The 109,680-nt window shown below is 37.3% G+C and overlaps 6 protein-coding genes across 6 annotated transcripts; 2 read left to right on the top strand and 4 right to left on the bottom strand.

Moving 5' to 3' along the window:
• The first annotated feature begins 251 nt into the window (after positions 1 to 251).
• On the top strand, positions 252 to 34,656 carry LOC129282398 (tyrosine 3-monooxygenase-like). The gene is made up of 14 exons (XM_054918286.2): positions 252 to 371; positions 5,621 to 5,863; positions 13,832 to 14,006; positions 14,751 to 14,839; positions 15,474 to 15,541; positions 15,878 to 15,928; positions 22,886 to 22,984; positions 24,707 to 24,753; positions 25,347 to 25,482; positions 25,905 to 25,974; positions 26,777 to 26,833; positions 28,880 to 28,975; positions 29,969 to 30,102; positions 31,993 to 34,656. The coding sequence occupies exons 1-14, from the start codon at positions 354 to 356 to the stop codon at positions 32,150 to 32,152; spliced, it is 1,443 nt and encodes a 480-aa protein (XP_054774261.2). The 5' UTR covers positions 252 to 353; the 3' UTR covers positions 32,153 to 34,656.
• Positions 34,657 to 42,710: 8,054 nt separating this feature from the next.
• Positions 42,711 to 45,489, bottom strand: LOC129282432 (beta-1,3-galactosyl-O-glycosyl-glycoprotein beta-1,6-N-acetylglucosaminyltransferase-like). Its single transcript, XM_054918332.2, has one exon. It carries the CDS (start codon positions 45,184 to 45,186, stop codon positions 43,648 to 43,650), a length of 1,539 nt encoding a protein of 512 aa, XP_054774307.2. The 5' UTR covers positions 45,187 to 45,489; the 3' UTR covers positions 42,711 to 43,647.
• Positions 45,490 to 52,948: 7,459 nt separating this feature from the next.
• On the top strand, positions 52,949 to 59,765 carry LOC129283389 (uncharacterized). The gene is made up of 2 exons (XM_054919222.2): positions 52,949 to 54,231; positions 57,924 to 59,765. Exons 1-2 carry the CDS (start codon positions 53,333 to 53,335, stop codon positions 58,744 to 58,746), a joined length of 1,722 nt encoding a protein of 573 aa, XP_054775197.2. The 5' UTR covers positions 52,949 to 53,332; the 3' UTR covers positions 58,747 to 59,765.
• A 3,167-nt stretch (positions 59,766 to 62,932) lies between these two features.
• Positions 62,933 to 67,362, bottom strand: LOC129283413 (30 kDa spicule matrix protein alpha-like). The gene is made up of 2 exons (XM_054919248.2): positions 66,434 to 67,362; positions 62,933 to 64,240 (listed from the first exon to the last, which is right to left on the bottom strand). The coding sequence occupies exons 1-2, from the start codon at positions 66,991 to 66,993 to the stop codon at positions 63,514 to 63,516; spliced, it is 1,287 nt and encodes a 428-aa protein (XP_054775223.2). The 5' UTR covers positions 66,994 to 67,362; the 3' UTR covers positions 62,933 to 63,513.
• A 21,114-nt stretch (positions 67,363 to 88,476) lies between these two features.
• Positions 88,477 to 94,201, bottom strand: LOC129283064 (30 kDa spicule matrix protein alpha-like). The gene is made up of 2 exons (XM_054918896.2): positions 93,461 to 94,201; positions 88,477 to 90,050 (listed from the first exon to the last, which is right to left on the bottom strand). Exons 1-2 carry the CDS (start codon positions 93,952 to 93,954, stop codon positions 89,450 to 89,452), a joined length of 1,095 nt encoding a protein of 364 aa, XP_054774871.2. The 5' UTR covers positions 93,955 to 94,201; the 3' UTR covers positions 88,477 to 89,449.
• An 8,240-nt stretch (positions 94,202 to 102,441) lies between these two features.
• On the bottom strand, positions 102,442 to 106,463 carry LOC129282436 (30 kDa spicule matrix protein alpha-like). Its single transcript, XM_054918334.2, has 2 exons — positions 105,919 to 106,463; positions 102,442 to 103,813 (listed from the first exon to the last, which is right to left on the bottom strand). Exons 1-2 carry the CDS (start codon positions 106,149 to 106,151, stop codon positions 103,120 to 103,122), a joined length of 927 nt encoding a protein of 308 aa, XP_054774309.2. The 5' UTR covers positions 106,152 to 106,463; the 3' UTR covers positions 102,442 to 103,119.
• Between the last annotated feature and the right edge of the window lie 3,217 nt (positions 106,464 to 109,680).

The following is a 109,680-nucleotide window of genomic DNA, read 5'->3' as shown; positions in this document are numbered from 1 at the left end:
TGACACAGTTTGGAACTCATATAATTCAACAACATCATAAACTTTGCATGGCTGTTTATAAACCCCCTTAACCCATCACCAGTCTCTCCTCCCCCTTCTCTCTCTCTCTCTCTCTCCCTCCCTCCCTGTCTGTCTTGCCCTCTTTCCTTTTTCTTTTTTTTCTCCCTCTCTTTCTCCCTTCCTTTACTACGTCACCCCGCTCACCCTTTTTTTAATTAATTCCAAACCCAAACTACAATTCACCTTTGTTTGAGAATGATCCACATTAAATGTTCCGAGCAGTATTCATTTTGCCGCCTTTCGGGCTCAAACCTTGATCTTTAATTGGAGAACATTAATTTTCCATCGACGGAATGTTCCAGTTAATTTGGGTAATTTTCTTAATCGTTCTTTTTTATCTACATCTCCATGACCATTTCGACATTGTTTTTTTATTTTTTTTATTTGACACCTTGTCGCTTTTCATTAATTCACACTTCTATCTCTGGATAAATGCAGGTCATTTCGGCGGGAAATGATTGACCGTTCACTTCTTCAAATTAAGACATCAATCTAGCAATAATTGATATATGTTGTGGTTCTTTTTTATTTCTTTCCCTTTGACATTTTGCAATATGCATTAACCCATGATACACGTCTTACTGCGTATTTATAGACAAGTATTTGATCGATGTTTGTCTTCAACGAAACAAATCTTGAGAGAAAGAGTGATTCCGCGCTGGAAGAAATTAGCTTTGCTGTTTTTTATTCATCCACGTTCTACTGCCTCTTGCATGTATTGTTTGCATTTTTTTAAGTTAACTTCTTTATATCCATTGCACTGCACCCATCTGCATTTATCTTGTTTTAATTAAATATTCATTCCATAATGTATTTTTTTTTTCATTTTCCTTTACATTTTCAAAAGTAATTGCTGGTCTCTATTCAGATGTCCTGTTTTCATTTAAGTCATCAGCGATAAATACCCAATACTGTATAATTTATAACGATAATAAATTAGTTTTTGAATTTGATAGTGTCTAGTTATAATGTCTAGTTATAATTTTTTTTTTTCATTGTACTAAGTGTCTTTTTATTGTAATTGTCCATTTATTTGTATATTTTGAAGAAGAAATAAACGCATTGATCTTATGTTATCGTATGATTTGATTTGATTGTATTATTTGCTTCTGTAACAAAGTGACTAGTGTATAGACTATACATGCATGCCCCACCATATTTCCTACGTCATGTACATGAGATGCTAGATTTTACATGACGCTATTTATGCACATTACCCATGACACCTGACCCCACGACACGATGATGTTATCCCTACACATTATTCAAATCAGCAGACTCTTCCTCTTTCATGGAATATGAAAATTACAAAGGACTCGTGGAACCCGCTCGACTCTTCGCAGTCCGTTTCACGAGTTTCAATCTTATAACATCTTCTACTTGCCTCCTGTTTTACAGGTAGATAATCAAATTTTCTATCATTTCCACTCTTAAGTATATAACGGTATTTTGTTCCATATACTTTTTGTGGTTATATGGATATCATTCTGGATGATTTTTGACATTTGATCATATTGAATTTAATGGAAAGAATCTTGAGTTAAGAAGAAACTTTCCATCTTGAAACAAATGATACTACACGGGTTAAAATAATCCCGAATATATTATATCTATTCCTATTCCAAAGTGCGGACTTACATTTAGACTGGGATATTTCGTATTATTTTTCTAATTATATATATATATGTATATATATGTAAGTTCGGCATATGGGCTAATACTAACTTTGTATGTCTTCTGTTAGCAATTCACTTTTTCCTGATTTTAGACTATTTGACAAAACTTTCGATGCTCGGTTGATAAAGTTCTGAGACATTCCATCTCTAACAGGTATACCGTTCGTACATACAGAGACGCTAGTCTTTGTCATACGTACCTCAGTATAATTCACTATATTGTCCAGCCGGAGCACTGGAGTAAGTGGTTCATTGTGACCAAATATGTTTTTATTCTAACTATGTTCACTGTAAATATGTAAATAATTATTATCAATATGTATATGTTTATTCCGTATGGGTTTGTAGAGTTGGTGAATACTTATTCGTTAATGATTTAACGTCTGCGGAGTCAGACTAGCTACGGACTGTAGTTCATGGTCAGTCTGGGCCGCCCCCCCCCCCAAAAAAAAAAAAAAAAAAACGCCCCCAAAAAGAAAAAAAGAAGGGGAAAAGGAGAAAAAGAAAAGGGGAAAGAAGGAAAGGGAAGAAAGGTATAGCTTTCTTGTATTTTTTCTCCTTTTTTTTGGTCAAAAGAATAAAAACCTAAATAAGACGTTCTTCTCTCTTCATACAAAATTTTGCTTTCGCGCTCCGCGCGGGAAAAACTATAAAAAATTGCCATTCCCTTTTGTTTCTCACACCTTTTTTCTTCTCCGTTTTAACCCTTTCCGGCTGTGGGAATCGTATATTCTTGCCAGAAGTTATAAAGTACATGGGAGTAAAGAGCATTAAAAGTATTTTTTTCATATTGCATTGATACAAAATTTTGGCTCTTCTGTTCGGGGCGGGTAAACATTACCATCACTCCCCGAATCCCCAAATGCTATTTTCTTCCGCTTTTCAGCAAGTAATTTTTGATAGAGTATCTGCTCAAAGGGGGAGGCATTAAATTCGTGCCGTGCTATATGCAAAAGTATGTACGATATTAACCTTTATTCTATGTCGATGCACATCCATCTCCTGTCTTGTTTTTGCGCCATTGATTTGACATTTTGATTATCACTGAAGTTTATTAAACAAAATGAAGCGCTTAATATGAACGAAATTACACAATTGTTTTTTCTTCCAAAATAAATCACAGAGGTTTCCGTACTTCGCGAGCAAGGGAAATGAAAAGTCTCTCTTCTAGCTTGCGCCATCCCTTTCACATTATGAGCTCGTTTTTCTTCTCTAAGAAATATCAAAATTAGAACAGGTTGAAGTTTCAGAGAAATTTCTAAACTTCAGAGCTTCAATGCCATTCGCAGGAAGGAATAGGACCTATTTCCTTTCTTTAAATACCCGTCTTCTACTCTGTTTTGCGACTTGAGTTAACGAAATTTAAACTTTTTACAATCAAATCTGATGTGACCAAGGTAGGCACAATATTGTAGACTTACCATTTCTGTTCTCTATTTTTGTGAAACGTTTTAAGCTTCCGCGTTTCGCGCGGTAAGAGGAATAATTTCAAATTCTTCAATCTTTTCCCATTTTTTGGAAGCTCATAAGCTCAGAAAACTATTTTTTATCAGAGCAAGTCAATATTCGAGTTTATAAGGGTACTATAGACGCAAGAAACGCCTTCTTTTGATTTGAATTTGATGAGATATCAAAAACTTCGCGCTCCGCGCGGGAGGGGGAAACTCCCCCCTCCCTGCACCATCCCCCCTAGGGAGCGCGCTTCGCGCGCTCTGTAAGTGTTGGCACGCGTCACGTGCACTTACCGCCCCCTCCAAAATTAAATCCTGGCTACGCGGTTGGACTGCATGGGGGGTTATATAGTCATCTGGGGTTATTTACAATTCTACATGATCGCCTGATTCATTCTGGCACATTCCTATATATATACTCGTTTACTTCTCTCAAAATAGTTTGTATTCTTGGTATATAAGTAGGTTGTTATTCATACAGTCTCTATTAGTGAATCTTTAAGTTCCTTTATTCATTCCATGATTGAGGTAGTTTATACTCTATATTAACGTTTATAGTTTAAACCTTCTGGTCTAGAGATTGTTTATCATTTATTCAGTCATATTTGTACTTATCCCATTCAAATAATGATAATAATAACAGTAATAATGATAATAATAATGATAATAATAGTAATACTAATAACAATAATAATAATAATTATAATAATAATAATTAGAATAAGAACAAGAATAAGAAGAGCAATATCTTCATCGTCTTATTTTTGGTCACAATAATCATGGCCGATATATTAACGCAAGTAGATCTAGTTTCTGATTGTTGTTAGTAGTATAACCTTATCATAAGTTATCATAATCCTTTATTGGTCTTATCCGAATATATCACAGCATTATGCAATTTAAATATCGATGTTCTAATCAAATAGCACTAGAATAAAACAGAAATATGATATTTTAATAACATAATTAGGAGTTCATCCATGCATATTCAACATAATTGTCCTTAGACTCGTTGCAATAGCGAACACGCAGTTTGCGTACTTTCTACACGGTGAAAAAGGTTGTTTAAAATTTTGTACAACACTGTTTACTATATGAACCCTCTTAATAAATTAAATTTTGTTGTTTAAGACATTTTTAAAAGGTTAAAACCGTATAAACAACGATTCATATAGTAAACAGTGTTGTAAAACAACGTTTTTTCTGTATTGATATTGTAACGACGGCTCGGTTGTCCTACGAGCCTCGCTATAAGAGTTTAATGTCGAGGATGGCCAGAGCTTAATTAGTATAGATGAAGCGAAATAAAAGTAATTACACATAAAATTAAAGTTCAGTAGTTTATTACTGTTTAAAACGTGATATAGGTGCAATTGAATATGTGATGATGATAAATCAATGACTCCAGCGATAAATGGAAAAATAGTAACTGAGATAACTTCGAACGATACTGGAACAATGATAAGAACTTAACTTGTGATAATTCTGAACTAAAATTCGACTCAGACTAAACTTGATGAAAACTAAACTGGAATACATGTAAGACTACGCTCGGAAAAGACTCTCGAAAAACTCGAATATACGTAAGACTGGAATCATAAGGAAAACTCTCTGAAAAACTAAACTTGACTGAGATGCTGCTCGCTTAAGGATAGGATAAAGTCAAGTAATAGAATAAGCACATAACGACCAATACACTGACCACAACGTTAAACTAGGAGTTTGGACATTAGGAGTTGAGGGGAGAAGTCTTTGAAGGGCAGGGCAAAGTCGAAGTGAGGAGAGAAAAAGCGGAGGGAGTTACTGAACATAAATGTGTAGCCAAGCTAGTAATAAACAAGAACGGGTTTCTGAAAGTAGTCGCAAGGTTAAAGAGAACTACACATGTTTGAAAGTCACTGGAAAGGGAAAGAGAGGAGGGATGAAAGTTACTGGAAGGAGAAGTGAGGAGGGTTGAAAGTCACTGGAAAGACAAAGTGAGAAGGGTTGAAAGTCACTAGAAAGAGAAAGTGAGGAGAGTAAAACTTCTGAAAATAGATGCAAGGTCGCATAGAAGGGAGATGCACTGTTAGCGATTTCTGAAAGACGTAGGAAAGCCAAAATGAGGAGAAAACAGAGTGGACAGACCAGTAGAGTTTGACCCTGAGCAAGTTGGATTACAGTACAAGAGAGGGCTTGGCTGTGTGCAGGTTACTGGGCAAGTTGAAAGTGACATTCATTACATGAATGAGTAGAATACAATTTAATATAATAAACACTAATTAAAGCATAAGAATGGAAATATATACATAAATATGCATGATATGAGAATATCGAAAATCAACCAAAATGCGTGACAATATGATTCTCCGAATACATTCATCAATTTTAATTGATATCCCTTATGACTAATGTTGATAACAATATTTTACCCCCCCCCCATTCTTCCAACAGAACTTTGTCTACCCTACCCGGAAGAAGAGCTTGATCGAGGACGCGAGGCGGGAATCGACCCGCTCATCGCTCGACATCACCTCGATGTCGTTGGCCCTCTCGAGTCCCGAGGAAAAGGACGACGTGTTCGACGACGCCTTCGAACCCCTCCAGGAGAACGCCATTCGTCGTTTCACTGTGACGTTCGCCAGTAAGGAAGACATGGGCTTTGGGTCCCTCTCGGATGCGTTACGTGTATTCCAGGTTAGGTATTCTCAATCAGTTTATTGTGAATCTTGTATTAAATCATAATTCAATTCAATTGTTTTTTTATGAATATATTTTAAATTTCAATATTTACACCCAATTGAGAATATCATTATAAAATTTATTAAAAAAATAAAAAGGCAAAATACACATTTGATTCTACTTTATAATGTTATATGAGCATGATAAATATACAAATCACAAGGCAAATAGAAAGACAGCTTATAGATTATCTTGTTATTTAAAATCTAAGGCTATGCATTCTAATATTGGAGTACATAAGGTAGTAATTAAGACAAGGGCTACTAGAAAATTCTAGAAAATAAGCGAGCCGTCGACATGGTCTACATGTCATAAACGAGATAACTAACAGAGAGCTGGAGTAGAGAAATCGTCATGCAAGAAAATCCGCTCTCCCCTCAATTAAATTATTTATTTCCATTCAAATACAAAACAAAGTAATATAAATCAGAAACAAATTTAAAGAGTTATACACAAATTATGATTACGTCTTATCACTTTATACACTGAAAAAATCACTTTATACGACGAAAAAAGGCGCCAAGACAGTTGTGTTATTTGACATCTCGAAATAAGTTACGGACAATATTGTATTAGCTCAATGAACAAAGCTAAACCTGGGCCTCGTTGCATAAAAGATACCATTATTATAACTCTGTCATCCAATGGTAACTACCATGGTAACACTGATAAACAGCCAATCAGAATCAAGGATTCTATGCAAGTTACCATTGCGTGGCAAAGTTACAACAATGGTAACTTTTATGCAACGGGGCCCAATTTTTCGGTGTTGAATGAACATTCACTATTTAACATCCAAACTACTTTCTACCATCACAACTATTCCCACGCCCCGAATTGCTCAACATTTTGAAATTGAACGACAAATCAATGAATAAGAAATATGATGTTAAAATATCAATCATATTCCGTTACAAATCACAAGGCAAATAGAAAGACAGCTTATGCATTCTCTTGTTATTTAAAATCAAAGGCTATGCATTCTAAATATATTCTTCATTATGGCAACTCCGCCATTGAGTCATCTAAGTTGAAAAGGCAGCGCATATTGACACCAAAGTCGCTTAGGAAGAGAGTATGGAACATCTATTAATTTTTGAAACATATTCGTCATCATGTTTCATACGAAATTATCTTGCTGCTGCAAAAACATAAATTAAAGTGAAAAAACGCATTTAGGAATTAATATACAGAAGAAAAACATGTCAGATTAACAATAACATAACGTGAAATTATTTGATGAATGATGAGGTTTTCTGCTGAGTGTGATGCGTGGCGGAGGCGGAGTGGAATTTTTAACAAAAAAGGAGGATTTTGATTATTATAAGATATCGGTCCAGTTATTTCCTTTCTCAATGCACTTTCAGACTGGTCATGCTGATGGTGACATTCCCACCACTTCCAAGCATCATTTAACTCCATGACATAAAAAGGACATAGATTTTCTCCCAAACAGACTTCCAATTTGTATGAAGTGCAGCCATAGAGAGGTACCTAAAAGGTGTAGCCTGCCTTGCTCTTGTTCACTTCTTTATTTTGAATGAGTCACGTGTCCAGGTCTGTCAGAGCTATCATCTTGATGGCCAGGCTAATTTCAAAGATTAAAGCCAATAAACCAGCGATTAATTTCCTCGATTTTTATTCTCAATTTGACGACGGGTATTGGTCGTTAGAGAGTGTCTATTATTACCTGTCCTGAAATGTCACATTTGCCAGTTTCGCGTGTCATGATCCCGAATTATTTCGCCCTCGATTTACCCATCGATCTCATTGTTTCTTCCTTTTTCCTTCATATTTTTTCTCGTATGATATTGTTTATTGGTTATTTGCTACTCAGTTTGTTGCATTATTTGTTTGTTCATTAATTTCTTTAACCCTTCATTCCTTCCTGTAGACATTGTCTTACCTTCTCTCATTCTTTTATCTTTCTTTCCTATCCCTTCTTTCTTCCGTTCATTCGTTCTTTTTTTTCTTACCGTCCCTTCTTCCGCTCTTTCTTATTTTCTTACTGCTTTCTTTTTTTTCTTTCTTCCTTTCTTTCTTCATTTCCGTTTTTTCCTTTTTCTTCCCCCTTTTCCGTTCCTTACTTGTTTTCTTTCTGTGTTTCTTTCTCTCTCTCTATTTCTTTCTTCCTTTCTTCTTTCTTTCTGTTGATTGGTCTTTTTTTGTAATTGGTTGCTCAATTGTCTATTTTTTCTTACTTCTTTATCTTTTTAGCCTGTCCTAAATCGCATCACTATCTGCTCTTTTTCGTGGTAACGATTACAAATTTATATTCTCTATCCCCTACCCTCCCTTTCCCTTTTAGTACATCTCATATTTATTGCGCCTTATGTTAACGAAATTTTTCAGGTTATCATTTTTTTTCTAATCATATATCCCATATGGTCCATTACTATTATAAACAGTTCCTCTTCCTTTATATGGATTTCTCTTTCCCTTTAAATACATGTATATTCATATACTAAATTCCATTATTTAGGTCATATCTCCCCATTATTAGTATGGATACCTGCCCTATGATGCTTAACGTATGATAACTTTAATTAAATTGTAGTAATCCTTTAAACACATATTTAACAACGATGCATTGGTGTCAAAAGTAGAGACTAATATTTCAGATTTATCGCAAATAAAAATCGCAAATTCTGACCTTCGTGGGCGATAAAAAGTCTTGATTGCACGATCATCCCTTTCACTCTTACAACATGCTGGCGCCTAACCATGAATAAGCTTTACTGTCTTGTTAAAAAAGTGCAGACGTTATTTCCCAGTTCAATATAATGTTAGACTGAGGAATATTTGCTCTCGCCCGAAATGCTCTATGCCATCTTCCGCCGAACGTCCGAATTTTAACCATGGCCACATGTTCCGCGAGATATTTTATTACGTCTAAATCAAACAGAATAGTTAGTGTTTTTTTCGCGCTTGAACCGCGTTCATAACCACGAGCGGGCAATATTAAACGCTAGCAACCAGTACTGTCCGATAAAATTGTCTATTGAATGGACGTCATCGTTTTCACTTGTTGCACGCGCATGCGCGAACTCAGTCACGTGGCGCCAATTTGAGACATAGCCATTTTCCACGCCGTACATTCGCGTGAAGAGCAAACCTTACATTTCATACACAACCGCACAAGGTGGAAAGGTAAAACTTCAAAATTCGGTAGCCCTCTTTTCTTCTTTTTTCTCCTTATCCATGCCTAAGTCAGTTTTCAGGCCTCTTTTTAATTAAATTGGAAGCTACTCTTCTTTCACAAAGCAAACATTCTCGAGCTACGATTGAGGAAATTAATAAACTTCTGCAGCGCGCGGCTGTGATAGTTTAACATCTGCACAAGATAAACGTCCCCAGTCCCACAAATAGCCCGCCGTGTCTCTTTCCCGTGGTAAATCTCTTTGAGGTTAAGGGCATATATATTTTCTCATTTTCTATTAAGCTGACGACCTATAACTGGCATCGTGGAAACTAATATTTGTATAAATATTTTCCAAATATTTCCTGTTATTTAAATAGTCTTTCTTTCAAACGTTGTTATGACGTTATGTGACTCTTCGAAATACAGCCTTCAATATATAGGCCTATCGTCTAGTTTATTTAAAAGGTAATTTGTACAATCTTTTTGATATCATTCATAGCACATTTTCTTACGATATTTATTAAGATTATGACCCCGTTTTTTCTCGACCTTGAAAATACCTTTTTCTCTTAAAGTGATCATTTCACTTTGTTCTAATTTAAAAAATTCTCATTTTGGTTCTTGAAAATGGGCTTAACATTAGGCTTATAGTGTAAAAATACCATCCCAAAAGTTTCAAAGTATTATATCCACAGGATCAATTTTAAAACCTTAAAGATGTAAACCAAAGTTTGAAAATAATTGGGAGTTGGTTTCAATGACTATGTGTATACAGTGAACCTGTGCACCACAACACACGAACTCTAGATGGACACAGCATGGCCTACATACAGTGTGTACTAGGTATACACTGAATGTTCAGTGCAGCTAATAGCGTGTGTGTGTAAATAGGAGATACACACAACAAAAGGCAGTCAAAATAGCCAACGGACTTTTTGAATTGGAGTAAACTGGTCATAAGCTTAACCTGTCTACTAGACGGTTCTCAAAATCAAGCTAATAAATTGCTACTTGTATCTAAATTAGAGTTTTTCATTCTATATTGTGGTTTGTTTCAGGGTTTTTGAGGACAAATACATGCACTCATACACATGTTTTGTCTCAGTTTGAGAATTTTTTTGATCAGCTGCTCACAAAGTTAAACGATCCCTTTAATCGATGCTTTGTCTTTTGGGAGTTTCTGACTTACTTACTTTCAAACATTCTTAAATTTGTTATGATACGTGACTTCTCGTTGTACATTGCGTAAGAATTGAAACATTTCATCTGAGCATATCGAAATGAGCCCCTTAATTTAGAGCCTTTACTATTTTCTAATCGAATTATTATCATTATTATTATCATTATTTACACTGGTTTATTTGCTTTCTAAATGGGTTCCATGATATTTGCTCCGGCGAAAATTGCTCCGCTGCAAATTCCACACATAAATAGAATGACCAACTTCAACCCTGGATTTGAGACTGTACCCTTTCCTAAATCTAGTCCTAAACCTAACATAAAACCCTATAATTACAACCCTACCCCGTCCCTGTATCTTAGAGGCCCGGAGCAATTGTCGCTGGAACAAATGTCGTGTCACCTTTAAATGTTCCACCTTTCTTCTGTTTCTCTTTGAATTTGACTGAATTCGACAAATTAAAATAAAAAACACATAAACGGCGATCATAATTTCTGTTTGTTGAATCTAGCAGAAACAACATGTTGCATTTCTCGTTAGATATGACAACTCCATTATACACGTTAGGCAAGTTACATTAACAGACCATTTTACTTGACAAGACATGCACCGGGACTGCGTGTAGGTTCTTCAATTACATCCATGTCCACATACATGACATATAGGCTTATATCATCATCGATCTTGGTGCCTTGCCGTAGTTCAGATTGCACTCTGCTGTCAAAAATGATATTGCCAAATATGATGTAATGAGTGGTCTATACATTACACAGTATCATTTTGTTTATACTCTGGCATCTTTGTATTGCATGAAGTTTGAGGTGTCTAGTTTACGAAAGATGATAAGATAAAATTATGTCTAAAGTTTTGGTAAAAGGTAAAAAATGTGAACTATACTCAAAAGTATCACTGATCAAACATTGCAATGTTCTAAAAGTGTAGCAGTCATTGAATGCATGTTAAGCCATTCGAATATGAATGGTATTTTTCTGGCCGTTAACATTTAGATTTAAATTTACCGCCCCCTCTCTGTAATGTGTTTACTTCTATTCAAAATCTGCCGTTTTGGAAACTTACTGAACGAAAGTAACTTACAAATTATATCCTGAAATTTTCGGCCCAGAGGGAAAGGGAGATTAAAAGAAGAAGATGATTGGAGAAAAACAAGTTGATTATGCAAAACAAAACAATACTTAACAGGTACTAAATAAATAAAATGTGGATGACGCCCCGTCCTCACACACACACACACCCACACACACTTCTCACACTCACACCCGTCCGCACACACATACACACTGAGATGCTGATTTATTTACGAGATTCGGTATGATCGGCTTCGAGAACAAGAAAAAGGATGGAGAATAGAGAAATCCTGGGTTCATATAATCATGGACCTTCGGAGTATAGTAGGTCCATGAGAATATGATCATTGATAATATCAATATCATTATAACAGAGAAAAGTCAGAGTAAGCGGAGACAAGATATGGCGTGATATACAGTATAATTACAGCTCACTTGCATTTTCCTAAAGCGCTTTGCATACCACTATTGATCATAAAAGAAACAGATTTAATGTGTTTTGATTTATTTGCTTATTTCATTTATTTTCAATTGTTAAAATCAGAAATACACAAAATCAAAAGCAATAGGAGATTGGGAGGAAGGGAAAGAGAGAGGGGAAAGGGGGGGGGGGTCTATTCAGTTATATTTCATGTCTGAACTATATTCTGTGGAAGAGAATTTAGGAAAACTCATTCTTGATATAACATACCCCTTTCAAACGAAAGTCATTTATGTAATATGCAGCAGTTGCGTAATACAAACCTCATTCCACCGTTTCGCAACAGTACGCCCACATCATACGCAACTGTTACGAGACTGTCCTTAATTAAACGTTTACGGTATATTTAGCAGGACAATTAACGCTGCTGACTGCGGTAAATATTTTACCAAGTAATTTGCTTTTAATAAATTGAAAGTCAATAAACCTACAAATCTTATCTTGACGCCGGACAACATGCAGTCTTGTGAAATTGTCGATGTGGTTCGACGGCTCTTCTTCCTTGTTGCGATATTTTTCTGTTTGCAAGCACGACTAAAATGTAACATTTAATAAAGAGTTTCGCAACACTACGCGGACGCTTTCTGGAACGTTGAGAAGGTATTGTCAGAAGCCCTTCATTACAAAGCAGCCTTAGGAATGCTAAAGGTTTTCTGGGGGAAGTTTCATTATATTGAAAATACAATTTATGGCTTTCATCTAGTAAAATAAGATCGCATGATCGATCTTACTGTGTCATGATCTTGTTAATCCTGTTTGAATATATTTTAATGAAAAAAATAAATAAAAGATAAAACCTGATTAGTCGGACAAACATCCTAGAACCAGCGGGGTTTTAACCTTTCATCTACTGATTGCCTTCTCAGCGACTCTAACACCAGACCATCACTGGTCCATGATTCAATCACGATGAAATAGGAACAAACACCCCGGTACCACTTGTCTTTTTATCTGACTTGCATACTGTCAATACAAAACCAGCCTTTGTCGAAAATCGGTAAATCAAAACAGCAGTGTCGTTCTCGACTCTGGACAAACGACATAATTACATTTTTTTCGTCAGCTCAAAATCTCAGGACGATCTGCTTTCCCGGTTCAGCAATTTTCGACAAAGACCACTAAGCTGTCCATTGTAATTCTACGGGCATTTTCAATAGATTTACTGGTGTTGTAGAATCCATCCGCGTTGCAAATGCGTAAACTCGCTAATAGCTAGGGCATATTAGAAATCACTTCGCACACGCTTTCTAAAACGCAAAAAATAGTCTTTTATCAAAAGCCCTTCATAACAAAGGAGCCTTTGTCGAAAATCAGTGAATTAAAACAGCAGTGACTCTGAACAAACGACATATTTGCAATTTTTGGTCATGTCCGAATCTACAGACGATGCGCTATCTCGGTCCAACTTTCGACAATGAACTCTAATCTGTCCATTGTGATTTGACGTGCATTTTCAATAGATTCTGAACGTTGCAGATAGCGTCTGCGAAGCGATACTAAAATACGCTAATGTCGTAGAGGGAACAAAAACCTACAATTAGGAAGAATCAGAACAACGAGAGTTTAAGTTACCAAAGTCCATTACGTTTCATAGCAAAAATAATCATATGAAGAAGTGTTTAAGCATTTTATTCAGTCATTGTATGAAATCTATTTACATTTTTAGAGGAAAATATATGCAGTTATACATAAAATAGACATCGGCTGCCTTAATTGCTAACACCCTTTGTTATGGATTATTCCATGGATTTTTGTTGTTGTCTTATTTACGTTTTAAAAGGTTCTTTTCCATCCGTGTTGTCTTTTCTTGTCCCTGTTTCATTTACCCCGTTTTAAATGTATCGACTCTTTCATATTTTCGTCATATTTGGATGAACTTGTATGAGAAATTTCGAAATAGCTTCTTTATCATCTGAGATTTTTTTTTCATGCAGGGGATGAAGCGGGTGCCTCTATAAAGAGTGGGGTCCGTAAACTTATCATTTGTTAGACCGCAGTTTATTAACGAGGCCTATTCATTTGATTTATTTTGCAGAAAAGAAAGGTTACCTTGACTCACGTGGAATCTCGTCCGTCCAACAAAGTTGAAGGCCAGGTTGAATTTCTCGTGCAGTGCGAGACGAAAGGGAGCTCTTCCAAGAATGTGCTTACCGCCCTCCAGAAAGTCGCTGAGAATGTTCGACTTGAGAAAGAAGAAGTCACAAAGAGAGGTGGGCTCACTGTAGATTGTTACAAAAATATTCGATATTATCATACAATGAACTCAAACGATTGTCCAACTAAATAAAATATCAGAGAACTGGTGTGTAAATGAGCCAAACGGTTTAAGGGGACCGGGCCTGGCGTATGGTGCGAAAAACTGCGGGCGAAGTAATCGAGAAAAAAAACACCTTTTTTATACAAATCCCTATTTTGGCATAACATTTTTTTTAAAGAGTTACATTTCACAATTTTTTTCTTTCTAATTATATAAATGACGTTTTATAATGAAAATGAAAATAAAAAATGAAAATTTCAACAAATACGTCATGAACACAATAGTAATTGAGGAAAAGGTGTAAAACCAAAAAATAATAAGAAAATATGAAATAGGCCTATAAACCATTATATATACTAGAAAGAACTTAATGTTGTACCGTATGTCCCACAGTGTGTTCACAGTGTGAAACACAATCACCTTCTAACTGTTAAATTTGAGCATTTCAACAGTGTCAATCACATATGCACATATATAGTCCCCTGTATGTGAACACACTGTGATCACACTCGGACACTGAGTTCTTTCTCGCTAGGATATGCACGAATGATAATCAGGAAAGGATGCTTGATCACTTTGAAAACCTGAAAAAAAAATAGATAAATCGATTTATCCCCCATTAGAATGCCTCGATCCGCTCTGAAATTCTCCATTTCCAAATTTGAATTGTCATTTTTTTTATCGTTTTCTTCCTTAGGTCCATGGTTCCCGACAAGGGTTTACGAGTTAGATCGATGTACCCATCTTCTTTCAAACTACGAACCGGATCTCGATGACGGACATCCGGTATGACCTTTTACCTTTGTTGATTAGAAAATGATAACTAAATGCAAATAATAATGAAATTTAAGACAAGTCTTTATGCGTGAGAAAAAGCAATATCAGCCAAATAAAATGGTAGACCTTAATTGCATATTCTAATCTATCAAATTCATTATCGATATTTACCTGGAAAAGTTTTTCCCCTATGTTAATGCCATCTCGAATGTCTTTGAATTTACACTGATTTCTGAGCGAAAATCCCTCGAGTGATAACCAGTTTTCCATATGGTTAGTAGCATTCAAGCATAATTCAGTCAGACTATTGTTCTCGATTTGGCAACTCATTCCCCCTGTCTCCCCCTCCCCCTCTCTCCCTCTCTCTCTTTCTCTCTCTCTTATTGCTTTATTTCAAATAAAACTCTGATGGGTATCGACTTAATCAAATAAACAAAATGTGTCTTCGTATCATACGACTTAAAAGTTTATATTTTGCATTGAAATTAATGATCATTTCGATCCTTTCATTGTTAGTGTCATCTTAGGGAGGCTGATTGTTTAATGATTGCTTGATGTCAGTATTGAAATCACTATCAAAAATAATAATATTATTATTGTTATTTGTATTATCATTATTATTATCGTCCAATACATTAAACAGGGATTTTGTGACAAGGACTACAGAGAAAGACGACAGCGGATCGCAGATATTGCTTTTAAATACAAACAGTAAGTTTTAAAAAAATTCTTTAAAAATAATAATGATGTCAGAAAGTCCTAAATATTTCTCAACAAATGCAGAATAAAACAATTTATTTTACATGTATTTTTGTTATTAGATCTACCTTTTCCTTATAAAGTATAATAATACACATGTAAATTCTGTACTGTATTTCACAGAAACTTAAAATGCAATTATTATAATGTGAATTGACGGATCCATGGGGGAGGGTGGTTAAGATATTTAAAAAAGCAGCTAAAAAATAAATCCTATGATTACGACCGGGGAGATACTACATGCTAACCAGGCTTTCGGCATTCACTTTCTTTTTGCATTATGTTTAGCGGGCAGCCAATTCCTCGGGTGGAATATACAGATGACGAGCTCCGGACCTGGTGAGTTGATATTCGCAGATGCAGTGAAGAAAAGAAAAGGAAGGAAGATACAGGAGAGTCGAGAGAGAGAGAGAGAGAGAGAGAGAGGGGGAGAGAGAGAGAGAGAGAGAGAGAGAGAGAGGGAGGGAGAGATTGTGGGAGTGTGTGTGAGGGAGTGTGGGTTGGGGTGTGTGTCAGTGTTTTCTATAAGTATAGGATGGTGAATGAAGGCCGTCCTTGGTGTAGGCCCATATTGTGTGTAGGTGCGTTTGCGCGTGGGATAGGGAGAGAAAGGGGGGGGGGGGAGTGAATTGCAGGTGCCGGGTAAAAATGGCAGAGGTGAAAATGGCAGAGGTAATAATGGCAGAGGTAAAAATGGCAGAGGTAATAATGGCAGAGGTAAAAATGGCGGAGGTAAAAATGGCGGAGGTAAAAAGGGCAGAGGTAAAGATCATGACATGCTACATCAGCAAGGAAAAGATAAAGTCTTTCCGGTTAATATCAGTCATAATTATTGACCTTGAATGAACTCCTATCGACGAAATGAGTATTATGAACTGATGAGATATTATTCGGATTGTTTTTCATCATGTTAGGTCTATACTTTAACGTTGATGTGATTAAAATCAAACATTTTAATGCCAAAATGATTTCAATTAGTGAGTGATGAAAGGATTTATCTTGGCCAGTTCGTATAGTAGAACAGCACTTCATCACATACATTTTAAACGAATTTTAATGTGAACACCAATGTGCGATTGTGCGCTACCATTAACACACTGAAATAGACGAGTTCGGGATTTCTTTAACCACTTGCATAACTTGGATAACAGAAAAATAATATAACGTTTTGTAATAAAAATTAATTTTTCATATTTTAACATCATTATGGATCCGAATAGATTGATGTGATACGTATATACAGTGTAATTTAATGTGAATGATATAATAATAGCAACCAGTGTTGATTTTTTCAGAGCAATACCTCATTGCAGCTAGTCCAAGTGGATGTCAGGTTCCTTGACTAGTTTCAATGGTAACGTTTACTGCATGGTGAAGGTTTGCGGAAAATCCATCAAAGACTCAGAAATTTATTAGAAGCTTGATTTTTTGTGACGTCATATACTAGCAACTGCTCCGTATTTTATGCACCAAAATGTAAACTTTTCAATTTTTTTAATCAGTGGCTCATGATTGCTAACAAAAATCTTTCAGGAGCGGATGTGACATTATTTGTACGTTACTATACTTAAGGTACAATAAAAACCATTTCTTTTTTTTTAGAAAATAACATTTCATTGTTTTTTTTTATTATTACACCATATATGGGGAAAACTGCTCGCAAATGACGTCCCAATTAAAATGTAAAATTCTAATAGCTTTTAAAATCTTTGATAGATAGCATTTTAATTATTTTGTGCTATTTTTACAATAAATTTTATGTCAGTCTGAATTTCCCTTGTAATAAATTAAGTACAATACTTTGGATCCAAAGTGTGCTTCAAATTTGAATATTAGAATAGCGATTTGACATGAGAAGGCCTTGCATTTAAGTCCAGGAAAAAATAAGGAATACCAACTCAAGTGTTATCATTTTTACCTCAGCCATTTTTACCCCTGCTATTATTACCTCTGCCATTATTACCGCTGCCATTTATTCCTCTGCCATTTTACCTTCGCCATTTTTACCACTGCCTTTTTTAAATCTGCCATTTTTACCTTTGCCATTTTTTACCTTTGCCATTTTTACCTCTGCCTTTTTTACCTCTGCCTTTTTACCTTTGCCATTTTTACCTCTGCCATTTTTACCTCTGCCCTTTTTACCTTTGCCATTTTTACCTCTGCCATTTTTACCTCTGCCATTTTTACACCGAGCCGAATTGCAATCCAAATGATTGTAATGGTTTCTTTCTACAAGTAAATCAGGTTAGGCGGGAAATCATCCAAGCGGATGATTTCCTTATTTTATTTTCCCCCGATTTTACAATTTTTAAGGTTATAATTGTTTTGCTCAAAAGGTTTTAATTTGAACTTTTAGTTAAAAGGAGAAGAAGCCTTCGAGTTTTATTTTATTCACATTGTCTGTTCTTTACAAAAATGACATTTTTAAGCAACGAAATGTTTACTTTTCCATGTTAAGGACTGATTTCTCAATCACCATACATGCATTGAATATTTATGTACATGTAGCGTTTTTCCTTTAACATGCTCAAAGCGCAATATAATGATATGACAAAAAAGTAAACTCTGCTGCTCTCCAAGTGCTCACAAGAAATATAAAGGGGATATTATTGAGAAAACAGATATGTCTTTATTTAGCTTATCATCTTCTCCACCTTCTTCAATAATCAACAGTACACCAGGGGCCTGTTGCATAAAACTTTTTACCTGAGAAAACTCTGGTAAAAACTGAAAACTAAGGTTAGTCTGATTTCTGCCACTGACTTTAACACAGGGCAAAATCTCCGGTAAAAACAACCTGAGTTTTCTCTGGTAAAAAGTTTTATGCAACGGACCCCTGTCTTCCTTATAATGGCGTTAACACTGGCCACAAAGATCAAAAACTCATTTTGAATTACCTATGTGGATTTTAAATAAAGAACTTCAAAGTTATGAGCTTAATGGATGTATTTGGTAGACTAATATGTAAAACAGGGCCCCGTCTTACAAAGAATTACAATTGATCCAATCAATCGTCACTATATGGAAATCCATCTGTGTCATAATTTTTCCATAGGAAATTTGCAAAATATCCTTTGTAAACAAACGCGAACACACCAAATTGTCAAGAAAACGATAAATTTGTGAATATACACCGCATGTAGAAAAAACAGTTTGAATTAACATGCATTTTAGATGTTGGCGTTGCTGGCTTTCCATAGTTGAGATTGATCAGATCTATCGCAACTTTTTGTTAGACGGGACACTGATCTCGGTTATTCCTTTTTCGTCTCAGGAGTAGTAGACTTGTAGTATTGTTTTCAAGGAGTTTTCTTTCAATTTTAGAAACTACACCATTTCAAAGTAAATAACATGAAAAAAGATGGCCCCTTGATAGAGAAAAAAGGCCTTCATTGAAAGGCCTGCTTTTGTTGTCACAAGAGAATAAATTCTATTCTATATTTCTGTCATCTTTTATTTTTTTAAGGGTTTATGGCGTTACGTAAAGATGAAATCTTAATTAAGTGAAAAAGATATTACGAGGATTGGGTCAGTGTATTACAGAAGAAAAATAGCAATATGTAGATTTGAACTATTATACTTATTTTAAAACGTTTATCTCATCTGAATCAAACATGAATCACAACCGAATAGATTATGGAGTACCTAAGGGTTCTATACTATGTCCGCTAATATTCGTTTATTGGTTCATTTTAGTCAATGGTCACCTTAATAAATCTTTGTCTCGTGAAACATTGTCTTTTCTCCCAGGATTATACGGGACAATACTATTTAATAGTATAATGAAATGGAAGAAAAGAAATGTGTATGAAATGAAAAAAAAATACCGAACTTTCAATCGTGATCTCGAACAGCTAATACCATGCATTTACCGCACAAAAACAAAACAATACAAAACAGGGCATTGTCAAATTCAACATACCTGTTTTCCTTCCTGTTTTCTGTACGCCAATCGTGCTTAAATAGAAATTAAATAGAAATAATCTAGTCTTCGTCACAATACGGGCCTTACTTTATTCAAAAAAGACTATTACCCCCCTCCCCCGACATTTTCTTTAGTCCTGCCCCTTTTTCCCTTTTCTCCATCCAACTTTTTCTCCATCTCCATCTTTCCTTCTTCTTTATTTCCCTGTCGTTGCGTGTCTACCTTTCCATTCCACTTTCCTTGTATAACTCCATCTATGAATATTCAGACAGTTGCCATGAGATACTATATGTTCGATTCTCGTAATCGAATATTATCGATCCACGTGGTATAATTACAGCGCCACCTGTCGGCCCGGGGGAACAAACACGTATTTCTTGGTGATCGCGAACGGTCTGAGTGCGTAACAACGGGGTTATTTGAAATGAAAGGAATACGTAACGGAGAGGAATCTGGTTCACAAAGTGCGGGAAAATTTGGCATGGATATTTGTACACAAGTAGTCGTCTGCTCGCTTTCTGTTGACCTGTTGCACATCAAGTGAAAATGAACCACCGGTGTGTGGTACTGATGAGACGATGGACATGGGTAATAGGCCGTGGTAGTTCGAAAACAACAGCAAACAATCGGCTAGATGATCATTTTCATTAACAAACAACGGTGACACACGTTGGAACCAAGCAGGCAAGTGCAAAGAAAATATAATCAAAGAGTTGACAGCGATCTTACAACGAGCGTAGTGTTGACAGCGATCTTACAACAAGCGTAGTAAAATTCTCGAGCTGAAATAGGGTAGAGTGAAACCAGTCACATGATACAAAAACAACAACAACATTGATCACATGACAGTCTCCTTGAAGGCAGGTTCGTGTAAAGAATCTTATCTACAAAAAGTCTTCATTTCTCCCTCGGTCTATTTGTCTTGCATGTGTTACACCGAACGTCAAGCAGCATTATGACGTCATCTGTCATGCGAACTTGAAGATCGAATATGGAGTGCCAAAATTCCTTTTGACAGGAAAATATCAATATAAAGAGGGATGGTGCTGGGAAAGAAGGACACATAGATAGAAATTAAAGAAATTATTGATAAGGGCAGAAAGAATGAAAGGAAGATAGAAGCGTTTAGGGGTAGTGGCAAACGGAGCCAAACAAAAATGGAGGGTGCAGAATATAGGGCGTAGGGAAAAAGTTTGTAAAAAATAAAAATAAATAAATAAATGAGAAGAAGAAGCGAGCGAACTAAAATTCCGCAAAATTTCACCCTTTTACTCCTATTTTTGAGGGGTACGGGTGGCCAGAGTCCATAGGCGCCTTCATCTGTACGCTACTGAGTGCTGAGATAGTGACAAAACACCTTAACACGAAAGATTGATCAGATAGATCCAGACAGCAAGTATCACCGCGCCTTGTGTGGCACCCCAAAAATCACTAGTTCTATCATTAATCTCACTATAGCAACGCATCAGGCAAATTCTTCCCCTAGAGTGCTAAAATTGGAACCTGGAATAAGAGGTGATAAGGATAACGGAAATAAAACCGAAGTTGAATACTTGTAAGAATGATGGGGAAATGCAGACAGGGTGAAAGAGAGAGAGAGAAGGAGAAGAAGAATACAAACTCATTTTGATGAGTGAAGTGGTTGGATATCGATTTGATCCAGACAAAATATCATTTTAGACTCTTCAGAAAGATAAATGTCTCTCGTCTCAACAAGCAGCAAGACGTATCGTTATTAAACAAACGCAATTATAGTCCCCGGTTATCATGGTTATAGTCGTTTATGGTGGTCTGTACACGTCATCGCGTGAATATGAGTGCCTAATAAGCACACTTTGACGATTTTTGTGTGTTTGTGTTTGCGTGTTACGGAGGGATTTGTGCGTGTGAGCATGTGCGGGTGGGGCAGCATCTCCACTTTGGATGAAATCTTTACTAGATTTTTTTAATAACAAAACTAGTGATTGATTGATTTCATTTTGCCAAGTCACTCATACAACAGCATTAACATGAGTAGGCTTTTTTTTAAGTTTAGAATATCCCATGAATGACGGTGTTCTATACACAGTGTGTATACGTATAATGTGTGCGTGTGGGTGTGAGTGTGTGGTTTGGGTGCATGTGTAAATATCACAGGAGAAGCTCTTCTACGTTCAGTTGAATTCATTTGTATTTTCTTTTAATGAATATGTTTTACTATATAAACGAAAAACTATACCACACAAGCTTTGATTAGTGTTCTTGTTGTTTGATAACAATGAATACGGAAAAGGTCAATTTTTAAAGATGAGATTTATATACACTGATTGCAAGTCAGTTAGTCCTCTAAATCAATCTTTATCACTCTGGTATCGTGTATACGGTGTCGGGGTGTTTTTCATGTTTTATGATGGGGATGAGTATCATGTAATGATATCAATTGCAATTTTTGAACGAGACGTTATTTTTTTGTTTAAATGCATGCACAGAGTGTTCACATGTTGTATGAATATTGCGTCATAGTCTAGTTCAGTTCATGCTAGTAGTTCAGTCATTCAAAGAAAAGAACTCGACAATGTTAAATGTCGCCATCTCTGGCAGTAAATGAATATGCCAAACTGTTGGCCAACCCACTGAACTAGAAATACGTATCTCTAGTTCAGTGGGCCAACCGCACCTGTCAATTGACATGAGTCGTGTGTCCATTGAGTTTATTTATTAATGTTTTTTTGTTTTTGTTTTCTGCATAATATACGAAAAATGATAATTTCAATCATACCGCCGCTGTTTTCACAAAACCGCGTTATGAATGGGTTTCAGCGGACAGAAAGTTATTTCGAGATTAACGCGTTTACAGTTAAACTTTTCTTGTGGGGCTTGGAAAAATAGGTGGTCAATATAATTTATTGCACCATGCAAGGAGAATACGTAAGAAAAAGAGCAAGACTGTGTAATCTTTACAGCGTTTAGAAGCATTTATTATTATCATTATTATTATTTTATTTGGCAGAATATCAAGCAAGTCAAATACAATGATAAAAAAATAATTGTTACAATAATACAGTAACACAAATATAATTAAACACTGGATTTACCTGGATGAGCTGCCAGGCATTGGGCAAAGTTAACCAAATAACTATAGTCCGCGGACCGCCCTCACCCATACCCCATCCAGGTGAATCCACTGTAGCATTTTCATGCGAAAAAAAAACATAGCATAACATTTTGTTGCATTTGTTTGTTAACATGATCAAAGCAGAGATAAACACAATTAATAACCCCCCCCCCCCTCCCCCTCTGAAGGTAGGAAGTGAGACTAATTGGATTCATCCCTTAGTTTGTTATTACTTTTTTTTATGAATTTATTTCTTATGAATCCATTCGTGCTACAGGGGTCTGATATATCGTCAGCTGAAGGCTCTGTTTCCTACACACGCATGCAAAGAACATATCGACGCCTTCAACGTACTCGAAAAGGAAGGACTTTACAGGTAACGTATTAAAATCAACCCTGAACACTTCCCAAATTGTAAGATACGCGCATTTCTCAGCTTTAATTCATTGATAATGAAGTTATAGACACACTCAACAAGTCTTTTGTATCTGTATTACAACAAATAACATGTTTTAAAGTAATAAGACATGTTGTGTGAACTTCACACAATATGGAGGGAGAAATTATAAATGAGACATGATTTTCACCGGGTACCCAACATGCCCAACAACAATACATTAATATATTTAAAAGGCACTCAATGTACACTGTACTCATATATCTCAAAATGTTAGGTTAGGAACAAAGTGAGTCCAATGCCCCGTCTTACAAAGAGTTACAACTGATTCGATCATCTTAAACTATATGAAAATCCAACAATGTCATGATTTTTTCTCGAGTAAATTTGCGTGATGTCCTTTGTAAATAAAGAGAAGCACACTGAATTTTCAAGAAAACAATGAATGTATGATTTATACATCTCATATAGAAAATATTTCGAAGAAACATGCAGTTTAGATGTTCACGTTGCTAGCTTTCCATAGTTGTGATTGATCGGATCAATCGTAAGTCGTTGTAAGACGTTGCCCAGAACTGCTCAAACGACCCCTGATTCTTTACCAGAATAAAACATTTTCATTATGTTTTCTGGTACCCAACAGCATGATAACAACCACCTCCAACCCCCCCCCCCCTCCCCACCCCCTGCTTCTCGCTATTCTTCGTGACGTTTATACAGCAAAATCATGTAGTAAACTGCCGATTCGTCTATTGCCAATTCCACTCATCACATGGTCTACCTTAATTTAGTCTCATGCCATTTCGTCAATCGACATTTCGTCTAACAGCCATTTGGTCCAATAACCATTTGGTCCAATAATCACTTCGTCTAATCCCCAGTTCGTCTTTTTCGTCTCGTAACCATGCAGTTGGTCTAATACCCATTTTCTTTTAATACATTTCGCCCAATTAACACTTTATCAAATTAGACCAATTGGTATATAGACTAAAAGGCTATTGGACCAACTGGTTATTAGACAAAATAGTGTGGACGAAATGGAAATTAGACCATGGGGATAGTGGACGAACTGATGGTAGACCAAATGATAGCGGACGAGTTGGTAATTGGACAGATTGACATTATATCAATTGGAAATAAACCAATCATGTTAATCGGCCGAAAAATTAAACGGGCGTTCTTTTGATAAATATTGATTGATATTAAAGGTATTGTTTAACTTTGTGATCAGCCGATTAAAAAAATTCTCAAACCAAGATGAAACATGTGTACAAGTACATGTATTGGAACTAATAAACCCTGAAAACAACCATTATTGAGAATGAAAAGCTAAAACTACAAGGCAAACCCCGATTTTTTAAATAGGCGTCTTATAGACGCCTAAATAGTACACATAAGTGTATAGGATGAAATTAAGATGGTGTTTTCGGTCACTTTATATTTCAATTTTTGAAGCACTAAATAATTATTTTCGAACGCAATTTTTTCTGGGCTTCATTTTTGTAACATATCACAGACACAAGTGACAAGTGTGACCTTCTAGCTCAGATTTTAAAAAAGTCAAACCAATGTTAACCAATCACTTTAATCAAAAGGTATATGGATCTAGGCATTTAGTGCATGATTTTATTAGAAGGCCACACTATTTATGTTAATAGAGAAAAGCTTCACTTTAATGTATCATTTTTCTTCCCTTCTTAGTGAAACATTTATTCCACAACTTGAGGACGTGTCAACCTTTTTGAAAGGTAGGCAAAAGATTTTTCCACACGAAAACTATGTTTAGAAATTGTTTAATGTAATATAATTCTGGAAAGTCTACTAATTATTCAAAATACCTAAATTCCAATTGCATTAACAAAGAAATACGCGCTATAACTTTAAACATAAATAGTGTTTTGCATATTTTTGTGATTATTTACACATTTGTTTATATACATTTGGTAGCTATGAATAATCATTATCTTTATTTTATATATTATTATCATTACTATAGTTTTTATTAGTATCATTATTATCTATTGTATTATTATTATCATTATCACCATTATTATCATCATTATTATTATTATCATTAGTATTATTATCATTATATCTGTCATGGTTATTGCTGAAGTTCTCATAATGACTACTCTTATTAGAATAATCATTATTATCTTTATTGTCATTCTTATAATTATTATTATTATTGTTTTGCTATAATTACTATGAATATCATCAGTATCATCGTTACTATTATAATTACTTATTGCTGGTGATTAAATTAAGATTGAATAGTTGAAATTAATATTGAAATTAACGTTTAATTTCTGATAATACGTTCTCCTTCTTTCCATGAAAGGTAAAACGGGTTTTCAGCTGCGGCCTGTAGCTGGACTTCTTTCAGCACGTGACTTTCTAGCTAGTCTTGCTTTCAGGGTGTTTCAAGCAACACAATATGTGCGCCATTCCTCAGCTCCCATGCACACACCCGAGCCGTAAGTCCCCTTGATTCACAAAAAACCTTAAAAACGAATTACATTGAAATAGGGGTGACAACGGTGTTTTGAATTAAGTGGGTTGTCTTGATTGATATGCATAATTTGTTGTATCAAACTGTTTAACCACTTAAAACCAAATTAAACTACTTGCTCTTATTCTATTCAACTTCTGTGTTCTTTTTTGTTTACTATTAAACTATTAACTATTTGAACATTCAAATTTTGAAAGGTTTAATCTGCTACTAGAACAATAGTTTAAATAATATAAACTTTAGAACAAAAACTACTATTCGATACAATGAAGAGAATAGACTGTTTTATGATATTTTATATGCCGCAGAAATAAGAATAAACATTGTAAATAGATAATCAAGAATAGATTTTTTTAAATGATGACAAGTATTATTTATTTCTTACAGGGATTGTTGTCATGAACTTCTTGGTCACGTGCCCATGTTAGCTGATCCAACATTTGCACAGTTTTCGCAGGTGAGTAGAATAAGCGAAATGACGAGTCCATACGTTTTATCAGTACTGGCTAATTTACATTTGACATAACTGTCAAAATCAGCGTGACCCAATCAAAGCAAATGGCCGTATTTACAGCCTTAAATATTCAAACATTACCCTAGACTGCAAAGAAAACTTCAAGTTTTTGAAGACTTGATTTAAGAAAGATTTGGACTTGTTCATGTTCATCTGATTGTTAATTGTTATGTTTAGGAAAATAAAGTAGAAATAAAAACGCTCTGAGTTTATTTTTTTTAATATGACTGTGTTTGAATGTGCGTTAAATAAACTGACTTATACATGTTATAATGTATAATTATTTGTTTGTCAACAACGTGAGACAAGTGGGAGAGAAATAAACATCTTTGAAATGGTTTCTTGGAAACACTCATGAAATTGTTCTGCATTTCGATCATTCCGATAATTATCGATTTGGATATCATGAGCATGCGCAGACCGATATAATCCTACTTAACCCAATGACTAGAGAGTTTTCTGATTCCCATAGGCTTTGTACAGGAATCACCGGGCTCCAGTTGGCTATGGGTTAAAAGTTATCTTTTATCTTCCGTCTTGAATTCAAAAGCTCTCTGATAACCTTATCATTTTCACCATGAACAAAGACTCATCAATTATCATGAAATAAATGCCATTGCTTTGTAAAAATATCATAAATATGGAATGTTTTTTGTAATCCGTATGTCTCCTAAAATCTACATCATATCACAGGCGCAAGTTGGGCATCACTTATTTTACGAAATATTTATATATCTATTTTCAGGAGATAGGGCTTGCTTCACTTGGCGTATCTGACGAAGACATTACACGACTCGCAACAGTAAGATAAAACTTTTTCTTTAGTAAAAAGAATCCCAATTATCCTGACTACTTATCCCTTTGTTTGCTAAAGATGGGTAAAACAGATTTGCGAGTAACTCTTAAAAATTTGATCTTGCATAGGCTGTTGATGATTGTACATTCCAAAAATTGTACCCAATTTGATTTTTTATAAAACATTAAATTTTGCTTAGAATTAATTAGAACTAATTAAAGTATACATGGATGATAAAACGAGGAACGCTAATTATATAAAGAATCTATTTTAGTTTCAACCTTTCAGTTGTATCTCTTTGTACACTGAATTAAAGGTGGAGGATATTAAAGGTAATATTGTTTTTTTAATGATGTTTTCTATTAAACTAGATTACATATTGCATCATTATGGATCTTACCCATGACTATGGGAATTTATTAGACTATCCAGTATTACTATAAAAGAAAAATACTAGGAACTAGAAATCGACTGAAACTATTCAAAGATGAATCGCTAAATATTCACATTGATGGAACCCCCCTAACAAGAGTTACCCAGTGTAAACATTTAGGAGTAATTTTAGATGAAAATCTGTCATGGGGAAAACACATTCAAAATGTGCAGAAGAAATGTAGTAGCGGTTTGTTTATGCTAAAATCGATACGAAGTATGGTTTGACAAGGATACAATGATTCTAGTCTATAACGCCCTGATTTCATCTCATTTGTCATATTGTGATATAGTATGGGGAAATTGCGGCAAATGTTTAAAAGATAACCTCCAAAAGATTCAAAATCGGGCAGCTCGCGTTATCAATAATACCGCCTGGGATTCATCCGGAAACGAAAATCTAAATGAACTAAATTGGGATAAACTTGAAAAGAAAAGGAATGAAAGTGTTGCAATAATGATGTTTAACGTACTCAATAACTTAGCCCCTTCATATCTAATCAATAGATTTTCCCTTAAAGAAAGATCACATAACACAAGAAGTGGGAATCTCAATTTGGAAACAATGCAAATAAAGTCTGAATCTGCAAAGCGCATGTTTATGTACAGAGGCGCCAGTATGTGGAACTCATTACCCACTAATATTCAAGCGGCACAAACGAAACACAATTTCAAAACAGGTCTAAAGAGATTATCTGTGTGATATGGATCACAATGACTATTTTTCTGTTTAATTTTCTGTCCCCAGTACATGTATTATTTTCCAACCATTTCATATGTTTTGCTTTTATATGGCATGAGTATTAACTATATAAGTTTTATAATTAATCTCAGTGCATGTTTAGTTATGTTTAGTTATCATAAATTTTCCAGACATTTTTGTATGTTTAGTTTTTATCATTGATAAATCATGACTTGTATTCATTTTCTTGTACTTGTTTGTCCATTATAGAAACATGTATTTACTTTGACATTTTACTTTACCATGTACACATTTACTATTACCATGTATGCACCGCTTTGTTCCAATTTACCGATAGATATTTCATGATGTAAATTATTGATGTTTTTGAAAACGGGATATAATTTCTTCGTCTTTTTCTTACTATCATTATTATTCTTTTTCTTCTTCTTCTTTTCTTCTTCTGTTATCTTCTCTGTTGTCTTTTCTCTTTTTCGTCTCCCTCTCACTTTTCCCTTCTTCTTCTTCCTTTTTTTTTCTTCTTCTCCTCCCCTCCTCTTCACGTTTCAATGATTGCCTTGTAATATTTCATTGATGCTCCTTTTCCATATATATTGTTCGTTATACACTGGTTTTAAAATGTTTACTTTGTCAATTGTATGTTCCACACGGCCCCAATGGAAATCAGTCTGTGAACTGTTTGGGCTTTTTAACCGTGTATAAATAAAATAAATCTATCTAAATCTATCTATCTATCTAATCTATACAATTTATTATTAATCTAATAGTAGATAAATTGCTTCATTAACATTTAGGATTAAACGTATATATAATTTTTTTTTGCATTTGTACTGTAATGAAGTGAATACGAATGACTTCACTTGATCGATAATTATGATTTTTATTCGTCCGTTTGTATTCGGTTCTGTTTCCGACAGCTTTACTGGTTTACTGTAGAGTTTGGACTATGTAAGCAGAATGGTGAGACGCGGGCGTGTGGGGCTGGTTTACTTTCAGCCTTCGGTGAACTACAGGTGAGTAAGTGATGATTTTGTTTCAAGTTAATGTCAATCATATATCATTATTCAAGCAACTTTATATCTTTTTTTAACCTGATATTCATCGCCAAATTGTAGTACGGTATTGTAATGTATAATGCATTTTGTTATTACACTGTATGTCATTTATGTATTCCCTGCTTGTTCTGTTATACTCAAATAAGTCCTGTGCGTTATTTATTCTATATTTGTATTTATTCCTTTCTTTTGAACGATTTGAATATTAAATAAAGTGATGAATTACTAATTAAAATAAAATTGTTTTACCATATGATGTTCAGGAATGCAAAACGAACAATTCCATATTTGGCTGATTTTGTTTTAAATCTTGTTTAAAGGACAAGTCCACCTCAATAAAAAGTTGATTTGAAAAAAGGAGAAAAATCCAACAAGCAAAACACTGAAAATTTCATCAAAATCGGATGTAAAATAAAAAAGTTATGACATTTTAAAGTTTCGCTTAATTTCACAAAACAGTTCTATGCACATCCTGGTCGGTATGCAAATTGGCAGACTGATGACATCACCCACTCACTATTTCTTTTGTATTTTATTATATGAAATATTCTAATTTTCTCCTCCTTGTCAAGTGCAACAAATTTTTATTTCTTCCTGAACATGTGGAATTACCATTATTTTAACAGTTTATGCTTAAGTTAAGGTTGATTCTTATTGTCGAATCTGTAAAAATTGAAATATTGTATTATTCAAACAATAAGAAACAAAAGAAATAGTGAGTGATGGATATCATTGACTCTCTCATTTGCATATCGCTGAGTTGTGCATTTAACTGTTTTGTGAAAAATAAGCGAAACTTAAAATTGTCATAACTTTCTTATTTTACATCCGATTTCGTTGAAATTTGCAGCGTTATGTTTGTTTGATTTTTCTCTAACGATTCAAATCAACAATTTTCTGGGGTGGACTTGACCTTTAAATTTGACTGATTTCTATACTTATTATTTGTAGTACGCCCTCTCCGACAAACCAGAGCATCGTCCCTTTGAACCGAACAAGACAGCCATTCAGGAGTACCAGGACAATAACTACCAACCCATCTACTTCGTGGCAGACTCATTTACCGATGCTCAGTCAAAGCTCAGGTGAGGTCGGAAAAAAATTGACAGAATTTCATGAGACGAATAGCCACATATTATAGTGGAAGAGCCGTGGTCTAGTGGTTCTGACTCTCGCCTTGTAAACAGAGGGTCGTGTGTTCGAATCCCACCGCGGTCTAGCGTCCTTTGGCAAGGCGTTAATCCCCACTTTGCCACTCTCGACCAAGGTGCTAAATGGGTACCCAGTAAGATGCGAAAGTTACTGTAGACGGGTCAATATACGACCAAAAATACCCTTACCCGGAACAAATTGCAACAAATGATTTTTCAACGGTTTTTTTTAATACTATTTGACCTCAGGAATAACATATTAAAAATCTACCAAAATCCGCCTCCGGGAAAGTGGTTGTTTTTAAGATGGCGTCCAAGATGGCTGCTATTCACTAAAAATGGATACTACTGACTCATTATCCACCCTAGAATCCTATTTCGGTTCATTTTTCCATGGCCTAAGGGGTAAAACTTTTATTGATACAGGCTAGAGTGAATTATAAGCCCTCCATTGTACCTGGCAAATCGAAGATGGCGCCCAAAATGGCTGCCGTAGGCTGAAAATCCACATTTTATCTAAGTGGCTGTCCACTGGCTGTCCTTGTAACTTGTTCCGATGTACTACTTTACCATTAAAATCATTGAATAAAAACCAAATTAAAGCCACTTAAGTAAGTAATAGATGAATTTTTGAATTTTTTTTAGCCTACGGCAGCCATTTTGGGCGCCATCTTGGATTTTCCTGGTACCCTAGAGTGCTAATATTCACTCTAACTTGTATAGATAAATGAATATGAACCCAAAAAGGATTCTAGGGTGATAATGAGTAAGTTATATCCATTATCAGTGAATGGCGGCCATCTTGAAAATAACCACTTTCCCCATATGCGGATTTTAGTAGATTTTTAGTATGTTATTCCTGAGGTCAAATACTGCCAGAAACAGTTGAAAAATTATTTGTTGCAATTTGTTCCGGGTCAAACCATATATTGACCAGTCTACTGTATGTTTGAATTTGCCAGCGCCATTATGAGGCTGCGATGAATGCAAGGAATGCTCCCCAGGGAGTGGAAATTGTGCACTTCTCGTGCGGGATTTAAATAAATCCAATAACAATGGTAATAATATGCTGTAAAGCGCATTGGACCGATATGGGAAAAGCGCTGTATAAAAACCAGCTATTATCATTATCACTATTTTGTAATTTTCACATCTTTTATAAGCTGTCATAAGCTATCGAAATCCCTGAAGCTAATTGGCTCAGAACAAATTTTACAATAAAAAAATCACTATTTGCTTTATGAAACACTACCATACTATTTGATTGTGGTATTATGGGGATGGGAGTTTCTGCCACCCATGTGAGGGATATAGAGCCAAGCGTTGATCTTGCGCTGCGCACAGTGGCTGCCGGGCTCATTGCAAGATTGATTGGGCAAAATGATTTTTTGGAGTATAAAAAATTGTTATTTCGCAGTTACAACACTTATATACATGACTTATATAGTAAAGTCTCTCATTGACTGTGTGCTACAAATAACTAGTCTTTAAACTAAACAGTTCGAGAAACCATTCATAATACAGAGAATGAATCGGCGTATAAAGTTGTTCATAATTATACTCAGAGAAAAAAAATGTTTTTGAGAGGAATGTACCTGTTTCTCTACTGGGTAACATAATTAGTGTATTGAGTGGTGAATTGGCGTTTTATCATTCAATTGGGCCCATATTAAAAGACTACACAAATCAGAATGTTGCATTATGCTGGAGACAGATGTGAGTGGTTGAGGACCAGAGGTGGCGCTATTCAGGCTGCTGGCTCTTTACTCTTAAAAAACAGGACAAGAGTAAATTTAACATTCTTTTCTCTCTTCTACTACACAGGCTTTACGCCATGAAGATGCTGCGTCCTTACAACGTTCGGTACGACCCTTATACCCAAAGCGTCCAGGTCATCGATAAGGTGGACAAACTCCGCGACGCCATACGGGATCTCAACGGACAAATGGTCGTACTTACCTCCGCCATCGAGAAACTTATGTAACAAAGTATATTGATAGGTTTAGCGTCAGGACATATGCCTATACCTGTTTCAGCGACCGCTATAACATCTCGTCTGTTCTGTTGGCGTTTCTTTGCATGCATGGATTGTTATTCTAGCCCTGCTTGGTTTTCATGACATTTTCCTTGGTCCGCGTCAATCCAAAACATAATTTCAAAGCGATTCCAAACAATAATCATTACGGTTACAATGCCAGATTCGGGAGGTTTTTACGCAGCGACGCACGGACGATTCAAGAATAAATTAAATCGTTTGAGCATGCCCGTCAAAATGACAAAGAACAGCTGGGAGGTCTTTTTTTCGAAAGTTAGTGAAACGGAACAGCAGTTTCGTCCGAAGTTTCGGAGTAAACGAAAAATTGTAGATATGTCGTTTGTCCAGAGTCTAGGACTATATTGCCGTTTTTAATCACCAATTTTTGACAAAGACTGTTCTCTGCCATGACGGGCGTGTGATGATACCTTTTCTCTGTTCTTGAATTATCCGTACGTTGCAGTGCAAAATTTCCCTAATGAAGATCAAACTCCTTACGCCTATCTAAACAAATTTGTCGAACTTATCTCTGGTATTAACCCCCCAAAAAAATTAACAGTGTACTCACAGGTTTGAGGTCGGATGAAAGTGTTGTGGGCGCCGTTTCATGAACATTGTCAGCACTGGCAATCGTATTTCATACTCGAACAGTTACAACACAAACAGTCGGTGCCCGGTACCTCTCGGCCACTCAAACCAAAGATTTCACTTGAATTTTATCCCTTTTGTGCGCCCCTTTACATTAAACATAGCTATTTATCATTCAATGCCATTTGCATTGGCGACGATTTGCTTCATTGAGAATGCTCACATCGATACAAGAAAATCAGTCTCAAAGTTATTAAAATTAAAATTCAAACAAAATTTATTTTCTTCAATTTTTACAAAATACCAATTGACAATATAATCCAAATTATCATCATAAAAGACTGTAAATATATACAAGATTTGTTAACCGAAGAAGGCATAATTCCCTAAAAGCAAAAAGCTTGTGGCGGGATATGCCTGTAACACAAAACAATGCAAATACTAAACGGTAAAGGAAGTAAGGCTAGGAAAGGACAGGAAGAATAAAGACAAGGGAAGGTTAATAATAATTGTAATCGTCATCACCATTAAACTAAGATTGTTGATGCCTCAAATTCTATCTTATATGTCTTAAGAGAACTTAGGTCTGAAGCCAATAACATTGTTATGAATAATGAGATGACGTTCCAGTCAAGTGCTGCAGTCTGTGGTGCCTCCTCAAAACATTGACAGGAAGCCAGTAATCTTTTTTTTGGAGGGGGGGGGCATATTTGTTGTTCCTCATGTCCAATTCCCACCCCCTTGTAAAAAAAATGACTTATAACTGAGAAAAATATGTTTGACGAATTTTTATCCTTGATCTACAAATCGTTGTCTTTGAATATAAAATAAAAATGTTAGAGAATGAATTAAAAAAAAACCTTGAAAACGAAAAGAGGGTAATTAGATTTAATCTCCAAACCTCTTTTTCAATATAAATATATTGTGACCTTACATTCTGGCAGGATGATTATTAAGAAATACAACATAACATAGGTCACCTGATATGAAATTTCCGTTTATCGTTCCTTCTCGTTATCCTGCGTCACATGACTTAGTCATCTATCACGTGATAAAAACAGGTGTCATATGATTCAGTGGGTTTGACGTTTTCCTTTTAAGCAAAACTATAGTGACTTTCGCCTTTTTTACGCACAGTTTCGGAGAGTCTTTATTACTATTAGAATATTTCATTATCATATTCAGTAGGACAGGAATATTTCACATTAAAAAGAAAATCATGAATGACAGTATTTTTTTCCTTTTACGCAAATGATACGGATTTCATTGAACCTAATTGCATAATTGCAGTTTGTGGTGACGAAACCTACTTTCACCCTTATTTATCATGTTTATGATACAGGGAGTAAAAAAAACCCTGCAAATACCAAAGTTGAGCGCCATCATGTGCTTGGAAAAACACAGGTCTATTTCTTCGGCAAGCTTCCATTTCAAGATTTGATTTATAAATATATATAATAAATAGAACTATTTATTTCCGTGTACATAAGCAAATTATTCATGTTTAGAAACTAAAAGCTTATGACAAAACAATAAGTGTTTTTATATAGGTGTCAGTTTATTGTGGGGATAATATGGTTGATATTATAGTGCAATAATGTATTGCTGTTGAAAAATACACCGTGAATCGAATGTATATCTTGTCTGATACCTCTGATACGATATTCTTATCGTAGGATAGTATTAAATAATCCACGAATGAACGTGATTAGATTTGAATCGTACATGTACCTGTTATACTGTACATTGTATAATGTGTTTTATCCGGCCTTGATCTCCATTTGTCAAAAGAAAGTTGTAAAAAAAAAAACGAAACCCGCTATATATCATTTATTGAGCAATAAAGTAGTGAATGCAGAATACAATTTATTCTTTAGAGTTATTATTTGTAGTGTTTCTTAAATGTAAAAATAATGCATTTCAAATTCCGTTTGTACAATGTGATTTAAATTTTTAATAATCTGAACACATTATTTTGAATAAAAGTCCATATAAATAATGCGGGGCTTTCTCTAAAAGCAATTTTTTATGTACTGAAGAGAACACCCTGTCCAAAGAAAACATAAGTGAATGAATAAATAAAATAATTAATAGATAAACAAATAAATACGTACATAAATAAATGAATAAATAAGTAAATAAATAAATGAATAATCAAGTTAATAAACAAATACGTGCACTGCTGTAAAATAGTTGCTCCATAACCAACAAATGACTTTGCATGATTCAAATTACGTCCTTGTCGAAGAAAAATACAGTGTCACTCACAATGTGAAACACTCTATAATAAGTTTACCCAATATTGGGTAAACTGGGAACATGTATGTTTGATGGATAAATGATACCAAATACTTTATAAATTTAAGGCAATGTTACGTTGAGATTTACCCTTTAAACTTGCTTTTTGCCCAATATGGGAAAAAATTTACATAGCAAACATGAATGTTCCCTTTCTACCCAATATTGGGTAAATTTTTACTCAATTTTTTTAAGAGTGTATATTGTAAGAACACGGTGTGAACACTCTTTGCAGTGTGACGACAATATGAATTTTGTTCATTTTCAAAGGGTTTATTTTCACATTTTCACACACTGAAAAACACTGCGACCACAGTGTCACATAATTCGAAGTCTGGTTAAAACTTAGGCCATATGGTCTAACTCTGTGACTGTTAAAATTATGGGAAGCCAAACATTTCAAAATTTCATGTGGCCTTTACTTATGTTTTAACGATTACGATAACTATTTCAGAAATTATTCCAAGTCAGTTATGAATGATTTTAGTGTCAAATGAGCTGGCAAACTGAACTTGGCCTGTTAGAGATACTTGTCTACACATGATTATTTAAACCACAACTTTCATGACTTTAGCCCAGGGGCCGTTTCATGAAGCTGTTCGTATGTTGTGAGCGACAAGAACGACTGGTGATCTTTTCTTGTGGCAAATGATATGGTCATTGTAATATGTTCATTTAGTGCTTACGAAATGTTCACCAGTCGTTAATTTACGAACAGCTTTTTGACACACCGACCTGGTTTAAATTAAACCTGAGTTCAAAATGTTCGAAATACGGGTCATTCTGTTCACACCCCCCTGTCCACACTGCGGGACACGGAAGCATTTCATGACGGACTTTCACGGAAGCATTATCAATGCCCTCAGTATTGATGAAAAATTATGATTTATGATCATCGATCACGGTCCTACGAAAAAAATCACGGGGTTCAAGGCAATTTTCCCCCATAGGTTTAAAGCTGTGACGTGAGAAGCCATTGGTTTTGGGAAATCTAACCATCCGGTCACTAATCACCAACTATCCGTGACCCATATAAAGCTGAATATCCAATTTGTTTGTAGTTATGTTTTTATCAAGAATCAGATCAAATTACAATATTTACATTTCATGACGGACTTTCACTTAAGCATTATCATCAATGTCCAGAGTATTGATAGATGATAATGATTTATGATTGAGGTATGGTCAAGGTACGACCCTTCTCCTACGAAATTGGGACGGGGTTCAAGGCAATATTCCCCCATAGGTTTAGAGCTCTGACGTGAGAAACCATTGGTTTTGGGAAATCTGACCATCCGGTCACTAATAACCAACTCTCCGTGAGACCGTGTCCCATTTAAGCTGAATATCCATTTTTTTCTTGTATTCGTGTTATTATTAAGAATCAGATCAAATTACAATATTTACATTTCAAGATGGATTTTCGAGGAACCATTATCAATGTCCAGAGTATTGATGAATGATAATTATTTATGTCAAGGTACGACCCTTCTCCTACGAAATTATGACGGGGTTCAAGGCAATTTTCCCCATAGGTCTAGAGCTCTGACGTGAGAAGCCATTGGTTTGGGGATATCTAACCATCCGGTCACTAATCGCCAACTCTCCGTGACCCATATTAAGCTGAATATCCATTTTTTTGTATTCATGTTTTTATTAAGAATCAGATCAAATTACGATATCTACATTTCATGATGGACTTTCACTTAAGCATTATCAATGTCCACAGTATTGATGAATAATCATAATGATTTATGATTATCGGTCAACGTAAGACCCTGTTCTACGAAATGATGACGGGGTTCAAGGCAATTTTCCCCCATAGGTTTAAAGTTGTGACTTGAGAAACCATTGGTTTTGGGAAATCTAACCATCCGGTCACTAATCCTCAACTATCCGTGACCCATATAAAGCTGAATATCCAATGTTTGTAGTTATATTTTTATCAAGAATCCGATCAAATTACAATATTTACATTTCATGGTGGACTTCCATGGAACCATTATCAATGCCCACAGTATTGATGAATGATAATGATTTATGATTAAGGTATGGTCAAGGTACGACCCTGTCCTACGAAATTATGACGGGGTTCAAGGCAATTTTCCCCATAGGATTAGAGCTGTGACGTGAGAAACCGTTGCTTTTGGGAAATCTAACCATCCGGTCACTAATAACCAACTATCCGTGTCCCATATAAAGCTAAATATTAATTATTGAAGGGGAGGGTCTACACCACGTTTCATTCTGTTGCTTCTTTATACACGATAGCCTACATTCTTATGTTCATAATGTATTTCTACCCCCCCCCCTTCTAGTGCATCGACGGTCCTGTACTTGTTATAAAAAATAATTCGTAAGAGGTACTGATATAATGACATTTCTTTGACTAATAACTGTCGATATCAATTTCAATGAAACAGAGCTCCGCACCCGTCATAGGCCTACTGATGATGACAAAGAATGTTGCCAGGCCATTTGTCAGTTGATAACTATTGGAAAAATATAGAGGTCTGATTTAAAACGTGACATTTATCTAATGTGTATACATACTTAAGACAAGAGGAAAGCACTTACATACACACATCCCCACACACACCCCAAACGGCGCACATACCCATACACACACTTCTCTGTTTCTTTTTCGCTCTTTCGACATCCCTGTCTTTGGATATGGATGATGAGTTCATCTTTCTGTGCGTGTGTGTCCGTAGTTTTGTGGGTGCGGCTGCGCGTGTGGTTGGTGTATGTGTGTGTGTGTTTCACATGATGTTACTCTTATTATTTAATGATTGAATATATCCACCCCCCGCAATATCTACGTATATATGCGTTATGTTACAGTCAGTGTCGGCTCTTGAAAGTGTGTGTGTTTGTGCGCATGTGGGAGAGACGCTTTGAGCAAGGGGACGGTGGGTGTGCGCGTGGGTGTGTTAAGTCCACTTGTAGGTGTGTTCTTGTAGGGTTGTGGGGACAGAGAGGAATTCGTTGTCAATATATTATAACTATTGGAAATGAAAACTAACACGAAAGAGTCATTTTATAATCTTGATGCATAATGACATTGTTACTTAGCAATTAACAAAAAAAAACTAATTTGGCTTATTTTATGGAAAAGGGTAAAGTTTTTTAGCATTCCTTGCCCTTGGCAGAATAATTGCGGTGTGAATGTAGTAAAGTTTAAAGTTGGTAAATTACCCAGGTAAATGTTCTGAATGGACCTATAATATTAAGTTCCAAGTCTATTTTTTAGAATGTTGCATCATGGGCAATTAATCAGGAAATAAGTTGGGTAGAGCTGACGCTATATATTGAAAGCAGCCGAGGCATGTTGCTTTTTAACCTTTATCATATGAAAACCTTGTGGTAAATGCCACCATCACACCGGCAAACCCGCCAGAAAATCGACAAAGGCTGTCACATTATTACCAATTGCATACCATCTGATCGGTTTGGAGTCGAGTTCATTGGTATGGCAGTGGCACAACCTTCGGAGACGAGTCACTAATGTTTGCAGAGCGGAAATCCAGTGGATGACTGTGCTTGCTATATCGAGACGACTGATGCAAATCACGGGAGAGGCTCCCGGGGCTCTCTCCTCTCAGTGGCACCCTCCCACGTCTATTGTTCGGATGATCAAATCAAGTTCGTTTGAATTATTGAATTGAAATCCATCTAACTTAAATGGTAAGTATTCGTGACAGAAAGACGAAAAACGAAAAAATTAATGAGACAAGTAAATAGGCTTGTCTCCAGACATATTCAAATATAAAGCTATGTAATGATTTTTGACAAACGTCAAGAATATCATTCAGATACTTAAATCAAGTTCATTTGGATTGTTCAATGAAAATGTAACTATCTACAATTCATGACAGAAGGATGGAGATGAAATGAAAAAAAATAAAATAAAAAAAGACCTGTTTACGGACACATTGAAACAGAGAAATTTAGTTCTTGACAACATGACAATTTGCTATACAGTTTACAAGTTTCTTTTGAAGGAATACTTGATTTGGGGCCTTCTGGTTTACTAGTCTTTCGTCTTTCATTCTGAGGGACCTGGGTTTGATTCCCAAGCATGACGTGTTTTCTTCAAGATATCGATCCACATTCTGCTGCACTCAACCCAGGTGAGGTGAAGGGTTACCTGGTAGGAAGGCATGCTTCTAGGCAGCGCGACTAAACCGGTGTATATGTATAGCAGCGCTTTGTATCCCCAGGCACAAAGCGCTATATAATTCCAGCTATCATTGTTATAATTACAATGTTCAGATCAGAAAAGTGCCTCCTTTACCTTGAATAGAATTATTAGGATGATTGTTGAAAATTTCGTAGAATTAAGGATACTTTCGAGTGGTGGATATCGGAAAAGAATCATTTCAAACCGCTCAAAAATTCAGTTACATACCTTGAGAATAAGTTATAACAAATTTGGATATTTGGATGGGCAGGTCAATTCAATATTTTAATTATGGAAGCAGAACGTTTAGCCGATTTTAACATTCTGACAAAAATTACTGTCAGACTTAAGGCTGTTCTCGAAATCATGATCTCCCTTCTAATGAAATTGCAAAATATATAGCGAATAGGGTTAGGGTTGCACAGATGGAACTGATTAAATCGATATACAGTACCAACCAATCTTTCTACATGTATTTGGAACACTTTTACGTACAAGGGGTGTTTCTGATATGGAACAGGTACACCTTCTTATCTCTAAAGAGCATTCATTTCGTTTGGATAAAGTAATTTCAATAACTGATTAATAATGACGTATTATCTGCTAAATACAGCAGGCTCGTCCAGGTGATGAATCTAAACGATTATTTAATTCTTTCCGTGACGTTTGAGTGATTTCAGGAAATTGTTTAATGATGTGACACAGCGCATACATCCGATGCCATGTTTGCAAATAAGAAAAGCTCAGAGAAAAATCGGTTTAATCGACTGTCGTTAACAGAAGTATGGAATGCTATGTGTGTTGGTGAAATTTTCTAGTTTATTTTTTCTTCTCATAATTGCGTTTACGATTATGAATTAAAAAAATAATAATAATTAACGGCTTCTATGATGTCTCTAAGTTGGACCCCGCTTAACAGTTTCTGCCTTGCACGCGTACAACGAATCATTTTTTCTCTACTCCCTGGGGAGAATTTAAGCAAGATTTTTCAGACTCAATTGCTATGCAGAGGCCTATCACATAGGCTTGCGTATCATATCAGATACCCGTTTAACGCATTGAGAAGGAAAGAGTTTGAACATATTATACTGTACATATTCAAAAAGAGGTAACTGCGTGAATAATGTCCCAATTTATATCAACAACTATCTTTTCATTAAAAAATACATGCTATTAAAGGTAGTCTCTGGGAATGATCATGGACCTATTACGAATAGGTCCATGGAATGATGAACGGTAACGGATGGCCTGTGTGGTGCAAAGGATAAGTCTCCGAATCTTCAAACAGAGGGTCGCGGGTTCGTTAATACGACTGAAACAAATTTAAAGCCTACTTATTTCCCATTTTTCACATTAAAGATACCTTGCTTTCCACATATGCTGTTATAGGGTAGATTTGTCTGTGACTTGTGCGAAGAGAATCACTCATCAGAGACAGCTTCATTGATTTATCAATCATAACGAATATCAAAGCCACACTGATTCAGGCCATCATCTGGACTTTCAAAAACTCCCAAAACAACCATTGGTCATCACCATGGCAGTCATGTGTCCTGTCCAGACGGTTTGAGAGTTGACCATGGATGACCAATACCTAGGATCGAGCAGAAAATGACGTACGTCACTCGTTAAGGCGCTAGGGTCATTTCCGTTGTGGTTCGGTATTGACATCGCTGTAGCCGCTGATAGCAAAACAACCATAACCAATATAGGTCCTGAGTCACACCCCTTAATAGAAAGTGATTAGTGCGAAATCTCGCCCCTCCATGCAAAAGGGAAAAGGATTAATTTTAATGGTTCGAAAGAGAGAATCTTCTCTTTCTTTTATCTGATAGAAAATTTTATCAGACCAAACGTAAAGACTCGATTTATACTACTGTGCATAGGCCTATTCTAATGTGCGAATTGGTTCGACGGAAGTAGAAATTAATACCCTTTAAAAAGGATTAGTCAAAATAGCCAATGTTTTTTAATACGATTCCGACGGGTAAAAATGGTCAATATCAATCGAAAGTTTGGCAGTTTCTATTTAATAATTTGGTCGATTTTGACCTTGTTTCTTGGATGGACTCGTTTTCACCAATACATTGGCTATTTTGAGAAATCTTTTTTAAAGCCCAGCGCACACTATGATGCGACGCAATTTTTTAATAAATCGAATTTTGCATTAAACGTGAATTTTCCGAAAAGTATAATTATTTTCTTTAAAGTTTGGTATCATGTTGGGAAAAATGAAAACAGAATTTTGCTTTCTGGCAAGCCCTGTGGTCAGAGTAAAGTCCAAATCGGCTTCACGTCGCAGCCGATGGTCCTACATTGAGGCTCGAACTAGACAGACTTTCAATGTCAGTAGTCCTACCACTAAACGGACTTTGATCGCTGAGATTGTATTGCTTGGAATGTTCACATCGAATGTCATTACAATGTTTTTAATTCGGATAGCAGCGAATTCGAATCGCATAGTGTGCGCCGGGCTTAAGACTGTAATGCCGCCGTCCCACCGACTCCAAACCGACCGATGATATACCATTCGAAGTAACGTTATAGCTTTGATCGGTCTGGAGTCAGTTTCGTTGGTGTGACTTTACCACCTGTCACTGCGTGATCGACCTGAAATGCGTGTACATGTATTGAAATCTTACGAGTCTTTCCCACAATTCATCCCCGATAATCAATTTGAGATTCTTAGTGGAGCACTGTCATTACAAAGTGGACATCATGGTCGTACATGAACTTTCAATTTAGACTGGCTCCAACCAAGTAATTATCTGTCGATCTCAGAGTACCCTAAACAAGAATTTTGTGGTGTTTCCTAAACCTAAACCATGACTCAGATGTTTCATTTTCATGACCGGGTTGAAAGACACTGGCGTACCTAGGATTTTCCAGAAGGGGGGCAAATTTTTTGGAGGATATTTCGTCCGCGAAAACATTTGACAAGAAAAAAAAAAAAAAAAAGTCTTCAACCCAAAATCCAGGTTCAAAAGAGGGGGCACATGTCTTTTTTCACTGCATTTTTACATTACAAATTATTAATTTGGTTGCTCAAAAGGGAGGGGGGCACGTCCCCTGGATCAGTTGTGACTCGTCAGGGGGGGCAGGTATACGTTCCCTGCATGAGTTATGACTCGTCAGGGGGGCAGTCTGCCCCCCCCCCCCTTAGGTACGCTAGTGTTGAAAGATATACAATTTTTTCCCGATTTCTGCAATTGTGATAAATATCATTTTCTCTGCGCACGCGTACATCTCTCTTTCGCCAATGAGAAATGATATTCATCATGTCTTTGAGTGAGGGAGTGTGTGAGGGTATGTGGGTGAGTGGGTGGGCATTTCCAGCATGATATCATAATTGTAATGACAGTACACCCCCCCCCCCCTAATAATCACAGAGGCATCATCACGACAAAAACAAAACAACATAACTTTCATTTTTAGATCTTTTCACATAATCACTTTTAATGAACAGTTAATTACCGACACCTTACAAACTTGAACAAATACCTACAAAAGATATGCTTGGAAGCCACGGGCCCTTTCATAAATCTCGTTATGAGAACATATTTCCAATAACATTTTAAAGCTACTGGAATCCTTCAAATATTATTCATTTGATTATCTCAATGTTTCTGTAACTGCTCTTTTGAAACTTTCTTTCCGTCAATTTTGTAATGGAAAAATTCGAAATTTTTATCATAACAAGTGTTTACGAACCAGGACCCTATTCACAGCTGATCGCAGATAGGCCGACTGTAAACCTCGTCCTATGACCCGTATGTTTTTTTTTTTCAATCTAAAAGAAATAGTAATTGCCAGTCAATCCTTGGGCAAATGATTCCCGCTGCACTAACTAAAAGCCTGATATATTTGTATACACCAAACATCCGGGGTCCCCTTGCATGACAACTACTATTATTTTAAGCTCCTTTACCTGTTTACCATCCAATTGTAACTACAATGGCAACACTGCTCAACAGGCAATCAATTTAAGAATTCCATAGAAGATATCATTGGATGGCAAAGTAACTTTGCGGGACCCAGGATTCAATAGCCCCGCATGTGCTTAGCAGAATCAAGGTGCAACTTTAAACAGTAGGGTGCGTCCAAGTGACCTTCTCAGGTCGTATCTGCGTTGGACGTAAGAAGTACCTGCAAGATGTACGATGGCCATGCGTATCACTTGCATTTTAAAAAAATACTTGGCCAAACGTAACGTATGTTCAATATTATTTTTTGTTCTGCGCACTCATGGAAATGAGTGGGATCGGTGCCTTCAGCTTTCTTGCAAAATATGCCGCAGATTCAAAGCAGAACGGCTGGTTGTAATCAGGGCAATTAAAAGAGAAAAAGGGAAAACCAGTGCCCTTCGTTGCTTTCACTAATATTGTTGTTTTTCTGTCTGCGGGTTATTTGGAAATAAGTCATATAACGGGTAAACCGGAACGAAATCAGCTAATGCATTGGGAAATAATGTCCGGTAATCCATAATCTCCTCTAGACATTGCAACGAAATCGGATCGTAATCATAATTCAATTTGTTTACAAATAAATGCGGTAGACTGGTAACATAAGGTAGATATCCGGACCCAATAACACAGACTTGCCGTACGTACTTTCCGATGCAGGGCGGATGTTCATCCGACACGGTCCACCGGATAAATCGAGCGGAGGATCGCCATGACGAGTACGGATATCCGCCTGGTGCATCCGGGAAACGACTCATGGTGACCCAGTAGTGCTCATCCGGACTGTTCGTATCTTCGAGATAATATAACAACTCCTTAGCAGTTCTGTTGTTGAGAATGAATTCCACGAATCGTCTGCTGGCGACATAGTAAGCATTTCCAAAGTATATTTTAGCATTGCGAGGTGGTGGAGGTTTTACGATTCCTGTGATCTGCAACTTTCCATTTACCACGCGATGGTGGTTCCGGGTCCGGTTAACAAACCATTCAGTTTGTTTCGGATATACACCAGGGATATCATTATAACTTCCATAGGCTTTCACCTGGTGGACAATCTCCAGGTTAGTTTTCAAAGGAAAGTCTTGACCACATAGATTGATAACATACTTCCAGCGAGATCCACTCCAGGATGCTAGATCTTCCATGCAGTTGATATCCGCCTGAAGACGAGAGAATCCCCTGTACTGGACTCTCTCAAGTTTTGAAGCTATAAAGACATTGTCAAAGCAACGGGACATTCCAAGGATCGCTGTGCCAAAATCGTCGTCCGCATTGGCATCCACGTGGAAGCAGTACACATTCTGCGGATGATAGATGGACCGGAGCAGCCTCTCCACTTGCGCTGCGTCCTTGTGCACAAGCAGTATATAGGCTAGGGGAAAGTCAAATTCTTCAAGTGACATTGCCTCGGTTGGGTACTTCCGGTTAGTCCTGTAATAATCACAGTTGCGCGTCCACGTTGCAACTACCTCATCCGAAGGCATTGGCGTTCGTCCTTCGACATTTGTCCAAGTGAGGATCGACTTTGATCTTTCCAGGGATAAGGGGTCCCCTTGGATAATCCCACTGCAGTTTACTTGATAATGGTGATGGTATTCCCTGGAAACTGTTGAAGAATTCCAATGACCCATGTTGAACCTGGCCTTCAGTTCTTTACCCACCGGGTCTGTACTTTTGACCACACTTGTCGAAATACCAATATTTCCTCTGACTGAACTTACGTTATCATCATTAATAAATCCAGGACCACCCGGCTCAGGTTTTTGTAGTTGTCCATTGTAGTTGTCCCTCTCAGTGCCGTTTGACTTCCGGAAAGCATTTTTCTTCGTGGTATTAATTCTTTCGTACAAGTAGGCATATAAACCACAACATATGAACAAGATGAAGAAGACAGTTTTCCAATGTTTTCGGAAATGTTTTCTATACGAACACCTTGTCCCATTACCAATCATGCTTACGTAAGAGAAACAGTTCCTTTTACTTAAAACATACAAGAAGGGTATTGGTGAACTTTGGTTTCTTCACCGCGAAATGTCTTGCACGCCAATATCTTTCTGTCAATACCATGAAGTAGTAGAAGGTGTTGTCAACCTCTGTTTGATTAAATGTATGAGGTGAAACCATCCTTAGTTCTGGTGGAAATCATCAAAGTAACACTTCTTGTAAATGCCTAAAAGCGGATGTTCTCTGATGGATCCATAATGAGACATGTCCTCGTGCCAGAGGAAAGACCTCCATGAATCTCTCTGCTTGGGTTTTCCTCTCAGTCAATTCCATTGGACTGATTCATAAAGAAAATCCTCTAATTACCTTAAGATTATAGCCGAGTTGATCAGAGTGACACAGTGATTCGATTCGAACTTGGTTAAAGCTCACACACCAACACACATACATAGCATTGGCTAATATCGTTTCACATTATCATTATTACTATTATTATTATGATAATTTTTTTATAATTAAATCTTTTTTATACAGGGTAGCTTCATCGGTGACGCACACTGTTCTCTCACAGGACCCTTTTACATGTAAACACATACAAATGCAAAAATCAAAGGACAACACAAAATATAAAATATACTGTTTAAATTCATGAAAGGAGTACAACATTTTATGATTATTTTCTGACATCCTCCAAGACCATCAACCAGATTGTTCACAAGCCTTGTCAAGCTCAAGACAAAAAAAAACACTTACAAACCATTTGGGACCTACAGATATAGGACAAACTGCCATTGGCCTTTAAGTTGGAACCGGAAGTCTGGGGAGGATGCTCTGAAATCCCCTAAGATGTCAGGTCATTAAGGACATGTTATCTACTTTTTTTGCAAGACGATTTATCCATGACGGGAAGTATATTAACAAGTTCATGAACATGACCGCACATAGCAATTATTCGCAGCCCCTACCCTACATTTTTTTGCATCCGTTAGTATCAAGCGTGCATCAATGTCATGTGAACGTCGAAAAATGGGAACTATCATTGCGATGAACTTTTGATAGACATTGTTTATTTTAGTTAATAGATTGAAATGAAATCAACAACCACCATTCGGCTAGAAGATGATTCTGTTTTAAGATTTATTTGAATAAAACATGACATGGATTCATATTCAACGACCCTCTGTTCGAAAGTCCGGAGGCTAATCCACTTGTGCCATAGCGCTCCACATGGTGGTGAATAGTAGTCCTTGGTGGAAAAGGGAGAAAAAGAGGGAGAAAGAAGGATAAACATAGTGGGGGAGAAGAAAACATTTTTTAAGCATTATGTTATATGTTGTTATATATATTATATCATATTACATAAGATTTTTTCCCCATAACTTTATGAAACATACTTTGCTTGGGGCCTATGTGTTCATCACTCCTCATGATCGCAATTTGTCTGTTTAATGAGATAAATAATCCCGTTTAAAGGTATTAAAACATCCTGTTTTTCAAAACAATGTAAACAAAATATATTTCCTCGCCTTCGAGCTTTTATTATTATATGTAAAGACATCTGCTTCTTTTTCATAACTACTTAAAGTGATTGCTCCCTTTTAAGGTCTGAAAATAAAACATTTCCAGTTCGTCCGTATCAGTGGATTGGTGAGATATGTCTTCTCTTGAATTCCTAAAAACAGTCATTAAAATGTAACTTACTCCTGGCCTGAATATTGAAAAAAAAATCAGCTCGCGCTTCGCGCTCGCATCATTTGGTTAGTGAAATAGTATGGTCTAAATGAATTCCGACACAAAAAACCCTTAGAATGCCCCTCTTTAGATCTGAATATCACAAAATTTCAGCTCGCATTTCGTGCTCGCGTTTATTTAATCAGTGAGATACGTATCCTTTTAATGGCACTGTCCTTAAAATATCTCTATTAGGTCGGTATACCTGGCTATTGACCGTGCTTTATTTGCACACCCATTAAGTGACTCAAAATTGTAGGGTGCCCCCCCCCCCCTATGCCGTGACTCACGGTACGCCATTGGTAGTAAAAGAAGTAGCAGTAGTAATAGTAGCAGCAGCAGAAGTAGCAGTAGTAGTTTTTGAAAAAAAGTAGCTGCCATTCTATTGACAACGGCTTCATACTCCTCAATGAAAAATCCGTCTGAAACACTCAAGACCTTTGATGATTTTTGATTTCTTGCACGCATATAACTTGTCCAATATACATCAAAAATGCCTCCATACATAAAGACTCGTCAGACTTTGTTTGATCGTTGTCAAATTCAAGAGGAATGCATCAATCCTAACAATGATACATATTTTGTCATTACTGCATTCTATATTGTTCTCAAACTTCATTCCTGTCTATTGTCGTTTGGAATGACACATAAGCAAAATGAAAAGCATCTTGATCCAAACTATATGCTCTCTAACAAGTTCAGAAAGGGCCATCATTTAATACCAAACCAACTGCAGACACAGGAAATAAGATTTAACAGCGTTCGCGGAGAAAATCTGTCTGACTCTAGTCTCCTCTGTTTAACAATATTTCCCTAAATGCTAAATATGTATATAGAATTATCTTGCATGTGTTTCGATTTGCTGTGAGTCACAGGGGCTAGCCCTCTATTCCCCGTCTCTTCCTAAATATGGAGGGGATGTACATTTATTGTTGGTTTGTCTGTTACAACATGATGGGAGAACACACCCAAAGCAAAGTAAAATAAAAAAAGTTTTTTCCATGCAACACAAGTGTCTAAAAAATGAACTGTATCTTACTTGTTTGAGTCATTAATGCCCACTCTCAAAAAAAGTTGGTCGAAATTGGTTATATGTTGGTGGATATGTGTCCGACCGACAACAATGATCAAAGTCAACGAATTTATTGGTAAAACTGTACTAGGATTTGGGTCAGTTGATTTTGACAATTTTTATTCGTCGGACATATAGGGAAATTGAAACAATTGGGCTTGTGTGGAAACAAAGGAATCAAAGAATGAGATCAAAGAAAGTTTGAGAAAAATCGGGAAAAAATGAGAAAGTTATGAGCATTTAAATATTGCGATAACTGTAATGCTCTGGAGATCCTCCCATTGACAATGCGACAAAGTTGTGTGATGTCACATGTGAACAACTTTGCCTTTGATGGATTATAAAATACCCCCCAAAATGTCTCTCTTTGCTCTTTCTTATGGTGATACAAACTCTTTATCCATAATATATTCCTTGAAAATCTGTATTACATGCCCCCTATATAGAAAGAATACATGCTCTACTGATAGATGTGATAAAAGAGGCAGTTTAAGTGAAATATATACCAAAGTAATGGCAAAGTTGTTCACATGTGACATCACCCATCTTTGTCGCATTGCATATGGGAGGATCTACATTACAATAATGATCTTAACTTTAAAAGCTCATAACTTTCTTATCATTTATTCAATTTAAATTCGTGCATATCCACGAATGTTGTGTTCGAATTTATACGTATGATTTTTGTTTTCATTCAAACTACTTTTTTGATGGGTATACTTGAGCTAGGTTACCATAGGTCTTCATGATTGAAGAGGGCTTCACCCATTGAAATCTAAGCACACACAGTTACTGAAAAGGGTGTGTGTGTGTGTGTGTAGCGTGGATGTGCGCGTATGTTTGTTGAAAACCTATGGCCCGTAACACAAAACTTAGCAATGATCGTAGAACATTTTTCTACGATTGATTCCATTGACTACAATACACAATCAATCGTGAAAATCAAGCGTACGATCAATCGCTAACCTTTGTGTTACGGGAACCTGGACTCTCACATTAGCTTCTCTTTTGGACCGTGTACATGTACATACAGCACACCGATTACTTCCTCGCGGACCGTTACAAATAGTTTGAATGTCGACCCCTTGCATAAATCATTTTAGGGAAACAGATAAAATGTCCTCGATTAGCAACGATATCAGATGTCCTCGGTTGAATATTAAAATGACATAATGATCTCTGGTGTACAAGATTAAGCATTTGTCTTTGCCGGCTCTTGGACTTGGGTCCAAAGTCATTGGCGTTCTCCTCGGGGAAGAATCTCGGACGAAGTCGGGACGAGGCTAATAATAATAATTATTATTATTATTAATATACTTGCTTATAGCGCTTAACTCTTACTTTATCAGAAGTCTGTAAGCGCTCTACAGTAATAGTAATGCAGCATAATTACCCTGGCTTTAGCAGAACACGGGCTGCGTCCACATTAACCTCAGCTGGGTTGAGTGCAGCGCAATGCAGGTGAATCTCTTGCTGAAGGAAAACACACCATGGCTGGGATTCGAACCCACGCCCATAACCACTAAACCACGACGCCCCAAATAGGAAATATTTCAGAAATAAGAAAAACAACCATATGTCAATAACTTACACACTGCAAAAACCCTGGTGTTGATTTAACACCAGCCCGGAATCTACATTTATGTCCACACCAGAGAAGTGTTAAACAACACCAGTTTCGTTTTGGTTAAACACCAGATAAGTGTTTATACAACACCAATTAGTATCAATACAGCATCGGTTTGATTCCAAACTGGTGTTGTTGGAGAAGTATTGAAACAACACCAGTTTGGAATCAAACCGATGCTGTTTTGATACTAATTAGTGTTGTATACTGGTGTAAGACCAAAACGAAACTGGTGTTCTTAAACACTTCTCTGATGTGGACATATGTAGATTCCGGGCTGGTGTTAAATCAACACCGGGGTTTTTGCAGTGCATGAATGGAAAAACTTGCGTGGTGTTTTGTTCCTCGAGTATACCGGACCCTGTAGCCTTGCTTCCTCTCCAGCCCTGCGCAAAACATCATTTGCAAGTTATTATCAATTTATTCTGCATTTCAAACAAAATTACAAAGCAGTTTGCATGAGAACATACGGAGATAAAAAAGAACAAGAATGTTTAAGGGTTGCCTGGGAAAGGAAAAAGTAAAATGAATTATTACAACCAGCAGGATCTCCTATACCCGTACCGGGATAGTCAGGTAACATCCACGAGAAAAGAAACATATACATGAACTTTATATCAAACAATAACAAATTCAGATAGAAATAGCATTTGAAAATAAATGATATGTGTGAAAACGAGAACATATAGTAGGATGGGGAACATGGGTCAATTTGAAGGAAATGGTGTCAGATATGATATTTTAGGGTCAACATTTATTTTAACCAGGTAAATTAATGATTTCCAGTGAAATACAAATATTTGGGGATGATGTCAAAAGGAGTGAAAAAAGAATGGAACTTACCATTGAAATAATTTGGAATGAACAACCAAAGAGAATATGAACGTCAGTATAATGTGTATATTACAGGTTCATACATTATAAGTGCACAACTAAGAGGTATTATTCGTAATTTTATTACTATTACGAGCAGCTTTGCGGCTCAAGGTGTCTCATAGTGCGATTTCTTTTAAAATTTTTATTTATTTTCAAGTCTTTGAATTTCCTCACTTAAGATATCATGGGAGAAATTCATGATGCTAACAGAATTAGTGCAAGGCCTTGTGTTTTATAGTGCCAAAAATCTGTACAGAAAAAAGGGTTAGTCCCTGTCATTTCTTGCGCGAGTTGATACAATTTCTTTTAAAGAGAATGTTACTTACCGTCGAAAGATCATGTCTATAAATAGTTCCAACAGATCAGTATCTGCTATCCTGATAAAAAGGAACAGCGGTTGAGGAAACGTGTAGGATACATGACCATACTCAGTGGGGGAGGGGGGCGACTAAATTTTCTCTGGAAATCTCCACAAAATTATCTTAAGATGTACACGGAATCCTTCAATTTCACTTTGGAAAATACAAGAGCGTCCAAATTACAAGCTCGATCGCTTCAGCCCTTGCTTTCGAGTTTTTGCGTACTGCCGCGCTGGTGGGGTGGTAATTAATTCTAGGGAAGGGGAGTTGAATACACCTCTAAATTTATTTGAAAGAATTTTTAAAAACTTGATACTTCTAGAAGCAGGGGCGGGGCATCTTTGTAGGCATATGAAGTCACATATTGTTGCATATTGTTTATATACATGTAGAAGGAGTAACCATTTACCACTTTAAAATAAAAACACTAAAGAAGATTAAAGATTGTTGGAACCGTCGTTTTGTGGAGGTTTTTGTTGTTGTTGTTTGTATGTTTATTTATTTTATTATTCATTTTGCATTGTTTTATTCAATAAGCTTTATTTGCAATGTATGGACAAGCGATTTTATTGTTCTTTGATAGCCCAACGAAGCCGCTAAGCCCACTTTCACTAAGGTCTATTGAAGAATATGTAAAACTTATATTTCCCATCAATTTGCTTTTTTTACCAATAAATGCTGCCTGGATATAAAAAAATTGTAACAATAAAAAAATTGGGGAGGAAAAGATGAGGAAGATGAGGAGGGTGAAAGTAGTATAATTAGAAAAATTCAGTGGGCACAACATGACGTGTGTGACAAATTACTTAAAAGTCCCGAGGGAGTAAAGTGAGCGAGCAAAAATTGTGCTGGTCGTGTGAAGAGGAGGAAGCTACAAAACCCTTGTGTAAATTCGGAGCGGGGAAAAGTTCTTAAAGATCTAAGGCGACAGAAAAAGGAGATCAAAAAAAGATAGAAAGAGAGTTACAGAGAAAAACTAAGAAAGAGAAGAGAAAATAGAGAGAAGGGAGGAGATGAAAATGTAAGATGGGCCAAAGTTAATCACCACGCATTATAATGAAATATCAACGAAATCCAGTGCTAGGTTCATGGTGAAAATCGACATATCACGTATCTGTGACGCATACGAATGTGGGTGGGTAAATGAAGGGGAGGGATGGGTGCTATCCTATTTTTTCTGAGATACATGTATTAAATGTGTCTCCACATTTATTTTTTTTTTCTGAGGTACATGTATTAAATGTGTCTCCACATTTAAATCACTGTCGGACGTCATATTCCCAGAAATGACTAATCAATTGGTTATTAAAGACTTTTTCAGGGACAATTTGTCAGCAGTATACCTTAAGACTCGTAATTGGCATCAAGCGCTTACGTGGGATTTGCGAAATCACAAAGGAAACCGTGTAACTATTTTGTTTTCAAACTATACTCATACTTTCAGTCACGGAATTTATTTAGGATTGCCACAGGTGTATGGATTACGAAAAAGAGGGATGAAAGAAGACGGTACCCGATCTTACATGAATTTATCTTTAATGTGATTGTGATACCTTGTTTTGTTAATAAGTTAATATATTAAATAATGAAATCACAAATGAAAAAAAATAGTAGAATAGTAGTTGCAGAAGTCGGGGAGAGGAGCAGCAGCAGTAGTAGAGGTAGTAGAAGTGGTAATAATAGCAACAGAAGCATCAGCAGCAGCGGCAGCAGCAGCAGTAGTAGTAGTTGTAGTAGTAGTAGTAGTAATAGTAGTAGTAGTAGTAGTAGTAGTAGTAGTAGTAGTAGTAGTAGTAGTAGTAGTAGTAGTAGTAATAGTAGTAGTAGTAGTAGTAGTAGTAGTAGTAGTAGTAGTAGTAGTAGTAGTAGTAGTATTAGTAGTAGTAGTAGTAGTAGTAGTAGTAGTAAACAACTTTATCTCTTCCAAAGACATATTAACATGAAAAAGAAATTGAATGTGAAATGATATTGAGAGAACGTTTATTGTGTTAATCGTTTCTTTTGAGGTAATGTTTACAGGGTCATTTACACCAAAGAAACAATACCTGAGATATATAGAAAAGGGTTTATTATAATCGTTTCGATTTTCTTGGGCATTACTCACAGTGGCGCGAGAGATGTCAAGGCTTATTAGAGTTCGAAATAGCCCCATCCTCGTTCAGTAATTTCCCTCCACATGACATCTCGATGAAGCCCCGCCCCTTTCCTCAGGGGTATCCCTAACTGGATTTGGCAATGGATGATGACGGATGCTGTTTAACAGATGAGCCTGCGCTGTATCCAACCAGAAGTACGTAGAAGGAAGAGTGCTACTTTTTTTATCAAGAGGACCTAGTATAAATAGGATCGTTCCTTCATGACGGGGAACAGATAGTGCCAACATCGCAGGTTCGAGTTGGTCATCCAGCACCCGTTTTTTTTTTCAATTTAGACTTTAGTTGAGTCACTGTGATATAATTTCCATAATCAGGCCGGTAGCTGCTGTAAAGATGAGGGGTTATATTTGTGTGTTGGTGTGTGTTGCAGCGTTGTCTGTGCAAGCTCAGAATCCCCAGATCCCGGGAAGGCAACAACCGCCATTCGGAAGACCCGGTCAACCTGGAAATCAGCAACCTGGTCAACAACCAGGACAACAGCCTGGAGTTGGTGGGAGGCCTGGACAGCCGGGTGGACAACAACCAGGCTTCCCCAGGCCTGGAACCCCTGGTGCACAACAGCCAGGAGTTGGCGGTAGGCCTGGACAGCCGGGTGGACAACAGCCGGGCTTCCCTAGGCCTGGAACCCCTGGTGGTCAACAACCTGGTGCACGACCAGGCTTCCCTGGAACTGGAACTCCTGGAGGACAACAACCAGGTGGACAGCCAGGATTCCCTGGAACTCCTGGGGGACGTCAGCCAGGATGGGGACAACCAGGAACTGGTCAACCTGGTTGGGGACAACCCGGAACTGGTCAACCTGGTTGGGGACAACCTGGAGCCGGACAACCTGGAACTGGTCAACCTGGATGGGGACAACCCGGAGCTGGTCAACCTGGTTTTGGTCAACCTGGTTTCGGTCAGCCTGGTGGTCAACCTGGTTTCGGTCAGCCTGGCTTTGGCCAACCTGGTTTCGGTCAGCCTGGTGGTCAACCTGGTTTCGGTCAGCCTGGTGGTCAGCCTGGCTTCGGTCAGCCTGGCTTTGGTCAACCTGGCTTTGGTCAACCTGGTGGACAGCCTGGATGGGGAGCTGGCGGTCAACCTGGAGGAGGATGGCCTGGCCAAGGTGCAGGAGGTTCCGGTGGTCAATGGCCTGGCGCTGGCAGACCTAATATTGAACCAGTTATTCCCGATCCCAGCAGGAGGGAGAGATGCGCTAAATATTGGATTGAGGAAGGAAACAGCTGTTATCTGTAAGTTCCAAAGCATTTTCTAATTTCATAATGCCGGATGTATAGTCCAAACCCTGCGATGTCTGTCTTGTCCGTATTCTATATCTAAAAAAAATAACCTAAGGTGACTGATTTTGACATCCCAACATTGAAAAACTTTCCCTGTTTGAAAGGTCGTGTGAACATGAACGATGGCACAGTTTATGTTTTGGGCTCTTTATAGTTAATCAACCTTCACTCTATGCTTTTTAGAAATATATAGATTAATCAATAACTTAAGACGTCAACACGTGATCATGGTGATGATCAATCCAAATCAACATTGCGATTGTCTATAAATGATTTCGAACCTTCAAAGATCCTTTTGTACAAAAAAAGGAGGGAGCATTGATTTAAAACAAAATGTCGATTTCTGTCTCGAATGAGGTGACTGTATCCGCGTACAGGCTGATTTTTAGTTCAAAATTATCATCGGTCTAAACTCTAGTCACGGTTCAATTATATAGACGAACTGTACATCTTGTTAAAGAAAGTTAAAGTTCTGAATGTAATGTAAGGACTGAAAACTAAAGTTAGCCGTTGTTATAGAGAAACGATACTATTCTTAATAATTTTCGTTTTTTATACAGTGCCTTTTAAATTTACGTTAATTACCTATGAAAACAAAACATGCCGCAAAATTGCAATATTAAAGCCTTCACAGGCAGCTGCTAAGAGCATTCCTTAACAGACAAAATTTATTATCTTATCTATCAGTTTAAAAAAATATAATTTTTTGAAAGATAGTTTTAGCGCATCGTAGTGTTCAGCTTTGGCTCTGATGTACTTTCATTGAGCTACCTGAGTTGCTTCGATCTCAAAAATTTTCCTTTTCTTTTGGAGGGCACGATCAACGATCTCGAGTATTTAAGACGGCCTCGTATTTCCGAGAAAAAAAAAGAACACTATCTCTCTACAGTGTGATATTTATTCACCTTTTTCTTTTTTTATTACTGCTTGGAGGGTTAAATATAATGCTGATGATATCTTAATTATTTGTAAGGCTGCACAAATAAAAACAAATTATGTCAAACCTAACTAAGAACAGCATTTTATATAAGATATATACAGAAAGTATGTAATGAAATTTTATTCAGCTTCAAGAAGCAGAAATCGTTAGGAAATAAATGATTCAAAATGATAGATAGATGGATGAATGGATGGATAGATAGATAAGTAGTTAAAGGAATTAATGAATCGATTGATGAATAAGTAAATAAATAAATAAATACATGAATTTATAAATAAATTTATGAATACATATGGAAATAAATAGATTATTTCAAGACATTCTAAAACCCCCTGCTATCCATGCATGAAGAATGAGCTTTAATGGCGAACACTGATGTCACAGTCACAAACCGATTGCGATCCTACCCTTGGTCTGTCATTGGAAATAACGGAATATCTTTGAACGGTCTTGAATGGATAACTCTGGTGTGAATGGTCCGTAGTATTGTGTGATGCCTTGGTCGAGTGGCCAAAGGCGCACGACTACACAAAGTCCGGAGTTCGATTCCCGGCACGGCCCTTGACCGAGGCGTATTTCCATACATTGCTCTTTTAACTTGCATCAAGTGAATGAAAATGCTTTGTGCATTCATTATTGATACCACCGTGTACACGTGTTTAAACATGGACCTACTAGCAAGTAGGTCCATGGTTTAAATAACCCGACTCCAAACCGACCGACGGTATGTCATTGAAAATTGCGTTATAGCGTTCGTCGATCTGGGCCTTATCTTACAAAGAATTACGATTGATTCGATCAACCTCAAGTATATGGAAATCCATGAACGTAAAAATTCATTTGTACAGGAAATTTGCACAATGTCCTTTATAAGCACAAAGAAGTCCACTTAATTTTTTAAGAAAACGATGAATGTATGAATATACATGTACATTGTATTTAGATTTTTTTTTGAACAAATATGCATTTTAGAAGCTGCTTTCTTGGCTTTCCATAGTTTTGGTTGATCGGATCAATCGCAATTCTTTGTAAGACGGGGCCCTGGCGTATCTAACACGTACTATCGTTGTTAAAACCATAAAACACACTCCAAAGCGATTGAATAGAGGACACTGAAAATGACATACCAACAGGACATAAATAATAACTTAAAGACGAAAATAAGGAAAGGAACGTAACATTGTTTTAAACGGAACATGTTTCGAGGTTCACATCTCATCATCAGCCTAAAATCATAGTACAGTCACATGTTCCTTTTATAAAGAAATTTATGTTATTTTCTTTATTTTCGTCTTAAGTTGATACCGTATCGTTCGTTTGAAAAAATGATCAATTTTTAACCAACTTGGTTTAAATTTATTCGAAATTATATTACTTTGCAAATCTCAAGAAAAAATATCAATTAAAAATATTGGTATAAAAAAGGAAACAATCCGAAAGCAAAACCTTATAAATAATGTTGCCTTTATAATAAAGATGTATATATTATATGTATATATATATATATATATATAATTATATAATATCCTACATTTTTTGTAAAATGATAGTGGACCGCTCATACAGTCTACCAAATTACAAAGGGAAATACTGCCTTCACGTAGTCTTGCAATTCGACGCTTGGCAATATGTTACTTGGATGTTACCCCAAAATATGAATATTTTTAATGGAAAGTGATAAAAATAGTTATTCCGTCACCATGAAGCTGGTATGGTTAACATTATCCAATAAAGTCAAAGTTGCGATGCTGAAGGAGCGTGGGGGTGTGACCTCCTTTCTGGGGAGCGGTAAACCTCACCTTCTTAACTATTCCTTGAGGAGCAGGAGGGTCATGTAGGGTAGCAGGGGGTCGCACTTGAGGTACAGATAAAGAAAACTCACCTTCCGTTGGGAGAGACAGGGGTAATGAGTCAGTCCCCACTTTTTACCCGATCCCATAATGGACTGTCAGGGACGGGAAGCCGCAAGTATGCACGCCGACGTTCCAATTACCGGGTTAACCCCATGATGAAAAAGACCCATTTTTCTGTTTTAAAATTTTCTTTAAAAAGATCATAGTAGATTGCTAATGATTAAGGAGTTCTCGCTCCACGGCGTGCGCCGAATTGAAGAACATATAGAAAACGCATTGTCAAATGTCCTTCTGCCAATGAACAACTGTTTCACGAATGGCGCTTTACAGTTATCGATATCTTGATAATAATATCTCATATTTGGCAATGCGACAAAGTTGTGTGATGTCACATGTGAACAACTTTCCCATTATTTTTGTATGTAGTTCACTTAACATGCTTAAACTGACATTTTTATCACTTCTATCAGTAGATCATGTATTCTTTCTATAGGGGCATGTAATACGAATTTTCCAAGAATATGTAATGGATAAAGAGTTTGTATCATCATAAGAAAGAGCAAAAAGAGACATTTGGGGGGTATTTTATAGTCCAACACAAGGGAAGTTATTCACATGTGACATCGCACAACTTTGTCTCATTGTCAATGGGAGGATCTCTATAGCATTAGTGATCGCAATATTCAAATGCTCATAATTTTCTCATTATTTGTCTGCTTTTTCACAAACTTTCTTTGATCTCATCCTTTGATTTCTCTCTTTCCTCACAAGCCCACATGTTCCAAAGGTTACATTCCCCTTTAAACCCTGTTCACAAACACATGTATCATCTGTTTTGGCTTTTCTTGCAGATTTGACAGTGGTGCCTTCCTAAGAAGAGTATCAGCCAACAACCCAATGGTTGTAAACAGTCCGGACGGTCTATTCCAAGACACCGCCAACTTTTATTGCTCGCAGATGCACCCGAACGCCTCACTTGTGACAGTCAACACCAGAGAGGAGAATAACTTCCTTTACGAGTGGGCGGTCCGCATGATGGTCGAGCCTGTTCCTGTCTGGATTGGTCTCCACGTCGGCCCAAGCGGACAGTGGGAATGGTATAGCAAGGAACCAGTGGGTAACTACCTACCCTGGGTCGAGCTACCAGGACCCCGTCCCCCTCCAAATCACGGAGCCGTTATCTTCGACGCTGACCTGCAGAATCAGATTTTCAACAACCAGCTTGAGATCACCCCTCAGTGGAGAATGGAGGAGGCCCGAGCGGAGCAGCACGCGTTGATCTGCGAGTACCATCCCATGGATCTATATCCGGTTAACCCTACGCCAACCAACACAGTACCTGGCACCGGAATGCCGAATCCCCGTCAACCAGGGCAGGGGCCGCGTCAACCCTGGCAGAGGCCTGGTCAACCCAGACCCGGTCAACCCGGATTCGGTCAACCCAGACCCGGTCAACCCGGATTTGGTCAACCCAGACCCGGTCAACCCGGATTCGGTCAACCCGGTCAACCTGGCTCCCGTGTACCTGGCAGGCGACCAGTGATGATGAACCACCCGGCTAACCTCATGAACCTATTGAGTGGTGGTGGTTTCGGAGGTTCCCTTCTACGTGAGGTTCCACGGGACAGGCCAGCAAACTACAAGAACAGTCCCGTCTATGCCGTCCAACCATGAACACTGTGACGGACAAGTCACTGCATCTATACTTCTCAATATAACTTACTTTATGCAACGCACAGTGGATGTTGCGAGGTCGTCAAGCAAATAACAAATAAATCGAAAGTGGTCAGATCTGCCACAGATCTGACTGAGGGCGCCTTGTAAGAATAAGTACATCTCTACTAATATTTCCTACAAGATTGTCTTCACAATGAAACTTGGAAACATTTTGCCTTCAGCAAACTATGAACATGATGAGAAGACACTGTGGAAAAAATCAGTATAAAATATCCTGTTTTGACTAGTACCAATAGGTCCATATCCCTGACTGTACAAGGCATATTACGCCAAAAACTGACTTATATGATCCGCACTTATCAATTTCGATTTCAATTGTCGTTTGGTTGTTAGACCTTTGAACCAAATGGGTGTTCGTCAACAATGAAATGTTTTGAATTATAACTTTATGCAGGAGTCAAAATGATGCTTCTCTACGTGTTCAATTCGAAAAATACGAACACTGCCGTCCTCACAGCCTATTGACGGCATTACTTCAATCATGTGTGTGCCTCGAAAAAAAATGAATATCACCTTTCAAAATATTATTCACACCACCGGGCAGTTGCTTGAAACTTACGCCCAATCCAAAATCAAGCGTTTGTACATAAGTCATTCCTAAACTCCTGGACTAAATGTGCATTTGTCTTTGATTTGCCTACGTTTAAATGCAACTCAACTTTCTTTTAACGTCCCTTGTTTGATTTTGTAACATGCGCTTGATTTTCAATTGGGCGTACGTTTACTGCAACACCCCGTAGGTCTATGTAACGATAAATAACGCATTCATGTTTTTTTCTTTAAAGAATATTTTTCATGAAATGAGTGAGGAATATGCGGGCTAAGACTAGATGCTTGTGGAAAGAGAATACCGTTTCCATTTCCAAATGTGATGACTAATATTGACGGTTAGCCTTTTTGCTTCAAGTTTGTTTTGTACATTTTGTTCAGTAATAAAATTAAGTTTTCTTATTTTACTCATGACTTGTCTCGACTTTCTTTTTGTGATTGAATTTTTATCATGTCCAAACTCATCATCCATTTCATTTCGGGTAGTAAAGTCGATTCAATGCAATTGAACATTTATTTTCTCCGATTGACATTTCATCCATTTACATAATAAAAATACAAATCAATGATATCATGAATCACTGGCGGATCCAGGGGGGCGGGGCAAAGCCGGCCCGTTGAGAAGGCACAATTAAAAGTTTTAATGTAAAAATGCCGCTAAAATAGAAGTGTGCCCCCCCCCCTTTGAAAGTGAAGACCTTTTTTTTTGCTTGTCAAATTTTTCCTCGGAAAATGTGCCCCCCCCCCCCTTGGAAAATTGTGGATCCGCCCTTGTCATGAATATATCACAAAAACAAGGAATGTAAAATTATGTACATTACGTACATGGAAGAAGGCATAAAAAAAAGGTAACGCTCCAGAATGCATTTTCGTACCAACGGTACCGTGCATGCGAAGCGGAGAAAGTTTTACTGGATTTTGGAATTTGAAATAAAATATTAAACACATAACTTTACCCATTGGGAGCAGGAATTTAGATATCAAGACTATCCGTATGAAAAGTTAATTTGAAATCTCATTAAAGTTAGAAATTTAACAAGCATATCACTTAGTATTTCATCAAATTTCATCAAAAATCACATGACGGTAACTTTATAGCTTATACTTACTGTAATCGTGGTGATGGCATAGTCGATAATATCATACCTTTTGTAATCAATAGATGAAATCCAACCACACGTTATTATAGAAATAATTCATATTGTATTAGATAGAGCTAAACATAATTACTATGTGCAAAAAGTCTTCAGTTCCCTCATTTGCACATCACCATCTACCTGCGTACATGTACAACTATATTGTGGAATGTAAAGCAGAAGATTCTTACTTAAAACCGATTTCGATGGGATTTTCATTGTTATAAGCAGTGGTGGTGGATCCGACACGTGCCCCCCCCCCCCTTAAAAAAAAAACTCCTTTGGAAAATCTGTCTCAGCCCCCAATTATAAATGATTGGTGGATTTCTCTGAAACTATCCAAAACAAATTCTGGACAGCTAAGAAAAAATAGCCACTTCGGCTGGAGAGGGGTATTTGGACAATCAATGTGTGGAGGTTTTCTTGCTTGTTTTAAAAGCGAGGATTGGGGCCAACTGAAGAATACTCTGTGTGGTTTCTCCTTGACTGTGTGTAATGCAATATAGCTAACTAGTCTTGAAAAATGTACTTTTTTAGATAGCCATCAATAATACAGGGAGCAAATAAGCCTATAATTGTACTCATTCAGAGAAACTAAAATGTTTTTGAGAGGAATGTACTTGCTTGGCTACTTAGTAACATAATAAGTGAGTATGTTACCATGGTTATGGATGTATTGAGTGGTGAATTAGTATGCTATCATTTAAGGGGTTGACTTCAAGACTTGAGGGGGTGCTATTGACGCTGTTAGTTCGTTGCTACTTTAAAAGTCAAGCGATGTGGCCAAGATAAAAAACATATCCTATCTCCGTATACAAGAAACTCAAAGCTATCGATTTAAAGTGTAAATTGAAGTATTTCGACATTTCTATGCTAACTAGATGGGTAGGTGGTTATACAAAAGAGAAAAGAAAAAAATTGGATTCTCAATGACTTCGAACAAAATTGATCGACAGAAATATTGTTTCCTAGTACTAGCGAATGCTCGTATGAGATTATTCACATTATAGAATATGCCACTTTGTGTAGAACGCACACCTTTGAATCAGAATAAATCATGATATTATGGTAATGCCAATAGGTTGTGAGTAATGGATTTATGTTAAAACAAACAAAAAAGAATTTAATAGAAAAACAAATATTGTGGCAGTAGCGGCTCTAAACTTATCACAGTTTCCCAGGGATGCAACTATTCTTGTGATGATATTGTGAAATCCCTTTATATTTAATCCCATTTCATAAACATTTCCCCTAAGGATTTGTTTGATTTTACATGTTTGTTCAACTAAAAATGAAAGAGGCCCATGTTGTGCAGTTGCGTTTATTCCAAAACCTGGTCTAAGGTTATGGTTAAACTATGGATAGTCATTTGAGAGACAGATATATTTATCGACTCATTTGACACGCAAAATTGTTCGTAACTGTGAGGATATAACCAAAGTTTTTTTTTCACCATTAAAGCGTGAACAAATAAAAAAGTAAACATTAGAAACAAACGATGTAATTAACAGACTTAGACCATGGGCTACGATAAGCAAGATTTTAGAAAACGGGACATCGGCTCAACGTGCTCAGTAAAACACGCTTTTTTAAAATGTTTACCCACCGCTGTTTATTACGAACATTACTGGAGTTGCTTCATCAAAAATTCTTAAGCAAAAAAAAATAATATCTAATTTCTGGATAAAATAAGTGTGTGTGATTAAACTCTCAAACAACCATTACAAGGTCCATATAATATACAGCTTTGTTTGAAATTTTAAAATGAGTTTTTCAGTGCGCAGGTGTGGGGATCGTTTCATGAAAGTTGCCCCCCCCCCTGACCTTTGATAGTTAAGATAGTACACAATTTAGTTGCTTAACAGTTTAAACAACCATGGCTAACTTTTTGAGATTTAAATATTAAAACTTAAACTTTGATGTTAAAGATTTTAAACACTTGTTTAAACCGTTTAAACAACATCTGTATAGCACAACTAAACAGCGTTGTATAAACAGTTTAAGCAACGTGTTTACTATGTAATAGTGCATCTCAGCCGAGTGAAATCAAGGATTTCACCAGGGTCCCGTCTTACAAAGAGTTACGATTGATCCGATCAATTTCAAGTATAATTATGAAAATCTATCAATAATAATAAATCATAATTTTTTCATTTGGACATTTGGTCAATGTCCTCTGAAAATAAAAAAGAAGCGTACTGAATTGTGAAGAAAACAGTTGATGTATGAATATACATCACTCTAGAAAATATTTTGAACAAACCTGTATTTAAGATGTTGACATTGATGGCTTTCCATAGTTACGATTGATCGGATAAATCGTAGCTCACTGTGATACGGGCCCCTGAATTGTATTTTCAGCCTGGAAAAAAACGCCCCTGGCTTTAACAAAACCAACGTCACAAACAAATAAAGACTGCTGTAGTACACCTCACATCTGAAATTGCTCTTCTCTTTTTTTATTCACCTCCAACAGTTCAATTCAATTTACAAATTAAAAAAATACTTTTAACAAATATGCATGCACACGTTGATCAGTCTCACACTATTTCATGAATTTTACAAAGCATGTTCATTATTACAGAAGCAGCTATACCACCGAAATTCAAGCCGCCACATCTAATAATTACAGCTGAGTGAATGCATCATGATTACCAATATGGGAACACAAAACTTTCCTCAAAAAAGGATGATGGATGTCACCACTGAAGATATATATATATATATTTCTTTACTGGTACGTGGTACGAGCATTAGCAGCGTCACGTGACCAGACTCGCAAACGATTTAACAACAACTAGTTTCACACAAAAAATATACCCTGAAACGGTATTTTAATTTGATGAGTGGAAATAAAATGTAAATGTAGGTGAAGTGACGCACCCAACTGGCGATAATCAAACGAATCCTTATCATAAATGTGTAGTATCATCAAACCCATTCACCATCGAATCATCATTATGGTATTTGTGATATCCTTGGATTATCGTAATTCACAAAGTTCGGATTAAGGTATTGGCTATGGCCGAACAGCATAGTATGGATTCTGTCTGTAGTTAGCAGGCCTTCGCTGTACCTCAAAGAGCCTTGATCCACCGTAGCGCCCTCCCCTCAGGATATCCCTAAGATGAGCTGGATTGTTGTTCAGCATAACTGGCCTTACTGTAGTCATTGGTACTACCGTGGAGGGCGTTGTAGGTGTTGTTGTTGGAGCAGTGGTGGTGACTTCGTTGATGGTGGCGGCGGTGGTGGTCGGTGCTTCCGTGGGCGTGGTCACCAGTGAATGCTTGCAGATCATCCCTAGATACTCGCCCATCGCCATAGAATGGGCAACCTCGCTCGTCCACTTACCAGTAATTTCGACTGGATTTTGCGGGACAGGTCCAGTAGGGATGAGGTCAGCATCGAAAAGCATTGCGCCCATTCCAGGAGCGGCTACTGGCGCAGGCACTTCTTCCCAGTTGAGGTAGCTGGGAACAGACCCGTCGTACCATTCCCACGTAGAAACACCGCTAGGGTTTTGTTTCGCATGAAGACCTATCCACACTGGAACCGGTTGTCCCATCATTTTGACCGCCCAGGCGAAGAGAAAATCGTTTTCCGCTTGGTTGTTGATTGTCACTAGGCATGCTCCCGGGTGTTCCTGTGCGCATTTCGCGTTGGCCATGTCCTGAGTAAGGCCCTCGTTTACAGTTTCATGAAAGATGCCTGTGGCATTGTGTTTTCTGACCATTGCACTGGAGTAACTGAGCAAGTAGAAAGGATGCAAATGAAACAACAAAACAATTAAGTCTCTGAGTTAACAAACCCTACATTATTATGATTTTGATATGCAGGAACGAAATTAGCTTTAAATGGGAGTGAACTTACCAACACTATATGTCTCTATATGTGTTGTTATAAAAAGTCTTTCAATATACCTCATCGTGAAAACATCTGTGTTGGTTGAAAATAGCTATTGCTTTAGCTTTTGCTTAATCAACAAATCTAAGAGTAATTACTTGGAAATTATGGGTTACTATAGTAGCCGAAGATTTCTAAGTAATTACTTCGAGTTTTTTCTTATCTTGTGTTGAGGCCAAACGCATAATAAACATTTGAAATGTAAATTTTGAAAAATAATTATGAATTTATATAGAGAATAGATTAGCTTGCAATTATCAAAGAACTAAAATGCCTTAAGTTACAAAGTACTTGTTATACTTTTTGGAATCCTGATTTATACTGCGGTATGAATGAACACTGCAAAAACACTGGTGTTGATTAAACACCAGCCCAGTATATATTTATATTATATATATATATATAATATATATATTCACACCAGAGAAGTGTTAAACAACATCACCAGATAGGTGTTTATACACCACCAATTAGTATTAAAACAGCATCGGTTTGATTCTAAGCTAGTGTTGTTTCAATACTTCTCTGGTGTGGACATATGTAATAAATAAGTGATAATGATAATTAAGGACTTGTATAGCGCACCTTGTTAGGTGCTCAAGGCGCTCCTATACTACCCCGGGCGTGTGCTAAATAAACACTGGAGTTTTTGCAGTGTACTGAGTAGCACTAGTGTAAATCCAGGCGAACCTATTGTTGTTCGGGGGTGGTTGATTCATTGTGTTACACTCACCATGCACTGCAAAAACACCGGTGTTGATTTAACACCAACCCAGTATATATATCGGTCCACACCAGAGAGGTGTTGAAATAACACCAGTTAAGAATCAAACCGATACTGATTTAACACTATACGGTGTTAGCCAAGCCGGTGTTGTTTCAACACATCTCTGGTGTGGACTGATATAGATACCAGGCTTGTATTGAATTAACACAGGCGTTTTTTGCAGTATGGACCTTCTACAACACTAATGTGTTTAAGTTTGTCTTTAGATTTAAAGTGTGAGATGGAAAGCGTGCAAATATTATTTTATGTTGTTCCATATAAAACTGCTATGATGAATTGTAAAGCCTGTCTAACTTTTTTGTAAACAAAAGATCGTTAACGTTAATTGCAATCAAGTGTCATCTTACACACCGATTTTACACAAGCGTAGAGGCCTGTCAATAGCCGCGTCTTTGTGAAAAAAATCAAAAATTCAAATCTCAGAAATTTAGCACCCCTCGCTCCTCTCTCTCTCTCTCTCTCTCTCTCTCCCTCTCTTATATTGGATATCCAAAAGTTTGAGACAATTCCATGATAAAAAAAAACGTATAGATGCTTCATTTTGATCGAGCATCCGATTTCATGGACATATTTAAAAAACTATCCCTTTTTCATATCTACATTTAAAAGATATATCAAGGCAAGTTGCAATCGTTTTAGTTTTGACAAACGTTTTCGGTTGTTGCAGCAAAAGAACGGAAAAATTAATAGACCAGTTCGTAGTTACTTCATGGACATATTTTGGTCAAATGACATTTCATTTCTTTCATTAAGATAGGCAGATTTCAAAGCAAGATATTACGTATGCATGCCTTACACGGCGGGATGAAGAAATTGAATAAACCAGGTGACTAGAACAGCACGTCAATGAACACTCTATGAACATGATGAAGGTATTTGTTGCATTTCTACTTTGGATGCATATTAGAGGATGTTGTGCAATGTACTTGGCAAATTGTGAAATATACCAGTCATTCGTGGACGCATTGTTTTTTTGTGGATGAGAATGAAAAACACAATTCAAAAGAATATATGAATAATCAAGACATCGAAGTTGGTGCTTATCTCATTAAATTTTAAACCACCATGTCACTTTAGTACAAATGACCTTCCTCTGATCATGCGCAGAGTGGAACTACGAACTGACTTATTAGAAAGATATTTGAAGGAGAAGAGCTAATCAGTCACATGTTATTGGAAGAAAAGAAAATACACGCCATGCCCATATCCCAAATAAAAAATAATGCATTATTCTTTTTTGAATACTTACAGGTAGCAATTGTTTCTCCATTCGGTCCATTCGGGGTTGCAACGTCCAGGGCCATTCGAATTGGGAGGATGGGGTCGACTTGGTGGCCCTCCGGGATTTCCTGGCATACCTCCTTGCGGGAAATTGGGTTGTCCTCCGGGAGTTCCTGGCATACCTCCTTGCGGGAAATTAGGTTGTCCTCCGGGAGTTCCTGGCATACCACCTTGCGGGAAATTGGGTTGTCCTCCGGGAATTCCTGGCACACCACCTTGCGGGAAATTGGGTTGTCCTCCGGGAATTCCTGGCACACCACCTTGCGGGAAATTGGGTTGTCCTCCGGAAGTTCCAGGCACACCACCTTGCGGGAAATTGGGTTGTCCCCCGGGACTCCCTGGAACGCCTCCTTGTGGGTTAAATGGTGGTACTGTCTGCCCAGCGGGACCTCCTTGCGGACCAACTGGTGGGACAGGTTGCCCGATCTGCCCTTGCGATCGAGCAGTGAACACCGTGAGACACACGAAAACACAAATAAAACCTCTCATCTTCTTAAAATGGGCTCGTTTCCTCCAAAAATAAGTCATGCACAGAATGGTCTGCTAAATATTCAAGGTGGAAAAAACTATAACTTAAAATTTTCCAGCAGGGAAGCCAGTTCTTACAACGACAGCGATTACATATCCTGCCACGCCTGTAGTGTGGTCCTATTTATACCAATCTTCCTTTGGCTATCCCTTCCTTCTTTAAGGTGACATGTAAGGTGTCACACTCAAGTGGGTCCGTCATTATCAAGTTCAGGGGCAACCAGAGGGTAGGGGGCGTTTCTCTGCCTGGATGAACAGGGGCATGGGGGCAAGCTGGTGTACAATTAGTAACACCCGATGATGAATAATCAGTCAGGTTTCCAAAATTATACCACGCGGTTAAGACAATGATCAAACTACAATGACGTTTCCGGACTTCTGGCGCGGTAGAAAAGGGTATTTAGGACGTTGATAATTATTCCATTTTTAGCTTCCTATATCAAGCCATAACGAAGGTTAAAAGAATTAATCAAATTTTGATAATACGTTTAATGGTATGCATAGTGCCACATAACCAAAGTGTATTTCAATCAATAGAAGTATCTTTCATTGAGAAAGGCCGTTTAAAGTGAGATTTAATCTAATTCGAAACACAACAACTTGTCAAAAGACACAATTTTAAAAAAAGGTTTGATAGAATAAAACGCTCTTCTGGGCATTCCGATAAAATAAATATTTGAAAAACTATTTTAGTAGCCTTAAGAAACTTCCATAGAATCTCCACAATAAAAATGTTTGCAAAGTCATTTCACGAAATACGTGTATCATCAATAGACTTAAACTTATATTGCCACGCTCCTCATTAATTATGCTATATCCTTCACATATTTTACCCTCTCTATATTATATTTTTAGGTCTCGGGGAAATAGACAAAGTATTGATTTTTACAAAATAAGGGTTTATTTGTCTTATTCGCAGTGCCCCTATGCAATGCACTCCCTTACTTATCCTTCATTCTTTGGAAATATACAATTCTAAGAACTAATGAATATGTATTCAATCCAGTTAGACCAATTAATGTTTCGATACAATTATGATGATGATGATAATAATAATAATAATAATGGTTATGATAATAATAATATTAATACTACTACTACTAATGATAACAATACAGTGCGTCCCACAAAAAACGAAACCGAGATTTATCGATGATTTATCATAACTTAATCACAAATACAATAGACAAATGACCTACCATTGTAAAGCTTAGAATCTCCTCTTTCATCTGAAATTACTTAGATTATTTCTCATTCACGCATGAGTGAGCAAAAACAATTTAAAAAGGGGATACCAAAAGTCACTTGGCGGGCCGTATCTGGGTTTTAAAAAGAAAACCACATTTTTAGAAAGTTCAATATCTGCTCTTTAATTTGATACCTCAATCACAGAAAATGGTCAAGAAATAACAAAGTTCTGGTTATTTGAAATAAGGCTTGAATTTCAATAATTTCATAAAATGAAGAGGTTTTACAGGCTAGCGTTCAAACTCACTCGACACTCCGTTTTGTTGACGATCAGCCATGCATTAAGTCTTTTGTTACCGTGCGATAGCTTCAGTGGGAAACCGGTGAAAACACGTTTGTTTAATGAAATTATGGAAATACAAGCATTGTTTCGAGGGATCATAACTTTTTTACTACTTGACCATTTTCTGTGATTTAGGTATCAAAGAAAAGAGAAGATATTTAACTTTTTAGTCATGTGATTTTCTTTTTGAAATTCAGATACCCCCCGCCAAATGAGATTTTGGCATCCTTTCTTCGAATTGTTTTTACTCAATCATGCGTGAATGAGGAATAATCTAAGTAATACCAGATGAAAGAGGAGATTCTAAGCTTTACATTGGTAGGGCATTTGTCTATTTTATTTATGATTAAGTTATGATAAATCATCGCTAAATCTCGGTTTCGTTTTTTCTGGGACGCACTGTACATAATACCTCTGTTCATGACACTTCATACACAAATAATTACAACTTTTGTACATAATAAGTATTACATTACAGTGGCCCGTTTCATAAAACTTGTTATAATAACAATTTTGCAATAACAGGTAAAATTTATTAAAATATTTCAGTCTAATTGGCTGATGATAAATTTATTCTAGAAACTGTTAATTTGTTATCTTTATGAAATTGGAGGCTAATATCATTAATACTTTGTATCATTGCTATCTTTATTATCATTATATATTACATATTATTGTTATTATTATTATTATTATTATCATTATTATCATTATTATTATTATTATCATTATCAATATTATTATCATCATCATCATCATAATCAGCAGCATCATTATTATAATCATAATAATTATCATTGTTGCTATATCATTATAATCATCATTATATATTTCTTGGAAGGAGTGTATTTCCATTATGAAACAACTGGCTATCAAATTCAATAATTTGATATGAATTCTGTTTGGATAAGCATTTTGGAATGATTGGTATTTCTTATGTATCATTTTCCTGGTCAAAGATCTTTAATAATTGTTACCTGTTCGCAGAGGGGACTTCAAGGTTTGGAATCTGCATATCGTCTTGCAAACGTTCCCATCCTGAAAAAGGGGAATCCAAATATTTCGCGTACCAAGTTTGCTGCTCACTAAAATCAATATTTAGCAATTTGGGGGATTAATATACATTGCCTCCATGATCCAATACTTAAAATGTATTAAGTTATTGAATTTATTCTGATTGTGTTTTTTAATAGATGCTGATCTGCTGATGTTTACGAGAGTAATTACTTTTTATACTATTTAACTATTGTAAAAAATGGGTTGGGGATATATATGGATTATTCGTTGTGCGAGCCCAGTGGTGAGGGACGGCCATAAACGCATAAGTTAGTAAAGCTGGTTTAAATCAGCCCACAGTTATTGATTGATTTGAAATAAAGTAGGCCTAAATTTCAAATCCTTTAAATATCTTTTTTTAGAAATCAACATTTACCCAACATTACTATCGGATTACTCGAAAATAACGTCAAGAGTTCATGCTTCTAAATTGTGAAATGGTAATCCCACCCCCCCCCCCCCCCGACCGAAATCAGAAGAAAATTATGACATTTCATATTATTTGGTTTTATTGCAAGAAGATAATTTCATATGTCATATAATACAATCATGACAATCCGAAAGAAATAAGGAGTTGTTAACGTTATTGCGCGCCTCTAATCATTTGCAAACAGACCAAGATTTGAGTATGATTGTTTTGTAAAATTAAACGTCCCCACACAGTTAATAAGTTATGAATCACAGTCGGACAATACTGCATTTCACACTGTGTCACATATTCATTTCATTCCGATAAATTGGAACACTTTGTTCACACTGTGGTACACAATTTCAATACTGTGGTCAACACTTAATGATTACGCATGGTGACGTAACCAAAAAGTGAAGAATAGTTTTTAATCACATTGTGCTCACATTTTCATTCCACTGTGATTAAGTTTCAAACAGAGGGTCCTGGGTTCGAATCATAGCCGTGGCGTGTTTTCCTTCAGCAAGAAATTTATCCACACTGTGCTGCACCCAACCCAGGTGCGGTAAATGGGTACCGGCAGGAAATCATTCCTCTAAAGGCTGTGTGCACCTGAATCGGTAACCTAGCTTAGCCGGGTAATAATATTAGCAGGGCCCGCTGGGAGAACATTTTTCAGAACTGAAGTGGCTCCCCTGGGTAAATATACCGTTATCAATATTACTATTAAGTGAGGATTTTTTTCCCTTAGTTGTTAAGTCACTTGTGTCAGTAATACACACATGCAGTGTGTCAACAATGCACTGACTCAGTATACACATTGAGGTCACACAGCATGTGGACCGCAGTGTGAAAACGCATTCCAAATTATCGCAGTGGTATGATTATGTGATAAAACAACGTGCTCTCACACTATTTTCACAGTTATTTCTTTATGTCATGGATAGCCACACTATTAACTAATAGGACTACATGTATACATGTATCATGTGTATATACCATCACTTATTATTTGTTGTTTTTCATGATATTTTTCAATTGTTTGTCATTTTCGTAAACCGTGACAGTATATTTCCCAACTGAATTTGATTAAGAAAAATTATTCTTGATCAATAATTCATACCACCCTTCTCCTTCAAAAAGTGGTTACTTTCTCAAATATGGGATTGAAATGCATATCACGCATATGTAATGGTATTATACAAAAAATGAATTAAATTGTGCATGATCGGACTGTGTTGATAGAAATACACCCAGTGGCTCTCTTCTCAACGAGTACACTGCAAAAAACTCCGGTGTGATTTAACACCAGCCCGGAATCTATATATGTCCACACCAGAGAAGTGTTAAACAACACCAGTTTCGTTTTGGTCTAACACCAGAAAGGTGTTTATACAACACCAATTAGTATTAAAACAGCATCGGTTTGGATCCAAACTAGATTCCCCGCTGGTGTTCTATCAACACCGGAGTTTTTGCAGTGTAGGTATCATCTTCACATCCTGGAAACTGTGTGAACAAATTGTGACAAATAAATTTCACAGAGTTGCCATTTGGAGGGAAACAGTGTTTTTGGCGCTATCACACATTGGAGAAGTTTATTCACAGAGTGCCAACCGTTTCACTCGGTGTTATCCGGACTTTTCGCATTTACCGCGGAGACGCTCTACAACGCAACAATTCCTTTGAAAATATACAAATCAAATCAGAATGGAGAGCTGAGAGGCTTTTGTCGAAAGTTGGTGGACCGAGACAGCATCATACTCTGGACAACGACATATTTGCAATTGTTCGTTCGTTGCAAATCTTTGGATGATCTGCTGCCCCAATCCACCCACTTTCGACAAAAGCCTCTCAGCTTTTGCGATTTTAATGGCATTTTCAAAGGAATGGATGCGTTGGAGAGAGTTTCCCCATAATGTGAAAACTCCATGTTACTCTGTGGCACACCCATCGTACCGTGTTCATGATGTGTTCTCACTGTGAAAAAATTGTGCTCATGCGATAATATGTGTGTTGACTCTATTCATCGATTATATGGCCTGCCATTCTGAAGTCGGGCATAACTTAGACCGTGGTCCAACTCTGTGCTAAAATTATGGGAAACCAAACATGTTAAAATTTTGCTTGCATTGCATGTTTCGTATCTTTACTGTACTCTCTCCTGATACTTTTATGGTAAAGAAAGTCAACTTATCTATCTTTCCCAGACAATCAAGGATGATTTGAGAGTCACATGTGCTGACATATTGAACCCCTACAGCAGGGGTTCTCAAACTACGGCCCGCGGAGCTTCTAAATCTGGCCCGCGAGATTCTGCTGGTTTTTTTTTTTATCACTTTTAAGTCACAATATGAAACATAGCTCAATATGATTACATTGTGTTTCCATGTAGACCTAACCGTATAATGGCTGTCAAATAAATAGTTTAGTGGAGTCTTTTCTGTATGTTCAATCTACTTTCTTATTAGACCAGCGGTGTTCTCACCATGTTTGGATCTACATGCAGGTGCGAAAGTGCATTTTCCACAATGAACATTTTAAAGAACTAACTCATACCGAAGTACCTTGACAGGGGCCGCAGAACGGTTTTCAAAGTGTGGGGGGGGGGGGGGCTGGCCATGTAAAAAATCACAATAATGAGGTCATTTTTACGTTTTTGTACATGGTTTTGGAAAAAAAAGTGTGGGGGAGGGGGCTGAAGCCGCCCCCATCCCGCTTCCGCCGCCCATGATTGACCAGTGAACATTTGCACCAGTGCCTTCGTCTGGCAATTACACCTTTTGTGCCAAGGTTCAAGCAACTTTTTGCTGACAGACTGTCACTTATCCCATATTGAAAGTGACTATAGGAGACTATTCTTGTTAGAGTCTACAACAGTCATGCTCTATTATTCACTCTACTTTGACTACACAACATATTGATACTTCAAGACATTATATGTCTCCCCAATACCAGGTATGTATTAATACAATCTAGATTCCTTTTAAAAAATACTACAATTTTGTTATCATAATATTAACTCTCGCTGTATTTGAAATCTTTTCTTATTTTACCTGCGTTTCATATGAAACTGTAATAATTTTTTTTGGATCAAATGCTCCCAAAATAAGGGCCAGATTGTACAAGAGAGCATGTAGGACCTCGACCGCTTCGCGCACATTTTTTTCTAAGTATTCACTTCACCCTGGCCCTTTCAGGTTTACTTGGAGTCTCATCTGGCCCTTTAAAGAAAAAGTTTGAGAACCCCTGCCCTACAGATATAGATTAATGCCACGATTGGCTGTCCATATTTAAACCGCAGCTTTAGACCAAAGCTTAAATCAAACCCTACTTCAGATAAGCAAGATGATTTAAAGATCAGCTAAGAGAAATATCTGATGTATACCTATAGTCGGGTCAATATATTGGCTGGGCCTAAAAAATTGCAACAAATCTTTTTTCAACTGTTTCTGGTACTATTTGACCTCAGAAAATAACACAATAAAAATCTACCGAAATCCGCATCCGGGATTTTTTTTTCAGGATGGCTGCCAATCACTGAAAATAGACATAACTCACCAACTATCCACGATACACATTTTATTTCCATGCATATCTCATGGTCTATGGACTAAAAGATTTGTTGATACAGGTTAGAGTGAACATAAGCAATCGAGGTTACCTAGAAAATCCGAAATGGCGTCCAACATGGCTTTCGTAGCCTGAAAATTCGCACTTCATCTATTACTTATACCTCGGCGGCCGTACGGCGAGTCGAAAACAGTCGTTTTAACATTTTTTGTACCAGCTACATATAGGTGGTTTGAATAAAAATGAATAAAACGGCTATTTTCGACTCGCCGTACGGCCGCCGTAGAGTAAATGTGACCGATGTATTAAGTTGCCTTAATTTGGTTTCTATTCAATGATATTAAGGGTCAAGTAGTACATTGGGAAAGTTACAAGGACATTCTATGTTCTGGTATTCCCAAAAATCCAAGATGGCTTTAAAAAAAGGAGTCTAAAATGACTTGAAGCGGACATAAATCACTTCATATTTGATTGTGTAGGATGGTTATTTTGTCATTTTCCTATTTTGTTCATTTTCTTTAACTTGTGCTTCCTTCAGCTGTTTTACATTTCTGTTCCGTCTAGACTTGAGTTCATTTGCATTTCTTTTCAGCACTGCCCTTGCAGTCTGAACTTAGGTTATTTGAGTTTAATTATATTCAGTTTTCATTCATCCTTCTCCACATTGGATTCTTTTCCACTGATTCTCTTTTGTCATCTTCATTCCTTCTCTATTCAGGTGTTCCACTCATTCCATCCCTCACCTGACTCCTTAGTTTCTCATGCTATTATTACATAATTACCCAGACATCTTTTATCACCTTCATCTTATTCCTCATTAGTTTATATTATGAACTGGATTACTACATTTCAGTTGGGTTCTTCTATTTCCTTTAATTTCATTGGTTAGCTTTAAGATGATTTAAATATTGTTATGTTACTGTAGCAACAATTTTGATGTGGGCCGAGGAAGGCCAAAGGTATAAATAGAAAGAGTATGACACTCACAGACATGTTATGTTTGCTGTTAAGTTCCTGAGTTATGCTGTTGTTTTAAATCTGTTTCTATTACGTAACATTCGTATAAGTCTTCAGAGGATAGCATTTCCCAGGTGTTAGGCAGTGAAATTCACACAATGGGATTCAAAGCAATCAAAATTCCACACAGGACCAGTTCTCTATAAAAGGCCCTAACCAATGAATAGGAACCATCTTTTTCAAGTGTGACGGCAGTGACTACACATCTTTATCTTCATGGTGAGTATTGAGGAGACGTGAGCCTACGGTCTCCTTCAGCCCTGCTTTCCGTTGGGGAGCAGGCATGGAAAGCCGCCTGGAGTTGAGTAAAAGCGGCAGCTATCATGGCAGTCTCTGATATTTTAAGGCATGCGAGTCATGCTGACTTGGGCAGGAGGGCTCCTCCACCCATATTTTTGGTATGTGAGCCATACCTTTCTACATCAGGGGGCTGCCCTACACTGTTTCTTCATTGGGGCGCTGCCTTATATTTTCTTCTAGAAATTTCGCTGATTCAGCACACCTTCACATCATTATAATGATTTACTCTGTAAACTCTTTGGTTTATCGAAATAAGCCGTATGCTGATATGACATCGATACATGTCATTGATTTGGATTGCGAGCCTTACCCTTATTACAGCCTTATTTTGACTTCAATTCATCCGAATAATAAAATTGCTTCCAACTTTTTCTTACTAGCCATTGCCAAATTTTCTACAATACTCGTTCTAATGTGTGGTTAGTATACCAACCAATAACAGCAACTGTGCTGGACCAAGGGATTTAATTTAACCCTTCTTAAAATTGTTGTCGAGTAATTGCTATATACGCCTATATTCCAATCGGATTGTGTACAGAAGAATTCAATACGACACCGGAGCACCGATAATACTGATGGTCATGGCCAACTGTGTACTGGATTTACTTGTATTAGTTAATACTGCTCTGACAGTCGATTTTGTTTTCACCATCCCAAAGATGGAGAGTTTCTTACTCTATAGATGCTACCATTCCTTTGCCATAGATTGGCATGAATCTTTCGCCATATCATAATAATGGGTGACGTTCCCGGACATTATGAACATGTGTATCTATGTATAAAAATTGTTATGCCTACATTTTGAATCATCCCTCATAGGAATCTTTTACAAGAACCATTTTCGTTTAAACATGTTTAAAAAGCATCGATTTGGAGTATAAACTGACATCGCTATAACATGTACTGGCGCAGGCCTCTCTTTATAACCTAGAGTACATTGTACACAAAAGGCATTTTGCACAACGCAGGGAATCTTCTTCACTGCTTATAAAACGATGATCGATATGCTCTTGTGTTAAATTTTAAACAAATTAAACAGTTGTACCAAGAGCTTCACAACAGCGATATTATCGCTAGATATCTCACAACTCGCGTGGACAATGCTTAGACTTACTACTGTACCATTTTACATATTCGCATAACCCGATTGGTTAGTGGCAAATTCATAGTCATTTGAATTGCTTTTAAGCCGGGAAAAGCCAAGTTTTGTCACGAAATTCAACTATCATCCATTTGTTGCTTGTAATATGAAGCTTTACATTCCTCAAAGGAAAAAAAAAACATGATGAAAAATGCTTCATTAAAACATGTTAAATGATTATGGATCTGGAAGGAACTTCATGTTGAAATGAAAATTTTAATTGCCAAGATGCAAATCTCATTGTCTGAGGTTTACCAGACAACAATAGATAATACACGCAAAATTGTTCCAACTAGTAGTTCATCCGTGCAAGGCGCCTAAATGAATAGCTCATTACTATATTCTTATATTAAAAGAGGTAGCTAGTACATTTTCACCAGACTTTGTAAATAGGCTACATGCCCAAGCCTGAACATTCTTTTGCTGATAGACCTTCCCATTCATTCATGTTGTCCTTGACAACCTACATTGAAGATTTGTCAGATCATGGGCCTATCTACATGTACATGTATTCTTGTTATCTATTCATTGAACAAAGAATATTTTAATTAAAAAGATTGAACAAGGAAGATTTAAACAGATCGGATTTCTAACTTGACAAAGCACCTAATTATCCTTTCCAACGCAAGCCGTTGATACTAAGAGTATTCCAAATTCCCGAAGTGTACAACAAGTTGGATTAAGTAACCTTTAAACCTTTCAAAAGTTTAGAATGTATGCAGACATGCATTCCGACAATTTTGGTATTGGTAAAAACACTGGACAGAGATCCATTGTTTAATCAAAGTTGAAATTTCTTCCACCCTGTACTCATCTTGTACAAGACTCAACCATGAACCATCAACGTTGTGCCATGCAAAATTATACAATATGCTACCCAGAAGACTTAACTATATTTAAAGTAACTTTATATAATACATGGATTCCCAAGAGAACTTTTCATGAATGTTAACAATCAGTCATCTGATATAAAATATTGTATAAGCCATTATGATCCCTAGAGGATGCTGCTTTGATTTGTACATTTGTATCGCTGAAATTGAGTTTTTTCATTACTAACTCCTCGATCACGAGGGAAATACACACACACAAAAAAATGAACTTGTGGTGATAAATAGTTTGAAAAAAAAAAAATGAATAACAATAAAACTGGGATTTCTGGAAGCGAGCTCTCGAGGTCTGTTTTACAGGGGAAAGTTAAAAACACCTGACTTGGCACATCTAGGACCTAACCTGGTTGGTTCTTTTACTATTTACATCATTCAATCAGACGACTATGTTATGTCATGTATCAAAAATTGGAGATCGAAGTGTCATCATTTTGGACTTGTATCTCAAATTAATTTCTGACAATTATCAACATTAAGATTCATTACTTATTTTGCCAGTCAACTATGCATATACTCCAACCGGAAACTCCACAACCTATGATTTATCGCAATCACTGCTAATATCGTTAGCATGTTAAGGTGTCGCGATCATGTTTTGTAAGGTATCTGACCTGCTAACTACCAACATAAATGTTTAGGAATCAATTTCTTGCACGGCACCTATGCCCTAGAACAATATTTTTTTTTAAACACGTTTGTTTTTCACAAACAAATGAATACCAATATCATTAACTATTCAAATTGATACGTATGATTGATTAGAAGAATAAACTCCAATTTTGTAAGCTGTGCTGTAAACTACACCCTCGACCACCACTATGCTGATAATCAAGTATTATTGAATTAAGGCAATTTACTGCCTACAAATCCTTGTTGAACTCCTTGTCTCAATTACAGTATTTGACAGCAATATAACTCTTTATCAATTGTAATGATAAAATTTATTAGTCGAACAAAATTTGAAAACATGAAATTTCATTTAATCTAAACCATGGTTATCAAGTTTATAAATCTTTCAGGAAGCTTTTTTTTTTCAAGTATTCTTACATCTAAATTCATTACAGCCTTTTATGGACTTCCAATTCGGGAGAATATCCTTTTACTTGGCACACCAAATTACAAGGAAGTTTGATTCAATTTCATTGTACCAAATTGTTGAATGTTAATCTTTTTGGGGCAATCATAAATTATATCTTCTTATTTTGACGTCAATAATTCTGCTCTTCTCTGCTGACAGCAATTACGTCCAGCGTGCTCAAACGCTGAATGAACCATCCAAATTTCACTTTCAAGAGTTGTCATGAAAGTTATTTTGTACGATGAGAAAATTATTTGAACATCACTACTTTGTTCTCTTCAATTATGAATTCTTCTTTGTTGATTGCTTTTTCTAAACTACTCTTCTCAGGTTAAAGGTGCACAAACATGACAAAGAGTACTGTCTAGTATTCACCCATTGGAACCCCCTAAAAATATTTAGTAACCTTGTCTCAGATCAAAAACTGAATTAGTTTTTACATTTTATACCATCTGACCATGATGCCTCAGTAATTGTTCCGCGTTTCATCAATAATTAACTACCTCCTTCACCACTAAACTTTTGATTTGATCATAGAGAAATATCTTGACTTTTGATATCTGAAGCAAGATATTATTTTCATCCTATAGTACGATGAATCTTCCAACATTAGTTATTCTTATCTTAAACGTCGATTATTATATATGGCTCTTCCAGTGAGGCCATTTTCGCCTCTACTGCTGATGTAGAAAACCTTAAAATGGTATAAAATTATTTGAAAATATTTCAAATATTTCAAATATTTCAAATATATTTGAAAATATTTCAAATATATTTGAAAATATTTCACATTTATATCAATGGATTATATAGAAGTATGATATGTACTTGATTGATTGGAGATAATTTGCAAGATGAATCGATGAGGAATATTTCACTGATTAATTTCCTCGCCTTCATTGAGAAACAATTTATTAATAATTATATAAATATAATCATTGGCTGATTCAGTGTTCCTTAATTACATTTTCATAATGTCAATTCATTCTGAAGTGTTATAAATATTTCTAGTTTGGCAAGTGGCAACATCGTATGACCACGTTGAGATAATATGATCTTTATGAGATCATTATTAGTCCGGGGGCTGGGAGAGTTTATTCAGCTGATCGGGTACAAAAGGCTTGATGGTCCCATCATGTTGGCATGAAGGCAGTGGTCAAGGAAAAGTGTTGCTGCCGGGCCATATCCTGTACGGAAGGCCCCAATGGCCCCAAATACGGGCCCCAAAAATGGGTTTATTCAGCTGAAAAGGTACATGGCTAATTCTTTTTGCAATGGACCGAGTATACATTGAGATTTTCAAAAAAAACCATGCCAGCAACTTTATCCTGTACGGGGGCCCAGACAGTAGGCCCAAAGGGCCCCCCGAAAATGGGTTTATTCAGCTGAAAAGGTACATGGCTAATTCTTTTTGCAATGGACCGAGTATACATTGAGATTTTCAAAAATATCCATGCCAGCAACTTCATCCTGTACGGGGGCCCAGACAGTAGCCCCAAAGTGCCCATATATCCTGTATATGTCCCACAACTAATTTATTAAGCTAAAAATGTACATGGATATTTCCTTTTGCAATGGAGGCAGTATACATTGAGATTTTCAAAAATACCCATGCCAGCAATTTTATCCTGTACAGGGGCCCAGACAGTAGGCCCGAAGGGCCCCCCGAAAATGGGTTTATTCAGCAGAAAAGGTACATGGCTAATTCTTTTTTCAATGGACCGTGTATATATTGGGATTTCCCAAAATACCCATGACAGCAACTTTATCCTGTACGGGGGCCCAGACAGTAGCCCCAAAAGGGCCCATATATGTCCTACAACTAATTTATTCAGCTGAAAAGGTACATGGCTAATTCTGTTTAAAATTTAATCTGCATACTTTAAGGATCACAAAACTACCCATGCCAGCAACTTTACCTTGTATGGGGGCCCAGACAGTAGCCCCAAAGTGCCCATATGCCCCACAACTAATTTATTCAGCAAAAATGTACACGGATAATTCCTTTTGAAATGGAGGCAGCATACAATGGGATTTTCAAAAATACCCATGCCAGCAACTTTATCCTTTATCCTGTACATGGCTAATTCTTTTTTCAATGGACCGTGTATATATTGGGATTTCCCAAAATACCCATGACAGCAACTTTATCCTGTACGGGGGCCCAGACAGTAGCCCCAAAGGGCCCATATATGTCCTACAACTAATTTATTCAGCTGAAAATTTACATGGATAATTTCTTTTGCAATGGAGGCAGTATACAATGCGATTTAAACAGAAAACTCTTGCCAGCAACTTTATCCCGTATAGGGGCCCACACAGTAGGCCCGAAGGGCCCCCGAAAATGGGGCTATTTAGCTGAAAATGTACATGGCTAATTCTGTTTAAAATTGAATCTGCATACTTTAAGGATCACAAAACTACCCATGCCAGCAACTTTACCTTGTATGGGGGCCCAGACAGTAGCCCCAAAGTGCCCATATGCCCCACAACTAATATATTCAGCAAAAATGTACACGGATAATTCCTTTTGAAATGGAGGCAGCATACAATGGGATTTTCAAAAATACCCATGCCAGCAACTTTATCCTGTACGGGGCCCAGACAGTAGGCCCGAAGAGCCCCCGAAAATGGGGTTATTTAGCTGCCATGCCAGCAACTTCATTCTGCACGGGGGCCCAGGCAGTAGCCCAATAGTGCCCCTCCCCAAAAAGTGTATTTTAGGCTGAAGACAGACATGGGTGATTGTTTTTTTAAATGGAACTTGCATATACTTTGGGGTCATATAAATGTCAATTCCAGCTGATTTACCATGTATGGGGGCCCAGATAGCAGCCAAAAAGGGAACAGATGTCTAAAAACTAATTTGTTTGGCAGAAGTGATGCATGGATATAATTTTTTTGGATGGAATTTGTATGCACTTAGCTAAGGTTTCTAAAAATACCAATGCAATCAAGTTTATTCTGTATGAGGACCAGACTTGCAGTCGACCCCAAAAGCCCCAAGGATAATAAGATATACATGGATAATTAATTTTGTAATGTAATCAGTATACCTTGGTCCTTATTTCCAGTAATGCCTGAAAGGGCCCCAGTGTGCAATACATAGGCCTATTAGTTTCAATTTGGGATAACGAATGTATGCTTGGAACTGGCGGAAATACCTACACTTGATTTACCGGGCTGAAGACATAGAGGGGTAGTTAGGCCTATTTACATAATTACATCATAAGTGAGGGTTTACAAAATAGATTGAAACATGCATAATCTTTCTTGAACTGAAATAATGACAGTAGCAGCAGCGAGCGAAGCGAGCGCGCAGAATGGCGTGTCCCCAGAAACCTCTTTCAAGTGATTTGTAATTATCACAAGGGCTATGTATATGGGAGTATATTGCCGGGTGCCTAAAACTAATATCTATCCCTTTTGGTGATTACAGTTAAAGGCCTGAATATAGTAGAATAGTATTTTGATTTATTAACCTGAAAGGTGTGATATTTGCCAATTCCTCTCTTCCTCTCATTTTGGTTACTTTTCTTTCTATTTCCAAGTTTATATATTTTTAAAACTTCTTCCCCCTTTCTTGTTATTTTCCTCTTTTATCCCTCATAATCCTGTGCGTCGCCATTTAAGGGACGAGGCTGCTTCAGCTTCCAAGACCCAACTATATTTTCCAATTCCCTTTTATTCTTTTTTAATTGTATATGAGACGGCAAGGGCTTTTGTCAAACAAAAATACATTTCTTCTCTTTATTATCCTTTCCTTTTCCCCTTTTATATGATCGCCTCTATATCATTCTGTTTCCTCAATTACTTTCCTTTATCCAGTTATCATTTTTCTCTCCTTCTCTATCTTTTATTCTGTTATTTCTCAATCTCTATTAGTTTTTATATTTCCTCTTTCTCTTCCCTTCCCCTTCCCTCTCTCACCCTCTCCTCTATTTTTGTTCACCCTCCCCTTGCTTTTCTCTCCCTGCTTCCTTTTCTCTTTTCACCTTCCCTTTCCCTCCCTCTCTCTCTCCCCTTCTCATTTTTCTCTCTTACCTCCCCTTCTTTTTCTCTCCCCTCCCCTGTTCCCTTCTTTTTTTCTATTTCCTCCCTTTCTTTCCCAACCCTTCATCATTTTCTCTCCTTTCCACCTCCTATCCTTTCCGCTCTCCCTTTCTCTTCTCCCTCAGTCCTATTCACATTTCCCTATTCTCCTTTCTACCCCCCCCCCCCTCTTTTGAGGGGAGGATAGGGGGGCATTTAAGGCCCATTGGATCCACGCATGGCGGGACATTGTATCTGGCAAGTGAGGGCAGTTGTGATTATAAAATTTGCATGCATGTCGACTATTATACCACAATTAATGCAATAAATGTTTGGAGAAAATTGGAATAAAAAACATTTAATTGTTTTGCATTCGGCCCTGCTGCTACCTTCAAGGTCATCCCGGCCTAAGTGCTACTCTCCGTTTGCTGTAATCTTTTTATTACATCAACTGGTATCATCTACTGTATCATTTAATTGGTCGTTTTGAGCAACAAGTAATGATTGATTAATTATGAAGTATATACACATTAATGAAATATGCACAAACTTTTTATTGTTGATAACTAATGGATGATGCTTGATCATTATTATGTTCAAAAGATAGTTAAATCAGTCTAATCGGTTTGACTGAAATTATGAGTACAATTAACATTTCTCACCTGTTTTGTGGAAGCCATGATGTACAGTAGTCTGGAATCACTGACAAGTAGTTGAAGGCAAATCAGAGTAGGCGGCTGTTGCCATTATGCAATATCAGGCAATCCCAATAAAAAGAGGTTCAGGGCGTGGAGCTAGATTAGCCACAATATCATTTCAGGGGCCATATTGTTTTTGCACAGTAGTCGGCCTCTCAAACTATTTTGTCTAATGCGGCTGGATATTCCTGAACACTCCCATGCCTTACATTGTTATCAATGGAGGCCTTCATGATCTTTTGTATCCCCCCCCCCCCAAAAAAAAAAAAAAAAATATATATATATATATATATATTGATAATGCACCATTCTAATGGGCCCTGCATGAATTCTGTCTTGGACCCCACACAGGTAAAATGCTGCCCATGGCAGGGTAAAGTTGCTGGCATGGGTAGTTTTGTGATCCTTAAAGTATGCAGATTCCATTTTAAAAAGAATTAGCCATGTACCTTTTCAGTTGAATAGCCCCATTTTCGGGGGCTCTTCGGGCCTACTGTCTAGGCCCCTATACAGGATGAAGTTGCTAGCATGGGTTTTTCTTTTTAAATCGCATTGTATACTGCCTCCATTTCAAAAGGAATCATCCACGTATATTTTCAGCTGAATAAATTAGTTGTGGGACATATATGGGCCCTTTGGGTCTACTGTCTGGGCCCCCGTACAGGATAAAGTTACTGGCATGGGTATTTTGGGAAATCCCAATATATACTCGGTCCATTGCAAAAAAAATTAGCCATGTACCTTTTCAGCTGAATAAACCCATTTTCGGGGGCCCTTCGGGCCTACTGTCTGGGCCCCTGTACAGGATAAAATTGCTGGCATGGGTATTTTTGAAAATCCCAATGTATACTGCCTCCATTGCAAAAGGAATTATCCATGTACATTTTTAACTTAATAAATTAGTTGTGGGACATATACAAGATATATGGGCACTTTGGGGCTACTGTCTGGGCCCCCGTGCAGAATGAAGTTGCTGGCATGGGTATTTTTGAAAATCACAATGTATCCTCGGTCCATTGCAAAAAGAATTAGCCATGTACCTTTTCAGCTGAATAAACCCATTTTTGGGGCCCGTATTTGGGGCCATTGGGGCCTTCCGTACAGGATATGGCCAGGCAGCAACACTTTTCCTTGATCACTGCTTTCATGCCAACATGATGGAACCATCAAACCTTTTGTACCCGATCAGCTGAATAAACTCTCCCAGCCCCCGGACTATATGGGAGATAACTTTCAAATTGTTTGAAATTGACTTCTGATATGTGGCTTTGAACATGCTATCCTCTGAAGACTTATACGAATGTTACGTAATAGAATTCGTAAATTATACAAATAGTATGAAGTATAATTAGAATTATATTAGTAATAATGAAGTATAAGTCGAGGAGGATCCCACCCTGCATGACTGCATCAAAACAATTTTATTCCCTCCCGATTATACAGAAGTCAATTTTGAAATGCAGAACTTATTTTGTGGGAATATAGCGCCATCTATCTAGAAATAATCTATTCCGAGGCACATTGTTAGTATTATTATCCCCGACTTAAGCACGAGCTGCCTCTTAGCGCTCAGTGCAATCAAGGAGTTGATCCTGTCGGTACCCATTCTCCTCACCTGGGGTGAGTGCAGCACATGGTGGGTATATATTTTATTGCAGAAGGAAAACACATCATGCCTGGAATTTGAACCCATGTCCGTCTGATTGAAAGACGAGAGTCGTAACCACTAGACCACGGCGCCCCATTCAAACACATACAACAAATTTTTGCAAACCAAATGATTATTTGGTGTATACATCTTGAAAAATTACTTAAGTGGATTGGAAAGCAATCCTGTTTTTAGTTCTTTACAAGATCTTTGTGTTTTTGTATGATCTTAGCCGTCTTTGAAAAGATGGTTCCTATTTATTGGTTAGGGCCTTTTATAGAGAACTGGTCCTGTGTGGAATTTTGATTGCTTTGAATCCCATTGTGTGAATTTCACTGCCTAACACCTGGGAAATGCTATCCTCCTCGACTTATACTTCATTATTACTAATAGAATTCTAATTATACTTCATACTATTTGTATAATTTACGAATTATTTTATTATCACCAAGTGGTTGGTTGGTTGGTGGATTGGGTTGGGTTGGCGTGGGTGGGGTGGGGTGGGGTGGGTTGGGGTGGGTTGGGTGTGGGTGGGTGGGTTGGGTTGGGCTGGGTTGGTTGGTTGGTTTTTTCTCTTCATTTCAAACGGATTGAAAAAGCAAGTACAAAGAAAAATATGAGTAACAGGGAAATATTTAGATTTCTAAACCATGTTTTAAGGGTAAAATTATATTCGTAATAGCATTCCTTAAGATCAAATTGGACCAAAAACCGTTGAAAAACGTTAAAATATTTTGGGGTAGGAACATTTTTGTCGTATATTGACACGACTACAAGATAAACATAGGTAAAACTACGCTCTTGAAATAATTGGGCAAAAAAATGCCAAACTTTTAACCAACCCTAGGTAACGTACTGTTCACACAACTATTGGTTAAAATCTGTCAAAATTGGGTAATAAAGATTAATACCTGGGTAATAAATTTGCTCAATTTGATAATTGCCCACAATATGTGTGTTTTTTTGTTTTACTATAACATACATTACCCAACACAGGGGACAGTATGTTGCCCAACATTTTAAGTGTGTATAGGCCTCACGGAGCCGGGATATCTATGAAAAAAAATGAATTGGTCTATCGAATATCTACTAGATATCTATTTTTTCAGAAGGGAGGGAATGGGCATCTCCCCCCCCCCCCCAGCAAAAAAAAAAGATAAATAGATAATGATAATATTGATAATAAAATGAAAATAAAAATATTAATGATAAATAAATAAATAAACAGATAGATAGAAATAAATTTATCCACATTGTGCTGCACTCGACCGTGGTGAGGTGAATGGGTACCCGGTAGGATTTATTCCTTGAATGCTTCTATAGCGCCTATATGGCCGCTCAGCTACAGCCGGGGTAATAATAATATACCAAGTATATTTCAGCGCCTTGAGCACATAATAAATGTGGATTTGGCGCTTTAGAAATACTCTATATTATTATTATTATTATAGATACCAAGATAGATAGATAGATAGATAGATCAATAAAAAATCACATCACCAAAAAAATAGAAAGAGAAAGAAAAAACAGTAGAAAGGGTAAAATGCGATGTTATTTTCAGAATGTATTTTGAAAATCTATCACAAAGATGGCTTATATAAGGTTCAAAATTGTGCTCGCTCGCGACTTTTTTTAGAAATGGCGCTCCATCATGTATTGTCCATACAGCATGTTTGGACCCATTGAACTGCGTAGTATATCAGACACCAACAGGAAGATATAACAATCTGTAGATAACACTTTTAGTTCAGAATGGAATACCTGAAATATTCCAAGAAATTGAGCAAACAATCCACGAATCTAGGAAGAGTGGAATATTGACCCTAACGAGTGGAATATTTTTGGTAATCCATGAAATAAAGCCATCCAATATACGGTAATTATTATTATTATCTATCCATTTCGAAAGTCTCGAGAAATACACAACAAAAATATTTTTGCATTTTTAGACCCCACGAAATCACAACGTTGAGTTTATACCTCTATTACTCAGTCAAAATCCTTCGAGATTTCACCATTTTTTTTATTATACTGCAGAATTATTAATGCACTTCAGATAGAGAATCCACTCATATTGCGGGGACTTAAAAAGTGATTTTGTGTTACTGGTCCTAGAACATTTATAGTTCAAGACACATCCACACTGTTGAATTAAATCTTCTGATGAGTAGTCTCACTAACAGTCCCCGATTAAATAGTTATTTCCTAAAAGGATCACACACACACACACACACATACACACCCACAAATGGACATCAAACCGGATTCCTCGGAAAACCAAAAGCGTATCTACATGTCAAGCGACGTGAATAATTCATATAAAAAAATGGGGATGGGGGATTCTCGAGGGATCCACCCCAGTTAAAAACACCAAACACCACCAAACACTGCTGTGAGAGGACCGCAACCCCGGGTATAATTATTATAACATATAGTCATAACACCAGAGGGTATTGAACTAACACCATGAATTCACGGCTGGTGTTAAATGTTTGGTGTGGCCATCTTACTCAGGGGCGAAGCTACGGGGGGGGGCAGGTGCCACCCCCCCCCCCCGAGTTTTGGTGTGCCCCCAGGTGCCCTCCCCCCCCCCCCCACTGAAAATAGATATTTTGCTGGGGGGAAAATGGTAGGGCCCAAGTTCCAGCATCATTTACATTTCGTGCTTAACCCAATAATCACTATGCCCATATGTTATTCACACATAGGCGACCCAAGGCAACCCCCCCCCCCCCCCTTGGCGGAGCAAAAAAAAGGGAAAAGGGAGAAAGAAAGAAGGAAAAGGGAGGAAATAAGAGGAGGAAGACGAGTTAATATAAAATAAGATGAGGGGAAGATTTGAAAAAAATATATTACACGTCACTATATGAAATTTTCGCTCACGCTATGCGCTCGCATTGCCTGTTCGATAATTATGATAATGGTCTAAATATCAACATTTTCAGCTCATGCTGCGCGCTCGCATTATTTGATTAGCTTCGTGTATGATAACGTTTTCAAAATATCCCTTTACAGGTGTGATTGTCAAAACGTAGGCCTATCCGCTATAGCGCTGCGCGCTTGCGTTTTGATTGATGAGTTATTTATAACTATATTAATTCTACAACAAGCTACTTAAAATTTTCATTACATTTTATCAACAACAACAATATCGTTTTTAGGTCTAAAATCTCAATTTTCTTTCGCTCGCACTTCGCGCCTGCATCGATTGATTGATTGATTGATTGATTGATTGATTGATTGATTGATTTTATTCGTCAAGAATATCACAGGAGATTACAATGAAATTGAGGAAATACCTTGACAGGATAGCCCAATATTGTTTTGTTACATACCTTTCCCTTTCATGATTACAAAAAAGCTTAGAAGGACCATTTTTGGGTCGAAATGTAAAAATTTTCAGCTCGCGCTCCGCGATCGCACTATTCAATTGTTGAAATATGTATCGACTTCATGGGTAACTGCAAACAGTCCTTAACAGGTCCCTTTTCGATCAGGCCCGAACGTTTATTAAAATGTTTCGCTCGCGCTTGGAACTCGAAGTAATCATTTTGTTACATACTTATATTGTTCAGGATCACGTACATTGCCAGAATGTTAAATTCGAGTCAGGAAAAAATACATGAAATCCCCCCCCCAAAAAAAAAAAAAAAAAAAAAATAGCCGCTCTCCCACTATTTAAGTGGGGCCTATGAGATTATTTCATATTTATGTTGTGTTATATGTAAGAATAAAGCTGAGGGCTACCCTTTCAAAGAAACAAACAAAAATCAACTTTGAGCGCCCGATCGGGGAAAATATGGGTAAAAATGTTCACCCCCCCCCCCCCCATTTGTGAAAGCTGTATTGCTTTTGTTGTTTGACAGTTGTTGCAATTGTGAATGCCTTTCTGCGATCTTATTAGATAGATAGGGATTGATGCCTGTTGCAGCCTGTCGCGCGACCAAAAGGTCGCAAATGGTCGTACGTCAATTGCGAAAGGGGCTAAGTGGGGCTTTAAATGAAGTAGGGATGATTCTCATTTTTGCGTTCTCTATTTCAGGTTCTTGTTCTCATGCTCTTGTTGGTTATCTTTTTAAACGATGCAAAAGAAAGAAAAAAAATCAGTTTTCATATTCAACGTCATTTAATGATATACGAATCATTTCTTATATTTATTATATACACAATGCGTTTAATGTTTGAATAAATAAAAAAAAATATGGAATAAGTTTTCAAACATCACAGATTATCTAGGACATCAGTAGAGGGCCGAACGAGAGGGGGATTTTGTGCCGCAAAATGGCAAGGCACATTGGGCCGATAGGTATCGAACATTACAATCATCAGTCGAACACCCCTGCCTTTTCAAGTATATGCAAATATGGTGGTAAAAGATGTCACACGTAAAATATCCAATCTCGTATAACTTGCTTTAATTCATTTGGGATTATTATAAGCAATTTTCTTTTTCCGTCCATCACAGTCAAGTTCGATACATAACACACAAAAAGCTCCTTTGTTTGCAAGCATATTTGTTTCCTTCTTCTATTGCCATACGATTGCATACTAATTTCTCTAGATAACAGTTCTCTGAAGGCATGAAGTATGGTCCCTTTTCTTGTCCGTAGACAAGGAAGGGATCGAACGAATTTAGTCAGACACTTGTTAAACGGAGGACATAGCAGAAAGATTCATAAGTGTATGGATAACAACCTGATTAAAAGCAAAAATTGGTCAAATTAATTTTAGTATTTTTTTCTGGAATGGTGTCACATTTCACTATAATCGTCCTTGATATGCGTGTTGCTGTTGCTGCGTTAAAACCCGCGGTGTAGAACAAGTCTTCGTTGTTGCACAAGACCATCAGCGGGACCAGAGAGCCCGATTCAGATTCGACTAGCAGTGGATGATGTGTTTCAATATGCCTGAATGAATGTAAGTAATAGTTTATGGTAAGATCACGCCAACGGGTTCTACTCCAGAACGATCAAAGCTATTAGATTGCTTCGAACGGTATGTAATCGGTCGAGTTGGAGTCGGTTTTGTCGGTGTGAGTGTAGCATTCTTATCACAAAGAAGTTCAAGGGGTTGCTGTAAAGCCTCAAGGCCGTACTGCTAGATACGGGCTCATTCTTAAGTTGGAAGGTCTACGAAGAATCTCATGAAGGCGGGATCCTCCGAAGGCGTCTTGTCTGCGAATGCCTACAGGATTGTTGCGGCTGTTGAGCAGGAGTGGCCTTTGAGCAGGAGGTTCCTGGGGCGCGGATGGCGCTGTTGGGGTGAACTCACAGATGAAGTGTCGGAAGTTTTCAACATCCTCTCGTTTCCAAACTGGCTCGAGGTCAAGCGGGGTATTCCATTGGGCTCTTGATTGAACGTCGAACATAACTGCACCTTCATTGGCCTGTGGTGGTTCTTCCCACAATCCTGGGTTCAGGCCCTGTTGCCCGCCGTGCCACTGTTGCCGGCCCATGAGGTCGGTGTAAGCACCGATCCAGGTCGGGGGAGCCTGGGTGCCCATCATATCTACCACCCACTTAAAAATGTATTCGTTCTCTGCTACGGAGTTGATTGTTGCAAGGTGGGCACCAGGCATCATATTTTCACACGCCCGCTGGGCATCTGGCTGCATGAGTCCTTCAAAAAACCCGGGAGCGGCCCACGGCCTACTTTGGCGGGAACGTATGGGTCCGCTTGAAAAACTGAAACAAATTGAGAGAAATGTTTGCCTTATCAGAAAATGATTAGTTGTCTTTTTAATTACAATATCATTATTTAGAGGCGTACCGATGGGGTGGGGGTTGGGGCGCTTCCCCTCCCCAGGCCAGGCCAATATGGACAAGTATAACCCTCATATTTTGACACATTTTGGGGAGAGTAATTATGCCAGTTTCTGAAATTTATTCCCTCCCCTTTGAAGATAAGTACGGGCAGAATCAAATACTATTTAAACTGCTGTTTCAATTCACCAATTTTCGACGAAGACGTTCCTGCTTTTCATTGTCAGTTGATGTTGATTTTGCGATAGATTTACTTCTTTTTTAATTTGTCGTGCGTCGCAGAGCAAAAACTATGATCTCGCCTTCACGATAGATCGTCATTGCATCATATTCGAAATGTCACAGTCACACGAAAGCGATCAAAGCAATTACGTTATTTTCAACGGCGTAATCTCAGTTTGGTTTAAGGTAGATTAATGTTAAGGTCAAGTCCACTTAAGAAAATTGTTGATTTGAATCGATATAGAAAAATCGAACAAGCATAACGCTGAGCTGAAAATCGGATGTAAAATAAGAAAGTTATGATATTTTTAGGTTTCACTTATTTTTCACACAACAGTTATATGCACAACACAGTGATATGCAAATGAGACAGACGATGATGTCCCTCACAATTTCTTTTGTTTTTTATTGTTCGAATTATAGAATATTTCAATTTTTACAGATTTGAAAATTAAGGACCAACCTGACTTAACCATTAAGTATTAAACAATGCCAATTCAATATGTTCAGGGAGGAATACTATTTTGTTTCACATGACAATGAGGAGAAATTAAAAAAATTTCATATTTCATATAATAAAATACAAAAGGAAATAGTGAGTGGGTGACGTCATCAGTCAGCCCATCTGCTTACCGACCAGGATGTGCATATAACTGTTTTGTAAAATCAAGCGAAATGCTGTAACTTTCTTATTTTACATCCGATTTTGATGAAATTTTCAGTGTTATGCTAGTTGGATTTTTCTCCTTTTATTAAAATCATCTTTTTATGGGGTGGACTTGTCCTTTATTAAATGTGACCTCATCGTGAACAAAACTGTGCAGAAGGAAAGGCAGTATTGTTCGTTCATGACCTATCCTCGAAAGATAACTTACATAGAGTTTGGTGAATCACTTTTCATTAAAAAAATGAAACATTATTTTGCAATATTAACAGAAAAGTTAATTTTCTCCCCGGTATTGAAAGCAACGAAATCCGCAGTACTAGCTTAAGATGCATTTCGAGTGAAACACAACTCGGAAAGGGTGGAACAAAATAATAAATGTAGTTTCTAATACCCTGTGGTGGGGGAGTCCCATATCTTACATTATCCAAGTATGCAGCTTTCTTATTTCAAAAGTAAAGAAGTAAATATATCCTCAGAAGACAAATAGAACTTTCACTAAAACCATGAAAATATTAACACATTAATGTCTCCAAAGTAAAAGTGTGAAAAATAACAATACGTTTTTGTCAGTGATTGTTTTGAGGAAATAGAAGAGTTTACCCTGCCCTACAATTATAGAGTACCGATGAGATGATGTCACCCAAAATATGAATGTCGGTGTTTTTACATCACACCTGGACGGTGCATGATGAAAAACACTCATAAACCAAGTTTGGTGGCCGGTGGGACTCTGTCGAAAGGGGCCCAGATGAGACCCCGTGAATACATAATTAGCCCGATATACCTCAATGTATTATTGGCCTAGTTCATATCATTTCGAACCGGGCCAATAAACATTGATTTGAAAGAGACTAATTATGAGTTCATGATGTCTTATTGGGCCCCCATGGACGGACTCCCATTCGTTTTCGGTTTTGGGGTATTTCATCATTCTATACCGAAATAAAAATCAAAAATGCAAAAAAAAAAAAATTATGACGTCATATTTCGGCACTAGGTATGGGGCAAATGTCAATAGTTACAGAGATTACAAATCTTTACAATTAAATGTTCAGGACTTTTTTTTCGTTTTCCAAACTGATATTTAGCTGATTGTCTACTCTTATGTGTTCAAAGTTTTTCTTTAAAAAAAGTTTTTGTTTTATTTTCCGTCTGTGTCACTAAATGGCACTGCAGCTCCATTGCTGCAGAATAACGTAACTAGTCAGATGTGACTGCGATCGTGTACCCATTGTGGGTGTAGTCATGGTAACCGCCCCTGGTTTAAAGACCCGGGTTAAGATAGTCTGCTGTGCAAACCCTTTACTCGAGTGAGGGGTTTGCAAAGCAAACTAATAAGGGTCTGAATTGCAGCCAACTCATGCCCTGTGTACTGAAGGCCTTGAAACAGCAAGTTTTGCATGTGCTAGTCTTTGCGTGGAGACACACTTGTGGATAAAATTTTCAATCAGGGTCTGGGCCTGCAGGCTAGGGTTTAGGGTCATTAATATAGTAGGGAGTTTCCGCTGCCACGACGCAAGACGCTTTCGTGAGCATAGAAAATTTATTGCCAAATGGCCCTCGATGACAAAGAATAACCAAGAAGTCTTTGTCAACACTTGGTAAATTAAAACAGCAGTTTCGTCCTGGACCCTAGACAAACGACATATTTTCATTTTTTTCGTCGGCTCCAAAATTAATAATAATAATATTCGGCATTTATATGGCGCTTAACACATCGGAACGACGACTATAAGCGCCTTACAGATACATTATTACCCCGGTCATCGGATCCTTGCATGCCCGCATACAATGTATGCACACTGTAAAAACGAAGTGCTAATTTAGCACTTATAGTGCTTGTATAGTGACTGCACTACGAGTGCTGATTTTCTTGTTCAACTTTAAATGATAAAATCGGCACTCGTAGTGCAGTCACTATACAAGCACTGTCAGTGCTAAATTAGCACTTAATTTTTTTTTTACAGTGCACATTCTCCACTCCCTGGGGAGCATTCCAACAAGAGTTCCAAGACTCAATTGCTAGGCATACTACATAGCCTTTGGGATCCTACCGGGTACCCATTTAACACCTGGGTGGAGAGTGGCAAATTGTGGATTGACGCCTTGCCAAAGGACACTAGGCCATATGGGATTCGATCACACGACCCTCTGATTACAAGGCGAAAGTCAGAACCTCTACACCACGGCGCTTCCACAAATTGAGGACGAAACTGCTGTTCTGGTTCACAAATATTCGGGGAAAAAACTCCCAGCTGTTCATCGTCATTTGGCGGCCATTTTCAATAGATTTACTGTGTTCTTGAATTCATCCCCGGTGCAGTTACGAAAACTCTCTACTACCATTTATGTACAAATTTCATGTTCTAATTTTATTCCGAACAAGATTACGAAGGAATGTGTGGCAAAATTGGAATGAGAAGAGAGCAGAAAGAAAACTTACCGATAACAGCTTCCACCGATTGACACATCGCTTTTCATCCACATCGGTGGGCATGAATAATTATTCGGAGGTAGCTCTGGCTGTCCACCTGCAGGTTGTTGTGGCTGCCATCCAGGTTGCCCGCCGGGTGGCCCACCGGGTGGCCCGCCTGGTTGTCCGCCGGGTGGCCCACCGGGTTGTCCGCCAGGTTGTCCCCCTGGTTGTCCCCCGGGTTGTCCCCCGGGTTGTCCGCCAGGTTGTCCGCCAGGTTGTCCCCCGGGTTGTCCCCCGGGTTGACCGCCGGGTTGCCCACCGGGTGGCACGCCGGGTTGTCCCCCTGGTTGTCCCCCTGGTTGCACACCGGGTTGTCCCCCTGGTTGTGTGCCGGGTTGTCCCCCTGGTGGTCCGCCGGGTTGTCCTCCCTGCTGCCCTCCCGGTTGCCATGGTGGAACCTGCCCTCGGGTATGAGCAGCTAAAGCCGCCAGACATAAAACCACGATAACAAATGCCCGCATCTTTACGACTTCTCGATTCTGTGAGGTTAATTTCTCGAAGAGTGATATCTAGAGGACTCACTTAAACCATCGACGATGATAATACTCTATCTCATCGATGCTCAGATCTTATTTATACAATATCCCTCGGCTTGGCTAACATTTATCCTTGTAACTAGAGGTGACATTGCACAATATATACACTCTTTTGTTGAATATATGTCAACAATTGATGCCAGCACTTGGGGGAAAGCAGAGGGCTCAGACTGGGTCTTGGATTAAAAACAATGGTTTTTGTGCAAGGATAGCACAGTTGGGGTGGGGGTAAAATGAGGTAATCCCCGAATGAGTAATATTTAGTCACATTACTAAGCTTTCATTGTTTTAATTCGTGAATCGTGAGTTGAATTGCACGAGATCTGACACTTCTCAACTTTAAAGGAAGAATCAGAAGTAACAATGTGAACCAATGATCACATTGTTTAATCTGCTTTGACTGAGCTTAGTGCTTTTGGCATGATTTGGCCGTGGGTCTCATCAATTGAGTACACAAACAAATAAGTGTTATTTTTCTGTATAACTAATGTTTATGATTTTGACTCTGTAATGTGCAAAAGAAAAAAAATGTCATTTTGTCGTAAACACTCTAAAAACATTTTTTACCCCATATTGGGCAAAATGCTTGTAGTAAGGGTAAATTGCAACGCAACATTGCGTAAAATTTACAAAATATTTGGTATCAGCCGTGGAAGAGCCGTGGAAGAGCCATGGAAGAGCCGTGGTGTAGTGGTTCTGACTCTCGCCTTGTAAACAGAGGGCCGTGTGTTCGAATCCCACCGCGGTCTAGCGTCCTTTGGCAAGACGTTAATCCACACTTTGCCACTCTCGACCCAGGTGCTAAATGGGTACCCGGTAGGATGCGAAAGATATTGTATGTTTGATTTTGCCAGCGCCATAATGAGGCTGCGATGAATGCAAGGAATGCTCCCCAGGGAGTGGAAGTTGTGCACTTTTCGTGCGGGATTGAAATTAATCCAATGACCGGGGTAATAATATGCTGTAACGCGCTTTGAGCCATTCTGGGAAAAGCGCTTTATAAAAATTGGCTATTATTATTATCAACCAACATGCATGTTTTTACCCAATATTGGGTAAAGCTATGTTTTAGAGAGTATAAGAACACCCACTCTTTAGGCGTGAATTCATTTGCACAATATCTTCGTGATTTTAAGAAGCTAAGTCTTAACCACAACAGACAAATCCCCCAAATAACAAGTGATATTGTTTAATCTATTATTTCCGAAGGTAAATGTTAAGGGAGTGTAGAATTTTCATCACTCTTATCCGAAAAAAAAATTAATGCATTTTTTTTTGTGCAACATGTCTTTAAGGTTTTGGCTGCTATTATTCTAGCATTTATTTTGCTTACATAAGTTTGCCACTACATTTGTATTTCACTACTTTGTCTTATCCTTAAATTGTATTCATGTCAAAATTTTGTTATGACACTGATATAAATTTGTCACATTGCAATGTACTTAAATGTCATACTACGATTATGTTTATGTATTGTAAATTTATTTTGACTTTACAATAAATGCAGAAACTCCTGCAAAAAAAGTTTAAATAATTTAGGTTGGTGATATATGCACTAAATCTTATTTAAGAATTTCTTGACTTTAATAATTTTTTTCTTAAAGAAGATATCAAGCAGCTAACTAAGCACCGAAAATCTATAAAACTTCTATTGTTGTATTGTTCTCCTTTTTCACATCGTTCCGAAAGTGTTAAGTGGTTTCGATTTGCTTTTAAAAGAACAAAAGACAATATTTGCAAAAGAGCGTCATAACTGTGTTTGTCATACCATTCTTTTTTAATAACAAGGTCATTAATTTGGCATTTATAGAGGATTGAATGGCACACAATGTCATGACGGTCTCAAATAAAGAATATTCAGCAAGAAATCATGGAAATATCCCCCCCCCCCCCTTGAACTTTCTAATGATTACAGCAGTTAAAACTCCTTGATTATCGCTGTTAAGCCAGCGTAAAAGTAGGTATTTTGTAATTTCAAACTTTATGAAAAGGTTATGAATTTGGTTTATTGATGTGAGTGCTGATTGATTGGTATGCATGTTTTTAACAAATAGCGAGAAGTTCCAAAGTCAAGATTCCATTAGTATCAATGTGTGTTTTTCTTGAGACGTTAAAAGAATGAGAAAATGATAAATGATATGATTGTTGTTGATGGTATATTTTTCATGATTAACACGTGTGAGCAAATTAATGGATTTGCTCACAGTATTAGGATACAGGTTACACAAGTTAAACCATCAGGTTTGGGATTAGCAGGCGTTTTAAACAAGGATGAAAATGCTCTATTGGATACTGAAAATGAAGAAAGGAATGTTACTTTTATCCGGGTATAACGAATTGAATCAGGCGGGACGCAAGAGGATAGGCCAATAGGGTTTTTTCGTAGTTCTCTGTTCTAAGCCTTGGGAGCGTATCATGGAGAGCGTTGCCAGTGATATTCATCGACAGATGTTGTAAGCTACTGTAATCCTTAAATATGATTGGCTAGGATCAAATTAGTCTGTGACAATCACTGACTAAACTTAAGTAGATTCGCTCTCCGGAGGACAAACGCGAGACTGTCGGAGAAGGGGGTGGGGTGCCGGTGATGAAATGCATCATCTTCTTATCCGAGTTGAACATTTGTGAGATGACATTTACATACAGCCATCTTGCCCCGTCTGTCTTAATTCAAGACGTTTGACAATTCCTTTTCTCCTTAATGGTGATAATAAATGGCATCTTCATTGCGAGCACATCCACATTGTTAGGAACTCAATGGCCCGTATTCTGAAATCAGGTTTAATTCAAACTTCGGTCTCGAGATGTGGATGGACTTGTGGTACAACCAAAACAACTATGGATTTCCAACTAAGGCACTATCCGTAACAGTACAATTTCTATTTGTAAGCTCATTTGACACTTAAGGGATACTCCGGGCTGAAAATATTTATATGTGAAGAAATAAAGCAAAATTCACAGAGCAAAACGCAAAAAAATCCCTTCAAAATCTGAAAACAAATAGCGAAGTTATTGATTTTAGAGTTTAGCAATATATTGTGATAACAGTTATATGCACGTCGTCATGAATATTCATTAGGTGTGCTGATGATGTCACATCCCCACTTTCCTTTTTCTTATGTTGATACATGAAATCATAATTGTTTGATTTTCATACATGTGTGAATGTTATGTCTCCCTTCTTATGAAATAAGTTGCAGCTGATGCAGTTGTCAATCCAATATTTTTAATTCTTGGAGAAAAAAATTGAATAAACCTACTTTTATATAATGAAATACAAAAGAACAAGTGGGGACATGACATCATCAGTTTGCTCATTTAATATTCATGAAGACATGCCTAGAACAATGCAAATCTTCAAAATACCATAACTTTGTTATTCCATGTCCGATTTTAATCAAATTTTCATTGTTATGTTTGTCTGATTTTTCTTTATCACTTCAAATAATACTCTTGTCAGCCTGGTGCATCCCTTTAAACCATGTATTATCTGAGTAGGGATAATGACTGAATTAGAAAACATGATATATAAGTGCAGTTTCGGAATTTTAGCCTTACCATAACTTTAACACAGAAATACACCAAGGCCTAAGTTAAATCGGAATTCGGAATACGGGTCACCTCGACCTGGGAAGCTAGGCTACCGATTTCGACGTTCACAGTTTTCAGTGGAACTCCTTCCCGCCGGTAAACATTTACAACACCTGGGACCCGTTTCATAAAAAAGTTGCAACTGTTGTAATTTTGCAATAATGACATCTACCATGATAACCTTGATTTTGATTGGCTGCTGAACCCTGTTGCCATGGTAGTTGCCGTAATGGCAAAGTTACAACAGTTGTATCTCTTGATGAAACGGGCAACTGGTGGGCGTGTCATCAAGCGGTTTGCAATTACCAGCACCCTAACGAACTTATGGTGATCCTTTTCTTGTGGTAAGTGATTCACACCAGAAAGCTAAAAGCTCGTTCCCACTGTCGGCGTGCGATCTGTCACGATTAGCCTTTTGTTTGCTGATCGCGAAAGTTTTTGAGCTGTCCAAAATTTATTTCACAATCATGACGATTGACACGACTAACCTCAAGATCTGATACGACCCGACATGATCACTACGATTTCTCCATAGACCACGGTTGCCATCGTGGTGTGCGTCGTGACAGTGGGAACTGGGTATAAGCAATGATCGTACCCTGCAAAAACTGCGATGTTAATTTAACACCAGTCCGGAATCTATATATGACCACACCAAAAAAGTGTTAAAACAACACCGGCTTGAAATCAAATCGATGTTGTTTTAACATTACTTGATGTTGTACAAACGCCTATCTGGAATTAGTCCAAAACAAAACCGGTGTTGTTTTAACACTTCTCTGGTGTGGTCATATATAGATTCCGGACTGGTGTTAAATTAACGCCGCAGTTTTTGCAGTGTAGAACATTTTTTTTCGATTAATTGCATTGACTACAATGTACAAATCGATCGTGAAAATTAAGCGTACGATTAATCACCAACCTTTGTTCTACGGGACCCAGATCTCCACTTACTCTACTGTGCAACCCTACATTATAGTTAAGGGTGTGAATGTGCAGCCTACTCATGCCTTGTATACTGAAGGCCCTCTCGCTCTGAAACAGCGAGTTTTGTATGTGCTAGTCTTTACGCGGAGACACACTTGCTGATCAAAGTTTCAATCAGGGTCTATGCCTGCAGACTAATCTCTACTGGCCTTGATTTAGTTCTTAAGAAAGGGTCCCCAGACGTTCGTAAAGTGGACCGTAACTTACCAACAGCTTTATGAAACACTCTCCCGGGTCGGGTGCAGCACGATGAACGTGATGAAAGTGGATATCTTGCTAGACTAGCATTCGAACTAGGCTGACGTGCAAACCCTTCATCAGTTGAATAGTCTGAATGCGCAGCCTACAATACCTTGTGCACTGTGGGCCCTCCTGAAATTGAAACAGCATGTGTTGCATATGCTAGTCTTGTGTTAAGACCCACTTGTTGATCATAGATTCAATCAGGTTTTGTGCCTGTAGACTAGAATCACAAGACCTGAAGACCATGTCAACATTAAAGGCTAACCGCCCTTTCACACGGTAAAAAATAGTAATGTGAATCATGATTCCAGTGAAAAAAATAAGGCTAATGATGAATATTTAGCACGTGTGAAACCAAACTAGAGCATGATTAGAATCACGAACGCTAATCACAGTCACGATTACAATAGCAATCATCATTACAATGATGATTCAAGATTTACGTGTGAAAAGGCCCTTTATCATAATGAATGATAAAATTGCTAAGTATAAAGTGGAGATGGTGTTCTGTATTCTTTAAAATCAGCTGTAGCTTGGTCTCGTATATGAGCTCAGGATGTCATACAGGCAGTGTTTATTGTAACCATGGAGATGCCTCCTTGTTTTCACACTGACCAGATCAAAGCTGTGTATAAAGTGACATAGTCTCTGTAAGAAAACTGAAAGAATACAACAGATCAGATCAGATCATCTGCATTCTTTTGTTAGTAGGCCTAGCGTCGAATTAAAATGGTGGTCTGATGTGAAATTCTAAAAGCAATACCTGAATTTAATAATAATAATGATAATAATATGCAACATTTATATAGCGCTTAATACAAATGTTTCTAAGCGCTGCATACTATTACCCCGGCTACCCTGATCGGGCGCATCGAGCATTCAAGGAATTCCTTCCTACCGGGTACCCATTTACTACACCTGGGTCGAGAGTGGCAAATGTAGATAAACCCTTGTCAAAGGACGCTAGTGCTGCGGTGGGATTTGGACCCCGGACCTTGTGGTTCAAAGTCCGAAGACTTATCCACTGAGTCACAACACCTCTACAGTTTCTACAAACCTTTTTTTCTCTAAACAGTTGACTCAGAAAGTTATTTACCAGCTGCACGTTCTCGCATTTTTTTTGGGGGGTGAGCATAGTGCAGTAACAAGGATTTTCTTATCATTAAGACTCATTATTTATTCCTTATACAATTGGTTAAGTATATTCAAACAAAAAAATGTTTAACACCTATGTGGCCGATTCCGGAAATGGTGTGCCATCAACATCCTTTCTATTGCTGTTGGATTGAAGTTGAAAGAGCATCATCGATGACTGAGAAACTATAAAGGGTCCAATATTGTGCCTTGTGGAACACCCACTTTTTATTTATGGGTTCCAATCATCTACCATATCTGTTAGAGATGTCAGTTTGGGGAAGTATTTAGTATAGATAGCAATGAAACTTATATTTTAGAGGCTACAATTAAAAAGACCATCAGACTACAGAAGGCATATTCTCTTAGTTTGGGGAATGAGAAGTGTAGGCCTAGAAAGATTGGTTAAGGTCTTCTTTAAAGCCAGATTACACTGGAGTGTAATATACCTCACATGGTATACATGGTATATAACCTACATGGCCTTGGGAGGCGGGGGTGCTGGAGGTGCTGAAGAACCCCTAAGATTTTCTTGGGGTGCTGCGTGTATAATTCTCTATAAGCATCACCTTCTGGGATTCTGGTAGATGTAACAAAATGGAGAATATAACCAAAATAACCTACATTTTGTAAATAAACCCTTTTTCGTTTTTTCTAGATTTTTTTTGTGCGTGTGCGTGTTTGCTTGCTTGTCAATTTTTTCGGGGCCCAATTGACCTTCATTTTGCAGTGAACTTTTTATTTTTTATCATTATTATTATTTTTTTTTTGGGGGGGGGCTTTCAAATTTCTCGGGACCAAAGTGACCTTCAATTTGGTATAAAAACCATTTTTCCCCCTTGTCAATTTACATCAGCACCCCATGTAAAATTTTTTAAAATCGTTCCCAGGTCCCTGATAACCTAAGTAGGCATAGTTCAAGTAATTTAGGATTGGCTTAGTCTGTTTCTGTTTCTGTTTTAATTTACTGAAAAACAATTACTGGTCTATTTCATGTCACATGGGATGTAGCTAAAATACATGTAGACCTATAAAAGAGTACACAGTTAAAATGTTGGGCAACATACCGTCTTCTGTGTTCGGTAATTTATGTTGGTTAAAAAATTATATATATATATTCTGGGCAATTATCTAATTGAGCAAATTTATTACCCACATATTAGCTTTTATTACCCACTTTGGGCAGATTTTAACCAATAGTTGTGTGGACAGTTAGTTTTCCAGGGTTGGTTAAAAGTTGGGCAGTTTTTTCCAAACTATTTTAAGAGTGTATTCACTATGTGCCGTCTGTTTTTGTACAAGAAGAGGGACTTTATTCCACAACTCTGCTTTTGTCGGTTTCCTCGTCTATGTTTTTTTTACATCTCATATTAAACTTTCTTGTTGATTATTATGTTGACATGTTATGATTTCAATGAAAGATGTGAAAGAAAAATAAATAAATGAAATGAACAAATAAGAAAGAAAAAATAGGATTTACCTTGCTCCCGCACTTGTGTTTCACGCGGAATACATTCCACTATACGAGTCTGAACGGCACAACATTGCACCTGAAACCCAGGGTAGCCCCTTAAAAAGAATATTTGTTAAGAGTGCGAGTGCTTTGAAAAGTCAAAACTAAAGTCTTATGTTTTTAATGTAAAATGTTTACGACAAATATGTCAGACGACTTTTTATCGGAAATGCTGCAAAGTATTAGCCCTGTCATCTGGTCATAGGCCAAAATGAAAGTCCATATCCCCCTAAATATTTGTGTTTTTTCAAAAAAAATGAAATAAATCGTCATGCATAAAGCTGACAGTTTCATCGAAGTGAAATGAGAGGTAAAATAAGTTTCAGCGTTTAATGTTCATTTTCTGTGTGAAAACATTTAAACACAAAGGTGTGCAAATACGGGAACTGGGTGATGTCATACACATTATTATTACTTCATCAGACGTCATACGACATGTTTTGTTTACAATGTTTCTTATATAGTTTGCAATATTTGACTAATGGGATAAGTATCATCTTCGTGCGTCTATTTTGAGTAATTTTTAATTTGATTTTACGTCAGAATTTCCCAAATTCAGCTCGCATTACTTATTTGGTAAGTTCCTGTTGATTAGACGAAGTCCTTAAAATGTTTTGTTTTCAAGTTTCTGAATATCAAAACTTTTAAACTCGCGCGTCGCGCTCTCATTACATAAAAACATAATACATGAAATGTGTATCCCCCTTCTCTAGTGTACACTAGCTCTTCTCCTTCTTCTCTTCTCCCCCCTCTCTCCCTCTTCTCCACTCCACCACCAACCCCCCCCCCTCCTCCCTCTCACCTCTTCTCTCTCTCTCTCTCTTTCTCTTTCCCTCTCCCTCTCCTCTCTCTCACTGTGTATCTGATCGTATGCTTTCCACATCTTACCTCCAAAATAGAAAAATAGCATCAACAAAAAAAAAACACTGCAACACAGTTATATCTACAGTAAATACTATATTTATTCATGAACGAGCTGTACAAAGTATTTAAGTGAACAAGTACCACAATCAATAACATGAAAATAAAACGCTCGATGGTTTAAAAGATAAACATTAAATATATCAAACGATTTAAAGTCACATAAGGTAAATTGTGGGTTTTCCAGACAATCCATGTCTAGCAAATAAAAAGGTGTCCTACGTCTCGTTTGGAGAAGGAGTGGAACTACGTAATGTCAATCCCAGGCGTAAAGAAACACGAACTTGATTAGACGGCAGACTAAAGTCTCGATAATAAAGTTCAGTGTTAATTCAAAAGGCAGTCCCGGAAATATACATTCAAAACCTGAGTCTTGGTGTGGATAACGAACACTTGAATCTATCTGGGTACCTCTCAGAAGGAACGTAGATGGGTCTCTTTCAACGCAATGAAGCCGTTGAAAAGCGCCACTGTATACATTGTTTTACATTGTGGTTTCGGCATGGATTTGTAAGGGCACGCATCTCACATTATTTACCGACTCCATATTCAAGATAATTAGGTCTAGTCGACGGATTTTTAATTTTTTTAATCAATATACCAGAAATAAGGTGCTATGTTCAGTCTTTATCAATTGCTAGGGTGTCAGACTGAATAAGGTGATCCGTGTATTAGGAATGGAAGTTCTGGAAATGTCAACATCAAGGCTGGATGGCGTAGTATGGGTTCATCCTAAGGTTTGCTGGCCTTTGTCTTCGTGGTACCTCGTGTAGGAGGGAACCTCCGAAACGTCCTCCAGTGAGGCGGTTGACGAGATTCCTGGGGTTGTTCTTGTACATGACCGGCTGACGGGTGCCTGGAGCCATTGTTGTTGCAGAAGCTGTGGCCATCGGAGGAGTTGTTGGAAATTCGGGAGCTGGCGTAGGTCCACCTGTAGGTGCGGTAAGTCCTGATGGGTGGTACTCGCAGATGATCGCGTGGCGGTCGTTCCTTGCTTCTTCTGGAACCCACTGTGGGGTGATCTCCACTTGGTTGTTGAACATCTGGTTGCGGATATCAGCATCGAAGATCATGGCTCCAAGACCTGGCTCTGGCATAGGTGCCACCATACCTTCCCAGTTGGTGTAGTTGACGGGTTCTCCGCTAAACCACTGCCACTGCCCAGTTGGGCCTACGTGAAGACCAATCCATACAGGGACTGGTTCCACCATCATCCTCACAGCCCACTCGTACAGATAGTTGTTCTCAACCAGGCTGTTGACTGTAACAAGTGAAGCACCCGGGTACATCTGACCGCAGTACATGTTCGCTGCTCCCTGGAATAGCCCATTTTCATTATTGACGATAATTGGACCGGTAGCAGCAATCTGCCTCAGGAAAGCACCACTGTCGAATCTGTATCAAAAGACAATCGGAAGAAATAAACGTAATATAAATCAAAAGAATCGTATGACAAGGTTATGAATAAAAGAATCAATTCAGGTTGAAGTACAGTATGAATAAAGATATGGGTTATGAATAAACATAATTTTTACATAGATAATAAATTATGAATAAAATAAAATCAATTCGGGTTTAAAACGTGCTTTTGAACACGCACATCTATGAAATATCAGTGTCGGCTATTAAAAATCGCCATAAAGACAAAGCGAAATTTATAAATGTATGTATTAGAATTATTCAAAAGCAATAATACGTCTTAAGGCAGTCGTTTAACTCTATTTAGATATGGAAAATAAAATTGTATTTAACAATGAAATACATTTTATAAAATAATCTAATTCTCTGAATGAGATATGGAATATTTGAGAAGTATCGTCCAAATTAATTATCTAGAAATTGTGCGGCGGTCTCTTTTCATATTTTGTGTTATCGATCCTTTTCTTTTTTATCCAATTGATGAATTGTATGCCTCAATTCCATTTAGGTAGGTTATCCCACGTTTGACACAGAAATAAAGATATGAAATCTAGTTAAATAGTTACATGGACATAAAGATATACACTTTTAAAGATACACAAGTAAAATATGTATGTATATAACAATGTGATGATATAAAAAAAATATATTTATACATGTATAAAGAGAAATTATAAAGTTAGTCGCATTATTCGGATAAAATTAAATATAAGAACATAACAATGTTGGAAACGAAAATGAACCAAAACAAGCATTAACTTCAATATGTATAACGATTTCGGGAAGATTATACTTTGATTACAAGCTTGTATTTTAGATTGATAAATTATTGTTTTATTTTCTGGAATACTTTAAGAAATATATATAGAAAAAAACAGCAAAGTAGTGTTTGTACCTGTGTTGAAACTTGTGTTTACAATTATTAAAGAAACGGAAAATTGAATAACACCTTTATTATTATTCAAAAAGGTGAAAAATTTGATGTAACCAAACGATAATCGTATTTTTCAAGTAACTGATGAAAAAACCGTAATATTCAAAGTTTGACCCTGCGCTGCCTTATGGTATTTTGCAGAAACATTACATGGAACGCACATCAATGGAGATTACATTTTAAAATACTATTAAACAGAAGTTGTCGACTGGACTTCCTTAATTGTGTTGCGACGTTTCAAGTCCTGTCCGCCCAAAAAAATATTTCATTATCTTAATCTCTCGTCCTGATGAAGTGTTCAGGGGTCAGTTTCATAAAAAAATTATAATTGTAAATTTTCCAAAAAATAACCCCTACTGAAATCCTTCATTTTGATTGACTGATCGTTAAATTGTAGAGATTATATAAATAAAGAATTTATTATAACAAGTATACATAAAACGAAACAGTCAAGAGGACCAAGAGCAGTCATCAAGTTTTATATTTCTTTTTCAACATTAATTTGCCCTGATGATTAGTGATGGACTGGTGGTGGTATTTATTATCAATTATGAATGTTCGTAACCAAGCAACCTGAGGACAAAAAGCTTACGGACCTAATATTGAGGGAAAATGCATTACCAACCGGCGTTAGCGCACCAAGATGGGAATAGAACCGGAGTCATCGAAATCCGAAACCCCCGCTCTATCGATTAAGCTAGTAGCTCATCATGCTCATAGACATATCAAACAGAATTTTTAGGTCAGCGCGCAATACATGCGATCCGATGCGATATTTTTATAAATCGGATTTTGCATAAAATGTGAAGGTTCCAAGAGCACCAAGAAGTACACTTCTTTTATTTGAAGTTCGGCATTATGTTAGGAATAATAAAATCATAATTTTGTTTTGCGGCAAAGCCTTGTGGTTGGAGTAAAGTCCAAATCGGCTTCAGGTCGCTGCCTATGATGACGCAATTGCGATTTAGGATTTGAATTTGCTTTTATTCCTACAGGGAGGCTCGAACTAGACCGAATTTCGATTCCAGCTGAACTCTGATCGCTCACAGTTTATGGGCTGGAATGTTCATCTCAAATGTTATTACAATTTCTTTGAAATCGCAACGGATCGCATAGTGTGCGCCGGGCTTTAGTTCTTAAGACTTACAGGTAGCAGCTATCTCCTTCTTGCATCCAGTACTTGGCGCATGGTTCTTTCCTGTTTGGGTCTGGGCTTACGGGTGGTATGAGAGGTCCACCACCACCTGGGTGGTGGTGGCCGGGTCCACCTTGACCATGTCCTCCTTGACCAGGGAATCCCCCACCTCCGCCGGGTAACTGAGCACTGCTGTGGGCGGCCAATGCCGCTACACACACTAACACGCATACAAAACTCCGCATCTTCTTAGACAACGCGCAAGACTTCTTGACAATTGAATGATCCTTAAGGCGATTCGCTTGGGGCTCGAAGAGAGTCTGTTCTGCAGGTGGATCCTGATGTGGCCACTCTAGCTGATTTCAATGGTAAAATCCTACTTGGATAGAAGTGACAGCCGTTTATATACCATTTATCTAGGTCAGTAAAGTGTTTCAGCTTATAGGTACAAGCCCTTCTTGAAGACTTGGTACACTCATTATAGTGACTTCCTGTCACTTCTTCATTGTCCTTGGTCAAACCAAAGTAGGCGTGCCTACTGACCACTATTGAAGTGTGAATCGGTAGACGCTGGAGTGGATAGACAGGATTGTTATGCAATACCTGATGATTAATTATCATTCATTTGTCAAAGATCTTAGATCTTTATTTAGCCAATCGAATGATTAATTACGCCTGTTCTTGTCATATCGACAACGTCCTTTAGGAGTATCAAGACTTGCATTATACATCATTATGCAACAAAAGTTCTCATTGAACAGATACAATTTACAACAAATGAAATTACATTTGAGGCTGCTTCTGTCATCCCGTTGCCCAAAAGAGTACCAGTAATCGTATTTATTACAATTAATCATAATAAATATTCACCGTTATCACTATCAAGGCCATGAAATAGGTTGAGTTTTGTGGGTATATGTAGCCGAACTACTTAAGTTCCTCTTTGAACAAGGGATGTCAGATTTCTACCATTCTCGTGTATTGGTGATACATTCGTATTCAAATCACCTGATGTTGATTATATATATATATATATCATCATCATCATTATCACCATGTCATACATGTGACCGACATCGATCTATTATTACTTCTGGCTAAGACAGAATGATGAACTCAATACATGCCCTATGTTTCTATTTCGTGTTTCGATTGCGTAATAAACATGATAAATTCAGTTTGCCAGATGTTTATCAGAATCTTTGTGATACTACCTATTCACCAAAGACCAAGCTGCATACCCGAATTGGTAAAGCTGGGTATGCGGGTGTGTGTAATTGATTTCAGACATGTATCAATCAGATATGATTATTTACGTCTGGGACCGACCTTTAACGTCACCATCGAAGATACGACCAGGGCTCGAACCTCTGTTCTTATCATCCCCAGTCTAGATCATTTTTCATAAAACTCTATACCATTTATGCCACACAGCACATAGTCATACACACATCGTCTCCTCAGTGAAAGGAATTGAAAAGCCGTGGTGTGTGTGTGGGAGGGTGTGGGTGTGTGTCTGTGTGTACTGTGTGGCATGAATGAGTGTAAGGTCTTCCGAACAAATAACTACTAAATCCAAATCTAGACTACATGTATATCATCCCTGGACCAGGGTTCGCAACCATTCGAATTGCTGGTTTCTCTTCAAAAATGCATTTCTTCCTGGCAATGTGGCATTAGCAGTCGGAGACCACAAGAATGCTTAACTATAATAAGCATATACACGTTCTTTCAGTTACATATTCGTATTTAAATCAAGAACCCATTTTTCACAGAAATTTCTAGTTCCCCCTAGACTTGAGCAGATTTCGATAAGTACAAATATCAAACAGGCATATACCATTATTTATTTTTTTCGTATCGGGGTGTGATTGAAAGGTTTATTTACAATTTTATTTTTCCCTTTTTTGTATCATAATTAAATATTGCATGGAATATATGCAAATTAATGTAGGGGACATATGGGCTGATGGTGCCACACAATTTTTTTTTAAAGATGAATGTTCATTTGCTTTTCCAGTTTTGTTTTGTTTTGCTCTTTTTCACCCCGCTCCCCCTTCCTCTCTTCTCTCTCTATCTCTCTCTCTCTCTCTCTCTCTCTCTCTCTCTCTCTCTCTCTATCCATCTACTTTGTTTTCCGATCCATATCACAATACTCTGTTTATTATCTTAATTATCATGATTAGGCTTCGACGCTTCACACATCCCCTACGAAAAAGACACATATTTACAACAACGATGACGACGACGATCTTGGTCTGATAATTGGTCCAGCCAAATTGAACTCTTGTTTTTTTAGTCTGATCTTCAGTCGTCATCATCTTCCATCTTTGGAAATTGTCACAGCCAGCTGACTGTTATTTTGGATGACATATCACGTTGTAATTGAATTATGCCTTAAGGGAACTTACTCAATCAGGAGTATAGGCAGACTTTCTATCGCTAATACAAAGCGATAACTTTGTCTAATATTGTATATATCCATGTAAATCACGACCTTTGTGTCTTCTTTGCTACAAGGGGTAAATGCCGTTTAATAAATGTTGTAGAACTAGCTCTCCTATGCTTTTCTTTAGAGAAGGGTTTTTTTAAACATCTACAGAAATATTTAAATGATGTCACCTCAGGAAGCAGATGCTCTAGAGCTCCTTTTACACGTTTTAAAGAATAGAACTGAGCGAAACCAAAAAAAATACATCTTTCAAGAATTATTAGAAAGTCTTCCAAAGTGGTTGAGTTGTATCCATCACTGTGCATCGATAGGAATCAACTTTAATGGACAATTCCACCCCAACAAAAATTTGATTCAAATAAAAAGAGAAAAATTTAACAAGCTTAACACTAAAAATTTCATCAAAATCGGATGTAAAATAAGAAAGTTATGACATTTCAAAATTTTGCTTAATTTCGCAAAACAATTATATGTACATCCTGGTCGGTATGTAAATGATGAGACTAATGACATCATCCACTCACTATTTCTTTTGTATTTTATTATATGAAATGTTAAATATTCAAATTTACTCTTCGTTGTCAACTGAACCAATGATTAATTATTATTAATCCTCCCTGAACATGTGGAATTACCATTGTTTAATACTATAAGGTTCAGTCAAGTTGGTCCTTATTGTCAAATCTGTAAAAATTGAAATATTGTATAATTCAAACAATAAAAAAAATATAAAAAATTGTGAGGGAGGGACATCATCTCATTCGCACGTCACTGAGTAGTGCATATCACTGTTTTGTGAAAAATAAGCGAAACTTTAAAATGTCATAACTTTCTTATTTTACATCCAATTTTGATGAAATTTTCAGCGTTATGCTAGTTTGATTTTTCTCTATTCATTCGAATCAACATTTTCCTAGGTAGGACTTGACCTTTAAAGATAAGGGAAAATAGTTGTTTAAACACTGATTTCATGATAATGTTTGTAAAAGCAATATTCTATGTTGGGCCACTATATCTTTGTAGATTTAGATCTGGTACTTTTATATCATCCTCTGGCTAACTCTGTGAAATCATGAAATCTAAGCTGAAAGTGATCACACTGAATATTACCAACACAGATGAGCACGCGTAGGACTGAGTTTAATTATTGCTTGGAAAAGATCCGACATCCTATTGAATTTCTGGTTTATTTTGCTAACTTTTCAGCAGTTACACAATATCTTCCAGAATCGTTTTATACCACATTTTTTTTGTAGCTATACAGTCACTTGGGTGGTCATTTTGGCTGGGTTCTGTAGGAATAATTTCGAAAAATTAAGCAC

This window comes from Lytechinus pictus, chromosome 19 (genome assembly GCF_037042905.1).
Source record: "Lytechinus pictus isolate F3 Inbred chromosome 19, Lp3.0, whole genome shotgun sequence".
NCBI lineage: Eukaryota > Metazoa > Echinodermata > Echinoidea > Temnopleuroida > Toxopneustidae > Lytechinus > Lytechinus pictus.
The sequence above is the reverse complement of the archived record's forward strand: the minus strand, read 5'-3'. Positions and strand labels throughout refer to the sequence as shown.

Coding starts and splice junctions, on each gene's coding strand:
- LOC129283064 (XM_054918896.2), bottom strand. CDS start 93,954: ATGCGGGCATTTGTTATCGTGGTTTTATGTCTGGCGGCTTTAGCTGCT. Junction 90,051..93,460: donor ATCGGTGGAAGCTGTTATCG/GTAAGTTTTCTT, acceptor AATTTGTTTCAG/TTTTTCAAGCGGACCCATAC.
- LOC129283413 (XM_054919248.2), bottom strand. CDS start 66,993: ATGACTTATTTTTGGAGGAAACGAGCCCATTTTAAGAAGATGAGAGGT. Junction 64,241..66,433: donor TGGAGAAACAATTGCTACCT/GTAAGTATTCAA, acceptor CTACTTGCTCAG/TTACTCCAGTGCAATGGTCA.
- LOC129282398 (XM_054918286.2), top strand. Junction 15,542..15,877: donor ATTGCTTTTAAATACAAACA/GTAAGTTTTAAA, acceptor CATTATGTTTAG/CGGGCAGCCAATTCCTCGGG. Junction 25,483..25,904: donor CCCATGCACACACCCGAGCC/GTAAGTCCCCTT, acceptor TATTTCTTACAG/GGATTGTTGTCATGAACTTC.
- LOC129282432 (XM_054918332.2), bottom strand. CDS start 45,186: ATGATTGGTAATGGGACAAGGTGTTCGTATAGAAAACATTTCCGAAAA.
- LOC129283389 (XM_054919222.2), top strand. CDS start 53,333: ATGAGGGGTTATATTTGTGTGTTGGTGTGTGTTGCAGCGTTGTCTGTG. Junction 54,232..57,923: donor GAAGGAAACAGCTGTTATCT/GTAAGTTCCAAA, acceptor CTTTTCTTGCAG/ATTTGACAGTGGTGCCTTCC.
- LOC129282436 (XM_054918334.2), bottom strand. CDS start 106,151: ATGCGGAGTTTTGTATGCGTGTTAGTGTGTGTAGCGGCATTGGCCGCC. Junction 103,814..105,918: donor GAAGGAGATAGCTGCTACCT/GTAAGTCTTAAG, acceptor CTTTTGATACAG/ATTCGACAGTGGTGCTTTCC.